A 144179-nucleotide genomic window follows, 5' to 3' on the forward strand; every position below is an offset into this window, starting at 1 on the left:
TTCATCTCGAAGGTGTGGCAGGCCTTCTGTAAAGGTGTTGGGGCCAAGGTCAGCCTCACCTTCGGATACCACCCCCAGTCTAGACAGGCAGAGCGAGCCAACCAGGCCTTAAAAGCAGCTCTGCACTGCATTACCACCAGCAGCCCTGCCTCATGGACCAAGTAACTTCCCTGGGTAGAGTATTCCCTCAACACTATGGAGAGCTCAGCTACCGGTATGTCCCCTTTCCAATGTTCTCTGGGCTATCAACCCCCTTTGTTTCCCCAACAGGAGCTGGAGGTGGCGGTCCCGTCCACCAGGGTCCATCTCCGCCGGTGTCGTCACATATGGAGGACAGCCCGGGCCGCTCTGCTACGAGCTACTGAGCGGGCTCGGGGCTGTGCTAACTGGCGGAGGGTCCCTGCCCCGGACTATCAGCCCGGCCAGAAGGTATGACGGGACCTCCCCCTCCAGACCTCCCAGACCTCCACACGTAAGCTCAACTGTTATGTCGGTCCCTATACCATCGACCGTGTCATTAATGATTCTGCGGTTCGCTTGAATCTCCCGGCCACTCTCAAGGTCCACCCAGTCTTCCATGTCTCTCTCTTAAAACGGTTCTCTTCTAGCCCCCTGTCCCCCCCGGATCCTGCTCCCCACCTCCGCAGGTCCTGGACGGCGGCGACCCGGTGTGGTCAGTGCACCGCCTTCTCGCCGTCCGCCGTAGGGGACGGGGGTTCCAGTACCTGGTGGACTGGGTGGGCTACGGCCCGGAGGACCAGAGTGGGGTGCCTCCGTCCTACCTCGCCAACCCCACCCTGCTGGATGACTTCTACCGGGCCCACCCAGATGCTCCGGGACAGTCGTCCGGTGCCTCCCGTCAGGAAGGGGGTACTGTCTCAACTCGTCGAATCTAATCAGACACGATTGGGAGCAGCTGGGCACACGCGTGGATGCACACGGAGGGAGAAGCACCTGCTCCATAAAGAGCCCGACAGCCCCTCGTTCAGTGCTTGTTCGTACTGATCACTTGTGGATACCCCCCGCCCTCGGTTAACTCCCGCTCCCTGTGCGCACTCGCTCTTCCACTGGCGTCTCGGGACGCACGGATGGACATTGTACTTGGATATTTCCCCACCCTCAGTTACTGGACGGGTTAGTACACGAAAGGAACAGCCCGGCATATTTACATTTAACACCACACATTAGCTTTACACGTTAGACACATGCATCCACACTGGTCTAGTGTCCTAACCTCAATAGCCTATTTATAACTTTATGTTGATATAAGGTATTTTCCAACTATATGGCAAGCAAGGTGGCAAGCAGGGTGCTTAGCACTAGGCACTTGATTATCTATACTGTAAGAAAAAAACACAGTCAATTACTTACATAATCATTAACTAAACTTGCACATTGAACTCTATAAACTATAATTTAGCATCCTGATTGCAGGGGTGAATTTAATGAATAATCAATAGGTGCATCCAAGATGTTAGCGGCCAGATGAAGGGATCCCTGCTTATCAGCATCTTATCTATCTTTTGAATTGTTGCCAAGACACGTGATTCTTGAGAAGAACCAACCAACTTAAGAGGGGTGTGGCCATTATAAGCAAAAACTCTGCATCATACTCAACCATACCTGGTCCTTTCATGTTGTGATTACGTGTAAACATAAACACATTTTGTGGGTGAAGAATGAAAGATTATGATGAATCCACCTCTTTCCTGGGCGAGAAAGGACCATATTTCTGGAAGATCTTTCTTCTTCTGTGTTGGATTAACATTTCATGTGGATTCAACACGTACTATATCCTGTTTGTTGGAGGCAGTCCACAGCACCAGTGCTTGGTCGTCCCAGAAGCCAACCTGAGCGAGGAATGGATGAAAGCCATCATCCCCTTAGAGATGGTGAACGGCCACGAGGAGCTGAGCAAGTGCAGCAGGTACAGGCTGGACGTGGTCAGAAACCTGTCCTCTCAGGGCTCCGTCCCCGGAGACTTCAACCTCACTGAGCTGCAGCAGGAGGACTGTGTGGACGGATGGAGCTACAGCAGAGACATCTACCACTCCACCATAGTCACTGAGGTGTGTGTGTGTGTGTGTGTGTGTGTGTGTGTGTGTGTGTGTGTGTGTGTGTGTGTGTGTGTGTGTGTGTGTGTGTGTGTGTGTGTGTGTGTGTGTGTGTGTGTGTGTGTGTGTGTGTGCGCGTGTCTGTGTGTGTATGTCTGTGTGTGTCTGCGTGTCTGTCTGTCTGTGTGTGTCTGTGTGTCTGTCTGTGTGTGTGTGTCTGTGTGTCTGTCTGTCTGTGTGTGTCTGTGTGTCTGTATGTCTGTTTGTGTGTGTGCGTGTGTGTGTTTGTACAGTATGTGTGTGCGTGTGTACAGTATGTGTGTGTTTGTTTGTTGGAAGGTGTGAAGTGCATTAGTGTACTTGTTAATTTACCTTACGTAACCAGTTTACATTGAGACTATTCGGATCAGATGACGTGGGTTGCTAGCGGACCAATGGTATAAAACCATCCAAAATCCATTGTGGGAACAGTGCATTCCAATATATTTTAGAAGTAGAAATAAATAATAGTCAAAAAGATTTGCCTTGTGAGGCTATTGACCGACCACTTGCACAATGTGGGGGGGGGGCGTCATATCCGGTTACGTCTCTAGCCCCGCAGACTTCTTCCGGTCCCATCACAATACATTGAGTTTAGCAACTTTTCTCCCGTCAATTAAACAACTTTATCGTAACTTTTTTCTTTTTGAATTACCTTTAAAAAGTATTTAATAAGGGAGCGGCTGGGTGGCGCAGCGGAGATTGCGCTCGTCACCAATGCAAGAGACTCCGGTCTCGAATCCGGGTGTCAACATTGCCTCCGGCTTGGGCCGGCCATCATACTGGCTCAATTGGCAGAGTTAGAGGGTGGAAGTTGATGGGTGGTAATCTGGACGTTGTGGACAGCGACTCCTACAGGTCGGTTGGGGGACGCCTGCACAGCAGAGAAATGACGGGGGTAGAGTGAGCCTCCCTCACGTTACACCTCGCCAATGAGAGTCCGCGCTGGCAGGTGAAAAGATGTGACAGGCTGCCTCCTCGTGTACCGGAGGGGACACGTGATGCAAGGCTTCTATCCTCCCTACAACCGACCAGTGGGGGGCATATGCAAGCAACGTTCAAGACAGGGGAGGGGAAAATTGGAAATACGAAATTGGGATGGGAGAAAAATTGAAAAAAAGGAGAAAAAAGTGGATAATTTTATAAGCAAACGTTTTTAAAGTGTGTTTGTCAGCGGGGTCTTTTAAGGTTTTTGGTCTGTATTTCATGTACAAAAGTGTACTGTTAGTTAGCCACATTAGCATTTAGCTCGGCCTAAATCCAATACAACCAACAGTTGGGAGCATGTCTATGTTCCCCGGGTCCTATGTTCCCCGGGTTCTATGTTCCCCGCTTTGATTGATTGATTGATTACAAATTTTAGACCACCAGCCCTGATTCCAAACTCTAACCTTAACCAGTTCGAAAGAGGGCCTAAGCTTAACCGTTCGAAACAAGGCGGACATTAATAATTAATAAAATAATTAAAATTTATAAAATTTTCAATCTATTAATCAATCAAAGCGGGGAAAATAGAACCCGGGGAACATAGGACCCGGGGGAACATAGGACCCGGGGAACATAGGGATGATCCCCAACAGTTTACCAAATTAACAGAAAGCGTTCACAACTTTCCAGAATATCAAATGTGGGTCTAACAAATGCCATGTCGATACTAATTGAGTTATATGTCTCATTGCATGCCCCATATCTAACAGATTAATGTATTGGATTTATGCCGAGCTAAATGCTAATGTAGCTAACTCTAACAGTGGAGCCACATTAGCATTTAGCTCGGCCTAAATCCAATACAACCAACAGTTTACCAGATTAACAGAAAGCGTTCACAACTTTCCAGAATATCAAACGTGGATCTAACAGATGCTATGTCGATACTAATTGAGTTATATGTCTCATTTAATGCCCCATATCTAACAGATTAATGTTTTGGATCTATGCAGAGCTAAATGTTAATGTAGCTAACTCTTAATAGTGGAGGCACATTAGCATTTAGCTCCGCATAAATCCATACATTAATCTGTAGTTGTGCTTTTTTAGCACTGGTTTTATGGCTGCTAGTTTGAGGGGGGGGTGGGGGGTGGAACTTCACCGGTGGACAGTGAGCGGTTTATTATTTGGGTCATGGTGGGGACAGTGGCTGGAAGGCACCTTTTTAATAGTGAGGTTGGGAGGGGATCCAGGGAGCTAGTGGAGGAGTTCATTTTGAGAACTATGGCGGATAGCTCGGCTTGGGTGACCTCAGTAAAGCATCCTAGCCATCGTGAGGGGCAGTGTCGGGTGGGGGGGGGGCCAGTTGAGTAGGGGCAATGTTTTACTTTTTGTTTTGCCTGATTGTGTCAATCTTGGTTTAAAAAATTTGGGATTATGGCAGATGGGTCCCTGGGGTTGAGCATCTGATTGATTGTAGAAAACAGAAGTTTTGGGTTTGAGTGGCCGGACTCAATAAGAGTTGAGTAGTAGGAGGCCCTAGCGGCTCTCAGTGCGGATGAGTATACCATCTGGTGTTGTCGGTACGACAGCTGATGGACCGTTAGTCCAGTTTGCCGGAGCCTGCGTTCAATCTTCCGGCCCTCTGATTTTTTATATCAGACGTGTTTTTTGGGGGGCAAACCTGTCCAGGCCAGCCTGCAGAGTGTCATTGTAGTGGTGGACTTGCTCTTCAAGTGAAAGGGCAGTGTACGGCTCAGACAGGGTAGAGGAGAGGGTAGATGAGAGCATGTCACAGCCAATGTCCTTGATCTTGTGGAAGGTTATGTTATGTAACACTGTTTTCTCTCCCTCTTGTTTTAGTGGGACCTAGTCTGTGACAATGAGTGGAAAGTTCCTTTAACTACCTCACTCTTATTCTGTGGATTCCTGTTTGGCTCCCTGGTGTCAGGGGCCCTCTCAGATAGGTACTCCTCTCTCGACCCCCTCAGCAGCATACAGCATACAGCAAAGGAAATTACCTCATTAATATACTAGTACACAAGCAGCTTTTTTGTAATAATCATGTGATTACAAATTACAATGTGATCACAAAGTAATATGTACCATACATGTAATGAACTAGAATGGTTTGTAATTAATGTTGATGAGATGTAAACTCTTGTTTTCTGATGTGTTCTCATTCAGGTTTGGAAGGAAGAAAGTTCTGTTCTTCTCCATCGCTGGTCAATTCGTGTCCATCTTCATCCAAGCATTTTCTCCTTTTTGGGAGGTTTTCTGTGTCCTCATATTCTTCGTTGGGAGCTTTGTGTTAGCCATGACTCTTTCCAGCTTTGTACTGGGTAAGATTTAAATGAAGTGGTTGCAATTGGCAGGCTTGTTACATTAGTACCAGGCAACTGCAAATAGCAAGGGTTTCAATATTGGTACAATCAAAAAAGATACATTATTGGATTCGGAAAATGTTCTTTTCGCTTTGGCTTGCCAGTGGTGTCGGGGGCTCTTCTGGGTCACTTGACAACCCTTGGAGAAGGAAAGACCTACCTCTAGTAGTTACACTGCTACAGTCTAGAGCCAAAATGGCATTGGTTATCACACACTACAGCTATGGGTGTATGGTTACATGCTATCAATTCAGGCAATGTGCATTTTTATATTTATGTGTCACGCCCCCCACACAGGATCCAAACTGGTTGTACTACAGGACACTGTAAACCACAAAAAATATACTTCTAGCAGGCCAATTCAAACACACAATGTCATAGACTATACACTCAGAGACATACTGTACCTTAAAAGTGGGGTTCCCAAACAATGGCCCAGTGGTGGGTCCCAGAATTTTTCAGAGTCTCAGAACATCTATCCACTAACAATGTACAGTAATAGTCATGAGTAATATGAAGAGATGGAGGCCTTACCTGGCCATCTATCATGTAATGTCCTTAACTTCATGAAAGGTGTGGTGGATTCTGAACAAACACCTATCCTGGTTCATCCTCCTTGAGACAAACATCTCTAGCTAAACTCGTGTACATACTGAATGTATGGAGAGAGTGGAGTACTGATCTGGGAACACAATGGGTCTCATTCCCCAATATTTTCCAAAGAGTTCTCTTGGAAGACTTATCTTGGAACCGACTGAGACAGAATCAATGACAAGTTCACTCTGAGTCCTCAACACACTGGTAATAATTATGTCTTAAGTGGCTCAAACGTTCGCACCTGTGATATCTGCGTTGGGGAATGGCATATGTCTCAAACGCGAACGCGCGTCCCCATTCAGGTCATTTGCATACAAAACAACGCCTCCAGAGCTCCTTATAAGGCAACTAATGATGCAGCCGGTGTGAAAATGGACGCGGAAGCGCTTTGCAAGTCTTGCAATCCATTGAAATTAGATTAGATTAATGTATTGGCATCATATATAGTACAGCTCGTGGTACACCAGCCGCAGCACACGCGCGCAGTATTGTATAGCCTACGGCGTAATGAATGAACGCAGTATAGGCTTATTATTCCATTAATGACTTGTTTCATTAGGATTTAGTAGATACTATATATATGCTCTGCCCTACGTACAGTATAGGTACAGTATGTATACAGACTGTACTTATACTGTACGTAGGGCAGAGCATATATATAGTATCTACTAAATCCTAATGAAACAAGTAACTAGAATATATTAAGCCTATACTGTTCATTCATTAGACACGTAGGCCATACTGGCGCACACAAGACTTGTTATGGAATATTAATGCAGTCTATTTCCACGCGATTAGCTTTAGTTCTTATTTATTTATTTATCCACTGTCATTTCAGTGTTGGTGTATAGGCTATATAGTGTATTTCAATATAAGTTTAATTGATTAATGATATATTCGAAGGAATGCAGGTTTATATCAAACAAAAATCTGTCCCATTGTATACCAATCAATGAGATATATTGCATGTTGACCTGCATTCTTTCAAATTTATAATTAATCATTAAAACAGATATGTAACAAATAAGAAATACAAATTCCACAGAAGGCATTAAATAATTATTATTTTCAATAATTTCACAATAATTGCATAATTGTGTTTGAATATCTGAGTACCGGTAATTAAAGTAATTATTTTTCCGACATCAAATGCGTAATTTCTTATCGTACAAATATTGTCATATTTATTTTAATTATGATTAAGTAATTAATTCCAAGGAGGCCTGTAGCGTTGACATGAAGGAATCACTATGAGAACACAGTCTGTCAAGTTAATACAATTTTCAATTAGTCATAAGTGTGCTCCTCAGCACTCTTAAATCTGCTCTCAGCCACGGCCAAATCCGATCTCAGGAAAATGTGGGGAATCGCGCTACCAGCCCTAATATGTCTTAAATGGGCAGAAATCTGCCTAAGAGGACATTTTTTGTCGTAAATCAATTCGGGAATGAGACCCATTGACCTATCAGCCAATCCTGTCTTAGATCAGCACTCCTAATTTAACTCATTCGTCGCCAGCTATTAGTCGGGGCCCGCTGTAGCTAGGCCGCGCTTTAAACGATAGGACTGAGTCACCTTGTTTGTAGAGCTATAACTATATTCTATATTATAGCTATGGATACAATATTATGGCCTATTTGACATCACCTATCTATCGTTCAATATGTGAAAATAATTTTTTTTTTCCATCCATACGTTCCTGTGTTATACCGTGGTGAATATAAGTATCGTTTTAGAGCGGTTATAGGAGTTATAGCCCTATACGTCAATTCCACTATAGACGTTACCATTTCTTGCCTGTATACACTATTATACTGAAATAAAATCTATATCATAGGTATTATGTTCCATCATGAATGCATGAAAGGGGGGGGGGGGGGGGTCGTTTCTGATTATTTGATTGTCAGTAACGGCATTCGTATTGAACACTAAAAATGCGTATCAGCCAGATTGGTATAAAAGCATTGCAGGATCAAGCTAAAGTTTACGTCAGATCGTTCTTACCTGTGATTGGGATTATTCCAAAAATAATATTCCAATTGTTTGATCGCCATCTGATACATCCAATGTCCATTTGGCCCACGGCATAATCCACCACAACATATCGATCGGGGATATTTGACGCGCTTCAATGGAACCGGCAGAACGGCTGCCCTCGCCCAACAAGGAAACATGAAACCGGAGACGTTTGTGTGACACAGGCCAAGATACAAGGTTACAAAGGGTGCTCGATACCGCCGTCTAGCGGGATGCGGCCGGAATTGCAGTTTGACGACCTCAGACTCATTCCCTATGGTAACACAGAGGTCCGTGGGTGAATAATGAATACAAATATAGAATAAAGGAATAAACGACCAAAACCCGAGAAATCTCGGGTCTTGGCGCCCAACGCATGGCGTGTTACCCCGGGATATCTCGGGTCTGGCGCCGAATGTGTTAAAGTATCACGCCAACATTGTGGGAAATGTGTGTACCGTCTTCTACCAGAGTGAGATTATAAGCATTGTGCTAAGCTATGCTAATGTGCAACCGGATAGCTTTTCTACTGAATGCACAGAGAGAAAACTGGTATCCATCTTCTTGTCTCTCTGGAGAAGACGGTAAGTGAATTTCCCATGATGTTGTCGTGTTCCTTTAAGATGAAGAAAAATAACGGCGCTGAACTGACTCTCTTACATTAATCTAACCTCTCAACAGCCACAGAGGTTTTGAGTAAGCCTATGCGCCAGCTCTACACAGCCCTGGGGACCTTTCTCCACTTCTGCATCGGTTACATGGCAGTACCTGGGTTCGCCTATGGCATGAGGGAATGGAGGACCCTTGTCTTTTTCTTTTCCCTCGTCATGCTCATCTACATCCCATTTTGGTGGTAAGTTCCAAGTCGTCAGAGTCTCTTGCACACCTGAATACAAATGTGTGTGACATGTGCATTGGTGGAGTAGAACATACATAGCTTTGTATATGCTACGTCATTTAACCCTTTACCGGTCACTTCTTGAAATACCTGGAAATTCACAATAAAAAAAAATATATAAATAAATGAGTTTTCCGCTGTAAATTAAGGTTAACCGAAGTGTCCGTGAACAGGCCCTCGACCGGTACCCTAAAAATGTGGGGGCTATGGGGCATCTTTTTCCTTAGGGGGCATATCTATGAAACTTGGCAGGCTGATTCATAACATAAAATAAATAATAAAATTTATTGGGAGTTTTCTTGAATTTGCATTGCCATGGCAACAGTAGCCGATAAAGGCCCAAAGAAGAATAGCGGACAAAACTATATAACTACATGGTACTACAGGGTACTACATGATACTACAGGTACATGGTACTACATGATACTACATGGTACTACAGGGTAATACACATGGTACTACATGATACTACATGGTACTACAGGGTACTACAGGGTACTACATGATACTACATGGTACTACAGGGTAATACACATGGTACTACATGATACTACATGGTACTACAGGGTACTACAGGGTACTACATGATACTACAGGTACATGGTACTACATGATACTACATGGTACTACAGGGTAATACACATGGTACTACATGATACTACATGGTACTACAGGGTACTACAGGGTACTACATGATACTACATGGTACTACATTTAGTCATTTACATTTAGTCATTTAGCTGACGCTTTTATCCAAAGCGACTTACAAGTTCTGTACGACAAGCCATCAGGAAGAGCACAACTCTATCAGCTGAGTAACAATGTTCATCAAAGTGTTGACTGCTACAGTGTAGGTTAGTTTATTAGGACAAGTGCATGACAGTATGGTTAGTTAGGGTTAGATTATTTTTTTTTTTTTTTTTTTTTAATTCAGATAATGGTTGAAGAAGTGAGTCTTTAGTCGACGGCGAAAGATTGGACGTGTTTCGGCTGTCCTAACTGGGGTGGGTAGTTCATTCCACCATTGTGGGGCAAGGACTGAGAATAGGCGACTTCTCTTTGATGACCCTCCCGGAGCTTGGATAGGAGTAGGTCTGAGGCGGCCAGAAGATGCAGAGCGTAGGGGTCTTGAGGGTGTGTAGTTAGAGACCATTGACCGGAGGTAGGCGGGAGCAGTTCCCTTTGCCGTACTACATGCACTACAGGGTACTACAGGGTACTACATGGTACTACAGGGTACTACATGGTACTACATGGCACTACAGGGTACTACATGGCAATACAGGGTACATGGCAATACAGGGTACTACATGGCACTACATGGTACTACAGGGTACTACATGGCACTACAGGGTACTACATGGTAGAAGTAATACCCTAAGTGTGAAAAAAAAATTCACTTCAACTGAAGGGTCATATGACCGTTTATGGCTTCACCACTTTTTAGCTAACAACAAATCCTGATTTCACTAATCCTATGCAAAAAACACCTATCCCATCCTTTACAATGATTGTTCAACTGCAAAAATGAGTAAATGTTATCAATTCACCATTACTTGTTGAGGAAATAATGGATTTAGAAGAGTAGAAGCAGGTGCACAAATTAGCATTTTTTTGCTGTGGTGAAAAGAAGGAAGTTGCAGATCCCCAGGGTCTATCCTGATTGGTCAGATGGGATGGTGACAATATCTGTGTCATAGCCTGACCTGTGCTGATTGGCTGTAAGAATTATTTTTCATAGATTAAAGATCCCCCCTCTCCGACCTGGCTAAATATATTGTATGGGGAAGTGGCCAAAAATGGTTACTTGGCCGGTAAAGGGTTAAGAAGATCTTAAGAGTTTAAGAGATTAAACCATATCAAGCAAGTGACAACAGTGGTCTACTTCTCATAGGTGGTAAGTTCCAAGACAGCAATGCCATTGGTGTTTGGAGAGGTTCATGAGAGGTTCATGTTTGGGGAGGTTCGTGTTTGGGGAGGTTCGTGTTTGGGGAGGTTCGTGTTTGGGGAGGTTCATGTTTGGGGAGGTTCATGTTTGGGGAGGTTCGTGTTTGGAGAGGTTCGTGTTTGGAGAGGTTCGTGTTTGGAGAGGTCCGTGTTTGGGGAGGTTAATGTTTGGAGAGGTTCGTGTTTGGAGAGGTCCGTGTTTGGGGAGATTCATGTTTGGAGAGGTTCGTGTTTGGAGAGGTTCATATTTGGAGAGGTTAATGTTTGGAGAGGTTTGTGTTTGGAGAGGTTCATATTTGGAGAGGTTCATGTTTGGAGAGGTTCGTGTTTGGAGAGGTCCGTGTTTGGAGAGGTTCATATTTGGAGAGGTTAATGTTTGGAGAGGTTCATATTTGGAGAGGTTAATGTTTGGAGAGGTTCGTGTTTGGAGAGGTTCATATTTGGAGAGGTTCATGTTTGGAGAGGTTCGTGTTTGGAGAGGTCCGTGTTTGGAGAGGTTCATATTTGGAGAGGTTAATGTTTGGGGAGGTTCATGTTTGGGGAGGTCCGTGTTTGGGGAGGTCATGTTTGGGGAGGATCGTGTTTGGGGAGGTCCGTGTTTGGGGAGGTCATGTTTGGGGAGGTTCGTGTTTGGGGAGGTTCATATTTGGAGAGGTTCATGTTTGGGGAGGTTCGTGTTTGGGGAGGTTCATGTTTGGGGAGGTTCATGTTTGGGGAGGTTCATGTTTGGAGAGGTTCATGTTTGGGGAGGTTCATGTTTGGGGAGGTTCATGTTTGGAGAGGTTCATGTTTGGGGATGTTCATGTTTGGAGAGGTTCATGTTTGGAGAGGTTCGTGTTTGGAGAGGTTCATGTTTGGAGAGGTTCGTGTTTGGAGAGGTCCGTGTTTGGAGAGGTCCGTGTTTGGGGAATCTTCATCATCATCACCTTGCTTGTGTGTTTGAAATTAAACCTTTTTGAACACAGGGAAAGAAAAGTCAGACAGCTTTGTTTTCCCTTCACTCTATCTTGCATGTCAGGTTCATCCCAGAGTCTCCACGGTGGTTGTTTTGCCAGGGCAGAGAGCAGGAGGCTGAGGTCTTACTGAGAGACATGGCCAGGAAAAACCGTGTGGAAGCGCCAGAGGTGATCTTTGAGGAGAAACAGGTACTGTAGAGTGGCATTTAATCACATCATTATTGAAATCAAAAATGGAATTAATGTGGTTAAAAGCTGGTCATTATCAAACCATTTACATTATTAGCTAACTTCCAATTGATAACATTTATAAATGTTTCAAGCGATTAGTTATGGGGTCAATAAAATCTTTACTGTATGTCATTGCCACCAACAGCTTGAAATAGAGCCGCCACCAACAAAGAAGAGCACCGTGATTGATCTTCTAAAGACGGGCAACATAAGATGCATCACCTTGATGAGTATAATATTATGGTTAGTGTCTGAATATCATGATGCTTAAAAAAATTTCCACTTAGAGTACACATTTAATGATAATAACACATGGAAATACAAGAGTAGTAATTATAAGAAATGTGTGTGTATTCTGAAAACTATATTCAAGTTATAGTTTTCAGTTCTTCATATATTTTGTGATTTTAGGATTTCAATAAACATGGGCTTTTATGGATTATCGTTGAATTCTGGAAATCTGAGCGGGAATCCATACCTGAACTGCTTCATATCAGCGGTTTGTGAAGTGCCAGGCTATATTCTATCTATATTGCTTCTCAAGAAATGTCCAAGAAGACCCATTCTATTATCGTCTCTTGTATTTGGTGGGGGACTTCTTCTCTTGATTCAACTTATTCCGGAAAGTGAGTATTTTGCTGAGTGAGTGTTTTGATAAGTGAATGTTTGAGGTCGGGTCTCATTCTCCAACGGACTTACGACAAAAAGGGCTTTCTCTTATGGCCATTTGAGACCTTTTCGGGACGATTCACCAACCGTCCCAATAAAACATATATAATTAATATTATATTATAATATATTGTCTATAATAATAATAATAACTTCATTTTATATAGCCCAAGGTCACTTTACATAGGGGGGGGGGGGGGGGTAGATGACAAATTAACAAACATAGTGGACAGACACAACATATACATATAAAGCGAGAAATTAGGGGTTAAAGGCCAAGTTGAAGAGGTGGGTTTTGAGCAGTTTTTTGAATGAGTCCAGAGTTGGGGCGGTGCGGAGTTCTGCGGGGAGGGAATTCCAGAGGGTGGGAGCTGCCACACTGAAAGCTCTTGTAGTATATTCCTATAGAATCCTACAATAATCTAAGGTTATTGTACAGTACAATGAGATTGCTATCTGGAAGGAGGAGAAAGGATCATACGTGATAGAATTGTTGGTCTCCTCATCTGACTTAAGCAGATGAGAAATAAACGTGTAAGCCAGACAACCAGAACTCTAGTTCAACTCAACTGATTTATTTGACCCAGGGCCAAGAGTGAATAAAAGGTTGCCTTTCACATACAAGGATTATCAGAAAACATTAACATGTCTGCTCTGTGCAAAGAATCAACACGGTTTGCATCTCAAACCCCAACAGGTACACAAAACAGTCATTTGTTAACATAATTTGAACATACATTGAAAATACTGTAAGCCCTTTTTGCATATAAGTAAGCCTGGTTTCTAAGCTAAGTTACATTCTATTCTAACCAAACATAGTGGTTCCATCCAGCTTACTTACATCAAAAACAGCACAGTCTCTCTGGCGGGGAGGGGTGGAGCCGCAGACCCTGGGGTTGGGGTGGTCTGGGCTCCTGAACTACCAATATGTTCGCTCTTATAATTTCTGGCCAATAATAGCACATTTTACTAATACAGTTTGGCCAATCAGGCGTCTTCTGTGGGCGGTCTCCGGTGGGGGCTGGCAGCCCCCACCTCTGGGTTTCTCTGGGGGGGGGGGGCCGGCTGCCCCCACCTCCTTGATCTCCTGTGTGGATCTTGACTCAATACCCAGAGGGGGCCGCTAGTGGCCCCCGTCATTGTCTTCCTGTTGGGTCTGTCCCCAACAGGTTATTGTCCGTGGGTGGGGGTTGGTGTCGTCTTCCCTCAGTGAACAGAAGGGGGGGGTCTTGATGGCCCCCCTCCTTGGTGTGGTCTTTTGCTGAGTACAGCGGGGTTTTGCTAGTGGCCCCCGTAGGTGTGGTTGTAATCTGGTCACAGTAGGTGTGACCTTTGTCTGTTCAACTGTCTCTAGTCTCGTTCCTCATTTAGCCCTGCAGCCCATTCTGCTAAACAGTATACAAGGCATAATGTTATGGTTTCCTAATTATTCACACATTTTAGTTATTGAATTCAAAGGCAATATTACCACACTCTGTCCCTGAACGTCCGCAGTCTGGTTCGGGGGATGGAGAGCTGACCAGTGTCCATGGATCGCAGGGACCGTGACTGAGTGTAGGGGTGGAGGAGGTCAGTGAGGTACTGAGGTGCCAGAGCGTGAAGGGATTTGTAGGTGAGCAGGAGGGTTTTGTAGGTGATGCGGGATTTGATGGGGAGCCAGTGGAGGTGGATGAGGGTGGGGGTGATGTTCATGTCTATATTCATGTCTTGCCCGAAAATGTCTCAAATGGTCCTAAGAGAAAGCCCTTTTTGTCGTAAGTCCGTTGGAGAATGAGACCCTGTTCTCAAATCATAGCACCACTCAAATGTATTTCATGTGTGTATGTAAAATGTATTTTCTTGTTATAATATTTTATGAAGTATTCACATTATTTTGACCAAAAATACAAGGTATCATTTCAGTCATTAAAATACTGTGAATAGATTTAGGTTTAAAGGAAACTCTTTCGGAGAAAAGTATTTCTCCTGATGGCAATTTGCATTGAAAAGATTTTCTCACTGTAAAACAGAATTAAAACTGTAAACTACCTCTATAAAACATTTTCTCACACACATCCAATAACACTGAACAGTTTTGCACACATTCATTTAGTTGGACTATTAGTAAATTAGTTTCAATATGGCTATCAGTGATGTCATTGGGGACATTGAATCCTTGTGTCATGTTAATTACAGCTGTAATTAACACAACACAAGGAATCAATCACCGGTGGCCATATTCAAACTAATTTACTCTAAATTACTACATTTTTTTGGCTTCAAATGCACTTGTCTTAAACTGTTTATGTTCAAGAGGTTTATATAATAGAATATTGAAATCTTCTTCTTCTTCTTCTTCTTCTTCTTCTTCTTCTTCTTCTTCTTCTTCTTCTTCTTCTTCTTCTTCTTCTTCTTCTTCTTCTTCTTCTTCTTCTTCTTCTTCTTCTTCTTCTTCTTCTTCTTCTTCTTCTTCTTCTTCTTCTGCTGCTGCTGCTGCAGGTCTCCAGGCCCTTGCCATAGCATTAGAAATGATTGGGAAGTTCTTTTTCACCATGTCCTTCTGCATCTTGTATATGTACACTGCTGAGCTGTACCCTACAGTGATCAGGAATGCTGGCATGGGGGTGTGTTCCTGTTTCGCTCGTCTTGGGTCTATCACAGCACCCTATATCATCTTCCTAGGTAGGTATCGGACAGAAGTAAGCCTGTGTATGCAGTTGAACAGTAGTAGTACAACTAATTTCAACATAGTGATATAATTGTACAGTAAGTACACTAGAAAAGTGGATGCCTGTCCTGTCAGTGCTCATGCTGATAGATTGTCTGATCTTCCATATAAGCTGGTTCATTCATCATTTTGAGCAGGCCAGCATAATACCCTAATGGTGGGGCCATTCTTTGTGCTTGTGAATTTAACCTTGTGCTACTGTAATTTAACACAACCTCAAGTGATAAAGACAAACAGTGTTTATTTCCTATCTAATTCCACTTGTAGAATCACGTCACTCAATGACAGATTTGACACTATCGTTGTGAGGCCAATGACCCTTGGTACAGTGAGTCTGATAAACATCTATGGCGCTGCTATGCGATTCTACTGGAAAATGTCCCCAGGGCCGATCTGGTACCTACAGGGGCATAGACTAGTGACCAAATATTAAATGTCACTCTCAGCCCAAATTATTATTATTATTATTTAATTGTATTTTATTATTATACGATTTACCTTATATGACCCACCCACTCCTGCCATTGTCACTTCATTTCATGTAGGTAAACCTTGTTATAAAGATGCTAGCTCATGTGGAAATTCCTAAACTGAACAATGCTATCTATATACACAAAACTGTTTAGCTATCTCATTATTATTATTCAGATCAGATCTTGAGATTATTTTATTGTCATAGCTTTTCTAAATGTACATGCTCAGAAGAACATGAGATACTTGTTTTGTTATTATTATAATTATTATAATAAAGATATCTGTAAAGCGATAGAACAAGGAGCTTGGCATTTTACATAAACAATTTACAGACTTTGAAAGCTAATATAGAGCTTTCAAAGTCTGCATAAGAAAGTTGAAAGACATAATCGGCAAGCTGGCAGCGTACTTATTGTCTAGAAACAGGCACGTGCACACATAGAGGCCAAGGGGTGCTTGAGCACCTGCCTTTTTGAGCCTCATCAAAAAAGTGCCCTTTTTGAAAAAAAAAACGTTTTCTTTTTTTTTACCGTTACGCATAGCCTATAGACTGCCCTTCCAACTGAAAAATGTCAGGATAGAATCAAAATATTAGGTAAAGAGAGAGAGATGCCCCATATTCCATTGCAGTTTGCACGGCCTCCTCAGCGTGCCTCTCCGCGGACCTATATATTTTATGCATAGCGTGGGTGGTGATGATGATGATGATAGAAACCGCTGTGGCGCATACAGTTGAATGCTGGTATTACACTCATTGAGGGACATGAAGAAGTCAAGTCCGATGGGATTTGGGAATCTCAAATACAAATCGGGATTGGAATAAAAAATGCATTTATATTAAACAATACAGAATATACAGCACTTCTTGGGGTCTGTAGGGTAAGCACTTATTCCCTCCCCCCTGAACATTTATGGAGATGTATGGGCCTTTTAAGTCAGTGATAAAAGTGTCTTTCAAGGATAAGTGAGCTCCTGCACTGATTATTATAGTTCAATATTCAATATTTGATCACCAAAACCCCCCAAAAAGCATAAAAAGGGGGCCCCCCGCCCGAAAATGGCCCTTAAAAATCGGGCTTGCGCGCTATGCGCGCTCGGTTAATATATACACACAAGTGTAGTGCCCTTTTCAGCCTTTGAGCACCTGCCCCTCTAAAGTCCTGTGCACGTCCCTGCCTGAGTGCATAGTATAATAGACATATTAGCATGGTAGGTAGTAGTATATGGATAGTAACATAGTACATAGTAGTAAGGTACTAGTAAAAGACAGTTATTTATATATATATTATATTGTAGAAATCGTCGGAATAGAGAAACGCTCTTTTTCAGTTGACAACACAAAGCCGTGTGTCATTTATTTTGCAGTAGCACAAGTGACAGCTGTCAGAACTATGCCGTGCTAGCTTCTGACAGCTCGTAGTAATCAAACATTTATCAATGAAACCCCACACAGGGCGTCTCCTCTCAGCCCAACCCCAAAACCAACCTCCTTAAAGTGACAGTGCCCCATCAACACATCAAAACAATACCATGGGGAATTATGTCTCTATAGAACCCACTACAATATAAATATTATATTTATTAAGAAGGTTATTTATTTATTTGCATTTCAGATATTGATTGAAGAGGTGTTTCTATATGGGTGACATGTCCCCATACACAGGGCATACGAGGGCATTTGCATGCAGTCACCAGCTCTCCACCCAATCCAATGCCTACTGTTTAAGTTTAAATTGAAGTTTAAGTTTAAGTTTAAGTTTATTTGGATCCCCATTAGCCACAGCAGTTCTGGGGCTATTCTTCCTGGGGTCCATAACACGTAAAATACAGTTACAGACTTATACACTCACAACATTCACATGTCATACAGACAATTAAAACAACAATAAAAACCCTAATCAAATGCATAATACAATACAACAATATATACGCCTTATGAATTCATAATACAATACAATAATACCTACTCATAATTAATTCATAATACAATACAGCATAATATACTATTTAGCTTTTAGATACATTATCTATGTTCATATCAGCCAATTATACAATATTTTAATAATATATCCCTATCAGACACATGCCTTTTGATCTATATATACCTATCTCTTTATCAGACACATACATTTTCATTTATGTACACACTATCTATTAGGGAATGTCAATTTCTTGACTGTATATGGGAGATTTCCCACGACCTGTTAAGACGGCACTCTCTTACGTTAAGACAGCACTCTCTTACGCCACCATCGCCAAAACACCAAAAGAGCATCAAATTACTGACCTCTAGGACCATCATTCAGGTCATAGTACCAGTTAGATTAGATTACATTGAAATGTATTGTCATCATACAGCATAAGTACATTACAATGAAAATAAGTGGGGCATCCAACCCGAGTGCAAATGTAACAGTAAAGTGCAATAGTAATATTAATATAGTGATTAAGCTGGGTATAATATATATACATTTGTTCTACTGAGTATAATGCTAATCACATGTATGTACAGAGTTGTAATATATTTAAATGTTTAAAAAATATTCTTATGTACCCCAGTTGCTATTGCATGCACATATTTGTGTTTTATTACACGTATATGTACATACATACCAACTATACGCCTGTTTTATTCTCCACCCATCCATAGCAACACTATTATCACCGACATCCAAGAAGGGGGATCACCCCATTTGAACGGCCCTTCTAAGGTTTCTCTCCTCCACATCGCCTGTGGTGCTTTTTTCCTATTGCTAGTGTAGCAGGGTGGATTATCCCTGCTTCGTGGGAACGGTTGCTGGCAGTCAGGAGGTAGCTGGACACAGCAGAACTCTGTCTGGCTGCACCCTCGTCTTTGGGCCTGGGGCGTCGACTGGAGGCTGGTAGTGTGAGTGGATGGGGCCCGGGATTTACCAACCTGGTCTGGTACTCTGGTCTTCCTTCCCTGTCGCAGGGCGGTCAGCAGTACTCCCCAACACGCTCCCACTCCTCCCAGTCGCTCCTTAGACCCTCCCACACCTCGTGACTGAATTGTAATCAAATACTCTGAGTTCCCCCCGCAAGCAGTACCCTCCCTCAATGACCCTAGAAACCTTACAATGAAAAGGGGAGAGTTGGGTAGGAAGGGGTTAACCATATATATACGTTACCCACACCAAAAGAGTTAATGCAGGGCACAGGAATGGACACGCACACAGAACCCCATTCAAGTCTTTATGTTAATTGTACTGTTCAGTTACAATTATTTTATACTAGTGGCCAATTGGGCTGAAGTCCTACTATAGCCCCTGCTGTTCAACTCAATACCTCATAAACACGTATATTATGCACCCACCTCTGGGTTACTATCAGGGATAATATACTTCACTGTGTTTGACTCATCACCCACGTCTGGGTCTTCACCCTGTATAATACCTCAACAGGCTTTAATTATACGGCCAGAATAATACCTCAAAGGCTTTAATTATAATGCACCAGGTCTGTAACTTCCCCCCCAGGGAAGGGTTAATTGAATGGGAAAATATTAATACACACACATTGTATCACGCTCAAAGAAAAGGAATAAAATAAAAGAGTGAGCCCACAAAATACCTTGCAAAAGTCCTATACTAATACCGGTATATATTGTCTGGGGATCCCCTTATGCACTGTGGTTAACAACGTTAACTTCGCCCGCGGGCAGCACCACACTGTATACTGTATATGGAATCGGGAGCATCACTGCTCGTTTGTACTCATCCGAAATGGCCGCCTCGCCACTCCACTGTTGTCCGTGAGGCAAGATGGCGTCGAACGCTCTCGCGAGGATGTCAGCAGGCGGAGCTGTAGCAGAGAGGCAGCGCTGGCTGAGCTGGTGCTGGCGATGACGACCTCTGCTGGTGGTAAAGAACTCCCCGTGTCCTGCAGGCAGCCTGGAGCAGGTGTGCTGCAGCTCTCCGGTGCAAACAGCTGTTGACGCCCGGGCAGACTGCTTGGAGGTCCCGCACGTCTCTGGCACGCAGACTATACCGTCACTGTAACTAAGTATAACACGAGCAATACTACTGTGCTCCTTAGCCGCACGCTACCTATACCGCTCACTGTAACTAGGTATAACTCGACTGTTAGTGCCTGACTCTGCACTTATTGTTCATATCATACCACTGGTACTGCTAGGATATCGTATCCACTAGCCAGTACTTCCTATCACCCGTTGTCCTCTCCCGGGGCACTCCGGCATAAACGTCAGCAACAGGGCTGTCTAGAGCTCCCGTTAGCTGTGTCCTCTCGTTGTCAAGTTCATGGCCGAAGAGAACGACTTCCGCTCGGCTCCTCCCTTTATCATCTCTCAGCTCTCTCCGCCACTCTCTGCCTGCTACTGCCCCCTGCTGGTCCCGCCTGCCAGTCACAAGGGGAGACGCACTGTAAAATATGAATCAATACTGTAATTGATAATCCGTGTCCCAATGCTCTTCGGACGGGGACGTTTGTGTCATTGTTCGTGTGAATCAATGACACTAGTTAGAATGTCTTTGTGTACAAAAAGGGATATAAACACAGTCAGCAGTTCTGAATAATATACCATATTTTCCAGACTGCTACACTAGGTTTTTCCTTACCTTCGCTGGGGTATGTCTGGGAGTGTTGCATTTATTACTTTACATTTATTTTGGATTTCATGGTGGGTTTTTTGTTCTTGATTTATTGAGATGTTTCTTCTTGAATTCTTGTCTGGCCCATGGGGACATTAACTTGTGATTTCGGGCTTTACAAATCAATTTGACTTGATTTAATATGCATTTATATGTCCAGTGATACAGGTATAAATACGCTATGGTCAGGCACTCTACTACTGGCCCCTGAGCAGCTAACACTGGAGCGGTTAAAGCTGAGGTGCCTTGCTCAAGGGCACAGCGAGCAGGCACGTGCACACATCGAGCCCAATGGGTGCACAAGCACCTGCCATTTTGTGCTTCATAAAAAAGTGCCCTTTTTATGCCAATTATTTTTACCATATTTTCTTTCTTACCTCCATATAGAGAGAGTGATCTGCAATCTGCTTGGGTTGGGGGTGCAATTCCTAACAGGCTCAACCATATGGATAAAAGTCCCATATTATGTGCATTCCACAAACTAAAAACAGATATTACATTACATTACACAAACTAAAAACAGATATTACATTACATTTCACAAACTATAAAAAACGGATATTACATTACACAAACTAAAAACAGATATTACATTACATTACACAAACTAAAAACAGATATTGCCTGAATTACTAGAAGAAAGAAATGCACCACCTTTGGCTGATAGTAATTTATTAATTTCTTAGGATTTATTTTGGTCTAATACATGTTTAAGGTTCTTAGATGGATCCCCTGCTGCCTCCTCCTCCTCTTCCTCTTCCTCCTCCTCCTCTTCCTCCTCTTCCTCCTCCTCCTCTTCTTCCTCCTCTTCCTCCTCCTCCTCCTCCTCTTCCTCATCTTCCTCCTCCTCCTACTACTCCTCCTCATCTTCCTCCTCCTCATCCTCTTCCTCCTCCTCCTCCTCTTCCTCATCTTCCTCCTCCTCCTAATCCTCCTCCTCCTCCTCCTACTCTTCCTCCTCATCCTCCTTCTCCTCCTCCTCCTAATCATCCTCCTCCTCCTACTCTTCCACATCTTCCTCCTCCTCCTGCTCCTCCTCCTCCTCCTCATCCTCTTCATCCTCCTGCTCCTCCTCCTCTTCCTCCTCTTCCTCCTCCTCCTCTTCCTTATCCTCCTCCTCCTCCTCTTCCTCCTATTCCTCCTCCTCCTCCTCCTCCTCCTCCTCCTCCTCCTCCACGGGGAGCAGCGTACTGGCTCATATTAAATGGCAGGCCATGCATTATGCAGCAGCTTAGGCCAAAGCGCTGGATCTCCATGTCCTCGGCTACAGTCCACCTGTCGCTGCTCTGGTCGTAGCGCTCCACGTTGGAGAGGGGGGAGCCATTGAAGCCTCCGACCACGAAGAGCAGGTCGTCCAGCACCGCGATGCCAAAGCGGCTGCGGGGGGTGAGCATGTCGGGCAGGGCGCTCCAGGAGTCAGTCAAGGGGCTGTAGGCCTCCGCGCTACGCAGGTAGTTTCTAAGGTCAAACCCTCCCACCTGAGGACAGGACACATGAGAGGAATGTTTTAGTGTGGGGTTAAGGCAGGCAGACAGAATACAGTGTCTCACCCCCCGCAGCTACTTTGGCATCGCGGTGCTGGACGACCTGCTTCCTCTTCTCCAGTACAGCGGCTGAGCTGAACACTTTGAAGCCGAGGGGGCGGCACCTCGCGCTGCTCTGATCTCACTATGTGCGGAAGAGGACTGGTTCTTCAGCAGACAGCGGTGTGTCTTCAGAATGTACCGGGAGACAGTTTACTGTAACCCCGCGGATATAATAATCAATAAGCAGTGCTTACTAACGTTAGCGTCTCAGCTATTTCTGACCGAATTAGTCATTCATTTGTAAATATAAAGACAGATTATTTTTCACAAGGACTTGGTGCATGTTTTCCACACTGCAATATGGGATTGAAAACGTGTATAAATATGAAATAAATGCAGATTTCTGCATTTTTTTGTCATAAAAAGGGATTTACTATCAAACAAACAGGAAGATAAGTGGTTAAAATTCGGAAATATTTGTAATATTTTACAGATATATTGAGATTATGCTCTTAGTGCTCTTCCTGAAAAGAATACTTTTTTTAAAATATTAAAAATTAAGAATTATATGGCCTTGAACTTGATGCAACACTTTCCTGCTTAGCATTATAACTCTGCTAACTTGTTACAGGGGAAAATCCACTTAGGGAAATGAGGGCATCACAGCAGCATTGCAAGTCAAATGATACATATCTATAGAAATATCTAGTATAAAGCATTTGTCTCCGTGTGCACCTACCGCATAGACTTGTCCTCCGTACGCAGCCACTCCCACGTAGCCACGCCTGCTGCTCATGGGGGCGATCAGAGTCCACTGGTCGGTGTCTGGGCTGTAGCACTCAGCTGTGAGCAGAACCTCCCCCGTCCTGTTGGAGCCACCACAGATGTAAACCTGTAATAAGAAAGAATATTCTAATTTAGTTTATATATTCCATTTGATTTCATTCTACTTTAATTGTCTATTAATGTTGATGCACCAAAGGACCCAGACACATCTTTTGTATGTGCAAGCTTACTTGGCAATAAAGACATTTATGATTTCTGATCTAACGTTCCTTGTGTTCATCTAGCACCCTGTGTCCCTCTGTTCCACCCACCTTGCCCTGGAGGGCTGCTGCCCCGGCGTCTATCCTGCGCTCCAGCATGGGTGAGATCAGTGTCCACTGGTTGGTTTCAGGCTTGTAGCGCTCGGCGGTGTTCAGTATCACGTCTCTGTCGTTCCCTCCCATGGCGTAGATACAGCCGTCCAACGCGACCACGCTGAGCTCACTGCGGCGTGAGTGCATGGGAGCCGCCTGCAGCCAGCTGCGAGTGACGGGGTTGAACCTGTGCACACTGCTGAGATGCTCATAGCAGTCGTTATAGCCACCGACGCGGTAGACCAGACCGTGGAGATAAGCGGTGCCGTGGAAGGCCCGGGGACTCTCCCCCTCAACGCTCACGTCCATCCATCCACCGGCTCGGATATTGTAAGCCTCCATGCCATCCCCGCCTCCGATGGCCAATAGGACCTCCTGGGGCCGGCGTGGGCGGGTCAGGGGGTTTGGGAGCCTGTCGGTGCCAGGGGGGTTCAGGACGCTGAGGATGAGGGGCCTGCAGTCGTGGCTGTCCCTCACCACAGGGTTGTTCTGGACGTTGCTCCTGAAGTAGTCAGGCCTCATCAAGCCCATGCGAACCTGGGAAGAGACAAGCAAACAGCGGGTACAACTCAGACAGCGGTTGTAGACGGTTTCTGTTGCTAGGGAACAGTTTGGACCCAAATGTTTGAGAACCACTGTTAGGTAACCTAGTGTTGTTTTAATGTAATGCACAGTACAATACAATTCGTTTTTTTTTATAAGTGTTTTTATTTTATTTTATTTTCATACATAAAACAGAACATAACAGTACAATAATAATAATAATAATAATAATAATAATAATAATAATAATAATAATAATAATAATAATAATAATAATAATAATAATAATAATAATAATAATAATAATAATAATAATAATAATAATAATGGGGGGCGGAGCTGAGCGATCATGGAGTAGACGTGTTTCACATGAGCTCCCTTCTACCGTGCTGAATATACGTTTCTCCCCATTAGTCTTTATTTTATTTTTATTTGTTTTTTATCTGTTTGCTAGGTCGTCGTGTTTAGTATACATTCATCAACTTTTTTCGACTTTCTACGATGGCGGGGGTGGAAACCAGAGCCATGAAAGAATTAGGCACGACACCGACACCGCCGAGCATGGCCGCACCGTCTCCCGCTGTCGGGGAGTTAAGCGAAGCTGTGCTCTTGGTCATGACCAAGCTACACGCAGACTCTGAGACACGCATCGCTGAAGCACAGAAGAAAGTACACGCAGACTCTGAGGCACGCATCGCTGAAGCACAGAAGAAAGTGTTGGCGGATTTCTGTATCAGCCTCCGTCGTGAGATATCAGAAGAAATACGGCTGGCGGTAGTCCCGCTGACAGACAAGATGGAGACGATTCACGCTGCCTCATCGGCTAATGCTAACGAACTAGCCATGCTAACGACGGAGGTATCATCACAGTGTGAGAAGATGGCGGGTCTTGAATCCGCCCTGCTGGCTAGGCAGGCTGAAGTCAACAAACTACAGTCGGCGATGGAGGAGATGCAGTCCCGGGATAGACGCCACAACGTCAGGATTGTTGGAGTACCGGAGACCAGCGGTGAAGGCCGTCTCTCTGAGACCATGCCCGAACTGCTGCAGAAGATACTAGGGACGGACGTCCTCCCCTCGCCTCCTATCTGTGAGTCGGCCTACAGAGCGGGCAGGTTTTCTCCCGGCGTGAACAAAGAACCGAGGCCCATCATAGTCAAGCTGAACAGACTCCAACAGAGAGAAATCATCATGCGGTCGGCTCGTACCAGAAGGGGTACTCTGAGGCTTGGCGATCACAAAGTGGCCATTTTCGAGGACTTTACACCGGAGGTTCAAGCTCAGAGAGCCGAGTACAAGGTGGTCCTGACTAAGCTATGGAAACTAGGCCTGAGGCCCACGTTATTCGCTCCCGCGAAACTATCTGTGTTGGAGAAGGTCGGTGGTCAGCGTTTGTTTTGGTCGTTGGCTAAAGCGAAGGAATATCTCGCGGAGACACCCGAGTCTGTTGCTTGATATCTATGGAGGGTGAGTGACTTGGCGGTTTGGGCCTATATACATTGATTAGGTCGACTATTCACAAACACTTGCTGTCATGCCCAGACATGCTAACTGTCCTCTGCCCATCCAACTAGCGGGGCTTCCCAATGACTTCTGTTACTTGCTAAAGCTGACCTCATGGTCGTACTTGTGTATCGCCTCTTTGGAAGCTAACGAGCTAGCTGAACAATGTACATAGTAGGCTAACGTGCTATCCGGATTCGTCACTAGCTTACGCGCTAGCCTCGGGCTAACCAACGGGCTTCGACTATGGTCTGCGCTGAGACATTCGTTAATGGTTACGTATTTTGGTTGCTGTTGCTGTTCAAAGGGACATTGGTTTGCACAGTTCAAGAGTGACCGAGTCCCTAACTAACTTCTGGTATGCTTTTTATTTTTATATCCAGGTTGTTTTGAGCTTTGGTGATCCAAAGTAGATGCCAAGGTCGGTTGAATATGCATATACAATATTTGATAACAGGTTGGGTCGGGTATGGCTTGCACTTCATGGCTATATGGTTATATGGCTTGCACTCTAGCCATTACCCTCTCTTCCTTTCTTTTTTCTTTCCTATTGTCGCTGTTTTTATGTCATCTATATGCGCGATTTAAATGTGATCCGGTTCTACCTTGGACTAACAGCTGACTCGCCTTAATTTTGTTTTGAATTTTCCGTGAGGCACTTATGCTATAACGTTGATACATTAATATGCAGACTCCAAGGTAGATGGTTACAGGTTGATACTGAGTAATTATATAATAATTATTGTCGCTGTTTTAATGGCATTTGAATGAGCAATTTAACTGTGATCCGATCCTACCTTGGACTAACTGCTAATCTGCCTTAAATGTGTTTTGAATTTTCCGTGATCCACTTATACTATAACGTTGCGACATTAATATGCAGACTCCAAGGTAGTTGGTTACAGGGTTGATGCTGAGTAATTATATAATAATTAGTGTCGCTGTTTTAAGGGCATTTGAATGAGCAATTTAACTGTGATTCGATCCTACCTTGGACTAACTGCTCCGACCGATATCTTTATTGAAACAATGTATGATGACAGGTGGTGTCAGGTGTTGCCTATTACCATCCCCGGATTGATTAATGAATGATTGTGTTTAATTCTATTCTTACATAGGTTAGGTCATTTCAGCCGTTGTGCCTGATCAGAGGGACGGCTAAAGGGGTGCACTTTGACCATACATTTTTTTTTTCCCTTCCTCCTTTTTTTTGTCATTGTTTAATTGACACTGTTCACACAATTTTGCACAATTAACCTGTGACCCGAACCTGCCTTAGACTATCGGCTGGGATGCTTTAATTTAATTTTGTTTTGAATTTTCCTATACCTTTTTGGGCTATAACAATGTGATGTTGAAGCGCAGATTCGGAAATAGAGGGCTGCAGGTTGATGCGGAGTTATTATTTAATAATGGCTATTTTTACCATTATGGTTGTCTCATGTTGGGGCCAGGGCTCAGGTGGTTTTCGACCGATATCTTTATTGAATTTTATTTTATTATTATTTGTGTTTATTGGACTAGTGGGGGTTTACTCAGGGGTTTATCTAGAGGGGGGTGGGAGTGGGAAGCGTCTTATTGATCCATGTCTCTAGTGGGAAGTGATAGGAAGATGACCATCCTCAGTGGATGGGGCATAGGGTGGGGATTGGAGAGTGGGTATAGAGGAACTTATAGTAGGACGGGTGGGTTAGGGTTTAGAGTAGAAGGAGGGGGGGCTGTAGCTGGGGTGGTATTTTTATGTGTTCTATGTACTGTTGTCTTATATATGTGTAAGTGTTCCTCCTCTGAACTCCTGGGATTGACCGTCCGGGCCCGCCGGGATCGGCACCTCTGTACTCAGCCTGGCTGCACGGGTATGTTCTCTACGCACTTATACAAGCTCGACCATGGCTAAATTGAATATTTTAATTTGGAACGCAGGAGGGCTTAACGCCCCACACAAGCGTGCCAGTGTCCTTTGGCTATTGAAGAGGAGAAATATTGACCTTGCTCTCCTTAGTGAGACGCATTTAATGGTAGGTGACGTGTCAAGACTGGCAAATCGGCAATATCACGTTATCTCCTCATCCTCAGCCGATGATAAGACGAAAGGAGTAGTCATAGTTACAAGACGTAACCTTGATATCAAAATCTTGGATGTATGGTCGGACACGGAGGGAAGGATTACTATAGCAAAAGTTGAATTCTTGCATAGGAAGATGGCTATAATAGCATTGTATGCTCCTAACACATTTGATTCAGCGTTCTATAATACAATCACGAAGAATATGTTGGAACTTAATGGATACGCTCTCATTGTGGGTGGCGATTTTAATGCGTGCTGGGATGCGGAGATGGATAGGTCCGGGCCCTCTGAAACGAGCGACCAGAAACGGGCCTCTAAGGCCCTCAGGATGTGGGCCAAAGACACGGGGCTCACAGACCTCTGGCGCATATGCAACCCCACCCTCAGAGATTACTCTCACCTGTCAGCCAGACACAAAAGCTTCTCTCGAATTGACTATGCATTCGCGTCCCCTAATATGTTTGATAGTTTCGATGTCTCATTGGTTCCCTTGGCTCTCTCAGACCACAAGGGGATTTTCCTTACGGCAACCTTTGGCAGGCTCTCCGCAAGAGCTCCCAGATGGCGTTTTAATTCGACCTTGCTAAAGAACGATGACTTCTGTTCTGAGTTCAGGAGTAAACTAGCTGAATTTTTGCAGATCAACGTTGGCACAGTAGAAGACCCTAGGGTCCTGTGGAACGCATTGAAAGGATTCATCAGGGGTCATGTCACACTATTTGCCTCCAATTTGCGAAAATCCCGGTCAAAAAAGCTAGAAGGACTGGAATCATTATATGCGGACCTATACGCATCCTTGCAAACTGACTATAATGAACGACTAAACACACAACGTAAGATAGTCAAAAAAGAAATAAACTCCATACTTAAACAACAGTCTGAGTTTTTGATACATAGGACAAGACAAAATTACTATTTTCACGGCTCCAGACCTAGCCATCTATTGGCAATGAAAATACGCTCAAATGATCATTTCTCAGATATCCCCTCGATTAGGACGAGCCAGGGTGCAGTCACTACTGATTCGAAAAAGATCAATGACACTTTTAAAGAGTTCTACTCACAGTTATATAGCTCAGAGGGTAATCTGGATGACTCTAGATTTGAATCGTTCATTGGCGGGCTTGAGATACCCCACATTTCTGAGGAAGAGGCCAAGGAACTGGGGAGACCGATTACTCTCGTAGAATTGAGGGAGACTATTGTTGAAATGCAGAGGGGTAAGGCGCCAGGCTGGGATGGTATTCCACCCGAAGTGTATTTAGCTTTCTGGGACCAACTGGGTCCATTGATGCTCGATATGATCAATTACGCTATCGAACAAGGGGAGTTCTCAAGAGATGTCAATATGGCGTTGATTTCTTTACTTCTCAAAAAGGACAAAGATCCCAATGATTGTGGTAGCTATAGACCCTTGAGTCTTCTCGGGGCCGATTTAAAGGTGTTTGCCAAGGTGCTGGCCCGTCGCCTGCAGAGATTTATGTCTGTATTGGTACACTGCGATCAAACTGGTTTTATCCCGGGGCGTCTGGCTGCAGATAATCTTAGGAGGCTGTTGCATGTAATCGATAACAGTAAAGACAATACAACTCCATCCACAGTTCTGTCTTTGGATGCCATGAAGGCGTTTGACAGACTTGAGTGGTCATACCTGTGGAAGGTACTTGAGGTCATGGGTCTTGGAAAGAGTTTTATTCATATGATTAAAGTCCTGTATGCCTCGCCGTCTGCGATGATACTGACAGGCAAAAACTGTTCCACACTCTTTCCAGTCTCCAGATCTTCTAGACAGGGTTGCCCTCTGAGCCCGGGACTGTTCGCGCTTTCCCTCGAACCTTTGGCCCAATTTATTAGGCAATCGGAGGACATCGTCCCCATAATGGTCAACAATACTCCACACAAAATTGCTCTCTATGCGGATGACCTGCTGATTTTCATGGACGACCCCTTCCGGTCGGCCACAAAATTATTGAGGATAATCGACGACTTTGGTAAATTGTCAGGTTTTAAGATTAACTGGAACAAATCAGCCTGCCTACCTCTTAATGAACTGGCCAAGGCGGTACGACTACCAGCTGATATCCCCATAGTAGAACATTTTAAATACCTGGGCATAGAGATATTCCCCACGCTGAACCAAACTACTAAGTACAACTTCACGGGTACTTATGATAAAATACGCCAGGATCTAGACAGGTGGTCGTCCCTTCCTAACTCCTTACAAGCCCGGGCTTCCATAATCAAAATGAACATCCTGCCTAGGATAAATTTTATTAGCTCAATGCTCCCCCTGCCCCCTCCAATAGACCACTGGCGCAAGGTACAATCGATGGTATCTAAGTTTGTCTGGAATAACAAACGCCCGAGAATCAAAAGGGCTACTACTCAACGTAGGAAACAAGATGGGGGCCTCGCAATCCCTGATTTTAAACTTTATTTCTGGTCCTTTTCACTGAGACCTCTGATGTGCTGGCTAGACCCTGTAGAGGCTGTATCGTGGCGCTCCTTAGAAGCGGCGGCGGTGTCTCCGCTAAGATTGCAGGATGTAGTGTACTCCACTGTCTCTATTGCGAAATGCCGGCTGAGGTATGGACCGATCATAACTCACGTGATCCAAACGTGGCGTAATGTACAGAGGTCGTGTGGGGTTAAATGCCCTTGGCACCTGGACTCTCCAATTTTTAATAACCAGCAATTACTTGTTGGACACAAGCCGGTTAATATTCCTCAATGGCAAAGGAGGGGAGTGCATACTCTGGAGGATATTTATGATAAGAACGGCCTCCGTGCGTTTCAGGACTTAAGAGAATTTTATGATCTTCCCGGCGAGTCCTTCTTTCTTTACCTTCAACTAAGGTCAGCACTGAGGGCGCATGGCGTACCGTGGGCTCAAGCCTTGCACCCACACCCCTTCCTCAGGCTCATAGTGGACAGGACGACATCCAGAGGGTTTGTCTCCGACTTTTATACGCTCTTAATTCAATCCACGTATAAAAATGTATCATTGGATACAATCTGGCGTGTGGATATCCCGGAGTTGGACCCCGAGTTTGACTGGGATGATGTTTGGGCAAATGTGGCATTATCTTCCCGCAACCCCAATCACCAGCAAATTAATTTTAATTATATTCATAGGACCTATCTTACACCTAGGAAGCTATTTGCTATGGGACTGATAACCGACTCTCGGTGCACTTTGTGCTCTCAAAAGGCCACTGGCACTTATATGCATATGTATTGGGATTGCCCACCAGTGGCCCGCTTCTGGAGGTCAATAACGGACAAACTTTCAGATCTGTGTGGCTTAACTATCCCATTCACAGCTGTTACGCTACTCCTGAACGATATAACGACACTACCCGCGTCCGTACAACTGAAAAGGGTTGTCCTAGCGGGCGTCACAGCAGCGAAGAAGCTAATAGCAATGAGATGGAAGGAGCCTGAGAAGCTTACAATGATTAACTGGTCCCTAACTCTATTGGATGTGATTTATCTTGAGATATCCACAGCCCGGGTGATTGGGGTGGGGCAGGCTGGAATTGACCTGTGGTTCGCAGCAGCTGAGAAGGTAAAGACCGCAGTGTGCGGCTGAGCGGGGTTGGGGTGCGTGTTCGGGTGAGTCCGGCGGTCTCTTGGGAGGGGGAGGAGGAAATGTTTTTGTCTGTCTTGTCCCTTGTCTTGTCAACTTGAGTTTAGCTGGGGATATTATGGGGGGGCAGCTATTTAACTAGTTATTCACTGTTTGGCCACTTTTACACGGTCTCTGTGAGTCTATGGAACACCTACAGGTTTTTGTTTTTTCATGAAGGTTCATTGCTCTGTTTTCAGGTCGTGTTCCCCCAAAAAATTGTCCTTGTGGTGGGTTGGAGATGTACGTTTTATTAATATGGGGTCACACGGCCGGGAATCGGGACTGAACACTGGGAAAGACCATTTATTAGATAGTACCCCTTGGAATTAATTTAGTAGGTTGAACTCTGGTTTCTTTTCTCTTGTCTGTATAATTGTTAGTCATTATTATTATTGTTTTTGTTATTTTCTTGTGAAGTTCTATGTATTGTGATTGTGGTTAATGTGTTGTCTTGTTTCGTGAGAATGTCAATAAAAAAATTTGATCAAAAAAAAAAAAAATAATAATAATAATAATAATAATAATAATAATAATAATAATAATAATAATAATAATAATAATAATAATAATAATAATAATAATAATAATAATAATAATAATAATAATAACAATGACAACAGCGATGACAACAATAATAACAGTAACATGAATCATAATGACCTTGACAAGAGACAGACAAACAAGAAAAAGTCAAATAATAAAAATTAAATAAAAAATAAATGTGGCTCAGGCACTAACAACCATGGTTGTGTATCCGTAATACAATTAGTTACCTTGGGCAGCAGCAAAGGGATGTGTGTTTTACGCTCCTCACGGGAGTGGTCGATCCAACGGAGGACGGCCTCGAACACCGTCTCCTCACTCTTCACGTTCAGATCATCCCTCTCGATGATGTCCATCAGTTGCTGCAGGGACAGCTCCACAAACTCCTGTGAGACGCGCAGCATCTCCTCAAAGTGGCACACGATGAAGAGATGGGCCTTGCGCCTCAGGTCAGGGCAGTTGTAGATGTCCACGAACCTCCAGATTCCGACACAGTTTTCCAGAGACAGCTGGCCTTCTAGGAAGTCAGAGCACACTCCTACTATGCCAGTGACGCGAAGCTGGTCTGCAGCCACCAGAAGCTCTTCCACGTTCTCTGCTGTCACCAGCACAAAGCTTGTGTAGGAGTACTCTATGATGAGCTGCATCATACCCGGGGACAACCCAGGGATAGTGTAGACTGCTTTCTCTGAGTCGCTCCAGCGAGTGAAGAGGGCTCTGTGGGACACAGAGTAGAGAGATATCTGATGAGTAAACAGTAAGCAACATTCTGTCCTGTGTAGTAATTAGGGCTGACCCCTATTAGACTAATCGGTCGAAAGGAGCCGTAGTCGACTGCCAACCTCTTAGAAGCGTGGCTAACGCTAATGGCACGCATACCAGAGGCCAACTGCCTAAGAAAACAGGCACAGAGGCACTGAAAGAGGATTTCACCCATCTAATGAACACACTAGACTAGACAAATATCAAGATGTATCTATCAGTGGACCAAATGCATGCTTTTGAAGCCTTCTGTCGACTCCTTCAGACATTAAGCACCCCCCACAGCCCAAATGGAATGATAAAAAAATATATATATATATATATATATTATACTTTTTTTTCTTTTCTTTTTTTTTAGTCAACTAATTAGTCTGCACATTTTGGCCAATCATAGTCGACTATCCAAATCCTTAGTCGGGGACAGCCCTAGTAGTAATATATTTTCACTGTAGAAGTATAGGGTCTTAGCACAGTAGAAGTATCTTTTTACAGTAGAGGTACAGTATAGTATCTGTTTACAGTAGAAGTACAGTATAGTATCTGTTTACAGTAGAAGTACAGTATAGTATCTGTTTACAGTAGAAGTGCAGTATACCATATTTTTACAGTAGAAGTACAGTATAGTATCTGTTTACAGTAGAAGTACAGTGTAGTATATGTTTACAGTAGAAGTACAGCATAGTATCGGTTTACAGTAGAAGTACAGTATAGTATATTTTTACATTATAAGTACAGTATAGTATCTGTTTACAGTAGAAGTACAGTATACTATCTGTTTACAGTAGAAGTACAGTATAATATCTGTTTACAGTAGAAGTACAGCATATTATATGTTTACAGTAGAAGTACAGTATAGTATATTTTTACAGTAGACATACAGTATAGCATCTGTTTACAGTATAAGTACAGTATAATATCAGTTTACAGTAGAAGTACAGTATCTGTTTACAGTATAAGTACAGTATATGTTTACAGTCGAATTACAGTATAGTATCTGTTTACAGTATACATACAGTATAGTATCTGTTTACAGTAGAAGTACAGTATAGTATATTTTTACAGTAGACGTAGAGTATATTATCTGTTTACAGTAGAAGTACAGTACAGTATCTGTTTACAGTAAAAGTACAGTATGGTATCTGTTTACTAACCAAGCTAACCTGAACCAAGCTAACCTGAACCAAGCTAAACGTACCTGAAATAGGTGCTGCAGCCACACAGGATTGCCTTGTGGGCGTTAAACTCGGTGCTGTTGACTTTAATAACCACATCACAGAGCCTTCCCTCCAGACGCAGCTCATTAACACTTTAAGTGCCAGAAGACGAGTTTAGGCGTCCTTCCCCGCCATGCTCAAGTTGCCGAAGACGCCGTAACTCGTCTTTGATATCAATATTTCAAAAATCTGTGATCGGATTCATATTTCCCATCCGCTGGCCTGAGACCCACCAAAAAGACCCACTGAACTCTCTAGCGGTTCAAGAGCGCCATCTGGTGGCCGATCGGCGCAATCGCCAAACAGGAAGTTATCTGGACGATGTGCAGATCACCCATATTACTTCCGGGCACTCGGTATAGGTCCCTGCACTCTAGCTCGACACACTACATAGCGATCCGTTGCCAATAACTCGATAAACAACATGATTTGGACGTATATACTATTATACAAGCTGGAAATGGACCGGGTATTTCAACATCCCATAATAGGAAAATGTTTACTCCACGCTCATCGCCCAACGGCGCGAGGAAGATACGGTAAGATTCAGCTTTATTTTTCAATGTCTCCTATACTAACTGATCTGATGAACATATGACCCACATTAGATGAATGGTATAATGCTGCCCACGGAATTATAAACGCCCCCTCGGCCATCCGGTCAACATCAGATGACGTGTAGTAACTTCTAGAACCATGTCCAGTTGGATTTTTTTATATCGCGCCGATTGCCATCAAACTGTATTTCATCATCAATATAATGCATTTGGGGCTATAGATCACGTTCTGGAAAAAGCTGCAGAAAGAGATGAAAACATACTTATTATACCTTAGACCATATTTTAGTATGAATATGTGAATGAAAAAGTTTAACGTTGCTTCACCCTGAACATTACATATAGGACATTGAATGGGCCCTAATAATGGCAATCTAGCAATAGGATTTAAAAAGTTATAGCCCTGCAAAGAAGGGCAACTTCTCCATAGACAAATAGAGCTGGCAATCCACAGTCATTTTCCGGATTTCTGGCCGGAACCCAAAGTGTTAAGAATTGTACAGGACATTGTTTCCTTTTCCATGTGGGGATTTTAAATTGTATCTACAGAATATATTCAAGCTTACAGACAAGTAGCCGGAAACAACAAGTGATACTTGGTCTTCTGAGATATGAGAACTTCTTCTTCTTCTTCTTATTTGAATTTCCGGCAGAGTAGACGCATCGTGGCGTATTACTGCCCTCCGCAATTCTTTTTATGGGCTCTTCTTCTTCTCCTTCTTCTCCTTCTTCACCTTCTTTTTCTTCTTCTACTGGACCCCGTCATCAACTACATTGTCCATTGGAGTGCAGCTACTGCTGCTACTTCCTGCCTGAGCCCCCCTCCGCGGGACCCTCCTTGCCCCCTGCTATCTTATCCTGGGCTGCTTTGTCCCTCGCAGCCTTGTCCCTCGCAGCCCCCTCAGCCAATTCATTACACACCTCCTTCCAGTCCAGACCTTCCAATCCCAGATGTTGAACCGCTATCCTAACAATCATCTTCACCATCTCTGTTCTACCCTTAGCCTCTGCCATACCAGTAACTACCCCTGCCACGAAGGCCACAATACCTAATTTCTCCTCCCTTCCCCTCTCTCTTTCCACCTGCTCTACCCTCACTGCCAAATGCCCTCCTTCAACCCCCTGCACCCTTTCTTGGCTACCCTGTCCTGCCCTGCTAACCGCCCCAGCATACGTCAACTTACCCTCCCTTCTCTCTCTCCGATCCGCGACCTCCTTCATCATCACCTCGCACCCCCGAAATGCTACACTATGCTCCCCACCACAACTACAGCACTTCGGCTTCACTCCCTCTCCACACTTCCCATATTCATGTTCCCCGCCACACCTAGCGCACCTCATCCCCTTCCTACACGTAGTAGCTATATGGCCAAACCCCTGGCACCTATAGCACCTAAGAGGATTATGAACAAATTCCCTAACCCTATACATCCTACTCCCTACAAACACCTCCCTAGGAACAACCCCACCCTCAAACGTAATCACTACCGTCCCCGTCACTGCCCTCTCTGCTCCCCTCTTCATCCTTTCTGCACTCTTAACTATGCCATTACGCCCGTTCTCCCTTAGCTCTTCCACCAGCTGCTCTACTATAACCTCGACCGGTACCCCAGCTATCACCCCCTTACATCCCCCCCCCCTCTTCTCCCCTACTCTCGCCACCTTACTTATACCCACCCCCCCAATGCTCTGCATCTTCCTAGCCACCTCCACCTGCCCCTCACTACCACACCCTACGGCCAGATTCCCATCCCACAAAACGTTCACGTACTTTACCTCTCCTAATCGCTCGGCAATGAGTTTGGGCCACTCGAGCCTACCTACTTTCCTCTCATCCCTCTCCCCCTCAAGCCTGACCACTATATGGATCACTTCCGCTTTTGCCACATCTTTTCCAGCACCCTCGTCTCCCGGCCCACTTGAGCTATCGTCCCCCCCTTTCTTCCTCTTCCCCCCTTCTCCCCCCCTCTCCTCCCCCCTACTCTCACCCTTGCCCTGGCTATCCCCATCGCTGTCGTTCCTCTCCGTCCGCTTCTTCCTCTTCTTCCCCACCGTTTCCCACCCCTCCTCCTCCCTCTCTTCTTTCTCCCTCTCCTCCCCACTGTACTCCGACTGATCGCGAATATCGGTCGTTCTGGAAATTCGTAGCTCCACTTGCCGTTCTTCCTCTTCCTTCTTCTTCTTCTTTACACCATCCGACTCCTTCCCTTTGTCTTCCACCATCTCCGAGACCTCCTTCTCACTTCCCTCTCCACACGTCACACCCCGAGGGGACACTGGGCTCGCACCCGGTGACTCGCGTCCCTCCTGACGCAAGCCCTCATTCCACTCGCTCCCATCTCGATTCACCCAAAACCCTGGACTGTCTTGCTCCGGCCGGGGCCATTCACGAGGACTCCACTCTCCCCGCTCTCCATAAGCTGCATGGCTCGCCTTCCACCACCGCTCACTCCCCCTCATGTTAGTATTCCATCTTTCCATAGCTAGACCTTCACCATCTCTCTCGCTGCCTTTCCACAGCAAAACGGTAGGCAAGGCACCTTGGTTGAGAGAATTGTTGAATATATACTGTACACAAATGTTCTAGAATTGTCTATTATGACATCACCACAAACATCCCAGAATGTTCACAAAGGTTCCAGAACCTTCTATCATGCCATCATACGGTGGTTCCAGAATGTTTTACGTTCTAGAAAGTTCTATTATGACATCACCACAAACATTCCAGAATGTTCTATGTTCCAGAAAGGTCTATTACGACATCACCACAAACGTTCTAGAAGGTTCTATGTTCTAGAATGTTCTATTATGACATCATACTGTGACATCACAAATGTTCTTACATAATAGCATTAACTATTTATGTCCCTATGACTAAATAGTTATGAATCTGAACCCTGGGTTACATATAGTATCTGTTTACAGTAGAAGTACAGTATATTATCTGTTTACAGTAGAAGTACAGCATATTATATGTTTACAGTAGAAGTACAGTATAGTATATTTTTACAGTAGACATACAGTATAGCATCTGTTTACAGTATAAGTACAGTATAATATCAGTTTACAGTAGAAATACAGTATCTGTTTACAGTATAAGTACAGTATAGTATATGTTTACAGTAGAAGTACAGTATAGTATCTGTTTACAGTATACATACAGTATAGTATCTGTTTACAGTAGAAGTACAGTATAGTATCTGTAACTGAGGGGTACAATTCCCTGACTGTATTACTAGATATGATACTTACTACCACTACCTTTGTACTTAATATTCGGCCACCCAGTACACGGCATAAATATATTATCATAAACACTCTCACGTAGATGAAACGGATCCAACACAAATGTACGAAGTCGAAACAGGTCTTTATTTCTACACAGCGATGGTGTGTAGAACAAGCACTTAATCACTTAATTACATTTATGAATTGAAATAGTATGCACTTTTATGGCAAAGAGTATTCGTCGGTATATCAATAGAGAATGTCCAATCTCTGAAGGCGCAGGTGGTAAATATACGACCTGGAATAGTTAAGGAATAACAGCAATGATACTTTAATGATTATATACTAGATACACTAGAGGGGGTTAATCCGGTCGCTTGTAAGCCGACAGGAGTAGGAGGGGGGGGGGGGGGTAGAATCCGGCTGCCTCGTCCGGCCAAGGGTATCCCAGGTGAACCCACTGTAGTGCCGTTCAATGCGCCGGCGATCCTTGGACCACAGATGAAAGCAGGTGGACTCTTTGTGGGCCGGCTCTCTCCGGTCCACGGGGGAGAGACGTGAAGCGACCTCGTCTTGCAGAGCGTCTCCTCACCTTGCGTCCTCTCCAGGGGGGGGGGTTCCAACACACGGCAGTGTCGGGGGTCTTTATCCATGGAATAATCAAAGTATACAAAGCATAATCCGTGCCTGGGAAGGCGGTCTGTCGTCGGTAGAATAATCCGGTATACAGGTCCACTCGCTCGTCGGCTCTGGGGCTCCTCGGGTGCAGCTTCACATGGGGTCAACCACCCTGGGTAAGCAGCCAGTTCTCTGCCCGAAACGATGGGGTACTGACTACGGTAGTATTCTCACCGCACGAAGCACTATATATTAACAGACTATTATTAGCTTAATAGACTACGTCCAACTCGACGATATAGTGCCAAATATGACTATTCAAATATTAATATACACGATGTCTCAATACCGATGGTAGGCGAACTTGGCCTTACTCCCACACGTGGCGTCGCGGGGAGGCTTTACGTCTGTGACTCTATTGGGGGGTAAGAAACTGGACTGAAAAGAAAGTCCTACTTTAGTAGCGCAGTATATATACGCACTATGAACAAATAGTCCCATTAGTGGTGCGGTAGCCAGATTCCTACGCGGAACTAGGACTTGTTCGTACATGTGGAGCGGTACGTTTGAACTGGGTCTGAGGGGTATGGCAGCCTGGCACCAAGGTCTCGACCAATAGTAGAATGGAGACTATTATGGGATGTTCAGTAGGCTAGAATGGATATTCAATGCATATTGTACAAGGAATATACAAGGGATATCAGGGAATATTAGAGAATATACAAATACAATTAAATATATATATATAAGTAAATATATATATTCGGTTTAATCTGGCCCTTCACAACAGCCACCCCCTGAATAGGTCCCAGACCTAATCAGTTAAACAGAGACAGATTAATCGCGTTGTCTATTTACACATAAGGGTTTGCTGTAGGGGTCAGTCAACTTCACAAAGTCATAGGGTTGTAGGGTCATGGTCATCATCGATTGTGTCTGGGAGTCGAGGCAGTTCTATGAGCCTTGCCACGGGACGGGTGTAAGTGCGACCCTGGACGAGCACTTCAGCTGCTCGGACCTTGCCGTCGGCACCGGTGATCACTTTGCTTACGCGGCCGGCCGGCCACATAGCTCTGGGCAGTGATTGATCAATAATCATGACGACTGTTCCTTCTGTCAAATTGTCTCTCTCCTTTACCCACTTCTGGCGGGTCTGTAGAGACGGTAGGTAGTGCAGTAGGAAACTGTTCCAAAACTTGTCGGCTAATACTTGGCTGTACCTCCACATTCGTCGGCCGTTCGCTTCTTCAGGCCGGTACATTGTCTGGGGTAATGCAGGATCTAGCCGCCCCATCAGGAGTGTGTTGGGGGTAACTGGGTCGATATCCGCCACATCACTGGAGACATATCCGAGGGGCTTCGAGTTAAGTACTCCCTCAATCTCCGTGAGGACTGTCAGTAGGACTTCTTCCGCCACAGTCTGGGCCCCAAGTACTGCGTACAGGGCTGTCTTTATGGAGCGCACTTCTCGTTCCCAAGTGCCACCGAAGTGGGGTGCGTTTGGGGGGTTGAATTGGAAATCAACCTGTGCTGGAGCGAGGTGGGTCTTAAGTTCTGGGCCCATAGCTTGGAAGCTCTCTCTCAGCTCTCTTTCGCCGCCTTTGAAGTTTGTCCCATGATCGGACAATAGGGTAGACGGTCTTCCTTTCCGTGATGTGAATCTTCGGAAGGCCATAAGGAATGAGTCTGTGCTCATGGTCGGGAGAAGCTCGATGTGTATCGCTCTGGTGGTCATGCATTTGAATACAATACCCCACCGCTTCTCGGTTCCTCTTCCTTTCTTTATGTGCAGCGGGCCAAAGCAGTCCATACCCGTTGAGTGGAATGGCTTGTCACCGATTCGGAGGCGACATGGAGGAAGGTCAGCCATCCTTGGTATGCTGGGCTGCGCGCGCCACTTGCGGCAGTCTAGACATGTTCGCTGGAAGCGTCGTACCGCCTCTCTTCCTTGTAGGATCCAGTAACGACGTCTGATTTCCGCGAAGACTCTTTCTGCTCCTGCGTGATGTACATCCTCATCGTATTTCTTTATAATCAGCTCTGTGACCTTGTGTCGGCTGTTCAATACGATCGGGTATTTAATGTCATCCGGTAGATTGGGGGCTCTGCGTAGGCGACCACCCACTCTGATGAGGGTATGAGCGTCGCTCTCGGGGGCCAGGTGAATTAATCTGCTGTCGGATGGGACGGGCTTTCCTCCCTGTAGACAGGCCAATTCATCGGGGAACGAGTCTCTCTGGGCTCGCTGCAGTAGAAGCAATTCTGCTTCCTCGTAGTTAGCTGCTGACATATCAGCGGGGGACTTGCACTCCGGGTGGTACCGCAGGAATGTTCTTTGTTGTGCACTCTCTATGGACGTGCAATCGTCTATGTTAGGGTCGGTGGAGGCTACGGTGCTCAATCCACAGAACACAGACTTCTTAATTTCCACCTCCTCTGGACTTGCTTCCCTCGGGATAGGCATGGGCCACTGTCCTTCCGGGAGTCTTAGGAATGCGGGGCCGTCACTGTAGACATTGCGACGGGTGAGGTCATCCAGGGGCATCCCCCGGGTGATGACGTCAGCTGGGTTCTGTTTTGTATCAACGTAGCGCCACTCTGTTTCTCCGGTTAACTCTTCGGTTAAGTCTTGAATCTCGGTGACTCTGACTCCCACGAAGACTTTGTACTTGCATGAGTCCGATTTGATCCAGGCGAGTACCGTCGTGGAATCTGACCACAGGATTGTTCTAGACACCGGTATGGTGAGCTCACGTTGGATGAGCGTGGCTAGGTGCGCTCCGGCTAGGGCTGCGCAGAGCTCTAGACGTGGGATAGATTGTTGCTTGCGTGGGGCTATTCTCGAGCGGGCGAGGACAAATGCTGTGTAGATCTCTCCCCCCTGGTCTTGGGCCCGCAAGTAGGCTACTGATCCGTATGCGACCTCTGAGGCGTCACTGAAGACGTGTAAGTCCATTTTACATGTCTCTGGCCTCACCGTGGGTGGGAAGTAGCTTCGGCGCATATTAACGCCTGGGAGTGAGTGGAGCTCCATCTCCCACTCTCTCCAGGTGGATGCAAGGTGTGCGGGAATGGGGTCGTCCCAGCCCTGGTCCTTGTCCCACAATGCTCGTACAATCATTTTTGCCCTGGTGGTGTACGGTAGAATACATCCTAGCGGGTCATATTGTCGGGCGAGTGTTGTGTACACACTCCGTCTGGTGGTCGGCGCCGCCGCCGGCCTTCCCTGCTCCGTAGTCAGGGGCTTGTGTCTGTAGTGAAGCGAATCTGTTTTGAATCGCCACACCAATCCCAGGGTCATCTCCTGGGCTTCTCCCGGGATTGTAGCCATCCAGGTCTCGCTGCTGGCTGCCTTGTCCTCGGAGGAGAGGCTGCGCAGTACTTGCGGATCGCTGCTGGCCCACTGCCTGAGATCAAAGCCGCCTTTGATCAATGAGGCGCGGAGTTTAATCAGGAGAGCCTCGGCTTCTTCCTGGGTTGAAAGGCTTTGTAGACAGTTGTCTACGTAGAAGCTGTTCTTTACGCTGTGTCGGACCTCTTCGTCCGCTGCTGGGTCCTCTGCTACATGTTTCTGTAGTGCAAATGTCGCACAGCAGGGGCTGCACGTCGTTCCGAAGGGGAGGACTTCCCATTGGTAGATGGCTGGGTGCTCATCTCCTGGCTTCTCTCTCCATAGGAACCGTAACAGGGGCTTGTCCGCCTCTACTAATCTCACCTGCAGGAACATTCCTTTAATGTCCCCGCTGATGGCCACCTTTTCCTGGCGGAAGCGGAGTAGAACGCCGAGTAGGGAGGGGCCGAGTGTGGGACCGGGCAGTAACTCTTTATTCAGATTTTGGGATCCGATCTGGTAGCTGCAGTTAAATACTATGCGGTCTTTACCGTTGTGATGGACCTTGTGGTGGGGCACGTACCACGATTCAGTGGTCTGGTCAGCCTCTTTAATGTCCATCTTTGTGACGTGTCCCGCTGTGATGAGCTTCTCAATCTCAGCGCGGTATACACTCTCTTGGGCGGGGTTCTTGGCTAAGCGCCGCTCCGTGTTCAGCAGGTACCGTTCTGTGGCGTCTGTCTTGGCGTGGAAAGTAGGCATTCCTTCTCGCCGCAGGAGTGGCGTGGCGTATCTCAACACGCCGTTGACCGGGACTCTCTTGGTCCCTGTCTCGAGGAGGTGAATTGCGTAAATGTCATCTTTAGAGCGAATGTCTTTCTTTCCGTTCTTAAAGGGCATTTGTTCCAAGGTCCATAGCCGCTCTACGTGTTGCAGGAGTGCGGTTTCTCCCTCTGTGACTCGGGAGTGGAGACATCTGGTGGCTGTACTTCGGTTGAGAGATTTGGCGAGCGGGCCTTGGAGAGTCCATCCCAAACGGGTCTCGACTGCTGCAGGACAGCCTCGGGGTCCGGTATGAACCCGGTCTATCGGGACAATGAGGTCTGCATGGTCGGAGCCTATCAACAGGGTCGGCATAGCATTGTCTATGAGCGGGATCGGTAACTTGCGCAGATGTGCATATTTCTCCATCAGCTTGGCGACGGGGTATGTGTACCGCGACAGTCCTATTTCTTGGCTGGTGAAAGCGTCTGCAATCTGGTACCGTCGCTCAGGCTGGCCGCTTGCTGCGATAGAGAATGAGACATTCTCGCCCTTTATCGTCTTCAAATCTCGTCTTATTGTCCGAATTGTCATTTGGGTTTCGCTTCCCCGCAGCCCTAGCTGGGCCGCAGCGGAGGCGAGCAGCAGGGTCTTCTCTGACCCGTCATCGAGGACGCCGTACGTGTCCAGGACTTTATTCTGGTAGCTTAGTGTCACACGCACTACTTTTAGGAGTACTCGGGCTCCACTGCTGCTGGCGGGATCGATGTACATGACGCTCGCTTTGCGGCTGGATGGTGCAGGTGAAGGGCGCCGTCTGTTACTGTCGTGAAGTATGTCCAGATGGGCTCCATCGCACTTGGTGCACCTTTTCTTTAAGCGGCATTCGGCTGCCATGTGTGAGCGCGCACAGCGAAAACAGCGCTTGTTGGACTTTATCCATTGACCTGCTTCCTCCGCGTTCAGCTTGGGGAAGGAGTCACATTGCGCTAGCCAGTGTTCTTTCTCACAGTAGGGGCACACTATCTTCCACTTCTCCGTTCTGGAGGGGGTACTGTGGCTCCTGCTGCTCGGTACTGACTCCGATTGGTGCATCACAGTCACCGATCTTCTTCCATCATTTAGTCGTCTGGTTCCTTCTCTGGAGCCAGGGGTGCTCCGTCCGAATGTATCTAGCCGTAGGCTGCTGACTTCTCTCGCCAGGAAGTCTGCTAGATCGAGGAGGTTCGGTTCGGGGCCATTCGGGTCTCTGTGGTCCCTCTGCCGCCTAAAGCGCTCCTGACGAGCGGGCGGCAGCTTCTCCAGGATCCTTTCCACATTTGAGTTGGCGTAAAGTTCATGCCTCCCCTTCTCTCTTTGCGCTCCCAACATCCCTACCAGGGACTGCACTCTGATGGACAGGTCGTCCAGTGCTCGATTGTCTATTGCTGGGGGTAAGCGGTCGATGTGTCGGATCTCCTGGATCACGTAATCCCATATGCGCCCATACCTCTGGTCCAATGCTACCAGCGCTGCTGTGTATGGGGTGGTGGAAGTCGCGTAGGCGAGCGCTATATTATGTGCGCGGGGCACCTTTAAGTGCTTCAGTAGGATGGCGTATTTGTGGCGTTCATCCAATACATCCACCAACATGGTCTCCAGACACATGCGGAGTTCTGTATACTGGGCCCGGTTCTCTTGGGTGAAGTCGGGTACCATAGGCGTGCCAATGTATGACGCTGACTGTGGATACATCGGCGAGCGTTGGGGGAGAGGCCTCCTAGGCGAGTCTCCTCCCGCTCCTTGGTATGGGCTGGTACCGGCAGTGTACCATGGCCCGCTTGTCCAGGTGCTGTTCCTCGGTGCGGGTCGTGCGTCGTGCTCACCCGGGTATAGAGTCGGGGGTCTGTAGCGCAGCTCCGCGGGAGTATAGCCTGGGCTGTACCGGGCCTCCTGGTCCGGTAGAGTACTGTGCTGTCTTCGGGCGTGGTTCTCCTCCTCTTCCTCTTCGTCTTCAGTTAGGTCATCCAGTGCTTGTAGTCTCTGGTTTAGCCTCTCCACAGGATATGCAGCTCACAAGCCTCGGCAATGGGGGGGGGGGGGTCGGCTGCTGATGGAGGCGCAGTGTTCAGGGTAACAGAGCATGAGGTGAGGCGGACCTTTAAAAAAGTGAATATCAGGAAGGCAGCAGGTCCGGACGGCATCCCCGGCCGCGTCCTAAAAGTCTGTGCCGACCAACTGGCCCCAGTATTCACTGACATATTTAACCTGTCCTTAGAACAGGCTGTCATCCCCACCTGCCTGAAGAAGTCCACTATTATCCCTGTACCCAAAAAATCCAAGCCTGCTTGCCTCAACGACTACCGCCCTGTAGCTCTCACCTCCATAGCCATGAAGTGCTTTGAGAAGCTAGTAAAGGGCTACATCTGCTCCTCCCTCCCCATCAACATGGACCCCCTGCAATTTGCATACCGCCCCAACAGGTCCACGGAGGACGCCATATCCCATGTGCTGCACACAGCAGCATCACACCTGGACAAGAGGCAGGGGAACTATGTGAGAATGCTATTCATCGACTACAGCTCGGCATTCAATACCATAGTCCCCTCCATACTCATAGCCAAGCTCAGGGACCTGGGCTTGGGCTACGACCTCTGCCAGTGGGTCTTGGACTTCCTGACTGGCAGACCCCAGGTGGTGAGAGCAGGCAACTGCACCTCCTCATCCATCACCCTCAACATAGGGGCCCCCCAGGGCTGTGTTCTGAGTCCCCTCCTCTACTCCCTGTACACACACGACTGTGTGGCTCAGCGGAGTAGCAATACAATCGTCAAATTTGCTGACGACACAGTGGTGGTGGGCCTGATCTCTGCCAACGACGAGAGGGCCTACCTGGAAGAGGTCAAGGTCCTGGCCGGATGGTGCCAGGAAAACAGCCTCTCCCTGAACGTCAGCAAAACAAAGGAGATGATTGTGGACTTCAGGAGGTCGGGGGTCAAGGACTACAGCCCCCTCAGCATCGACGGGGCACCGGTTGAGAGAGTCAACAGCTTCAAGTACCTCGGAGCCTACATATCCGAGGACTTGACATGGACCACACACATTAACAGTGTGGTGAAGAAGGCACGACAACGCCTCTACTTCCTCAGGCGCCTAAGGAAGTTCCAAGTCAGCCAGAAGATCCTTAAGAACTTCTACTCATGTACAATAGAGAGCATCTTGACCGGCAACATCACCTCCTGGTTTGGGAATAGCACTGCAAAAGACCGAAGCAGACTACAAAGAGTGACACGTGCAGCCGAACGCACAATTGAAGGGGGGCTCCCCACCCTCCAGAACATTTACTACAAGCGTTGCAAGGGCAAGGCTAAGAGAATCATTAAAGACTCCAGTCACCCGAACAACTGCCTCTTTGAACTGCTGCGGTCAGGCAAGCGATACCGGAGTCTCAAGGCGAGCACAGAAAGACTCAGAAGTAGCTTCTATCCCCAGGCCATCAGGCTGCTAAACGAACAATGAATGAACACTACACAACAACAACCACCAAACGCACATAGCACACACATCCACACGCACACACTCACTTTAAACAAACACACTGTAGCACCCACTCCACACACTTTATAGCACACACCCACTTTAAACAAACACACTGTAGCACCCACTCCCCACACTTTATATTTATGGATGAAGGATTGCACTACAACTCGTACACCTTACTGTAAATTGTACCTAAAATTGTACCTCATCCCATTTCTGCTTTGCACTAGATAGTACTGTACATTAGTACACTGCATAGTATTGTGTATTGTATATTATATGGTAACTCAGAACATTGTACATATGTCTATACCGAACACTGTGACCTCATTTTCTTCTTCTAAATTCATGCTATATTATGTTATTATGTTATTTGATACTATCTTGTCTAGCACAGTCTCTGGAGCGTAACAGTAAGAAGCATTTTGTATGAAAGTATTCTGTACTTCTGTATGACAACTATTAAAGAACTAGAACTAGAACTAGAACTCCTTCCCGGTTGCTAGGTCTCGCTTGGACCGGTGGGGGGAGGTGGTCTGTGGGGGGTATAGACCTCGTCTGTTGGTCAAGTTCAGGGTTGTTTACTCGGCTAGGGGATGCCGCCCTGGAGGTGTGTCTAGACGAGTTCCTGGAGCCTCTGGCGGAGGGAGAGGGTGTTGTCCGTCTGATCAGCTGTTCTATTAGTTGCGACTGCTGTCTGTCGCGCGCTGCGTCCCGTTGAGCACCGGCTCGTTCTCAGGCCACATTCTCTTCCATCTGAATGCGTCTTATTTCTAGACGTATCTGCTCGTGTTCGCTTCGCTGCTGGATCTGCAGTCGGTCGCGTTCAGCAGCGGCGTTCAGGCTGATGAGGAAGGCCTGCTGTAGGGTCCTCTCTGCCTCGCTGGGAGAAGGCGGTTGTATAGGGGAGCCTTCCCTCGGGGTACCCCTTGCGGAGCCTTGGAGCTCTATCTCCACGGTGCTCTCCCCGTCTTCTTCCGTGCCGAGTTCTCTCTCGGTAGCGTTGTATTCCTCCCGGGACTCATCGGGGACTACTTCTTCAGTACTGGCGGGGTGTGAAGTCATGTCTGGTTCCCACTGGTCCCCACCGTGAACTTGGTCAGTTACATTAGAGCCCGTAGGGGCCTCTATGGTCGGGGTAGTCTGGGCGTTGGGGTTAGACATACTTCTAGTTTTACCGCGTTTACTGTTAGTAGAAGACTAGGTTGTTGACTGACAGCGTAAGCCTCTAAGTACTGAGGGAGCCGTCGTTCGCGCTGCGGGCATTGGTTAGGAGGATCGTTTCGTGGAGTGTTCATCATAGGCCATTTCAATATTAATAACACTATATTAATATTACACTAATTACCCTCCGGCTCGAAGGACCAATTGTAACTGAGGGGTACAATTCCCTGACTGTATTACTAGATATGATACTTACTACCACTACCTTTGTACTTAATATTCGGCCACCCAGTACACGGCATAAATATATTATCATAAACACTCTCACGTAGATGAAACGGATCCAACACAAATGTACGAAGTCGAAACAGGTCTTTATTTCTACACAGCGATGGTGTGTAGAACAAGCACTTAATCACTTAATTACATTTATGAATTGAAATAGTATGCACTTTTATGGCAAAGAGTATTCGTCTGTATATCAATAGAGAATGTCCAATCTCTGAAGGCGCAGGTGGTAAATATACGACCTGGAATAGTTAAGGAATAACAGCAATGATACTTTAATGATTATATACTAGATACACTAGAGGGGGTTAATCCGGTCGCTTGTAAGCCGACAGGAGTAGGAGGGGGGGGGGGGTAGAATCCGGCTGCCTCGTCCGGCCAAGGGTATCCCAGGTGAACCCACTGTAGTGCCGTTCAATGCGCCGGCGATCCTTGGACCACAGATGAAAGCAGGTGGACTCTTTGTGGGCCGGCTCTCTCCGGTCCACGGGGGAGAGACGTGAAGCGACCTCGTCTTGCAGAGCGTCTCCTCACCTTGCGTCCTCTCCAGGGGGGGGGGTTCCAACACACGGCAGTGTCGGGGGTCTTTATCCATGGAATAATCAAAGTATACAAAGCATAATCCGTGCCTGGGAAGGCGGGCTGTCGTCGGTAGAATAATCCGGTATACAGGTCCACTCGCTCGTCGGCTCTGGGGCTCCTCGGGTGCAGCTTCACATGGGGTCAACCACCCTGGGTAAGCAGCCAGTTCTCTGCCCGAAACGATGGGGTACTGACTACGGTAGTATTCTCACCGCACGAAGCACTATATATTAACAGACTATTATTAGCTTAATAGACTACGTCCAACTCGACGATATAGTGCCAAATATGACTATTCAAATATTAATATACACGATGTCTCAATACCGATGGTAGGCGAACTTGGCCTTACTCCCACACGTGGCGTCGCGGGGAGGCTTTACGTCTGTGACTCTATTGGAGGGTAAGAAACTGGACTGAAAAGAAAGTCCTACTTTAGTAGCGCAGTATATATACGCACTATGAACAAATAGTCCCATTAGTGGTGCGGTAGCCAGATTCCTACGCGGAACTAGGACTTGTTCGTACATGTGGAGTGGTACGTTTGAACTGGGTCTGAGGGGTATGGCAGCCTGGCACCAAGGTCTCGACCAATAGTAGAATGGATGCTATTATGGGATGTTCAGTAGGCTAGAATGGATATTCAATGCATATTGTACAAGGAATATACAAGGGATATCAGGGAATATTAGAGAATATACAAATACAATTAAATATATATATATAAGTAAATATATATATTCGGTTTAATCTGGCCCTTCACAACAGTATCTTTTTACAGTAGACGTAGAGTATATTATCTGTTTACAGTAGAAGTACAGTACAGTATCTGTTTACAGTAAAAGTACAGTATGGTATCTGTTTACTAACCAAGCTAACCTGAACCAAGCTAACCTGAACCAAGCTAAACTTACCTGAAATAGTCACTGCAGTCACACAGGAGGGCCTTGTGGGCGTTAAACTCTGTGCTGTTGACTTTAATAACCACATCACAGAACCTTCCCTCCAGACGCAGCTCATTAAGGATTGTACAGGACATTGTTTCCTTTTCCATGTGGGGATTTTAAATTGTATCTACAGAATATATTCAAGCTTACAGACAAGTAGCCGGAAACAACAAGTGAGATCTTCACTTGGTCTTCTGAGATATGAGATCTTCTGAGAGAATTGTTGAATATATACTGTACACAAATGTTCTAGAATGTTCTATTATGACATCATACTGTGACATCACAAATATTCTAGAATGTTTGATTATGACAACATACTGTGACATCACAAATATTCTAGATTGTACTATTATGACATCATACTGTGACATCACACCGGAACATGTTTGAGTTGAATAATATAAATAATATGTTGACATTAAAAAAGAACTAATAAAATTATTAAAAAAAAACTACATAAAACAATGATACAAATTATAATAAAAAATTAAGTAAAATGTATAGAAATAAAGAAAAATAAGACAATGAAATAAAGATAATAATTCATTTAAAAGCTAAAAAAGCTTTGAGCAGTGCCAACCGAGTCTGCTGTCCTAACAGACTTGGGGTCTGTAGGGTAAGCACTTATTCCCTCCGCCCTGAACATTTAGATGAATGGGCCTTTTAAGTCAGTGATAAAAGTGTCTTTCAAGGATAAGTGAGCTCCTGCACTGATTATTATAGTTCAATATTGAATATTTGATCACCAAAAAAACCCAAAAAGCATAAAAAGGCCCCTCCCCGCCCAAAAAGGGCCCCCAAAAATAGCACAGGCCCAGTGCCCTTTTCAGCCTTTGAGCACCTGCCCCTCTAAAGTCCTGTGCACGTCCCTGTCTAGAAACATAAGGTGAATAGATCTGGGGAGTACAGTAAGCCCTGTTATTTTCCCCCATTGAAGCCGACCAATCAAGATCAAACTTTCAGTAATTACAGCCAAAACGTATCATGTTGGTTCATAATCTTTGACAGAGGGACAGAAGTAGCCAGGAAGACCTCCGTTTCTCAGAGAACACATGGGCAGTTAACATCTGTCTACATTTCCATTGATTTGTTCCCCAAACACCAACACAATCTGAGCATGCGCCGTATCTCCTGTTGGGCTTTTATCTTACTCATGCCTTAGCCTCCAATATATTTGCCTTGATAACATTCTAGAATATTCACGTCCAAAATACGAGCAGTGTTGAAGTAGAATTCAGGTAATTACGAGGCAACAAGGTAATCTCACAAAAAATTTTTATTTGTCATATCACACCAAAGAGAACAGACTAGCAGTGAGGTTCACAAACATTCTGTCTCCTTTGCGTTTAGCCAATGAACAATCCAATCCTGAGAGATTTATACTGCGTTGTTAACAACTTTCCTATGTTTTTTATTTGTACTCACAGGGACAATTAACAAGTACCTTCCGTATATTATCATTGGAAGTTTTACCATTGGCTCGTCTTTGGTTAACTTCTTTCTGCCTGAGACCTTCAATAAAGAATTGCCAGAAACAATAGAGCAGATGCAGAAAGCCAGATGGTAAGTGTGTCGGCCACATGTTTCACAGTATATTGTTTCATATCATAGGTTCTTCTGTCCCTTATATGGACAAATATGAAGAGTTGCAAACATCCATTCTCGAACGGACATACGTAAAACTTACCAAGGAATTCCTTCGTAACTCAATTTACGTACTTATCTGGCATTCACGAACGGCTTCGTATTGTAAATTCTTTGTAGGATTTACGTAGGATTTACGTACTCGAAAATCAGCCGTAAATCGGGCAGACCGGTGTGTGCGCCCATGGTTTCAACAGCTTTCTCTGGGACAAGTCATTGGGGATTGCTGATACTACAGACATCCGTGGAATTAAATAATTATAATGATAATTAATATGACAATGGTCCTTATTCTCGAACGGCCATAGGTAAAATTTACCAAGGATTCCCTTCGTAACTCGATTTACGTACTTATCTGGCATTCTCGAACTGCTTCGTATTGTAAATTCTTTGTAGGATTTACGTAGGATCTACCTACTCGAAAAGGCAGTTGTAAATCAGACAGACGTTTTGCATTTATAGTCCTGACTCAACGAGGCATTGTGAGCATTACACACACTGCAAACTAAATAAATAAGAACTAAAATGATCGCCGCGGATATAGCTACTGTATAGTGGAATATACTGTATTAATATGCCATATACTGTCTTCTTCTCTATGATATTTTTTATTGTTGGTTTGATGTATTCCTTCCATTGCTAACAAAATAAATGCGTTAGTGAGGCAGCCTCAGAGCACGAGCACATCAGCAACGGCATACGTTTAGAATACTATGTTGATCGTTGCGATCGATGTGAAATCATTGTAGGATCAAAGTAGGATTTATGTCATATAGTCCTTACCTTTGCTAGGAGTTATTCCAAAATGAATATTCCAATTGTCTGATCGCGATTTCCAGTATTGATGTCCATCGGGTCCCTGACATGAAATGGCACAAAATATGCATCAAGTCTGCTGGACGCGTTCCAAGGTGCTCGAATGAAGCGTTTCACTTGCCTGGGTCCAAATTCTCTGCCCGGACCATATAAAATGTAACACACAGTGTGAAATAAGGTTTCAAAGGGTAGGCGATACTGCCACCTAGCAGGATTTGGCCGGCATTGCACTCTCGGGGTCTCAGAATGAGTTCCAATGATAACACGAGGTCCGTGAGAGTGTATAGAATATTAAAATCGAAAAAAGAATAAAACAGACCAAGTATACTCGTTATTGGCAGTTAACCGCTGGCGGACAATAATGAGTATACTCGTGATTATGATTAATCGTGATTAATATTAACTGGACTTTGGAGAAGTCTTTATTCGGCATACAGGCATGACACACACACATGCGATGGGTGGCACACACACAGGAACACACACAGTTAGTTGGGAGCAGATAGGGGCGTCGGCGAGGGACCGCGCCCCGGGGACCAATCAAAGTGCTCCATTGGGTTTCTCTTATTAGGGGGGGGGACCCTTGCGAGCACGGGGAGAACATGCAAACTCCACACAGAAAGGCCTGGGCTGGGAGATACCCCACCTGGGTACCTGACAACGCGGAAACCTGGTCCCCAAGCGGGAATCGAACCCTGGACCTTCTAGCTGTGAGGCGACAGTGTTAAGCGTCATATCTTGGGGGGCGGCGTGGCTCAGGGGTAGAGCGGGTTGTCCAATGATCGAAGGGTTGGTGGTTCGAATCCCGCTCAAGCCCATGTCCATCCCACTGCCGTTGTGTCCTTGGGCAAGACACTTAACCTACTTGCCTCGTATGAATGTGTATGCATGTGAATGAATGTTGGTGGTGGTCGGAGGGGCGGTAGGCGCTGATTATTCGCCACGCTTCCGTGAGTCTGCCTCAGGGCAGCTCTGGCTGCAATTGTAGCTTACCACCACCGGGATGACTGTGTATGAATGAATAATGGACTCTGTACGCGCTCTGGGGTCCTCGTGAACATGAAGAGCGCTATATAAATCCAATCCATTATTATTATTATTAAGCACTACACCACTGTGCCGCATAGATAGAAAAACGATATGAAATATAGAAATAATGTAGATGCGTTCATTCGAGAAAATCATTTCAATAGCCTATGCGTTATTCTATGTGCACTGCCAGCCAGCTATGTGTGACGGAGATATACACTTTCAATTTTGACAGAGAGAAGATCATCTCCCGATTCAGATACAATTGAACACAAATGGGTCCAAAGATATTTAATGTTTGTCGGCATATTTTCACATCGCCAATAAAGTACAATAAAGTTGGCTCTTATTCGGATTTTCTGTCACTACAATATTTTACTTTTCAATTTTGGCCGCCAATGAAAATCAGCTCACTACGCATGCTCAGGCTGTTGTTCTATGGTATTTGAGATATTGCTTCAGTGGCCCGGCATGCTTGTTGGAGCAATTTATATGCGTTTCTGCGTTTGCGTCTGGACAGAGGTTTTTTGGAAAACGCTGCCGTTTGGACAAGGATTTTTTTATTAAACAGAGCCTGAAAATATCTGTTTTGCAAAAGAGCCAGATACGTGTGGACATGACCTAAGAATGAGTGACGTAATTCATTTGTGGGAACGGCTACGAATTTTTTTTTGGCCACATACGTAGACCGTTTCATGCGTTCAGGAATCCGGAGGAGGATTTCCGGGAATCTGTTGGTACTAAATTTTTACCAAGATATTTACCAAGGCACTTATGAACACCTTCGAGAATGAGGACCATTAATATGTGTGGCCCATCGGAGGCACTGAATTAAAAAATCATGTTGAATCTTTTAATCTCATCCAGTCTGTTGATGGGCTCACACACATAAACGCTCTTGGCCTTGTGTTGTCTTGCCTTAACCTGTTAATCTGTAGACCGTTTTCGCCTAAAGGTAAATGGAAGATTGCTCTACTTCTGCAAGGTCAATTTGCATGTTCTTGGTCATGTGTACAACAAATCTAAGCAAATGAACCGCGGGAAGATGATTAAACAGAAGGATTTGTAGATACAGTCATTAATGATAATCGACTTTAATTATAAATTCATATTTGACCTTGAACTTGACCTTATTATGGCCAAATCATACATCTGTGGATAGGGAAAATGCTCCTCTTTCCAATGGCAGGGTTGAATCTGGATTTTGTCATTTCTTGCGGTTTTTACGATAATTAACATTTTCCGATACATTTGTATTTCCGATAAAACATCGGAAAAAATGAAAATATACACTTTGACTACTGTTTTTGATAGGGTTATGGTATTTACTCTTGGCTAAATCTTTTTTTTTTTGAAAAACATTAACCTCTTAACATCCAAGGGCCCACATGTGGACGTTTCTTTGCCCACCTCTAGTGGCTCGGGTGTGCATTTCTTTTAATACAATATATAGGTATTAAAGCCCTATTTGTTGCCTGTCGATTGCCCTTTCAGGTGACAAAATCCGTTCAGCGGTTCTCGAGTTACATGCCGATATGTGAGGCGTGCCCCAAAGTACGCAAAAGTACACATTACCACCCCCGACTCCCGGGGCTCTAGCTCCGTCAATCATTTGGCGATCTCGAAAATCTTTGCACAGGGTTGTAGCTAATGATTATCATGATATGATAATTGGGGATCTAATACAGTCTCTATTGATAAAGGGGGGGGAAAGTCCCCTATAGGGGGACCTTAAGGCTTAACAGGCTAAGTAACATTAACCCATTTATGTCCACTGTGGAATTTTACTATTTAATTTACACCACTTAAATTAAAGCAGCTAAGCTAAGCACAAATCAGCTGCAATGGCTGTATCTCAATAGCTAAACTACAAGGAATTATAGCTAATTATTGGTACTGGTGGATTCAGAACAAGTTGAATTTTAATAATAATAATAATAATAATTTGATCCAATGTAGATCTGATTATTAACATGTCAAATGATTGTTAAACTTATTTTTGTGAATTTATTTTATAAAGAATGTGTCTACCAATTAAGGCATGATAAAACTGTGTAATATTCTTTTTTAATTTCATCTTGTGTAGCCACATGGCTTGACAGTTCTCACAGCAAATGTTTAGTTTCTACCTCTAACATATCCTCTAAATATAATCATTATAGTCAACAAATTATTAACACAGATTAAACATGTGTGTCCAGGCCACCAGGTCATTGTATTTAAGGTGAGACACCCCAGGTGAATAGGCAAATATACATATTTTTTGTTGATTTTGAGATTTTGTTATATTTTGCTTCCTAAACATGTCTTCTATGAAACTAGTGACAATAAAACGTCAATAACACACATTTAATTGTTTATTTTACTTCATTTAGCCTTATTGCATGCATAAATGTGCACATATTTAATGGGGAAGTGCCTAATTTGCATATATAAACATAAAATTCAGAAAACTTGCAATATATTTTTTCTTAGTTTATATGTACATAACAAACTGGGAAAGTTTCATAGTGATATCTATTCAAATATTTGTTTGCCTATTAGGGGGTACTACACTGTACTACACTGTTACTACACTGTTTGTAGCCTGTGTGTAGTTCTGTTCAGTTCAATAACGTCATTATTATTATTATTCAGTTATCAGGCATGTGTTTAGGTTGTCTATTACTAATGGTTTGATTAGGTATTGTGTTTAGACATTTTTCTTATGGCATTTTACAATATAGAACTTTGAAGGCGTTTTCCCCAAAATCTACCATTCCATAGCACCTACACACACCATACTTTCCACATTTCTTCCTATATATACCCTGCATCTTTCTAAAGAGGGATTTGTTGATCATTCATAGCCTGATTTATAGTACATTTAGACCAAAAAACATGGTGAAAATAGATTTTTTTATGACTGTAGACAGCATTTCCTGATTTATGGGATGATAAAAAGACATATCCACAATCCCCCTTGTACAAAGTTCACTGTGTTATGTGTCAACATAATGAAACAATTTAAAAAAATCTGGTATCATCCAATGTTGGTATTTATATCCAAACGTCATATGCAAATTAGTGCATATTTAATGAGGTCATGCCTATTTTTGCATATACTGTATAAACATAAGATCTCAGAAAACTTGCAATAAATTTTTTCTACGTTGTTAAGTACATAACAAACTGGGAAAGTTTCATAGTGCTATCTATTCAAATATTATTTTTGCCTATTCACCTGGGGTGTCTCACCTTAAAGTGATAATCTCATGTATCTTTGTTTTGGCAACATCTATGGGTGATAAGCGATTATTGCTGTTGCGTTTTTGCCCTGCATTGACTTGCTTTCCATCTTGAAGATTCATGCTACTGAGTTAGTCTTCTATTCATTCTAAACAAACTGCTGTTGCTGATGGTGAAGTAAAACGCATCACTTCCTGTGTGCCAGCTGATTTTCCTGGAAATGTCCTACCAGACACCAGTGTTTAGAACAGCTAAGAACATCAAAAACATTAGAATCACTGTTGTGTTATATCGGTTATGATAGATGTAATAGAGAGTGTCATAAAATAGACATTTATTTATGTGAAAATGTGTGTGATTATTACTTTAAAAGTGCTATAGATAACATTCAGCAAATGAGAGCGAATGAGACTTCCGGTTTGTGTGTTTAAGGCTTCAGATTTGAGAAATCGTCACTATTTTCACTATTTTCTCAACAACCGAGCAACTAACCGTTGAAATCAATGCTAACTACGTAATACCCAAATAGTGTTTCAGGCTAGCATTCAGTTTCAGTGGCATTTTGAGAAATCATAACATGATGTGCAGACTTCTGGTTTGAAAAATCTTCAACAATACGTGATCTGCAGACCTCTGGTTGGACAGACAGAGGTAAACACAACATTCATTTAGGACCTGACAAATTATTCCACACCTTTCTAAAAGCTCTGTAGGTGTATTATTTATATATATTTCCTTATTTATATATATTATATATTTATCTGGCCTTGGTCCACTCCTCCACACCCGTCCATTGCAGCATCTTAACCATTATTAAGGTGTTGATGCTTTTATGACAGCCATATGTTCGCATCCGGCTGACTTTATTATTTGGCTTCTTTGTAAGTATAATAAAGTCAATATTAAAAACATTGGTCTGGGTCAGTGAGTACAGTAATACTAATTCAAATGGAAGGCCAATCAATTGCAATTGTTTTATGACATTATGAAATACCCCATGGTACATTATCAGCAGGCAACAAAGGATGAAAGAGACATTTTATTTTCACAAATTGCCACAATTCTAGTATTATTTTCAATTGAATAGATGCTGCACTGCTCTGCCCACAGTCACACTGCTGATGTGTTGAAGAATGTTCAACATGTATTCATAAAGACTAGATAAATAAATACACAAATAAATAAATAAATAAATAAATAAATAAATAAATAAAGAGGTTAGAATATGAGCCTCTAGTCTAGGCTCTAGTGAGACATTAAGACATCTTATCCTAGAGGTGGCAGTATCTCATCTGAAGTCTGTCAGTCGCACACTGGGCAGGATTCTTCTTAATGGGAAAACCAATACAATTGTCCCTGCTTATCAAAGGACCATGATACCTGCCTGTTACAGAATTGTCCTTAGTTGCAGAACCCTCTTGTGTATGGGGTCAGAAAGGGTTTACAGTGTGATGGTACACAAGTCATCAGGCCCTTCAGATTGGCATTACGCCCAGCTCCTCTGTTTGAGTTGACCTTACATGTCAGGGGGGGGGGGACCACTTAGGATTTGATCAAGAGGCTGATAGTCTATAAACAATGAATATGTTAGATAATATAATATTATACAACAACCATTATTCTCTCTTAATGAATGAATTCTCTCTTAAAAATCTAATTGATTCATGCCATTGCAATGTGCCCATAGGTTGTGCTGTAAGAGAGGAGGACAGACCAATGACATGGAAAAGAAGGAAAAAGAAAATACCACCATGAATGAGACTGGATTCTAAGGGAGACCCACAGTGACATGATGCACACTAGTGGATACATTGTATAACTAAAGCATGTATATAAGACAAGAAACTGTGTATATATTTCAGTAATACATCTGTTGTTCTCACATTTTGAAATATAATCAGATGTTGTTATTTTCTGGTTACATTATAGGCAAGATGTTATTAGTTAGCTTTCGTCTTCTGAAATAGTGTGTTAGTGTTGTTAACATTGCTAGTTGAAACCCATGGGTACCACACAGCTAGCAGTACCAACTGTTTTCAATAAGGGATGCTAATAGTCGTATTAAGCTGTTTTCTACTGAAATGTCAGTACAGAAAATTATTGTGATAAATGCCCAGTGAAGAGAAATAACAGATATGCACTATGCGACTTTCTCATAAAACTTCTTTAGTAGCATACATTGAGGAGTTGGGTTGGGTTTCGGCTGAACAAGAGAAAAACATTGATGCATAAAACATTGGGTGAAAATCATGTGAAATTTCACATAATGTGAAATCCATAAAAGGCTAGGTCTCATTTCTATCAAATGTACTGTATAAACATATATAAAATATAAAATTGTTCACATAAAATGTGAACAACACAAATGGAAAACAGTGCCCAAAGGTTTCCTTGCTTGAAGATTACATTTTTCTTCTGTTTTTGTTTTTCCTCCATGTTTAAACAAGGTGCATTTACATGTCATGGCCACAGGGTGGCAATCTTCCATATAGTGCAGAATGTCAAATAAACCCCAGAATAACAAAGCCCACTCTTCAAAAACGTCAACATTGACTTGTACTGTAGATGACTAAATAATATTCATTGTTGGTATTTCCTCATTTGTAAACTAATGCAAAACATTCATGTGTATATAATATAAATGACTGTAAATGCATAAATTATTTTCAATTATATGTATTTAAATAGTGTAAACATTAGTACAAACCGCTATCCATGTCGTATTAATTTCTATTATTTATTTATGTGTAAAGCAAACAAACAAGAAGGTAAACAATACATAAACACAATAAACATGCCAGATTCAGATTCAGATTACTTTATTCACCATATTGCAGTACAAATGGAACATGATTCGACGTTTACAGTGCATGCTTTTTTCACAATTAGAACAATACAACAGTAAATAAATAATTATAAGTAAAGTGCAAGACAGGACAGAACAGTTAGACAACAATAAGTGCAGTGGTTGGGGACATGGATACAGTGCAGCACAAAGTTCAAGTCCAGAAGTCCAGCCCTAGCAGCTCGCCATAGAGGGGGGGGGGGAGCAGGGGGACGCCTGACTCATTTACCAGGCGAGCTGCTGAGGCAAAGAAACTCAGTCTATGGCGGGACTTTAGTGTCTTGGGCAGCCGTAGCCGCCTGCCGTGGGGGAGCATGTTAAAGAGGTTGTGACCCAGGTGGGCGGGGTCTGCCATGATCTTCCTCGCCCTCCGCAAGGCCCTGATGGAGTTTAGGGACTCGAGGGAGGGAAGGGGGCAGCCGATCACCCTCTCCGCCGAGCGTATCACCCGCTGCAGCTTGGCCTTGTCCCTGACCGTGGCTGCAGGGAACCAGGTGATGATGGAGAGGGTGAGGATGGACTGGATGATGGCGGTGTAAAACTGGACCATCATGGTCCTCGGCATCGGCGTATTTAGACCACTATCAGTAGGGCACGTGCCCCACTGATTAAAAAAAAATGATCAAATGATCATTTAACATGATCAAATAATTATTATAATATTTTTTACTTCACTTTGAAATATTATAGTGAAATATTTTGCAATGTTGTCGCATTTATCTTGTTGAAATCCTCCAACAGGCTATTTTTTGTAAGTTGACTGGTTTGCACACCAATAATACAGTGCAATAATAGAATAGTAGAATAGATAGTAAAATTATGCAATAGAATGGCCAGAGTAAAATAGTGCTACAGTACAATCAACAGTGGGGTGTATTAGAAGGCTATGGTGAAGAGGTACGTTTTTCGCTTATTTCTGAAAATATTAAGAGATCTAGCTTCCCTAATGTCCATAGGTAGTGTGTTCCATAACTTTGGTGCATAGTTAGCAAAGGCTGCATCCCCGATTTTCTTTAGACTGTGGCTTGGAACCTTCAATAGTAGATGATCGCAATGTTTATACTTTGTATATAAGGAGGAGGACCTTGAAATCAATTCTAAATGTTACCGGAAGCCAGTGTAGGTTATTTACTTGTAACTTTGGGTTTGATCCAAGGAGTAAGTTGCCCCATATTGCTCTGTAACATTTCTCTTTTTGTTATAGGACCGACTAGTAGGATTTCAGTTTTGCCCTCATTTAATTTTAGGAAGTTGTTCGTCATCCATTTGTTTATTGCTAAGAGACAGGCGGAAATGGAGTTTATAGCTGTGTGATAATTTGGTTCAGCGGAGATGTACAATTGTGTGTAATCTGCGTAACTATGGAAACATACATTGTGCTTTCTAATGACGTCTCCTCAATGTTCAATGTTCAATGCAATGTTCAATGCAAGTAAAGCACTTTAAACTTTAAGTATGACTAAATGCTTTCTTGACTATATATATAGTAACTGTTCCAAAATGCATAGATTTCTATGTATTTTAGGGGTTTGGGGGGCTAGCTCTTTTTAATATAAATGTCAGATTGTTTTATTTATTTCATAGATTTCTATGCATTTCAGGAGTTTGGGGGGCTGGCTAAATAACATAACCCTAACCTAACCCTAAAACCGAAATAAAGTTTAAAAAAAATAGTTACAAAATCCACCCATTTTCGCCCACAAACCGGCCAAAACCGGCCAAATTTTTCTCGCGATCGCGCTACTCGCTCCCGCTTCGTAGTTTTTGGTGCCCTTCTGTGCCCTACTGAAGTGCTGGGTCTAGATACGCCCCTGGTCCTCGGCAGCCTGAACTTCCTCAGCTGACGTAGAAAGAACATCCTCTTCCGGGCCTTATTGTTGAGAGTGATGGAATTCAGCTCCCATTTTAGGTCCCAGGAGAGTGTCATGCCGAGGAAGCGGCAGGACTCCACAGAGGCCACCGGGGTGCCTCCCAGAATGATCGGGGTGGGGGGGGGGCTGCCTTCCGCCTGAAGTCCACTACCATCTCCACTGTTTTCTGGGCGTTGAGGTCCAGGTTGTTGCAGCTGCACCAGCTCTGCAGCCTCTCGGTCTCCCTCTTGTAGGCAGACTCATCCCCCCTGGATATGAGACCCACCAGGGTGGTATCGTCTGCAAACTTCAGGAGTTTGACCGAGGGGTGCAGAGAGACGCAGCTGTTGGTGTACAGGGAGAAAAGTAGTGGGGACAGAACGCAGCCCTGTGGGGAGCCAGTGCTGATGGACTTGGGATCGGAGATGTTGATTCCCAACTTCACCCGCTGTGACCTATTAGTCAGGAAGTCCGTAATCCACCTGCGGGTAGAGTCCGGCACCTGCAGCAGGGACATCTGATGCTCCAGGATGTGCGGGAGGATTGTGTTGAAGGCCGAGCTGAAGTCCACCAACAGAATCCTGGCGTAGGTCCCTGCAGTGTCCAGGTGTTCGGACCAGGACGTAATGCAGAGCCATGTTCACAGCATTGTCCGTGGAATGGTTGGCTCTGTATGCAAACTGCAGGGGGTCCAGAAGAGGGTCTGTGGTGGACTTCAGGTGGGCCAGGACAATCTTTATCTTTAGGTGGGCCAGGACAAGGCGCTCAAAGACCTTCATGACCACAGACGTCAGGGCGACCGGTCTGTAGTCATTAAGGCCTGTGACCTTGGCCTTCTTAGGATTTCTGCTATGATGTGGAAATTATACACTTTGAAAAGATATGATGTTATATAATTGTTAAAACTAATACCTAACACCTTTTTTGTTTGTTTTTAAACATTATCTTTTGTGATTTTGTCTTTTTTTAATATTATTGCTAATTAAATCTGCATTGTTTCATTAAATATATTGCTTATAATATATAACAATGGTGCATGAAAGGGTGCGGCTGGGTGGCGCAGCGGACATTGCGCTCATCACCAACGCCAAAGGACACCGGTATTGAATCCGGCTGTCAGCGTTTCCTCCGGCTTGGGCCAGCCGTCATACTGACTCATTTGGCAGAGTCAGCGGGAGGGAAGTCGATGGGTGGTAATCTGATCCTTGTAAACAGCGACTCCTACAGGTCGGTCAGGGCACCTGCACAGCAAAAGACAGGAGAGGGCGGGGGCAGTGTGAGCCTCCCACACGTTACTCCTCGCCAATGAGAGTCCGCGCTGGCAGGTGAAAAGATGTGACTGGCTGCCTCCACATGTATCGGAGGGGACATGTGATGGGCTTCTATCCTCCCTACGACCGGCCATTGGGGGCACATGCGAGCAACGATCACGACAGGGGAGGGGAGAATTGGCACGGCTAAATTGGGATGGGAGAAAAAATTTAAAATGGAGGAGAAAAAGTGGATACAAAAGAAACGGTGGTGCATGAAACACAGTGAAATTGCCCATACAACCTCTAATGGTCGGGCAAACGTTTCCAGTCTCATTTTAGAGCAGGAAATGTGGCTGCCAATCAGGGATCATCCCTCTGGGATGCCGGCATGGCAACAACGAATCAGGAGATTGAATACCTTTAACTTAATTTCCTTCTTTTTGTAACAACCACTCAAATCTGTTGTGCAGACGGGAGATTCAGCTTTCCAAAGTGAAAAACAAGACTAAACAGCGATACAGACATCAAAACCTAATACAGTTAATTTAAACAAGTATCATCATACTATCAAAAATAGTATCAAAGTATAAGAACCCCTGAGAAGGTCATGACAAAGTGCTTTTACACACACACACACACACACACACACACACAGACACACACACACACATACACACACACACACACACACTCACTCACTCAAAAGCTTAAAGTGCCATGCATGGGTGAAGTGCATCGTCTCATGCTAGCTTTGTTTAGTAGTGCAGGTACAAGAGTATTTCTGTATCGTTTTAGTCTTCACCTATAGGAGCCACAAATCACCGGGAGCGAAGGAGCTGGAATTATCTGTGTAGGAGACGGGACAGTCCTGAAGAAAAGAGCTTGCCTTAGGCTTACGCTGCAGCTGTGAGGACTAAAGAACTGATGAGTTTTGACTCACCTATAAGCTTACTAGTCCACTTGACAATTTGGTTTAGATAATTTTTGTTTTTCAGAGACAGGTTACCAATCATTCATGACACAAGGGGAAAAGACTAGATTGATTCAATAAAAGCCTGATGAAAGAGGGCCAACATGGTTTTATCAATGTGAAAACGGGAACGTTTCCTGAGACAAAACAAACACTGATGTATCATCTATTTATTTTGGAGTGTAACACCACGTAAAAGCTGACCACGATATTTGCAGGAATTTTGTTGTTGTTTGTATAAAATAGACGACCTCCAACTATACCTGTGCCCAACCTCGCGGCGAGCAAAGAGCAGATTTCATATGACATGAAGGCTGCTTAGTAGAGGTTTTGCATACAGTAGATTTAAGTGTAATTACATAAATGGTAAAATGGTAAATGGCTGCATTTATATAGCGTTTTTATCCAAAGTGCTTCACAATTTGTTCCTCACATTTTACCCATTCACTCACACATTCAAACAGACGGCAGAGGCAACCATGCAAGATGCCAACGTGCTCATCGGGAGCAGTTAGGGGTTAAGTGTCTTGCTCAAGGACACTTCAACACACTGCCCGGGAGGAGCGGGAATCGAACCCGGGAACCTCCGGATTACCAGACAACTGCTCTACCTACCTCTCTGTGCTTGCCATGAGACTCCGGTATCGCTTGCCTGACCGCAGCAGTTCAAAGAGGCAGTTGTTTGGGTGGCTAGAGTCTTTGATTATTCTCTTAGCCGTACTGCTGCAACGCTTGTTGTAAATGTCTTGGAGAGTGGGAAGCCCACCTCCAATTGTGCGCTCGGCTGAACGGGCCACTCTCTGTAGTCTGCTACGGTCTTGTGCGGTGCTATTCCCAAACCAGGAGGTGATATTGCCAGTCAGGATGCTCTCTATTGTGCATGAGTAGAAGTTCTTAAGGATCTTCTGACTCACTTTGAACGTCCTTAGGCGCCTAAAGAAGTAGAGGCGTTGCCATGCCTTCTTCACTACACTGTCAATGTGTGTGGTCCATGTCAAGTCCTCGGATATGTGAACTCCGAGGTACTTAAAACTGTTCACTCTCTCGACCGGTGCCCCATCGATGCTGAGGGGGCTGTAATCCCTGACCCCCGACCTCCTAAAGTCCACAATCATCTCTTTAGTTTTGCTGACGTTCAGGGAGAGGCAGTTCTCCTGCCAGAACCTCTACCTCTTCCAGGTAGGCCCTCTCATCGTTTGCAGAGATCAGGCCCACCACTACTGTGTCGTCAGCCAATTTGATGATTGTGTTGTTGTTCCGCTGTGCCACACAGTCGTGTGTGTACAGCGAGTAGAGGAGGGGACTCAGAACACAGCCCTGGGGGGCCCCTATGTTGAGTGTGATGGATGAGGAGGTGCAGTTGCCTGCTCTCACCACCTGGGGTCTACCCATCTGGAAGTCCAAGACCAACTGGCAGAGGTCATAGTTCAAGCCCAGGTCCCTGAGCTTGGCTATGAGTTTGGAGTTATTTGTGTCTTGGGAGGGGGGAGAACAATAATATTGTTAGTGGTGATTTGTTTGCCTATAAGACAAATTAATGAAAATAAAATAACATTTTGATTCAGTGCAGTGAATCAGTAAGTCCTCTCGCTTACTGATTACTGTGGAATCACTAGCTGTACTGACGCTGCATTCAGATAGTTATAGGAGAAGGAAGCAACTGGCTGCTGAGTCAGGGGCCTTCTTCAGTGATGCAAAACAACATGATTACTCTGTGACTTAATCTTGTCATCCATTAATAATTAATCACCCATCGGTAGGGTGAACAAAAGTTTGCATACAAGTATGGTGAGTGCTGTCCTTCAAGTGCCCTTATGTGGTGTTAGGGTCTCCAGCGACCCGTTTCAAGGTTATAATATGTAATAACTACCATGTAGTTGATTTTATTAGAACAAGGCTTTATGATATCCTCCACAACACATATATAAGCACAGCAAAACTATGTTTCACCATTTTGAAAATTCTGAAGGTATCTGCAGAAAAAAAAGTACGACTGTGGTGTTAGGGTCATTCTTGACCCAGCAAGGTAAAACTATAGGCCTACTATAAAAATACTAAATATAAATAAATAAAATAATAATAAATATACTAAACTTTTTTTCAGACGTTTTTTTTTTTTTTTTTTTGTATTTTTGTTTGTATTATTTTTTAAACAAACACATAAACAAACATGACAACACACGATTAGATATACAAACATTGTTAACAGTGCACATCAAATTAAATCACTGTTTAAATAAATGTCTTATACAAGATATACCCCTAATACCTGCTATCTATTCCCCTACACACATATGCTCTTGCTCGCACCCCCCACCCTGGACCCCCCAATGGATAATCCATCCATTATCATTTGCTCCTAACCAGACACTACCATTATATGCTAGCTTTTATTCTCTCCACCACTTCTAACCACATTGTCAATTTGGATTCATTGAGACCCAAAATTCTTGCTGTAGATATTTCTAGATAAATCACATCGAGATATGTAAGAATCCAGACCTTTCGGCACATTTCTTCCGGTTGAATCCATCGTGATGCTATCAGTTTTTTAGCCACTGTAATACCAGATCAAACCAATCTCTTTAGCTGTATAGGTACTGCATACACAAAAACATCATTCAGCAGTAATACAGAGGGGTGTACAGGTATATTCAGAATTAAGAGATTTGATAATTGCTGGGTCACTTTCAGAATATCTTAACTGGTGGGCAGTCCCAGTACATGTGCATAAATGTCCCCTCGTCCCCATTTGTACATAAGGAGCATTTGGAGTCTTGTTTAAGACCCATTCTGTTCAGTCTTATAGGAGTCAAGTATGTCCTATGAATATAGTTAAGATTGATTTGTTGATTGTCCGGGTTCCTTGATGCAAGTCGAACATTTGCCCAGGCTTCTTGCCAATCAAAATCTATTTCCAGGTCTGGTATATCCCTCCTCCAAATAGAGTCTAGTTGGAGGGTTTCATACGAGGCCGTTAGTAATTGATGATAAAAATCTGATACAAAACCTCTCGATGTCTCTCTTTCATAGAAAAATTTGTTTCACCATTTTGAAAATTCTGAATGTATCTGCAGAGTGTTAGGGTCATTCTTGACCCAGCAAGGTAAAACTATAGGCCTACTATAAAAATACTAAATATAAATAAATAAAATAATAATAAATATACTAAACTTTTTTTCAGAAGTTATATTCTAATATTGTTCTATTATAGTCAGAAAACATTATTATCTATGGGTTTCACATTTAGTACATTATGATTGAACAACCTCATTTTCATCTTAAAAATAAGGGACATGATTTGTCTCGGGGGCCATACAATCAAATTACAATGGGATTATATGGTTATGAATGCATATAATGTTAGGTAGGATGTAGTATTAACTATATTGAGTGATACTCCTTTCTTTTTAGTGGTCAGGACTGAGTTAGACCCCGGGTCAACATTGACCCGCTAACAACGGTCAGTGGTGCCAATTCCTAACACAACATGAGGGTTAAAAACATTTGAGGGTTATCACATCCTCTTGTTAAAGGATTTTTTGGGAGGAAACAGATCTCTGAATCTCAAAATAAAGTATGATATATATTTAATATTGACTATAGAAAGTATCACAAGAAAAGAAACTGCATCCCTGCAGCACTGTGGAAAACTTGAAATGACCTGTTTGGCTGGAGTGTTTCTACCCTCCCACCACCAATACCATAAGATATATATATATATATTTGTATATATACAAAGAAGCATCTTCTATGGTTCACTTTGTTTCAAAAGGCTATATTTTGTTTTGTGTCGACATTCAAAACTAATTTCAAGCATTTGGAACACACTTTTGGTAATTTTTTATTCCCCCCCAAAAAAGAAAGTTGCATCATTTAAATCCTATTTCAATATGACAGTGATTGATACTGTATGCTTTTTAAATAATTGTGCAGTTGTATCTCACCTGTGCTACACACACACGCACACACACATGACTTCCACAGACATGGTACAACTTGGCAGCTTAATATCAGTCTGAATGGGGCCTTAGTGCTACTTAACAACGTTTTAGAGTACATGCACGTGCAAATCTTGAGGGTATTTAAAAGCAAGGAATGTTGCTTAGAGAAAGTACATTGGCTACAAGGAGGACAACAACGGGGGGGTTTGGGGGGGAGGGGAGGGCAGATGGCGAGTTCACTATTAGGACTTTGATCATTTCCCTCATTACCTTCAGTTTGCTTTGATCAAATCCAAAACAATGGGCAAGAGGTCCCTCGCTTCACTCACTCCTAATGACTCACTTTCTCCTTCCTTCTTCGGACCACATAAAGGTGGAGGCGATGGACTTTGTAGTGTTTCTCACTTGGGACTAACTCTCTGGTATGCAACAGCTGTGACCTGAAGCTTTACACAGGGGGGGGGGTCTTACTCTTGAGTCGACCAAGGTCAGGGCTCGGGGCGCAGGGGTTCTGAAGTTGTGAATCCGTCCCATTTGGGGGAACCTGGTTTCGCTGAGTCTTATACTGTATTTCAGAGTTTTTTTTCTCTCTCTCTCTCTCTCTCTCTCTCTCTCTCTCTCTCTCTCTCTCTCTCTCTCTCCGGGGGTCTTTCAATTTCACAAAAAATGGGAGATTATGACGAGGACACGGCTTTCCTTGGGCAGAGCGGCCGTTACTTCTGGATCACTTTCTTCCTTTTAAATTCCGTCTTTGTCTGCACTGGATTCAACGGGCTTTACATCATATTTGTCGGAGCGACTCCAAAACACCACTGTCTGGTCCCAGCAGCCAACCTGAGCGAGGAATGGATGAAAGCCATCATCCCCTTAGAGATGGTGAACGGCCACGAGGAGCTGAGCAAGTGCAGCAGGTACAGGCTGGACGTGGTCAGAAACCTGTCCTCTCAGGGCTCCGTCCCCGGAGACTTCAACCTCACTGAGCTGCAGCAGGAGAACTGTGTGGACGGATGGAGCTACAGCAGAGACATCTACCACTCCACCATAGTCACTGAGGTGTGTGTGTGTGTGTGTGTGTGTGTGTGTGTGTGTGTGTGTGTGTGTGTGTGTGTGTGTGTGTGTGTGTGTGTGTGTGTGCGTGTCTGTCTGTGTGTGTGTGCGTGTCTGTCTGTGTGTGTCTGCGTGTCTGTGTGTGTGTGTGTGTCTGTCTGTGTGTGTCTGCATGTCTGTCTGTCTGTGTGTGTCTGTGTGTCTGTCTGTGTGTGTGCGTGTCTGTGTGTGTGTCTGTCTGTACCCTGTGATTTCATCTGCAGATTCTTTAAAGTACGTCAAATGTGTGTTTGTCGTGACCACTGTGCATGATGTGTGTGTCTGTGTGTGTGTTTATGTTGTGCACAAGTTAACGTTAGTTGTAAGATAGGTCGGATGTGTTCTCATTCTCCATTATCATATATACCCATATGTTTTAATTAGTATCATTCATGTTTTTCTACAACAGTGGAACCTTGTGTGTGACGAGGAGTGGAAGGTTCCCTTAACGTCCTCGACTCTCTTCGTGGGCTATCTGTTCGGATCCCTCCTCTCGGGACAAATGTCTGACAGGTATAGAAACCAAAAATCATCAACAAGAAAATAAATGTGCGTATATTGTTTGAACTATATGGCCAGATCGTGGCCCCTGTGTTTCTCAGTGGGCAGGTTCACAGGAGCTACATTGGGTAAAGATTTATGTACGGTAAGGTCTACAAATGACACATGCTTTATACATCTGTCTTAACCCACACGCTGTGGTGGAAAGTATTTATATTCAAGCACTGTACTTAAGTACAATCTTGAGGTACTTGTACTTTACTTGAGTATTTCCATTTTAGAAAACGTTTCACTTAAACTCCACAACGTTTCAAATGAAATATTGTACTTTTTACTCCACTAAATTCATCTGAGCGTATCAGTTACTTGTTGCTTTGGAGAAAACTATTTAGCATAGAAAACAAGAGATAATGTGATACAGTTGATATACTTTGAAGTCTGCCAACTTCAAGAGGATATAATCGGAGCAGCATAACTGAACCACATACCACTTTAACATAACATTTAGAGGTCAAGTGGATCGATAATCAAATGCTACATTTAATATCAATATTTACTTAAGTAACATGTTGAGTGGGGGTCTTTTACTTCTACCAGAATACTATTCTATCTGGGTGTTTCTACTTGTTAGTGAAGTCAATTAACTGTGTAGGCCTACTTCTTCCAGCACGGTCCACATGAGATGGTAGAGAAGCTCTCCTGGCTGCATCAGACCAGTACATAACATACAGGGTTCATGTCATTTATTGTGGTTAACATTTTGAGAGAAATGTTGTAAATGCAGCCTGATGTTGAAAATAATTAAGCCTTTTCCATAAAATGTACAGAGTCAGTAAACAGAGGACTTTTCACTGTGTGGTGACCGTTACTGTTGAAACCTGAAGACTATTGTCTCATGACTATAACACTAGCCCCATCTACTGTTGACTTTCAGACATACTGTAGCTACAGTATCTGTATCATAGTCAAGGGCTGAGTAAGTTTCAATGCACCAATTAGTTAAAAGATGATGAAGTGCTACTTGTCTACAATGCAAAACACCTTCTCTTTGATGAGACTGGGGTTAGGCTCCACTGTGTGGAAAGTGCTGGCAAGACCAAATAACGGGGCTGTTATCTTCAAGCACTTAGTCCATTTAGTTGATTGATTGATTGAAAACTTTATTAACAGATTGCAGAATGGGTACAATACAGTACAGCTCAATACACACAATTGTTAAGGGGATGCAGACCAGAGAAAGACTTTCGTCTTGTTTACATCAGGGTCCCCCATTTTCAATTCATCAGGACATATATGACATACATGACATACAGATAGACAGTACTGCTACATCTATACATTTATGACATACCAGATTTGCAAATACAGTACTGTTTGTGATACAAAAAGAGTCCAGAAAAGAGAGTATATACATTTGACGTAAAAACTGTACATTAGAGGAGGTTGGGTAGGTGGGGTGGGGTTGGGGGGGGGGGGGCTGTACATTGGAGGTGGTTGGGTGGGTGGGGTGGGGGGGTTGGATAGGGGGGGTTGGGTAGGAGGGGTGGGTGGGTGAGGAACACTGTACAACTGTACAAGCAAAACTGTACATTGGAATATTGACAAAACCATACTTGGTAATTTACTGTACATTGGAGGGGGTTGGGTTACGACATTTACAGGGGCCAGTTTCGAATTGCAGTCTCCCGTAGGTGTTCTTTGAGAGTGGTTTTGAAAGTGGGTAGTGATTCACATTCAGCTTTGATTCACATTCAGCTTTGATGTGGCATAATTGCAAAACGTGTTTAGACCCTTGTTTGAGCCGAATCTGGGTTTAACATGATTTGTGGAGCTCCCTCTGGTGTTGTGATCGTGGTATTCACTGACCTTTGGGAAGTATTTTGACATGTACATGGGTACCTTGGTCGTGTAGTGTATCTTGTAGACCAGGCCCATTGCAAGTTGCTATACTCTGTCGTCTACTCTAAGCCATCCTAGGTTGTCAAAGTGGGCAGGGGTGAGGTGGGTTCTAGGAGTAAGGTCAAGCAGTAGTCTGACCAGTTTGTTTTGAGATGTTTGTAATTTTGTTTTTAGCGCCTTTGAGGTGCTTTGGTACCATGAGCTGCAAGCATAGTCGTAGTACCCTTGAATGAGTGCTCCTGCCAGAGTCTTCAGGGTATTCTTGTTTACCAGAGAGGAGATCCGGTACAAGAATCGAGTTTGTTGGTTGACTTTTTTTTACCTTGTTGGGAACAAGGAAGAAAGGAACGCCAACCTGATCATGACATACAGTAAGAGAAAAATGGCCGCTGAGTGAATGAGGTATATTTCCATTGCAGTGCATTTACAAAATTGTGTGGAATGCTTCACTGACAAATTATTCACAATAAAAAACAAATGCTGTCCTTAAAAGTGAAAAGACAGCAATCAACAATGATTAACAACACACATTTAAGTTATTTTAATTCTGTGTATCAGTTTGACCTGCCAATATATATATCTGTCTGTTTAGGTTTGGGAGGAAGAGAGTTCTTTTCTTCTCCCTTTTCGTCCAGTTTGCTTCAGTTCTTCTTCAGTCCTTCTCTCCTTCGTGGAGAATGTTCTGCGTCGTCTTTGTGATCGTCGGAGCATCACAGATATCCCTATATATATCTGCATTTGTTCTAGGTAAGAATCCTAACCTTTCCCTCTTGAAGTGTAATCATTTTTACATTCTTTCTCACTTTCATAGCATTTTGACCATACACTGTTAACTGTAACACCCCTGGACAGACCGGTGGGCCCAATAACACAAATGACTGCAGTTTAGTTTGGGTTTGCTCACATTTACAGAACAGTTTTAAATCAGAGGAAAGATTCCAAAGTGTGTGGTGCTGTCAATTGACCTCAAACAATTTATCTCAAACCCCACCCTCTTTTCTTGATCATCCAATCACAACTGTTGCTTGCCAGCTGTGAATCTGGAGATTGGTGATTGGAGGATCAAGAAAAGAGGGCAGGGTTTGAGATAGGTCAATAATGTCATCCTAGGTAAAAAGAGAAGTGTGAATAATAAGGGACTCCCTAAAGGTGCCATATACTCCCTTTAAGTTAATATAGTTCTCTGAAGTCCGCAAAACATGTCTGTGTCTGTAGCTTTGCAACTGAGCTGCTCCCGCTCTCCAACACTGCACACCAGAACTGCACATGAACAATCAAATTCAATTCAGATCACACCGCGGCTTTTTGGTGTGACACCACATAAAGACGAAAGTCCAAACAGCTTGTTTAAAGGCACAGTTTCTAAATACGGGCTGTGTGCAAAATCTGACTGGGTTGTCATATTTCAGAGTCTGTGTGTTAGTAGGCCCATCAGAGACAAATGTATGTGCACAAGCATTGAAAAAGTTAGTTTTTCAAATTCAGATCAGGGATAGAAGACCATGGGTTCAAGAGGTGGGAACGGGGGGGTATAACAGCAATGTGCACGATGACAGAAGGAGGGGAGATGCAGACTCTACAGAAATTGAAAGAAAGATACGGACTAGAGAATAGGGACCACTTTAGATATTTACAGATTAGGGACTACTATAACAAGGAAATAAAGCAAGATAGAGACAAAGAACAGAATGGGGTAATTAAGATAATGGTAAAGTCATACGAAGGACGGAAGGGGAGGGTGATATCGGCACTATATCAGGCAATAATGGACAGTAAGGGAAATACAACATTTTATGTGAAAGAAAAGTGGGAAAGAGAGTTGGAAATAGAGATAACAGAGGAGGAATGGTATGACACATGTAAGACACAACAAACAACCACAGGATCAAGGATATGGAGGGAGTTTGGGTGGAAAAATATAATTAGATACTTTATAAGACCAGAAATACAGGGCAATTACACACCAGCAAAGAAAACATGTTGGAGGGAGTGTGGACAGGAAGGGGCGAACCATACACACATATTCTGGGGATGTCCGAAGATAAGGCACTACTGGGAAGAGATAGGAGGGATAATAAATGAAATAATAGGATACGAAATACCCCAGGGAGGCCAAGTGTTGTATTTGGGGAATCTGTCACAGGAAGGAATCCAAGGGGAAGACAAATATTTGATTAAGATATTGATAGTGGCAGCCAAGAAAGCTTTAACTAAACTGTGGTACAAGGTAGAAGTGCCGACAAAGGATCAATGGATAGAGTTGGTAGAGGGGATACAGGAAATGGAGAGAATCACACATCTGTTGAGGCTGCAAGAAGAAAAGTTTGAATGGAAATGGGGAAAATGGGAAGAATACAGGAGGGGAAGTAACGACATCACAGAGGTTTGAAAAGGATACAAGGAAATGAATAAAAATGTAAATAAATAATGCAAATGTTGAATGGACCGAAGGACCCATGTCACACTTTTTCTTTACTAATTTTTTGTCTATTTGTTTTAATTTATGTACTGTGTATTGTCTATGAATGTTGTCTATGTATGTTGTTGAACAAATGAAAATAAAAATGTAAGTTTAAAAAAAAAGAAAAAGTTAGTTTTTCATAATATGGGGCCTTTAATTGAATGTAATTAACAATTAACAAAAACAAGATTGTATCTAATGTGAATACAGTTAATCAAAGACATACTCAAGCTCATGCAAAGTGTGAGAATCAATCAAATATGACATGGCATTGATCTAGGATACAGATTAAACTTATTTTTGCACCTTTTAAATGGAAATTAAGTTAAAGCGACAATGTGTAATCTTTCTATGAATTACCACAATTAGGTTATGGAGCATGTACAGAATAAATTATGACCACAGGTGCTTCAACACACTTTTGCTCCTATAGCCTCAAATGGTCTGGTGCAACCAGCTTGGTCAGCCTTCTCGCAATACAGCCTTCTAGCAATAGGCCTACATACATAATGATTGTGCATGAACGTGCAGTACACCTTTAAGTGTCCCAGTTTTTTGGTTTGAAAATATGGTCACCCTATCTTAAACACCACAGAAACTGAAGAAAGTCATCACATTAAGATTAAAATGCCATGTTAACATATTGTGTGTCACTGAAGTTTTGCCATTGTGATATAATACAGTATACCTGAGGAAGAATTCCTCTCCTTCCTTTTTAGACATATACTGTATACACAACGGACAATAGAGCAACTTTTCAGGGTAAAAAAAAATACTTTTCAGAAGGTTTTAGCATGGCGTTTTAGTCAGTGGTGACTTTTATGGGTTTATGTGGTATTTAAGCTATGGCCATGGTGAATCAGCAGAAAATGATGTGAAAAGTTAAAAAAGAAGGGCACCTTGATTTTTGGATCAAGGCAAGAATTACTTGGAACCCACATATCAAAAAGACTGGAATGGTCCTTTAAGAGTGTATAACACATTTCTCAACCATATCACATTTCTGGACCCCCCCCCCCCCCCCTTGTATGATCACATATTAATTTAGCATTGATTTTGTTGTCTTACACAGGAACAGAAGTGTTGAGCAAGTCTATGCGTGTGGTCTTCGCGACCCTTGGGGCGTTCCTACACTACTGCATTGGGTATATGACATTACCCTTGATTGCATATCACATAAGGGAGTGGAGAACTCTCATCGCCGTTCTGTCCTCAATCCATGTGATCTACATTCCACTGTGGTGGTAGGTTTCTCATATTGCATATTAATAACAGAAAGGCCCTTTTGGGTGTCATTTGGATTGAAATGAAGTGAAATAAGGATGAACCAAATTAATGTTGTGTATATAGTATATGACCTACAGTAGTATACACCATCAATCATGAAACAGCTCCACACACAAGCACAAGGAACACACACACACATACACACACACACACACACACACACAACACAACATTCTGCACTCGCACACACACAAACGCACCATAGGTCACTTTAAACACACAAGAAAAGGACACTTTAAAGGAAGGAAAAAGGACACTTTAAGAAAATAACTTGTTGTGATTGTTGCATAGTATAGTTAGTAACAGCAAGTATAGCATAGGGACATAGAAGAAAAAACTTTAAGTGATTTATTAACATGTCTATTTACCATGTGTAATCTTATTATTATTACTACTAGTCTATTACTATTGGGTCTCATTCTCCAACGGACTTACGACAAAAAGGGCTTTCTCTTAGGGCCATTTGAGACATTTTCGGGCAAGACATGAATATAGACAATATATTATAATATAATATTAATTATATATGTTTTATTGGGACGGTTGGTGAATCCCAAAATCGTCCCGAAAAGGTCTCAAATGGCCCTAAGAGAAAGCCCTTTTTGTCGTAAGTCCTTGGAGAATGAGACCCATGTGTTTTTATTGCACAATCGTAGCGGGCATGGCCAACCGCATTTCACTGTATGCCCTGGTATGTATATGTGATGAATAAACTCTTGAATCTTGAATCAAATGATTGTGCAGGTTCATCCCAGAGTCTCCCCGGTGGCTGCTCTCTCAGGGCAGAGTGGAGGAGGCTGAGGCCATACTGAGAGACGCCGCTAGGAAAAACAAGGTTGAGGCACCGGAGGTCATCTTTAAAGAACCTGAGGTGAGGTTCAAATGTTCAGATTACTTGATGATATCATACTACACTCTTGCTGGTATAGACCTTTGCAGTGGAATTGTATTGCTAGGGAACAGCTTGGGCCCAAGCTTATTTCCAGCCAGCTATTGATATTAGCAGGGCCGACCCAAGCCTTTATGGGGCCCTAAGCATTTTTCGGGGTGTGTTTTGCTGTGCTGTCTGGCACATTACCTCTTAATCAGCATCTCTTTCTCTCTCTCTATCTCACTCTCCTTTGCAACTTAGCATGAATTCCTTTGCATAAATGTACATAAAAAGACTATATCCACAATTAAAATGTATTTAGAGAACATAGATAATAAAGCCACTTTGGCTTGGCCAACACTGTAACAGGAAATAAACATGGGTCCATTTAAAATATGTATGTTGTAAAGTGTCATCCAAATGCATAGGAAACACCTCACGGGAGGAATGACAACTCTTTTCTTTTTTTACTTTAGTTTGAGGTTTCATCGACACGGAGGTACACCATGCTAGATGTTCTGAGAACCAGCAACATCAGATGGATCACACTGATGAGTCTAACTCTATGGTGAAACATTTACTTTTCTTTTTTAACAGGAGGGTTATCTGTGTTAATTGTTTTATTTATATGCATACACAAAAGAAGTAAACCGCAAGTAGCAAAATACAAAGAAAACAAGAAACACAAAGAATTATTTTTATTTTTCCCTTTCAGGCTATTTAACTTGATTCATAATTTGAGCAAGGCTACAAAAGACTTAAACTATTCATTATTTCCCAAGTAAAGACGTATACCAAAAATCACGTCTCTATCATATAAAAAGTCAAAGTCAAAGTCAGCTTTATTGTCGCTTCTCATAAGGTCAAGACATACCGAGAAAATATACTGTACCAAGCGACGGATCGCCATAATGCAACATCATCACACACATTTTATCATGAGAACAGGTTTATACTTCAAGTTCAAGTTTCAAGTTTCTTTAATAGTTGTCATACAGAAGTACAGAATACTTTTATACAAAATGCTTCTTACTGTTACGCTCCAGAGACTGTGCTAGACAAGATAAGTATGAAATAAAATAGTATAGCATGTAAAATAGAAGTAAAAATAGAGGTCACAGTGTTCAGTATAGACATATGTACAATGTTCGATGCAGAATAGAAGTAACTGAGTTACCATACAATATACAATATACTATGCAATGTACTAATATACAATACTATATAGTGCAGAGCAGAAATGGGATGAGGTACAATTTAGGTACAATTTACAGTAAGGTGTACGAGTTGTAGTGCAAATCCTTTACCAATAAATATAAAGTGTGTTTAGGTGATCTAAAGTGTGGAGAGTGGGTGCTGCAGTGTGTTGTTTGTTTAAAGTGAGTGTGTGCGTGTGGGTGTGTGTGCTGTGTGCATTTGATGGTTGTTGCATAGTGTTTATTGTTCGTTGAGCAGCCTGATGGCCTGGGGATAGAAGCTTCTTCTGAGTCTTTCTGTGCTCGCCTTAAGACTCCGGTATCGCTTGCCTGACCGCAGCAGTTCAAAGAGGCAGTTGTTTGGGTGGCTGGAGTCCTTAACTACTCCATAATTAAATCATCTCAAAAGTGCTAATAACCCCCCCCCCCCCCCGGTTTTTCAGGATGGCAATAAACATTGGGTATTTTGGACTTTCTCTGAATACCTCCAACCTAAGCGGAAACCCGTTCCTCAACTGCTTCTTATCAGCTCTTACTGAAGTCCCTGCCTATATTGTATCAACGTGGCTTCTCAAGAAGTGCCAAAGAAGAGCCCTTCTGTCCACATTCCTCATCATCGGAGGAGGATTCCTTCTGCTCATCCCATTCATCCCTGCAAGTAAGACTTCCTTCTTCTGTGTTTTGTAAACATATTCACTCATTAAATTAAAAAAGGAGCCTATACAGTAGCATACATGTTGTAACTGAGGGGTACAATTCCCTGACTGTATTGAGAGTATGGTATCATTAAACCACTACTTAGTTATGTACTTTAATTACTGGCCATACAGTACACGGTATATCTGGTGAACACCCACACAAGAATACGGCTTGACAAAGAAAGTTCTAGTTAGAGGTATTTATTATTAGAGCAGCAACGGTAGGTTACAGATTGAGAATTATGATTGCGCTTGTAAGGCGAAGAACACTTAAGTAAGTCAAGAGCGTAAGTCCATGAGCATAGTAAGATGGGTATAACTGACGCCACCTGTAGCATAAGAATTACATAAGGCACACTCGTAGTCAGCTGGAGACACTAAGGGGTTCCCTCCGGTTGTAAGCCAGCAGGGTAGAGGAATGTTCGGGAGCAAAGTCTGGATCAACGCGGAATAACGAGGCTCCAGATACAGGAGCCAGTGCAGTAATCCCTTGGTCCGTAGACAAAGCAACAGCTATACTCCAGTATGCACGACAGCATGGATGAAAGCTAGCCAGCCTCTGTGGTCCTAGAGGCGGGCTCGATGGTGCTCCTCACAGGGTAGATCCCACACCGCAGTGGGGTAGACGGTTCTCTGCTCCAGCAGCCACAGTACCAAAGCAATATAATCCAGCCGGAAAAGGCTCTGCATTCGCCGGTGTAGGTTCTCCGGTGTACATATCAAACGGTTCTCGTCTAGGACTCCTCGGGTGGTGGCGCGAGTTTAGGCCGCCCAGCCTGGATAAGTGCACTAGCTAGAGGTACGACGAACCGGTGGTAATGATGGTCATGGAGAACGGTAGCCGCACGATACACTATAAATAATAGACTATTACTTCACAATAGAATAAGTCGAACTCGACGATACAGCGTTAAACTCTGACACTTTAGCTATCTATTCGCACGCGGTTCTCAAGGCTCTATTCAGGGGCAAAGAGGCCCACTTCACGGCACGTTGTATCGTGGTGAAGGCTTCAACGTTTAGTTACTCAACTACTGCTGTATCCACCTGCGACGTATTTATACGTAAGGTGAACAATCTAGTGCCAACCTCAGTTCTGTCTCGTATTACTGCGCAAACCTGGACATGTTGAGACATGCCTTGGCGGTGGCTTTGAACTTGCCATTGGGGGTATGGCCGTTGGCGCCTAGGGGTAGCTGTCCAATAGGAGAACGAATATTATGGTCTGGCTTGTACCTAGGTAAAGGGATATTCCGTGTATATATACAAAGAATATACAAGGGATATCAGACGATATACAAATATTATACAAGGTATCTCAAGTAATAAATATATATATTCGGTTTAATCTGACCCTTTGTAACACATGTCGTATAATTCATCAGTGGTTATGGCTGTCAGATAACCACATTGTTTTGTCTTCATCAATTGCATTGATGTATGACAAAATAGTAACCTAACATAATTAAATTACAGGGAATATGTCTGGTATACGTATCTGAGAGTCATATTAGTTTTAAAGAATGAAGAGATTTTGATTACCATTAATCTTCTAAAAACATAAATCTCTGTAATATTTATTTAATTTAACAATCAGAAGATATCATTTATAATAGGTAATCTAAAGAGAGTGTGAAGTGAATAACTGTTTTGTAAAAGGGCAAATGATGTTAGGTTAACTTTAGAATATTGAACTTTACTTTAGTTTGGCCACAAGGATCAGCGATCACAGCAGCTATTCCCCCATAATGTATCACAACGGGCAACTGTTTTAGAGCCTCCACATTTGATGTAATTCAGTCCTCCTACACCACAATGCAAAGTGTCTAACATATGGACATACATATTGCTGTTAGCTATTGCTTTAGTGCCAACATCCTTATGTGTCGATGGCAATCCCAAATGTATTCTTAAAGGAACACGCCTGGGGCGCTCCAGTAGCACACCACATAGCGCGCTGAGTCGCGAAGGAGTCGCCCCGGGTTCGTTTCCCAGACCCGGTGGCCATATGCCGCATGTCTTCCCCTCTTCTCCTCCCGTTTCACCCTCTCTCCTCTGTCGGTACTGCGTGGCCAGAAGAAAGCTGAAAATGCTATAGATAAAAGTTAAATTTTTTTTTAAATAAAACGGCAACTTTTTGGGAAATTAGCTTATTTGCCATCTACCCTGGAGTTAGACAAGCAGATACATACACTTTTCTTCTCTGTGCATGCATTAGGCTTAGGGAACAGCTACACCGTTAGCCTAGCTTAGCGTCATTCACTGGAAGTAGGTGTGCCAGTGTAGCCTAGTTCCCAACAGTCACGAAATACACTCCAAATACAACTCCAAAACTTTTGTTGTGACCTGTGTATTTAGCACGTGGAGAATTTTCTTTTTTCTTAATTAGACATTTTCGTTTTCTAAGCAGATATATACTCAGAACAATTTTTTGTCGAACCACTGCTGCCTGGGCGCAGTGATTTCATCACTTCAAAAGCCTTGTTGTTTTTTGAAAAAGTGGGCTTTTGAGGTGATGAAATCACTGCGCCCTAAGCCTAATGCATGCACAGAGAAGAAAAGGGTATGTATCTGCTTGTCTAACTCCAGGGTAGATGGCAAATAAGCAAATTTCCCCAAAAGTTGGCATGTTCCTTTAATTCATCACTGTGTCCGACGACCTCCAAAATGATCCCACACGACACCACTCTTCACCTGCAGCGTTCCAGGACGTCTCTCTGGCGATGGAGATGGTTGGGAAGTTCGGCTTCACCATGGCCTTCAGTGTGGTGTACATCTACACTGCTGAGGTCTACCCTACTGTACTCAGGAACGTGGGCATCGGAATATGCTCCTCAGCCGCTCGCATCGGCAGTATTACTGCTCCTTATGTTATCTACTTAGGTAAGAAAACCTTAATTAAAGCTTTTGGTTGTATACAGTATGTCATTGTGCATCTAGTTTTCTACATTTTCTCAGCATAGAACTCCACTCGTAACTTTTGATATGTATACTGTATCTCCCATGTTTGTGTCAGTAATTCTAGAAGGTACTGATTTGGTTCTACATTGTGTGTGCATTCCTTGTTCACAGGTACGTATAACAAGTTCCTGCCATATATTGTTATGGGAAGCATCACTGTTGGCTCATCCATTGTAAACATCTTCCTCCCTGAGACTTTCAATAAAGACCTTCCAGAAACAGTGGAGGAGATGCAGGAATACCAAGGGTAGGTTTGGTTCCAAATGTACACTGATTGAAATATAGGGATCCACCAAACTATTTAAAACAGGCACCTTGTGTACTACATCATCATGCACCACGTTTAATGGGTGGGTACGTTGGGGCGTTGAGGTCACAATGAGGTTAACGTTAAGGTTGATTGGTTTATTTATATGCATACAAAAGTTGTATGCATATAAATAGGTCTATACACAAGGTTGGTCTATAGGCTACACGAGACGCCTGGATTTTTATGGAGTCCCATTTGAAATACACTTCATAGGTATTTGACCAGTATGGTGTTGACCAAATGTCCCTGTTTGAATGTGCGACTTACTTATAATTTCATTGTGATATCTCTTTCATAACAGGTTGTGTAGGGGAAAGAGAAAGAATGTCCATCACCTGGAACAGAGAGAAGATAGCCCAACTGTACGGCATGAGGTCAAATTCTAAGCACAGTTCTATAATCAACACTCCTTGATCTTATGCAGTGCTCACTGCTCAACGACAGTCTAAAAAGCTGGAAACTTGCAACTCCATATCCTGGCAGTGAGACAAAGTAAACAAGGCCTTAAAGGAACAAGCCAACATTATGGGAAATGCACTTACCGTCTTCTCCAGAGTCAGACAAGAAGATGGATATCAATTTCCTCTCTGTGTGTTCAGTAGAAAGCTAATCCGGCTGCAAGCTAGATAGTTTAGCACAAATTAATGGAAGTGGATGGGTAGCGGCTATGCATCTGCTTCCATTCATTTGTGCTAAGCTAGGCTAGCTTGCAGCTATAGTAGATAGCTTTCTACTGAACACAGAGAGGAAACTGGTATCTATCTTCTCACTCTGGAGAAAACGGAAAGCAAATGTCCCATAATATTCAAGATTCAAGATTCAAGAGGTTTATTCATCACATACCGTACATACACAAGACATATAGACTGTTAACGGGGCAAACGTATGGAACTCTCTGCCTACTGGCTTAAAACTGGAGTCCAATGCCAACGTATTCAGCAGAGGACTCAAGGTATGGCTGAAATCAAAGCAGCAGTGCTCACATAGACGCGGACTGGTTTTGTTATTTTGATCATGGACTCTTGCTCTGGTAACTATTTGTTCTGATTTTAATTCTGTATTTTACTGTTAATTTTATTATATCTTTTAGAAAAGCCTCAATGGACTAGTGTTGAAAACTAGCACTTGTGCTATAAACACGCAAAACAACACATCTGGTCTGTCCACTGTGACTGGTCCAATGTAGCTGTGGTGTCCATTTTAAATAGAAAATTTCATTTTGTTTCATTCATAGTGAAATGAAGGTGGCCATGCCCGCTTCGATTGTGCAAAGAATACAAATAGTAATAGAATAAAATAGAATAGATAATAAAATAGAGATGATAAAAGTACTAAGATAAAATACAATACAATGCTACAGTAAGCTTACAAATTAAAAGGGTAGTGAGTCCTATATGTACACTACTATACAATATACAGTTATACTATATGTCACTATGCTATACTACAGTAGCTATACTAACTATACTATATAAAAACATCCAGTTATGTTTTTTTCCTTTAAAGTGACCTTTTTTCTTTCATTTAAAGTGACCTTTTCTTATGTGTTTAAAGTGACTTGTGGTGTGTTTGTGTGTGAGAGTGCAGAATGTGTGGTGTGTGTGTGTGTGTGTGTGTGTGTGTGTGTGTGTGTGTGTGTGTGTGTGTGTGTGTGTGTGTGTGTGTGTGTGTGTGTGTGTGTGTGTGTGTGTGTGTGTGTGTGTGTGTGTGTGTGTGTGTGTGTGTGTGTGTGTGTGTGTGTGTGTGTGTGTGTGTGTGTGTGTGTGTGTGTGTGTGTGTGTGATATATTGGCATGTAATCATTGTATTGCTAATGATTTCATATGTCTATGTCATAAATGCCATACTTTATATGGTATTTGATCATCTGTCCTTTTCATAGGCAAAGATGAAATCATGTAGACCTATGTAACAAAGTCTTTAAACATGAGAAGCATCTTAAAAGAAAACACTTAAGCCCCTCTTGGTATTGCACTTTTGTTTATTATTTAGTTTTGGCCTGATGTGTGGGTTAGAGTTGAGTGGGGATAGAGGAGGGGTTGCTACTGCTGGCTGCAGGCTGCCAAGAGAGGTCTGGAGAAATTACCAAACTCCAACCCACACATCAGACCAAAACAAAAAAGTGTAAACCAAAAAATTTAAAAAAATATACCGTTAACTGGAATATGTTGTGCCTTTACACATATGTTGGATTATGTAATTGGTTTGTCATGACAAACCAATAAAAAATCGCATCGCCAGCTGTCTCTGGCTTGCTCCAGCGGACACCAGAGCTCAGCGATGCCGCTCGCAGCAAGCATAATTCTCCCCGCTGGCGATCGGAGCACGGAGGGTCGTGGACCGGCAACGCAGCCGCGAAGCCGGCGATGCGATTTTTTATTGGTTTGTCATGACAAACCAATTACATAATCCAACATATGTGTAAAGGCACAACATATTCCAGTTAACGGTATATTTGTTTAATGATTCGTTAAGGCGTAATCAATACTTCCATTTGTATAAATTGCGAGTTTAGATTCCTGCCTGCGTGAGGAGCTTGTCGCGGCTCATGCGCATGAGCGCGCTCGGCCAATCAGAGCGCAAAACGGCAACGCGGAACTGGAACAGCGTTGTAGAAGGCATTCACGCCATAGATATAATTATATATCTATGACAACGATTCACGCAACCAAAACAGGGGTATTTTGCCTATAGAGGTCGCTGTTTGATAACGTCACAGATGCTACCTTTAAAGGGGAACTATGCCCAATTTCAGAATTCATACATGTTATTACTTTGGACAGTACAAAAATATTAGCAACTCTCTCCCAAATCCAAAAACTAGAGTGCTAAAACTCAAACTTGTGATGTCATGCAGTATAAAGTCAGAAGCTGCTCCATAGATTTGATTGATGACACTGAGAGAACCAAGGGGAATGTTCTGAGTACATATAGGTACATTTTCTGTTTTATAACCGAGAACACTATTATAGAATAAAGCTCATTTGAATATATATATATATATATATATATTAGGGCTGTCAGTTTATCGCGTTAATTAGATTAATTAATTACACAGCAAATTATCGCGTTATGAAAATTAACTCAAAATTAATTACAAACATTTTTTTTTTTTTTTCTTTTTTTTTTTTTTTTAAATAACTTTTTTTTATCTCATTCATTCCATAAGAACGTAGAATACACATTACAGACTTTTTTTATATGGTCCATTTGCATGTTCTTGGTATCTGATTCTAGGGACATCTATGGATCTCAGGGAATGTATTCCCAGTGTCCGAAATACTGTGTCTGTTACTAGGCTTGAGTAAATTGTAATGAACCAAATGAGAATATCAATAAATTTTTTTTTTATCTTTGACTGTGAATAACACTATGCTCAAATTGACCAGACCTGAAAAATCTAAGCAAATTAATAGATGGAAGATGATTAAACAGAAAGTTTTGTAGATACTGTACTGAATTCTGCCATCCGGACACATGCAATTTGAAATATGATTATAGAATATAGAATATCAGGCATAAAATGGTTATGCGATTAAAATGCGATTAATTAGATTAATTAATTACAAATCCTGTAATTAATTAGATTAATTTTTTTAATCGCCTGACAGCACTAATATATATATATATATATATATATATATATATATATATATATATATATATATTTATATTTTTTTTATATAATAATAATAACTTTCTGTGGGTCCACAAAATCAGTCTCATTGTCAATGAAGCAGCTCCAGACCTTATACTTGATGACATCACAAGTGGCTTTGGGAGAGCTCATGTTCACATATATTGAATATTGATTGAAGTCTTAGGCTATGGAAATAACATTATAATTTGAGTGGTGTTCCCCTTTAAGTCTACATATACTGTGTATCATATGGTCTGTGTTTGTAGAGTTTACAGATTAGAGTTGTAAAGAAAGAGATGGTACTTTATTAATTATCTACAGACGTCTATGGTGTTTTATTGTTTGTTTTCAGCTGCTGGTTCTTTTTTCATGATGCTGAAAGCCTATCTGACCCTACATGTGGACATTTTTATTTCAATGTTTACAACTTTTGTATACATTTAATAATCGTTGTGAAGTTTGTTGTATAATCAGTGTTGGGACTGAATGACATTTTTCTTTAAATGTTTTAAGTAGCCAGGGGTTCTTTACCAAAAGACAATGCAGATTTATTTTGCACATAATCACACAAAAACACATTAATTTAGTTTGGCAGTTATTGAGAGTAAATTAGTTTGAATATGGCCACCAGTGATGTCATCGGGGACATTGAATCCTTGTGTTGTATTAATTACAGCTCAATGAAATGATAGCAGTCCCTATAAGACGAGATATTGCTATTTTTCTACACCTACATAATTTCATGCATGGTGCTGTAATTAACACACCATGTAATTCAATGTACCCGATGACATCACTGGTGGCCATATTCTAAAACGCATCTACTCTCAATAACTGTCAAACTAAATGAATGTGTGCAAAACTGTTTAGAGTTTTTTAATGTGTGTGAGATTATGTACAAAATAAATCAGCATTGTTTTTGGGTGAAGTTCCCCTTTAACAAATTAATGTTTGCATTTCCTACATTCAACATTCCTACATTCCTATTGGTTGATTACTTCAGTCATGAATAATAATGAGTATAAGAGTGATTTTATTTGCACTTCCACTGTTGACAGTGTTATTGGCTGAATTAAAATGCTGCTGTACAATGTCACATTAATGACCAACCCACACGAGGGACAAGGGGCTTATTTCCCTGCAGTAGTAATATGATACAGCAAGCTCCATTATACTGTACAAAGCAAACAACTAAATAATTGACTATTTTTGGAATACTTCTCCCTGCTTTGGTTTCAGTTCTGTAATTTGCAAAGTGTCGTATACCTTTAAGAGTATACACATGCCACATTTGATATTTAAACATGTGAATTGTTCTACTACAGCTGCAGACAAATGTCTGTAGTGAGCTAAAGGTGTCCCCAGCCCTCCTCGGATGCATAGCATGGGTCAAAAGTGGCCCAAGCTAATTATTTTGTTTGATATATTGACATGTAATGCATTGTATTACTCAATATTTAATGAATTCCTCAACTATGTTGTTTTTTAACATCACAAACTAATTTTAATAAAATGTTATTCTTTTTATATAAACGTTTTTGTATATTACTAATGCACTAATGCATAGCATGGGGCAAAAGTGACCCGAGCTAATATTTGATATATTTGCATGTTATAAAAAGCGGCACGGTGATGTAGTGGTTAACACTGTCACCTCACAGCTAGAAGGTCCTGGGTTCGATTCCCACTTGGGGACCAGGTTGCCGTGTTGCCGGTTACCCATGGTGGGGTATCTCCCGAGCCTTTCTGTGTGGAGTTTGCATGTTCTCCCCGTGCTTGCAAGGGTTTCCCCTCCCAATAAGATAAACCCAATAGAAAAACATGCACAACAGATCGCTGTCGCTGACGAAGACGGACAGGAGGACTTGGATTGTCTGCTCCCGGCTGCCCTTGGGGGGAAGGATGATGGGATGGGAGGTGCAGAGAATTTTTTTTCAGCGACTCAGTGCATGTGTGTGTTCCTGTTGGTCGCCCATCGCATGTGTGTGTGTTAATCTGATGACAAATAAAGACTTCTACTTCTATTTTATTAATCAATATTTAATGAATTCCTCAACGTTGTTTTTAACATCACAAACTCATTTTAGTGTTATTTTATAAAAATTTTGCATTAAAAACGTTTGTATCACTACCCCTATAAATGCATAGCATGGTTAAAGAATTACCCATATATGTATTCTCAATGGAAGATTAATCCTCAGAGACCAGCCAGGGGTGTCGGTGCCCTCGGCCGGCATTACTGTGTTTCAGAGGCTGCGTTCTAAAGCTAGCGTGAGGATACTGGTATCATATGAAACTAAAAGGGTAAATAATCCAAAATTAGGCAAATATTTTGTGAGGGAAAAACAGGCATGGACATTTTCAAAGCGGCCCCTTGACCTCAAGATATCAGAATGAAAATGGGTTCTATGGGGCCCCACACGTCTCCACATGCCCACTTTATGCTAATCCCATGCAGTTCTGGATGATGTTTTTGCATGCAGTACATAGTACTGCATAGTGGGGTCCCTAAACAGTTTTCTAACTGCATGAATTGGGTATGCATTGAAAGCTGAGATCTGTTGAGCCCAATTGTTTTCATGTGTGGGGGAAAAAAAGCTTTTGAATATGCTATGCATCTGAGGGCTAGCTCAGTATGATCTGTCTGTGAAGGGTGGGATAAGGCCCTAGTTAAGTGGGATAGGCTGTGAAGGGCAGAAGGCCCTAATTCAGTAGGATAGGCAGTGAAGGGTGGGAGATGGCCCTAGTTCAGTAGAAGAGGTAGTGAAGGATGGGAGAATGCCCTAGTTCAGTAGGATAGGTTAGTGTAGGATGGGAGAAGGCTCTAGTTCAGTCGGATAGGTGAGATAATGCCCTACAGTTAGGATAGATAATAATAAATAATAAACAGGAAGAAAACCAACCTAATGATGATCAACACCTCTACCAACAACACAGTCACAGTAGGTGATGAATCCATACAGGAAGTCAACTCCTTCACTTACCTAGGCAGTATCTTGGATAAGAAGGGCGGCACAGATGGCGACGTCACAGCAAGAGTAGGCAAAGCCAGAGCAGCATTCATCATTCTGAAGAACATCTGGTCCTCCAAGGACATCGCCATGACAACCAAAGTGCGGCTCTTCAATTCAAATGTCAAATCTGTCCTTCTCTACGGTTCAGAGACTTGGAGAATGACGAAAAGAACATTGCAGAAGATACAGACCTTTATAAACAGCTGTCTGAAACGCATCTTTGGGATCCGGTGGCCAAACAAAATCAAGAATGAGGAACTATGGCTGAAAGGAAGACAGGAACCAGTGGAGAAGCAGATCCTGAGACGAAAGTGGGGATGGATAGGCCACACTTTGAGGAAACCGGCTACCAGTACTACACGCCAGGCCCTGACTTGGAATCCCCAAGGGAAGCGGAAGAGAGGGCGGCCTAAGAACACCTGGAGGCGGGACACTGAGGCGGAGCTCAAGAGACAAGGAACTACCTGGGGGGAGGCAGAAAGGACAGCCCAAAGCCGTGTTGGATGGAGAAAAGTCGTAGATGGCCTATGCTCCATTGGGAGCGATGGGCCTAAGTAAGTAAGTAAGTTAGGATAGAAGAAGAAGAAGAAGAAGAAGAAGAAGAAGAAGAAGAAGAAGAAGAAGAAGAAGAAGAAGAAGAAGAAGAAGAAGAAGAAGAAGAAGAAGAAGAAGAAGAAGAAGAAGAAGAAGAAGAAGAAGAAGAAGAAAGAAGAAGAAGAAGAAGAAGAAGTCTTTATGCATCATGCAGTGACACATGTGATGGGCGGCACACACAGGAACACACACACGCCCCGGGGACCAATCCAAGTGCTCCTGTCGGTCTTCGTCAGGGAACACGACAGCGTCAGCGATCTGTTGTGCATGTTTTTCCATTGGGTTTCTCTTATTGGGGAGGGAACCCTTGCGAGCACAGGGAGAACATGCAAACTCCACACAGAAAGGCCTGGGAGATACCCCACCTGGGTACCTGACAACACAGAAACCTGGTCCCCAAGCGGGAATCGAACCCTGGACCGTGAGGTGACAGTGTTGAACTTTAGAACTCACATTTGTATCCTTTCAGGTGTATGTTTTTCTGAATGTTTTCTCTGAATTCTATAACTCTGCAGCTTTCAATGACCACTACTAGCCATCGTTACATCATCATTACAGTAGAATATTCAGCTCTGAGAATTCTATCTCGCATGTGATGTGAGATCATATACATGAAGGTTGTAAAAGTGTGAGGTTTTGCCCGCTGCTCACTACCTTTTCTCTGTTTCTTTAAGCCTATACTGTTTATTTCCCTTCTATACTGTTTAATTTCCCTTCTCACTCACTCTCTCTAGCCCCCACCCTCTCGTTCCTTACCCTTAGTGGCCACACCTGTTCGATATTCTATTATCTCTCGCACCTGTGGTGGCAGGCTAATTAGTCCCCCTGTGGGCTTTAAATACCAGGGCGCTTCCCCTCGTTTTGGCGTGGGGTCGTGTTGTATACTTGCCGAGTCATATTCTCTAAACATCTAGACTCTTTCGGGAGATCCTCTGTCTGCCTATGCTGTTCCATTCTCCGGCGTCGAGATGTTTGCTCCAGCCTTCGCCAGCTGTCGCCGTTGCCTGTGGGGGAGACTGGTCTGCGCTCCCTGTACTTCCACGGGAGGCACCCCAGCGTTCCACTGCAGACCCCCGCGCAGCTGTTCGTCCTGACGCACATCCAGACCAGCGCAGACGCTCTCCAGTCCTCAGCGCGCAACGCGCATCTTCCAAGGACGCTCGAGCTTGGCACGCTCTCCAGACCAGCGCGCAACGCGCATCTTCCAAGGACGCTCGAGCTTGGCACGCTCTCCAGACCAGCGCGCAACGCGCATCTTCCAAGGACGCTCGAGCTTGGCACGCTCTCCAGACCAGCGCGCAACGCGCATCTTCCAAGGACGCTCGAGCTTGGCACGCTCTCCAGACCAGCGCGCAACGCGCATCTTCCAAGAACCCTCGAGCTTGGCACGCTCTCCAGACCAGCGCGCAACGCGCATCTTCCAAGGACGCTCGAGCTTGGCACGCTCTCCAGACCAGCGCGCAACGCGCATCTTCCAAGAACCCTCGAGCTTGGCACGCTCTCCAGACCAGCGCGCAACGCGCATCTTCTAGACCTTCGTGCTTGGCACACTCCTCCTCGCAGACGCACCCCGACGCGTCCCTCGGTTCCGGTGCGCACTCAAGCAGTGGCGCACCACTCTGTTCCTCGGCTCCGACAGTCGGCTACCCGGTGACGACACCTTCGCCACCGCCGCCTGTTCCAGCACCACTCTGTTCCTCGGCTCCGACAGTCGGCTACCCGGTGACGACACCTTCGCCACCGCCGCCTGTTCCAGCACCACTCTGTCCTCGGCTCCGACAGTCGGCTACCCGGTGACGACACCTTCGCCACCGCCGCCTGTTCCAGCACCACTCTGTCCTCGGCTCGGACTGCCGGCTCCCCGGTGGCGATACCCTCGCCACCGCCGCCTGTTCCAGCACCACTCTGTCCTCGGCTCGGACAGCCGGCACCCCGCCGCTGCTGTTCCTGTACCATTACGCATACGCTGGAGCGGCCCAGATGATTTCCACCAGTCCTCCCAGTTCCTCCCTGTTCCCCAGCCCGCCTCCGCGGGCCTCAGTCCCCTAGTCCCTTGTCCTCTCTCCCTAGTTCTCCTAGTCCCTAGTCCTCTATCCCTAGCTCTCCTAGTCCCTAGTCCTCTCTCCCTAGTTCTCCTAGTCCCTAGTCCTCTATCCCTAGCTCTCCTAGTCCCTAGTCCTCTCTCCCTAGTTCTCCTAGTCCCTAGTCCTCTATCCCTAGCTCTCCTAGTCCCTAGTCCTCTCTCCCTAGTTCTCCTTGTCCCTTGTTTACCTAGTCTCTAGTTCCTCTGTCCCAAGGCGTTCCCTTAACCTTCCCTTAGGCGTTCCCTTACCTTCCCATAGTGTTCCCTTTTTCCTGCCCGCCTCTTAAAGGCACCCTTCCTTCCCCTCATATTATATTCCTGTATTTGTGATTCTCCCTTAAAGGGACAGTGCCCTTTTCCCTGTTTTTCCCTGTGTTTCAATAAATATCTGTTTCTTGGCAAACCATCATACCTGTCTTGTGTTGTGCGATTGGGGTCGGTTACAAACCATAACAGTACGACCCCACCAAGTCTACGACCCCAGCCAGCACAGACTGTGTATGTTGAGTTTGCCTTTTTTTTTTCTTGTTCCCTCTAGCTCCCCTGTTAGCCCTGTTAGCTCCCCTGTTAGCTTGTTAGTCTCCCCTCTAGCTTCCCTGTTAGCCCAGTTTAGCTTCCTTGTTAGTCCTGTTTAGCTCCCTTGTTAGCCTGTTACTCCCCTGTTTAGCTTGTTAGTCTCCCCGGTTAGCTCCCCTGTTTGCTTCCCGTTTGCCCTGTTTGACCCCCCTGTAGCTAGCCATGCCCTGGCAGCTAACCCAGTCCCTCAGCAGAGCCCCTGTCTGCTAGCTTAGCCCCGGCTGCTAGCACAGCCTCTATGTTTATGCAGCCCTTGCTGCTGGCATAGGCCCTGTAGCTATCAGTGCCTTGGCAGCTACCCTTTCCCTCTGCTAGCCTAGCTCGGCAGCTAGCGCAGCCTCTATGTTGATGTAGCAGTACAGCTAGCATAGGCCCTGTAGCTATCAGTGCCCTGGCAGCTACCCTTTCCCTCTGCTAGCCTGGCTCCGGCAGCTTGCGCAGCCTCTATGTTGATGTAGCAGTACAGCTAGCATAGGCCCTGTAGCTATCAGTGCCCTGGCAGCAACCTTCCCTCTGCTAGCCCTTTCCCGGTGCTACCATGGTTACCCCTTTGCTTCCCTGCTTGCCCCTCAGTTCCTCTAGACCAGTTGCTCTGGACCAGTTCTCTAGACCCAGTCCCTCTAGACCAGTTCCTCTAGACCAGTTCTCTAGACCAGTTCCTCTAGACTAGTTCCTCTAGACCGGTTCCTCTGGACCAGTTCCCCCAGTTACCCCTCGGCGACCCTGTTTCTTTTGCTAGCCCCACTCTTGTGGTGGCTTCCCCTGCTGGCTTGGCCAGCACCTCTTGTTTTGCCCCCTGCCACTCTGTCTGTGTTTGTTTTGGGTCGCCGGGTGGCTCCCGTTGGAGGGGGGGATACTGTGAGGTTTTGCCCGCTGCTCACTACCTTTTCTCTGTTTCTTTAAGCCTATACTGTTTATTTCCCTTCTATACTGTTTATTTTCCATTCTCACTCACTCTCTCTAGCCCCCACCCTCTCGTTCCTTACCCTTAGTGGCCACACCTGTTCGATATTCTATTATCTCTCGCACCTGTGGTGGCAGGCTAATTAGTCCCCCTGTGGGCTTTAAATACCAGGGCGCTTCCCCTCGTTTTGGCGTGGGGTCGTGTTGTATACTTGCCGAGTCATATTCTCTAAACATCTAGACTCTTTCGGGAGATCCTCTGTCTGCCTATGCTGTTCCATTCTCCGGCGTCGAGATGTTTGCTCCAGCCTTCGCCAGCTGTCGCCGTTGCCTGTGGGGGAGACTGGTCTGCGCTCCCAGTACTTCCACGGGAGGCACCCCAGCGTTCCACTGCAGACCCCCGCGCAGCTGTTCGTCCTGACGCACATCCAGACCAGCGCAGACGCTCTCCAGTCCTCAGCGCGCAACGCGCATCTTCCAAGGACGCTCGAGCTTGGCACGCTCTCCAGACCAGCGCGCAACGCGCATCTTCCAAGGACGCTCGAGCTTGGCACGCTCTCCAGACCAGCGCGCAACGCGCATCTTCCAAGGACGCTCGAGCTTGGCACGCTCTCCAGACCAGCGCGCAACGCGCATCTTCCAAGGACGCTCGAGCTTGGCACGCTCTCCAGACCAGCGCGCAACGCGCATCTTCCAAGAACCCTCGAGCTTGGCACGCTCTCCAGACCAGCGCGCAACGCGCATCTTCCAAGGACGCTCGAGCTTGGCACGCTCTCCAGACCAGCGCGCAACGCGCATCTTCCAAGAACCCTCGAGCTTGGCACGCTCTCCAGACCAGCGCGCAACGCGCATCTTCTAGACCTTCGTGCTTGGCACACTCCTCCTCGCAGACGCACCCCGACGCGTCCCTCGGTTCCGGTGCGCACTCAAGCAGTGGCGCACCACTCTGTTCCTCGGCTCCGACAGTCGGCTACCCGGTGACGACACCTTCGCCACCGCCGCCTGTTCCAGCACCACTCTGTTCCTCGGCTCCGACAGTCGGCTACCCGGTGACGACACCTTCGCCACCGCCGCCTGTTCCAGCACCACTCTGTCCTCGGCTCCGACAGTCGGCTACCCGGTGACGACACCTTCGCCACCGCCGCCTGTTCCAGCACCACTCTGTCCTCGGCTCGGACTGCCGGCTCCCCGGTGGCGATACCCTCGCCACCGCCGCCTGTTCCAGCACCACTCTGTCCTCGGCTCGGACAGCTGGCACCCCGCCGCTGCTGTTCCTGTACCATTACGCATACGCTGGAGCGGCCCAGATGATTTCCACCAGTCCTCCCAGTTCCTCCCTGTTCCCCAGCCCGCCTCCGCGGGCCTCAGTCCCCTAGTCCCTTGTCCTCTCTCCCTAGTTCTCCTAGTCCCTAGTCCTCTATCCCTAGCTCTCCTAGTCCCTAGTCCTCTCTCCCTAGTTCTCCTAGTCCCTAGTCCTCTATCCCTAGCTCTCCTAGTCCCTAGTCCTCTCTCCCTAGTTCTCCTAGTCCCTAGTCCTCTATCCCTAGCTCTCCTAGTCCCTAGTCCTCTCTCCCTAGTTCTCCTTGTCCCTTGTTTACCTAGTCTCTAGTTCCTCTGTCCCAAGGCGTTCCCTTAACCTTCCCTTAGGCGTTCCCTTACCTTCCCATAGTGTTCCCTTTTTCCTGCCCGCCTCTTAAAGGCACCCTTCCTTCCCCTCATATTATATTCCTGTATTTGTGATTCTCCCTTAAAGGGACAGTGCCCTTTTCCCTGTTTTTCCCTGTGTTTCAATAAATATCTGTTTCTTGGCAAACCATCATACCTGTCTTGTGTTGTGCGATTGGGGTCGGTTACAAACCATAACAAAAAGATGGTGGTTATGTCCTGATACTTTTCCCTGATCAACAATATGGATCCCCTTGCTACTGATGCAAGTGACTGCTCTAGCTTTTGACTCTTCTAGATGTTAGCCGTTTATGACACAATCATATTATCAAATTGAATACCATTATTCTTCTATTTTCATTGATAAATGATGTATTGTCAACACTTTTTTTCATATGGACTTTGTTCCATGGGTGACTATATTTAATGAATATTGTAATCAATTATCTGTATTCGCATACATGTGTACAGTAACCGACAGGGAGACTGCAATTCGAAACTGGCCCCTGTAAATGTACAGTAAATGTCCTGACCCAATAATACACGAGACCCTCTTCTTGGGACCAAGTAAGGTTTTGTCGATATTCCAATGTACAGTTTTTCTTGTACAGTTGCACAGTTTCCCCCACCCTGTCTACCCCCCCCCCCTCCAATGTACAGTTTCTATGTCAAATGTATATACTCTCCTTTTTAGACTCTTTTTGTATCACAAACAGTACTGTATTTGTAAATCTGGTATGTCATAAATGTATAGATCATGTAGCAGAGTAGGCCTACTACTGTCTATCTGTATGTCGTGTATCGTGTCATATATGTTATGATTAATAATAAATGGGGGACCCTGATGTAAACAAGACGAAAGTCTTTCTCTGGTCTGCAATTGTGTGTATTGAGCTGTACTGTAGTGTACCCATTCTGCAATCTGTTAATAAAATGTCCAATCAATCAATCAATCAAAACCACCTCCTCTACTATTGGAGAACAACAATCCACATGGTTGTGGAAAGGTCGAGAGTTCTCTAGAACCGTGCGGTGGTTCTCGCGATGTTTGAGGCGTGAACTCGCCGAGCCACACAGCAGCAGCGCCGAGACACCGGTGAACACTGCTGTCGGATTATGATGAATATAAGTAGCATAATAATAACCCACGCGATCGCCATTGGTTTCAGTTAATCCAACGGACGACCGTGATACCCGTTCAAACTTTACGTTTATTCTTTTCTTTAGTGAGTAGTTCTGTATCGCATCCCAGTTAGAGAAGACGTTAGTATTGCGATAAGAAGATGTCAGTGGTGGGGTTCGACCTGGGCTTCCAGAGCTGCTATGTGGCTGTGGCCCGGGCCGGGGGCATCGAGACCGTGGCCAACGAGTACAGCGACCGGTCCACACCGTGAGTAACGACAACATTTAGTCCCATTTAATAACAACAAGTTTGGCTTGTAAAGATGGGAAAACGTTGCAACATTTCGCACAACTACCCGTGTTCTGTGAAGCTAGCTAACGTTAACGTGTATCTAGTGTTAAGAATGTATTGATACATTAATTTCTAGTTGTTGACACTGATGACATTTGACGAAGTGAACTTGAAACGGTCACCGTGATTGGATTTCGCCTCCTCTAACGTTGTTAATTCACACATGATGTACTAAAAAAATATAAGCTAGGATGCTAACGTTAGCTACGCTAATGACTGTACTGTACTGACTGACTGTTGGAGCGGGTTTGCTTTGCTCGCCTAGTTGCCCGGTGCATCATCGTGCCTCTTCCAGTGATGTGCAACCATCTGGAAGCAGAGCACCGCCCGCTCTGGCCCACCGGCACCACCCGGTGTGGCGAAACCTGCACCTCTTGCGTCATGGCAGCCACTATGACGACGTCAGCCAATCACTAGTTGGAATATTCTAGCAATTTTGCTGTTTTGATTGATTGAAATTTGTATTTACAGATTGCAGAATGGGTACAATACAGTACGACGCAATACACACAATTGTTAAGGGGATGCAGACCAGAGAAAGACTTTCATCTTGTTTACATCAGGGTCCCCCATTTTCAATTCATCATAACATACATGACATACATGACATACAGATAGACAGTACTGCTACATGATCTATACATTTATGACCTACCAGATTTACAAATACAGTACTGTTTGTGATACAAAAAGAGTCTAAAAAAGAGAGTATATACATTTGACGAAGAAACTGTACATTGGAGGAGGTGGGGTGGGGTAACTGTACATTGGATTATCGACGAAACCTTACTTGGTCCCAAGAAGAGGGTCTTGTGTATTACTGTTACAACTTCCTTGGAGAGAGATGAGTTCATTGTAGCTTGGCAAGCCAGAGACATTTTGCATTTGTTCACATTGATTGGGCTTTCAATAACACTATACTAGTATATTGCAAAACATGGACGTTAGATTTTTAGCATTGCTGGCAAGTTATGAAAACATGCCCATGACAGCATAATGTTGATGCTTAAAAGTAGTCAGTGTAACAACTAACAAAGTAACTTAGCCCACATCTTCCTTGAATAAAGGGCCTAATCTTAAAGTTGTGTTGCAGGCTGTTTTTCCCTTTACTAGCTTTGTGAAAAAAACAGGGTGTATTTATTTATTTCATTAATTTCTTCATTTACATTTATTGACGGGATGTTAGAAAGGTGTGGAACATTCTGCAGATCAGCAACTCTGTTGTCAAATGTCCGTACAAACATGTCTCTGACCTCTCTTTGACATCACCAACTGCACACACGTGTGTCGACACACAGTGACTGTTAACTCTTGACATCTGTGTGTGGTAGGGATGATGATGACAGGCGTGAATGAACTACAAACCCACGGACCCGTGTAGATTTGGCATAGCAATTCAAGCAGCTTTGCCAACCTGCACGGAGTCCTGCTAATCTTGGTCTCGTACACAAGAATGTGGTTTACATTTTTATTATAGCATACCATCTCTCTGGTTTTTAAAGGGGCAGTTCACCCAAAATTCCCCAAAGGAACAATATTTTCCCCCTTTCTATCCCCGGACTGCTATCTAAACCATCCGTATGGTTTTGTCATGATTTGCAGAGTTTTTGAGATATGTGCCGTAGATATCTGCTGTCATTCCAATACAATATGGAGCTGAGCGGCACTGGGGTTGTGGCACTCAAAGCACCAAGAAGATACAACAGTGACGTCTCTTTCCAGAAGTCATGACCTGGGTTACTCAAGACAATCCACAGACTGTGTTGTGAACAGTTTAATTTAAGAATACAATTCTGAAATTTGATTTAAAAACCAACAACGCATTTCTTCTACATAACCTAAGTATGGTCCTCCCAGTCAACACCTGATCATAGCTCATACAACTCTATTGTTGTCCAGTTTTTTTTGGGGCTAGTATAATTCATCATTGTGATAAACACGAGCATCATCATCTTTCCCAGAATTACTTTATGAAGTGTGACAGTCATCAGCTTGGGTCTGCTTGACCTGGAACTACTTCTGAGGCCATTGCTGTCACTTCATGAAGTAGTGTCTGGAAAAACGATGATTTCTGTGTTCATCACAACGATGAATTATTACTAACCAAAACAAACGGCATGGGTCTCTGACTGCTGCAACAGGTTTTAGACAACAATGGAATTCTATGACTTCTGGGATATTATGAGCTATCTGGTGTTGGCTGGATGGACCCTGATTATTAGTCAAGGTAGATAGTAAAGTAGGTTTTGGTCTTTTCATAGGTTATATTGACGATAGGAAAATAAATTCAATTACACGACCATATCCTTTTAATTAACAATATTGGATTACATTTTTTTTTATTAATAGAAGATGACTTGTATGGTTGTGGTGGCTTTATGGTTTTAGTGGTGTTTATATTTGGTGTCTTCCAGATCATTCGTCGCATTTGGACCACGAAATCGGGCAATAGGAGCAGCAGCAAAAAACCAGGTACAATCATCCAATCACCCTCTCCTCTCTATTGTCACCACCTTTCTTCTCTTAGTCATAAAGTAGAAGATATTTATCCCTGCCCTGAAACGGATGGGAAGTGGGAGCAGAGCGTGTTGAAGTGAGAGAGAGAGGCATACAGTACAAGTTGGAGCCGGGGCAAACAGACCCGGTTTGACAGACGGGCATGTTTCTGCATGTATTCTGGAGTCTCCTTCTGTAGTCCTATGGAGTCCAGGTCCAGCATGCTGAAAATAGCCTCGATTGCTACCCCTCTACGAGCCTTACGTGTCCAGTCTGCTACCCCTTCCCGACTTGTACGTGCCCCAGTGTGCTTACCCCTCCCCGTGCTATACATGTCCGATGTGCTACCCCTCCGCGAGCCGTACATGTCCGATGTGCTACTCATCTGTAGCGATTGGAATCGAGAATAGGAATCGATTGGGAACCGGTTCCTAATTGTCCGATTCCTGGAATCGCATGCCTCTGTGACTATCGATTCCTCTTATTGATGCCATGTTTTTCCGACAGTTGCACATTTAAAAACAACGTTAGCGCCACGCATGCAGCCATAGCAGACCATTTGATTCCTTGACTAGGAAAACCTAAAGGGTTCGATATTGCGACCGTTTTGTGTGTGCAGTGAAAACTGAAAGTGCTTTGCATCCTAGTCATTCATTTACATGGTAACGTTAACCGCTAGCTAGCTAAATAGCCATGCTCATTGCAGAGAGAGACAGAGAACACTGAGCTGGCCTTTATTTATACAGGTAGGTTATTGCTAACAAATTCTCTTTAGCAATAACGACCTGTTGAATGCAACTACAGTTCAATAGATTAAATTAGTTCTCAAATACATAATTTTATTTAAGTGTGTAGTTAATAATTTTTTTACAGTTTTTGTATTTTTCTGACATGGGGGCTCAACAATAAATGATAAATGACAATCAGAAATGTCAAGTTGCATGTTGTTTTTCTAACCAGCTTAGTTCTGTTGCATTTCCAATGTATTTATTAAAACTATAAATGTATCAGGAATCGATAAGGGAATCGATAAAGAATCGGACCGATAAGCAGAATCGATAATGGAATCTTATCGATAAATCCCTACTCATCTGTGGCTCCAGTGTGCTACACCTACACGAGTCCAGTGGGTAGGGGTGGGAATCACCAGTTTCATCACGATACGATACAATATCGGTTCTTTGGACAACTATGCATGACTATTGACTAATGCACTGAAAAGAAATTCCACCAGCCTGGCTGTGTGGTCATTAAAGAATCTAATCTAAGTCTGCCACGATAAGATTAGATTCAGGTGCCTGCGATCGATATGAGATGATATCATATGCCCATTTAACACAATCGGTAACATTTATATCTACTCAAAAAAAGGAAACGAAGGGCGGCTAAGTGGCGCAGTGGGCAAGGCGCTCGCCACTAACGCAGGATATGCTGGGTTCGAGCCCAGCTTTCGGCGTTGCTACCAGCTTGGCTGGTCGTTCATACTAATACAATTGGCAGTATTAGGGGGTGGGAAGCTGGTGGGTGGGGATCGGACGTTGTGGACAGCGACTCCTACAGGTCGGTTGGTGCGCCTGTACAGCAGAATCAGGAAGCAACGGGGGCGGCGTGTCCCTCCCACGCAGACCCTCGCCGCTGAGAGATTGCGCTGTGCAGGTGAAAAGATGCGACGGCTGCCTCCTCGTGTACCGGACGGGACACGTGATGTAAGGCTTCGTCCACATTGCAGCCGACCAGTGGGAGGCATGGCCTAACAACGTTCGAGACAGGGGAGGGTAGAATTGGACAATACAAAATTGGGGATGGGAGAAAAATAGAAAATGGGGAGAAAAAGTAGATCAAAAGAAAAAGAAAAGGGAAACGAAAATATAATTTTACATTTAGATTTTTGAGCTCTTCCAGACATTTAAATGAAAAACAATCTATTGTTTTTAATACAAATAGTCCTCCTGTTCACTGTAAAGTGCCACATTTTGATATATTGAGCTTTAAAATGTCCTATTAATGTCATAGAAACTTGAAATAACTTACGTTAAAAAAATTTGGAACTCACAACCTAAAACCCCTCCCTACCTTTCTCCCAAACCGTTCCTACAACAATTGTTTTATGTTGCATGATCATGTATACATTTATTATGTATTATATTTAGGGATGTCCTGATCACGTTTTTTTGCTCCCGATCATGTGATTTTGAGTATCTACCGATACCGATATTTCCCGATCCATCAAAAAAAAATTATTTCATTTTTTATTTTTAACTTTTATTTTTTTATTCAACAAACATGACCATGGTCACGTCTTAAACTCATACTGAGGCCTTAGTTTTGTTTTTAAATTGCATATTCATTCATTTATTTATTGTCACACAGAGCAGAAGAATTTTGCCAAAACAAACCAATAGTATCCAGCTGCAGAACGGCAGACCTTTCCTTTGATTTAATTATACATCAAATGATTTATGAAGTAAACTTTTCACCTGGATAACGTCAACATTAAGGGTGAATGTAATGTGAGAAATTGGGATTAAAAAAAATAAAAAAATTAATTTGGGTCTGAGTGTGGCTGGTCGCCTCCATTTAGCTTCCTTGGTTTGTTTTGGCAAAATTCTTCTGCTCTGTGTGACAATAAATAAATGAATGATAATATGCTATTTAAAACCAAAACTAAGGCCTCAGTATGAGTTTAAGACGTGACCATGGTCATGTTTGTTGAATAAAAAAAAAAAATGCAGATTTTTTTTTCTTTTTTCGATTCCGATCTTCGGAAAATCACGTATCGGCCCCGATCACGTGATCGGATCGGGACATCCCTAATTATATTTGTTATGTGTAAATATCAACATTATCTGGCCATCCTCAGTAAATACTATCAAACTCCTCTGACCTCTGTGGGTGGAGCTCTGGGACATGAACGCACATACACACACGAGCCGTGCATGTCTGATGTGCCACACCTCTTTGGGTGGAGACGTGCATGTCTGATGTGCCGCACCTCTTTGGGTGGAGACGTGCATGTCTGATGTGCCGCACCTCTTTGGGTGGAGACGTGCATGTCTGATGTGCCACACCTCTGTGGGTGGAGACGTGCATGTCTGATGTGCTGCACCTCTGTGGGTGGAGCTGTGCGTGTCTGATGTGCCACACCTCTGTGGGTGGAGACGTGCATGTCTGATGTGCCACACCTCTTTGGGTGGAGACGTGCAGGTCTGATGTGCTACACCTCTTCGGGTGGAGCTGTGCATGTCTGATGTGCTGCACCTCTGTGGGTGGAGCCGTGCAGGTCTGATGTGCTGCACCTCTTCGGGTGGAGACGTGCATGTCTGATGTGCCACACCTCTTTGGGTGGAGCTGTGCATGTCTGATGTGCTGCACCTCTCTGGGTGGAGCTGTGCATGTCTGATGTGCCACACCTCTTTGGGTGGAGCTGTGCAGGTCTGATGTGCTACACCTCTTTGGGTGGAGCTGTGCATGTCTGATGTGCCACACCTCTTTGGGTGGAGACGTGTGTGTCTGATGTGCCACACCTCTTTGGGTGGAGCTGTGCATGTCTGATGTGCTACACCTCTTTGGGTGGAGCTGTGCATGTCTGATGTGCCACACCTCTTTGGGTGGAGACGTGTGTGTCTGATGTGCCACACCTCTTTGGGTGGAGACGTGTGTGTCTGATGTGCCACACCTCTTTGGGTGGAGCAATGTGTCCCCGGTGTGGAGTCGAGTGCTGTTCAGCGTCCGCCTCCATTTAGCTTCCACTCTGTTTCAGGGGTTAGGCTACCAAATCTAAAAACAACATGCCATGCTATTGAACGGGTTAGTGTTCAGTGATGTTCGCGTTCCTCATTCTTCACCCCTCCTCTCTTCCTCGTTCCTCCTTGCCAGGTGGTGACCAACTGTAACACTGTGCAGGGCTTCAAGCGCTTTCATGGAAGGGCGTTCTCTGACCCCTACATCCAGGCAGCCAAGTCCGGCTTGGTCTATGACCTGGCACCGATGCCCTCCGGGGCCACTGGTATAAAAGTAAGATCAACGATAACACTTTCCCTTTTCTACATTATCAGATACTACACACTATACAATAGGAAAAGAGAAAATTGTGGCAGAAATATGCTATGACATGAAACGGGGCTTGTGAGCTTGACTCTATCCAATGCCATGCCATAGATTGAACCATCTTTTTCATATTCAGGGGCACACATGGGGATCTGACCTGGCCTCAAGGTTGGCAACGGTGGTTCGTTACAACAAGCACATCTTTCTGCTACAAAACGTTGTTCACCGACCTCTTCTTCTCTTCTCAACACCAGGTGATGTACATGGAGGAGGAGAAAGTGTTCAGCATTGAACAGGTCAGCGGTATGCTGCTGACCAAACTCAAAGAGACTGCTGAGAGTGCACTCAAGAAACCCGTGGGCGACTGTGTCATCTCTGTAAGCATTTCCTACAGACACTTCTTCCACTCCGTTTGACGGGTCTCTCATCAGGGGGGGGGGGGGGGGGGGGGGGTTGTACAAGATAAGGGTAATTGCAAGATAAATCGAAGATGAGTAAATAATGAACACTTTGAATTCTTGACTTTTCAACACGTGAACACTAGGGATGAGAAATCCAGATCGATTGATCGCGTGCTATACTCGATTGATCGTGTATTACTCAAAACGTTTTTTTTACTTAAAAAATATATATATATATTAGAATTTTTTTTGTAATTTTTTTTACTTATCTTTGTTCATTCACGTATATATGTTTAAGGAAACCAACAAACAGTTATAATCTTACACATACATGTGAAAAAATATGTTAAAAAAACAATTTTTTTATAAAAATTTATAATTTCTCATAGCTACAAGTAATCGATTACTCACGCCCATCCCTAGTGAACACACAGCAGTGCAATCTTTATGATCGGATCTAAAAATTTTATAAATAAAGATTTAGATAAACTGCTGTGATATAACTAGTGTAAACTCTGCCTCTCTCATATCCTGCTTCCAAGTTGCACTGTTAACATTAGTTGTTCTTCAGAGACATGTGGCTCACCACTTAATTTCCTTAAGCACATTACGTGGCTCTCTGTGGTTCAGTGGAAAGAGAGCAGCATCACCATCTAGTGTGAAAGTATACTCTGTGACCAGCCATCTTGTGTTCGTGAACAGCTGGCACTGTCGGGCCGTTTGGAATCGAAGTGCTTTCCAAGGGCACATTGTATGTAACCTCACAGGCATGACAAAGATAAACTGTTACCCTGACTCACCCCTAATTTCACAGTTACCATCACCATCAGATTCAGAGATGTCTCGTGGATAAGACGTTATTATTAGTGGAAGCCAATGTCTATATGTAGCTCCTGAGCTTTGTCAATGTTTTAGTTTGGCTTCACCAAGTAAGTGAACACGGTAATGTTATCCAGATGTCTTGTCAGACAGCCAATTCATGCATTGTTAGCAGTTGAACAAATCATCCACAAGTAAAAAATTAACACTTTGGACGGTAGCAAAGAAAACTGTGAAAATGGACATTTGCAAAGGTACGAGGTAGGAAATGTAGAACAACAGAAAAATGTGTTGTGTTTTTGCCTCCCAGGTTCCCAGCTACTTCACCGACACAGAGAGGAGGTCTGTCATAGATGCAGCTCAAATCGCAGGCCTCAATTGTCTACGACTCATGAATGAGACCACAGCTGGTAAATGGCAACACTTGTGGACCTAATATCTATCCATTTATTTTACCTTTATTTTACCAGGTCTGCATGTGTAATGGGTGTTTGAAATACAACCTCAAATCCTCCAATCACAACTGTTGCTTCCCTTGGAGTTGTGGTTGGATGATCAAGAAAAGAGGGCAGGGTTTGAGACGGGTCAATTTTGATTTGCTTTTTGGAGATATCTGATGCACCCATGGGGTGTAAAACCTCTTGATTGGAGCACAGGATACGTCTTGACTTGACATTGAATTATATCCCGTCAGTTAGGTAAACACCAGCTCTAGACATTAGGTTGAGTCACAGAACTAATGAATTACAAAGTTGCCATGCTCGCATTTTCTAAATGCTGGTACAGTGTGGAGAAACCTCTTTAGAAAAGCTTGGATATGCAGTTTCCACCCCAGTCTTCTAAGTTTGTGTGGGAATCTGGGTCGTCTGGTAATGTCCTTGAGCAAGACACTTAACCCCTAATTGCTCCCAATGAGCAGGTTGGCACCTTCCATGGTTGCCTCTGCTGTCGGTGAGTGAATGTGTGAGTGAATGGGTCAAATGTGAGGAACAAAATTGTATATAAAAATGCACCATTATAATTGGGACTGAATTAAAATAAACTGAATGTTGGCAGATGCTTCTACTGGGGTGAGCGTTGTGTCTAAACAGCTTTGGGCAGTTAACCTCCCATCATGTTCTTATGAATTAATACAATTTAAGTTTTAAGACTGTTAGAACAAAACATTTTTAATCATCATGGCATAAAGATCTACATCCTATTGAACGTGGACCAAAATCTTCAAATACAGTCGAGAAGTTAAAGGAACACGCCGCCAACATTATGGGAAATGTGCTTGCCGTCTTCAGAATCGGACAAGAAGATGGACACCAATATCCGCTCTCTGCCTTCAGTAGAAGGCTATCCGGCTGCAAGCTAGCCTAGCTTAGCACAAATTAATGGAAGCGGATACGGACCAGCTAGCCTAGCTCTTCGCCCAAAACACCTCTCCTGGAGGCGTCTATATTAATCCCAGCCGAAGAGTGCGTCGCGTTTCTCTGATAGGCCATGACACCCATGTGACTGCGGCAGCGCGAGAGAGCGGCAGTGCGGAAATAGGCTGCATCCTCCACGTCAAGAAAGACAGACAGGCATTCTCTGCGACAAACCCTAACCTTAACCAACTCCGAAATAATGCCTAACCCTAACCTTAACCAACTCCGAAAGAATGCCTAACCTTAACCCTAACCTTAACTTAACCCTAACCTTAACCAACTCCGAAATAATGCCTAACCTTAACCCTAATCTTAACTTAACCCTAACCAACTCCGAAAGAATGCCTAAACTTAACCAGCGAAAGAATGCACGTTTATAGCGAGAGATGATAAACGTAAAAAAAAAAAAATTGAAGTGATTCGAACTTGTGACCAACCGCACCGCAGGCTCCACAGCACGGCGGCGTACCAGTTGAGCTAAGCGTCGATGGAAAAACAGCTGGGATTACGGCTACATAATGCCGCAAGCTCTGCCGCTGCCGCGGGGCGTGTCGCGGCCAATCAGGGAAAACGCGGAAGCACTCTGCAGCACTCTTCGGCTGGGATTAAAGAATAGGCCTCCTGGAGTATTAACACATTGGGCGCTGGCCATTAGCCTTATCCTTGTAGCTAATGCGCCAGGTTTCCATAGCATATCTTCACTGTGCGTCACTATGTTTGGAGAGCTATATCTATATTCTATATTATAGCTATGGAGACAATACTATGGTCATTTGACAGTGACTTTCTTCCGTCGAACATGCAAAAAAGAGCTCTGATGGCCACTAACGGCATTCGTTTTGAACACCACACACGCTGATCAGCTGGATCGATATGAAAACATTGTACGATCAAGCTGGAATTGTCGTCCGATAGTCCTTACCTTTGATCGGGGGTATTCCAAAAAGAATATTCCAATTGTCTGATCGCGATTTCCAGTATTGGTGTCCATCGTGTCCTCGACATAATCCGGCACACACATGCATGGAGGGTCATTGGACGCGTTTCAATGTGATCGGGTGAACCGCTAGACTAAGTGTAACACACAATGAGATATAAGGTTTCAAAGGGTGGGCAACACTGCCACCTAGCAGGATGCGGTCGGTATTGCACTTTGGCGATCTCAGAATAATTTCCTATGGTAACACCGAGGTCAGTGGATGAATAATGAATAACAATATCGAATAAAAGAAAAAACGACCAAAACCTGAGATATCTCGGGTCTGGCGCCCAACGCATGGCGAGTTAACCCGAGATATCTCGGGTCTGGCAGTCAATGTGTTAAGGTAGGCTAGTGGCAACAAGCGTTTTGGTGTGACATCACATAAAGACGGAAGTCCAAACGACTAATTTAAAGGCACAGTTTCTGAATACGAGCTGTGTGCAAAACCTGACTGGGTTGTCTTATTTCAGTTTGTGTGTTAGGCCCATCAGAGACCCACATGTATGTACTACACAAGCACAAAAATATTGTTTTTCATAATATGGCACCTTTAACACTACAGTAAGCAGAGACTAAGGCAGGGCCATGTATTTGTTTCTGCAGTGACCCTGGCGTATGGCATCTACAAGCAGGACCTGCCAGCCCCCGAAGAGAAGCCCAGGATCGTGGTGTTTATAGACCTGGGACACTCTGGATTCCAGGTGTCAGTGTGTGCCTTCAACAAGGGAAAGCTCAAGGTTTGTTTTCACTTGACAAGACCTTCCGATTTCCTGACGTCAGTTGTTGCGTAAGCAAGTCCGTAGTGATTGGACCAACCGCATAACGTGGGCTGTTGTTACTCGACAAAGACTTTGAATTACTTGCAGATATTAAAAAAATTAACAACTTCAACAACTAACCAAGTCAGAGTTAGATAATTGTGTGGGGGGGGGGATTTGACAACTGCTTTTTAAAACAAGACAATTGAATCCCTGAATGGCCCAAATTCTTAATTCACCTTTTTGAACATGCTCCTAATCCAATAGAGCCATGAGTGGCGCTATAAAGACGCACTTCTTCAACCATTATCTGACTTATTATTATTTTTGTAATCTAACGTCACAGTGACCAAATGCGTCCACATTTTTATAGGATTCAATCACATTTTCATAACAATAGCGAATATAACTTACCCTGCGCCGTTTTCATTGAGGTTTCTTACAAATTAACGATGTTTTATTTGTCCTTTATATGCGGATAACATTCAAATCTTAAATTGTACCATTATGTTCCCGTTTAGACAACAAACATAATGCTAATGATGCACTTTTGCTAAGATAATTAGGTGACCATTCTCGATCACTGTACTCGGGTCCCATTAATAGTTTAACGCTGTTCAGATTGCGTCAAAGAATAGACGCATCCCTGTGACCTGTGCTAAAGGTCTTGGGAATTGGATTCATGTTGTAGTTTTCACATTTTCACCTTTTAATTTTAAACCAATGCTGCCATCTACTGACAACAGAAAGTGTTGTGTATCGTCTACTTGAGAGGCTACCCCCGCACGTCCGTAAACACCGTCGCCCAAAACACATTCTAGAGATTCCCACTTTTTACTGGTACATAGGTTCATATCTAATAGTCTTTAGATGACTAAATATAGATGAATACTCATGAAATTTGATATATATATTCTAAAATAAGTATAATTTCACTTCATCTTCCTGTCGACATGAAATTCCCAAACGCTGACGGTAAAAAAAGCCTGGATGTCGTGCAAAATGGGGCGTGGCCGAATTTGGTCCCAGACAATAAGAGTGACTGAGATTGGTCTACGTTCCGTTAACCCTAACCAACCTTACTGTCATGCACTTGTCCTAATATACTAACCTACACTGTAGCACTCAACACTTTGATGAACATTGTTACTCAGCTGATAGAGTTGTGCCCTTCCTGATGACTTGTCGTACAGAACTTGTAAGTCGCTTTGGATAAAAGCGTCAGCTAAATGTAAAATGTAAATGAGGCCAGATAACTTCACAGGCCTCACATTTAGTCAAGTTTGGTGGAAATTCACAAGTAACAAATCACTTCCTGTTTTGAATCACAAAATCTGGTTTGATCTAGAGGTCATGGTTTGGCCTATCAATTATCTAAATGACACATTTAAGGATCTTAGTCCTCATATTCCACATAGCAAGTTTAGTCAGAATCAAGTGAACAGGCTAGAGGGAGTAGGGAAAAAGTGGGTTTCAATAAATTCAAAAATGGGGGAACTTGGAAATAATATGGCCTTGTGGCTAATTTGTGGTCCATGAGTATACATATCTCTGGATATCAGTTTCATGACTGTATGACTAACTGATAAGGAGATAAACTCATTTGAAAGTGTAACATTAGGTCTGCTAGTGGCACTAGAGGAAAAGTCATGAGGTCACCAGAATCAATAGGGTTCTTCCTCTAGGGATCATGAATGTGCACCGCAAATTTGAAAAGATTAGAAATGAAGCTATTCAGGTTAATGCATTCACACATAGAATCTGTGGTGGCGGTCGGGGTAAATCCATAATATCCATTGTTATGTGATAATGATGATATAATGATATATATATATTAGGGCTGTCAAAATTAAAGCTTTAACTTTGGAGATTAATTTAAATAATTTAAAGCATTAAAATAAATTAATCTAGATTAATCTATGGAGTGAAAAATCTTCAATCTTAGCGCCGCGGATATAAGAAAGAGCTCAGTCAATGTTGATGGTTTTGTTGAACATTGTGAGATTAATTAGGTAATTTTTTTTTTAAATCTATTGACAGCACTAATATATATATTATAATGGTATAATTAATGAATGGTTCACTACACTATCCCTATATCTATCCCCTTGCAGTACAATCATTGTCAACTTGTCTGAAAAAATTTCTCAGCTTCTGGCTACGGCGTTTGATTCTGAGCTTGGCGGAAAGGACTTTGATGAGGTCCTGGTCAACCACTTCTGTGAGGAGTTTAGTAAGAAGTACAAGCTGGACGCCAGGTCCAAGCCCCGGGCGCTGGTCCGGCTCTACCAAGAGTGCGAGAAGCTGAAGAAGTTGATGAGCGCCAACGCCTCCGACCTGCCACTCAACATCGAGTGCTTCATGAATGATATTGATGTTTCCGGTAAACTGAACAGGTGAGTTTTGTGTGAAACCGATGTCGGTTGACATTCTGCAATCCAAACAAACAAATTAAACCAGACTTTCTAAATCAATCCATGTGATCATGCAGGTTAGCTTTTCATTGGACATCATTTTGAATCCCATACCTGCCAACATTAGGCTGTGAAAAAAGGGAGAATGGCTTCAAATTAGCAGGAATACTTCCTTTATTTTGGTAGTTTTGTCCTTGTTGATTTTCATCCGAGGCTGACTGCACATAGTTGCTGATGAGTCCTACATTTACTTTGGGTTTCCAGGTTGTGTTTAGTGAACAGAAGGCCACAGCCCCTCAACCTACTCTCAGTTGGGTGTGCTCAGAGAGGGTGACTTAAAACACCCTCTTTGTAATAAATCAAAACCTGAAGTTGAGAAAATTATTCTACTGATGACATTAACGTCCCACAATAAGCAATTTATGACTGAATTAAACATATTATTGTACTGGATCTTTAAAGGGGACATGCATTGCTATTCCTAGCACTATTTGGGCAACTTTACACAATTCCTGTGAGTCTATTGAACACATCTGTAAGGTTTTATTAAAAAAAAAAAATGCATTGTTTTATATTTCTAATCAAGTACTCAAAAGCCAAATTTTTCTCACTTTGGATTTCAGGCTGTGTTGGCCTGGCTCCGCCCATAAGCACCTATGAGTGACAGTCATCCACACAGTCTGCGACTGGCACAGAGAGAGATGGAGAGAGACTGAGGGGGATACTAATTAATTTCGCCGCGGGGGGGCATAATCCCATGGGACAATGCATTGGTAACTTGTTTCAAATGACAATATATACCCCTGTGAATATTATTGTACGGATCGGAATACGGGTGCGCTATTTATGAATCGTTTTCAAATAAACTCTAGATTATCGATAGTATATGTGTACATATGCACGCTGGTGCCGCAGGCTGTAAATCGATTATCTTATTTCCTGATCACTCGCACAGTCAAAACAGCCATATCACATAGGGGGAAAGCTTATATCTCTGTGAAAAAAGGTCTGATTATCCTAATACTGGTAAAATAGATTCCTTACCTGAGATCAGATGGTATCCAAATGGATTATTCCAATTCCTGATCGACCATTCCAAAAATCGATCCTTTTATTGATCCACCGCGTATACAGTAAAACACATAATCCCCGCTGCTCTGATGGTCTAGCAAGAAGCTGATCGGCCCCGGTTGCTTGCGTGAGAAGTAAAATGTGGAGTCCGGGTCTTTTTTCCCCATGCATTTTTATTGAATCCAATCCAAAAGTGTGAATTACCATCTGGGAGACAATAGGGGGCGCTTTTTTCACATCTGAGCGCCTGGCGGGGCAGGATTACCAACGGTAGACTCGGTTGATGAAATGTGAAATCAGATCGCTAATCAAATAAAAAAAACGATGGGCATTCAACCCGCGGTGGGTAAACCCGAGAAAACTCGGTTTGGGCATTCAAAGTGTTAATACATTCTGTGCTACGCAGTTTGCCCATTTTATACCACTCTCTGCCAGTGCTGTAAGCCTATGGAGTCCCTCACCTTCTTTGCAGGGCTATAACTTTTTAAATATTATAGCTATATCGACATTACTATGGCCCATTCAACATCGGGTATCTATCGTTCCGGATGTGGGAACGTTATATTTTTCCATTCATACATTGTCGTGTTAGTACCGTCGTGAATATAAGTATGTTTTTAGAGTGTAGAGCAGTAATTCCTAGAACGCGAGTTATAGGCCCTGACGCATATTATACATCATCGATTGGCGTTTCGTTCCTATACACGCTATATTAAAAAATTAAAATGCATATGCTCGGTATACATCATGCGTGAAGGAAAGGGGGGGGGGGGGTGTTTATGATTCCTTGATTGTCAGTAACAGCTTTCTTTAGTACGACATCATACGTTGATCAGATGGATTGCAATGAAATAAATGGACAATCGAGCTGGAATTAACATTAGATTCCTCTTACCTGTGGCCGATGAGTCTGGAGAAAAAATATTCCAATTATTTTATTTAGATCTGCTAGATCCATTTTCCGTTTGTATGACGCAATAACCGCCGAAAGCATATTGATTCTTGCGTCTCGAAAGCGATCCAATGCACTCGAGTGTTTGTCTGGATCAACATAACAAGATAGCCCCGCCGGAAATTTTTTCCTGATGCACAGAGCGCCACATCCGGTTTAGAGTGGAGTGCAACTCGCCTGAAATCCACCAGGCGGCGGTATTGAGGCGTTGATATATCAGACAGAGTCCAGCTGGCTCCCGGAGCCTTGCTGGATGAATTATGAATGCCAATAGCGAATAAAGGAAATAACTATCATAAAAACGAGTTAACTCGTTGTTGGCGCTCAACGATTGGCGGCCAATAACGAGTTCACTCGTTAATGGCGCAGAATGTGTAAAGCATAGTGTTGGTCAGTGATTAATTATGCACTACTGTAGCCTGAATTATGCACACATGGTATTTATTTAAACATTGTTTGGCTATTTTGAACTTACCAGCAGCACAAATTACATAAAAATCTAAATAATAAAAACCGCCCAATCAGCTTGAAATAATGTATCCGCTTCTGGCTACAGCGTTTGATTCTGAGCTAAATGAGGAAGGTGTGCCATAAACACCTCAACAATGGCTTCCGTTTTTTGTGTATTTTCCATCAACTATAATTTTTTTGTTACAGTTAACCTCTTAACACGTTGGGTGCCGTTCACGTAGAGCTACGTTTCTGTGGCCCGACGGTTGAGTGCCGTTAACTCATTCCGGGCCAACAGCGCCCTCTGCTGATGGCCCTTTCCGTGCCAACGCTATATCCAATGGAGAATAGGACTTATTTGCAAGTGCGTAAGACATATCAAATATAATAGCAATAGATCTAAATAACACAGTGATCGTCAATGAGTTGCTTCCAGTCAACATGCACGAAACAGATCATTTTTTCATACATACATACATTTCCATTTTATACCGTGATGAATATCAATATATTTCTAGGGAGTTCTGTCTCATCTCAATAAACTCCAGCAAATCAAGCTTAAATGTATTTCCTTAGAAAGCGTGCCATTTGTCGCTTGATTTATGAATCGTTTTCAAATAAACGCTAGATTATCGATAGTATACGTGTCCTCATGCACGAAGAGAAGCGGGTCTGAAAAATCGCTTCTCCGTACTTTGGTCGGTGCGAACCTCACACACACACACACACACACACACACACACACACACACACGCTCCGATGGCAGTGATAGGAACATCTGACTACCCCAAGATTCGTAACATAAAGGCCTTACCTCACATCTGATGTCATGCAAAAAGATTAATCCAATTCTTGATCGCCATTCCAAATATCGATCGCGTCCATTGATCCAACGTTATAGTCCAAAACACATAATCCAAGCTGCCCCCCTGACTCGACCAAGCTGCAATAGTATCCAGCTGCATGCCCGAGAAGGGAAACCCGGACCGGAGTTTTTTTTTAATCCAATCCAATGATGTGCAATACCATCCGGGAGACGATAGGCGGCGGTATTTGCCCTTTTGCGAGCTCAGACCCATTTCCAACGATAACATCAGGTTGGATGGATGAAAATGAATGGATATCGCTAATAAAAGAAATAACTATTAAAACCCGACTATACTCGTGATTGGCATGGAAGCGATGGCGAGTTAACCCGACTATACTCGTGGTTGGCACTGAATGGGTTAACGTAGATCTACGTTTTTCTCACAGTATTTATTTTATTCGCTATTGCCATTCATAATTTATCGAGGCACCTTGTGCATACTGTTCTGAGATTGCAGGCGGTCAATACCACCGCCTACTGCCTTGTGGCAGCTATTGCACGCCATTAGAAACGATGTGGTTTGTTATCTGGGCCGAGCTGAGCCGTGTGGGCGGGGTTTAAATACTCCGGCGAGGTAACCGGTCACCACCATACATCTACGAGGCTGCCCCCACCCCTCGTTCATATGAAATGCCGAATAACGTGGCACGGACTCCCGCGCCCAGTACTTCAAATGGCGATCAGATAATTGGATAATTTTTTTTGCATTACATCAGAGACCAGGTAAGAACACTATATATCCAAGCTTGCGTTGATCTGATATTTATTTCTCCCGCGATCGAAGCTGTCTGTGTTGGACTGTGTTGTAGGGGTGGACGGTATAAACGGTATACGGTATAAATGGTATGAATTTGTGCTACGATATGGATTTTGACTATACCTTGTGACCGGTAGACTAGAGCAGCTCTAAGGTAGCAATGACGTTAGCGCTACTTGACGATTCACTCAACGTTTGCAGTGGTTGTTGCATAGTGTTTAATTGTACGGAGTTTTTCTCCACTTGCTCACAGACCTTGCCATATAGTTTTGGCATTTCAATTTGGCTAAGGAGGCTGAGAGGAGACTTGCTTTTAGCGCAGCAACGGGCTAACGTTAGCTGCTAAGCTAACGTTCTAACGTGACTCCGCGGCACCAGTTTCATTAGTGAGGAAAGGGGGGGGGGGGGGGGGTTATATTGACGAGGCTTGACAACAGAGGTTCAAAGATAACTTCACATTTATTGGCTATTAATTTCTTTGCGAGAGAGAGGGAGGGAGAGAGAGAGAGAGGGACCCGTCTTCTCTCAAACACACACACGGAGCGTTTACACAAGTTGTGTGTAAGTGCTCCATGCCTCCGTGTGTCCCTCTCTCTCTCCGTCTCTCTCTCTCCCTCTCTATCTCTCTCTCTCCCTCGCAGTCGGGAGCACCAGCATATCACTGTAATATCTTTGCGCTTGCTCCCACGCGCACACCCGTATTCCGATCCGTACAATAATATTCACAGGGGTATATATTGTCATTTGAAACAAGTTACCAATGCATTGTCCCGTGGGATTATGCCCCCCTGCGCCGCTCTAAACCACATTTCATGGGTGCATGAGGAAGGATAATAACGATAATCTAGCATTGATTTCAGGAAGATTCGATAATCAGGCGAAAAATGACAACGTGATAAGTGGATTCCACTAAAACGCTATTTTCGTGTCTCTTTCCTGGGATTACTCGGAAGCACCCAAACTATATTCATATTCAAAACGGTATAAAACGGAAATGTACGGATGAAAAAATAATCAGTTTTTTTGCATGTTGACCAGAAGCAACTCACTGACAATCGACAGCGTTATTAGATCCATAGCTATAATATAAAATATAGGTTTAGCTCTACAAACAACGTGATCGCTTACATGGGGTTAATGGGCAGCAAGGCCTACGCACTTCCCGGAAGGGCCGTGGCACCCAATGTGTTGAGCCCTAACAACTCTATTTTCTGAAAATCCGCCTAAAAATACATACCTAAGTTGTACGGAAGATTGCTTCACTTCTACAAGGTCCATTTACATGTTCTTGGTATCTAGGGACATCTATGGATCTTAGGGAATGTATTCCCAATGTCGGACAAGAAAAATGGCCACTGAGCTCATTCAGCACCTTCTTGAGATCACGTGTACAAAGAATCTGAGCAAATTAATAAAGGGAAGATGATTAAACAGGAGATTTTATAGAGACGGTACTGAATTCTGCCATCCGGACACATGCAATTTGAAATATGATTATAGAATATAGAATATCAGGCCTATAAATTACCTTATTATGGCCAAGTCACACATCTATGGATCGGGCCAAATCTCCCCTTTCCAATGGCAGAGGTCAATCTGGATTTAGTATCACCAGGTGTGATTCACAAACCGTGAATGAAATCAGTACAGTTACTTTTTTATAATGTAAATTTCTCCGCCATTTTTCATCAGATTGCAACGTCGTTTTTTACTAGACGTTTGCAGAAGATAAACTAACTGCGTTCTGTTTTATGGCAATAACGTTCAGGTTTGTGGCATATGATCCCAAAATACTTAAGAAATAAAAAAAATTTATCTAGAAGTCAGATGATTGACGGGGGCTGGTGTGAGCCAGGAAGTGTAGTTTTTTTTATTATTCGAAAGCCCACCGAAAGTCCTGGGTCTCCTCTCCTCATAGGACTACAAACAAAATGGCGGCGTAATTTCCTCGCTTCAATACTCTCATTTTTCCGACTAGATTTCAATAACTAATATTTCACTAATAACTAGTGCTGTCAATCGATTAAAATATTTAACTCTATTAATCGCATGATTGTCCATAGTTAACTCGCGATTAATCGCAAATTAATAGTTTTTTTTTTCTGCCTTAAACAGATCTTTTTCAAGTTCCAAGTTTTAATACTTTTATCAACATGCGAGTCAACAAATGCTTGTTTTATGCAGCCAAAAGGATGACCCTCATGCATTGCAAATTTGCATCAAATTCAAAACAGAGTGATGCACAAAATAACTTAAAAGAAAATAATAATTTAAAACAATGAATAAAGTGTGCATGAAATAATAGGGGAAAGAAAACGTTAGGAACTTGTTACATTCACCCACACAAGGGCTGATTAATCACACCCCCCCCTCTCTCTCTCACACTCTTGCCCCTTCCTCATCTCTCTCACCCCCCTCTCTCTATATATCTCACACACACACGCATGCACGCACACGCATACACACACACTTCAGAAACAAACATACCGGTATTATCAATGAGAGCATCAATAATACACCTGAGTGAAGTCTAGTTAAATTTTATTTTTTTTAAACGTAAGTTAATCGTGAGTAAAAAAAAAATTGTGGCATTAATAGAATCGGGCGATAACGCGTTAATACCGCGTTAACTTTGACAGCCTTACTAATAACACTTGGTAAACAAACAAACTTAGTGCTGAAAATATACACTTTGACTGCTGTTTTGACAGGGTTAGGGTCTTTACTCTTGGCTACATTTGGGAAAGAAACGCAACATTAATTCATTCATACATTCTGTAGGGATGGATTTATGGCGTGATGTCATTGTCGGTCCAGTACCGGACCGCTCAGGCTTAAGAGGTTAAGACAGTTGGGAGAACCAAAACTCTTATCAAATTGACTAAATGTAAGCAGTTGAAATATGGACTGAGTAAAATTTGGCATGGATAAAGTTAACTTTGGTGGAGAAATGAAAAATTAATGGATTTTATTGCTAGGTCTGTCAATGGTGCTATGCAGTGCAAACTGGATGTGGTCTGACACCTTTTTGGGTGCCTCCCAAACATGGTTGTACATTTTGTAGCACTGGCATTAACCATTTGAGTAATTAGTAGGGATGTCCGATATTATCGGCCGACCGATATTATCGGCCGATATCGGCAGTAAAATGTGATATCGGAAAATATCGGTATCGAATTTTTTTTTTTTTTTTTTTTACATTTATTTAACCTTTATTTACCCAGGCAAGCAAGTAAGAACCAATTCTTATTTTATTTATTGTCAAAAGTATGCATGTTGGTTTAATTCAACAACAAGAGATATGTAATGTTAATTTTTACTTTTTTAATTATCATATTTTGCACAGATAATGCTTACATTTAGAAAGCCTTTTGAATGCATCCAGTGAAATTATTAATTACCTGAAATTATTCAGTTTTTTTGGGGGGAAACCCTGCATATATCGGTATCGGTTGATATCGGTATCGGTATCGAAATTAAGAGTTGGACAATATCGGAATATCGGTATCGGTAAAAAAGCCAATATCGAGCATCCCTAGTAATTAGTCATTTAGTAAAAAACAGGAAGTTCCTGTTTCTTCATGTTTGCATCACAGCCAAAACGGTTTGGAGAATCATAATTGTGTGCAATAGCTGTGATGTAGGAAACGCTGAGTATTTATGCCTCTCTTCTGTTTGCCTGCACTTACCGTCAACTGTGTCAAACTGTTTGAGTTCCATATAATGAACATTTGTAGAAAAACTATGATAATGGATTAAAGAAGGGGGGGAAAATCGAGCCATTTGGTTCAGTAGCTAGCCAAAAAGCAATAGGGAAAAAAAACAATTACACCTATCCTTTAAAATCCTTTTTTTTTTTTAAGTTTTCACACAAATACCCCATAAAATAGATGTAGGTGTTTCTCTAAATTACCAGATATTTTTGTTAAGAAGCACCATGTCAATTTTGGTGACGGTATTAGTATGTACAAGTTAAGGTGAGGAGAAAAGTGTTTTTCCTAAAAGGGAATACGTAATTTTGACAGTTTCTTTCAGTAGCTTGGTTTACATTACACTGCACATTTCATATTTATTGTTTCTTTTGACGATTACTTTATATGTTTTATGAAACTGCAGTAGTTATAGAGGCAAAATATGATAATATAACAAAATGTTCCTATCCAGCCAAAATCACCATTTTCAATTGGGGTGCCTCGTTTTATACCACCGCCATCAAATACATCTTAATGTCATGTTCATCATTTATTTATTATTTATAATAACAGCTCTTTTCCCCCCTTGAATTCCTGATCGATCCTCAAAAAGTCAACTAAATGGTACAAATTGGGCCAGGTTACAACATTTTTTATATATATATCTTTTGTTATAATAATAAAATTGTACTATTTTAGGTTAGGCGGGGGGATGTGACACAGGTTATCGTTAGGGTTAAAATATAAACATGTTGAGTTCCATGTTGATGAGTTCCAGCGGTGCAAATTGGCCAGCAAGTGACAACCACATTAACCCTTTCACTACCACACTACATAAGGTTAACCTTTCACTATCACACTACAGGGTTAACCTTCTGTATTGTCGCAGTAAAAGGGTTAACCATTTGGTAGTGTGGCAGTGAGAGGGTTAAGTAGGCAGTGTTCCTGCTCCTAGTAGGAATGTCTTCACTGTTGCTATCCAAGTATGACGTCATGTGTTGGGAGTCAGTTCTAAATGGCTGGTTTAATCTGAAGATGATATTTTTCTTCCCTCGAACAAAAATAAATTCACAACTTGACTCGGATAAATACATGAATCTGCCAGGGTATTTAATTGACTACTATCAAATCGCATCACATTTCAGGAAGCGTGCATCTCTTGTTTATCAATTTGGACAGATGGACATGGACAGATATCCTCATACCTGCCTCATTGACGACATTGCTGTGGCTCCACACTGTCCCTGGTAACACTGTGAACATTTCAATGGCTAGCATTTCGTGGTTTTGCACCTTTTTGAATGTGTACAGTGTGTGAAGAAGCTGTGAAAACCACCACACAAAAAAAACATGCAATTGTGTTCTAAAGTGTGGTCTAAATCTTGTGGTGGTCTTTGTTCACTGTGTGATTTCATGACGTAAGTGCCAAGCATCTGTGTGTCTGTCCACACCTCTTTTTCTCAATGTCTCTCTTGCCCTCTTTGCCCTCTGTGCGCACGCGTCCGCTTGTGTGTTGCATCGGTTTCTATTAATACTCTATGAGCGTGTGCTTCCAGGGGCCAGTTTGAGGAGATGTCTGCAGGGCTGCTGGCCAAGGTGGAGGCTCCCCTCCGCAGCGTCATGGAACAAGCCAGTGAGTATACACACGACTTTTAATAGCTACTGGAGTATCCCCACATTCATGTACACACACACACACCTACACACCTACACACACCTACACACACACACACACGCATGCACGCATGCACGCACGCACACAGTCAAGTCATGTGTTTTGATGAGGCAAACTCCCCTTGGGGTTGGCAACTATTTTTACAATGGATTAGTTGGCTCTATGTTGTGCTGCTGCACCTCTATGGTCTGCAGTTGAAGCCATTTGATGTACAGCAAAGTCTGTTGACACATCTTTTAAATGTCTTTCTTTAATATTATTTAACCATTCGAGCTCCTTTCAAACTGAACATAATTATACTGTATATATTTCCTTTTTCTTTTTTTGCACTCTTAATGTATAGCATAAATTGGGGATGGGCATCGATTTTTCTATTCATTCAATTATAAATAAAATCTATTTGTTTATGCAAATATAATTCTGTCTAAAAGAATATATTTTCCCTCGTTTTTACCGGCACCTACAATGTCCTACAAAGAGCACGTCTGTATGTTTGCCATATTGTTTCACTAAGTTCACACATTTCAAGCATCATTAATAATGGAATAGTTCCCAGTGACTATCGAATAGTGACTCTGTGAGTTTTGCCCATCCCTAGCATACGTTTGCTTTTTATTTTATGACTTGTCAATTTGCATAATTCCACTTCACCGTTAATGAAATCTACTGTAAGTACAGTTACAAATTTCTCTGCCATTTTTCATCAGATTGCAAAGCCGTTTTTTGCAAGACGTTCACAGAAATGTAGAGGAACTAACTGTGTTCTGTTTGATGGCAATAACGTTTAGGTTTGTGGGAGATAACTAAAAGTTAATCCAGAAGTCAGATGATTGACAGGGGCTGGTGTGAGCTGGGTAGTGTAGTTTTTCGAAATTCGAAAGCCCTGGGTCTCTTCCTTCAAAAGGCTACACTCACTTTTGGCTGCGCCACTTCCTCCCGTCAATATGCGCCGGTTTCCGACTGAATGCCCTGAGATTTCTATAATCGTATATTTCACCAATAATAGTTAAAATCATTGGTAAACAAACGTAATGCTGAAAATATACACTTTGACTGCTGTTTTGACAGGGTTAGGGTCTTTACGCTTGGCTACATTTGAAGAAAAGAAAAAAACGCAACATTAATTCATACATTCTGGAGATGGATTTATGGTGTGATGTCATTTGCGGTCCAGTACTGGACCTCGGGCTCAGTGGCGTCGCGTGGTTAAAATGCCAGAGGATGCCACAACCTATGTTTTGATAATGCGTTAAACGTTGCGGTGTCAAAACCACTAATATTACGTTCAGACGGTAGGCGCCGACGGTACGTGAAATAACAAGCCAGGAGACTAGAGCGTGTCAACAGACTGTCAACTGTGCAAACCTGATGAGCATCATAGCTATTGTAACCAAGGAAGGGCGGCTACGTGGCGTAGTGGGCAAGGCACTTGCCACGAAATGCTGGAGACGCTGGGCTCGTCAGTTCGAGCCCAGCGCTCCACATTTGCTTTCAGTTTAGCTGGTCGTCCACAGTAATACACATTGGCCGTATTACGGGGAGGGAAATTGAAGGGTGGGGATCGGGCGTTGTGGACAGGGACTCCTACAGGTCGGTTGGTGCGCCTGCGCAGTAGAATCAGGAAGTGTCGGGGGCAGCGTGAGCCTCCCACGCGTTACTCCTCGCCACTGAGAGATCGAGCTGCGCAGGTGAAAAGATGCGACTGCTGTTACCTCAAGTACCGGAGGGGACTTGTGCCATGTATGACTTAGTCCACATTGCAGCCGGCTTGTGGGAGGCAAGAAACAGCGTCCGTGACAGGGGAGGGTTGAATTGGATGATTGGAGACTTGATAGGTGATCATCAACAAAACGGGGTTTCCTTTATTTCTCTCCTCCACTCCAAAAACACAACCACCGACTTCTCACAGGCGCGCAGACAGGCCACTTCTGACAGGCGCGCAGACAGGCCACTTCTGACAGGCGCGCAGACAGGCCACTTCTGACAGGCGCGCAGACAGGCCACTTCTGACAGGCCACGCCCCCACTCTTCCCCAAGACAAAAACCCCTGGGACGTACCAACTGCACACACCACCGGGGGGGGGGGGGGGGGGGGGGGGGGGGTTTATATAACATCCCCCATTCCCTTTTAACAGTAACGTTAGCTACTGCAAGCTATAAAAAGTAAACGGTTTAATGTGACTGATCTAGTGAGCTAGAATCAGAATATTCTACCCATAAATAGCTAATGTCAAATATAAATACCGGTAACTTGACGGTCATACCAAACCATTTGTTTTGACAGGAGCTAACTAACGTTAGCTATTTAGCCAGCTAGCACCGGTAATTGACTGATTTTGGGCTACTAACGTAACGTAAGCTAATAGATTGCTAGAATAAATATTGTTGACATTCAGGCACACAACACAATATTATCATCTTGATGAGAACACAACACATTATTAATATCATCTTGCATGAGCGAAGATGGCTCAACAGGTGTGTGTGACATGTGTGTGTGTGTGTGTGTGGTGTGTGTGTGTGTGTGTGTGTGTGTGTGTGTGTGTGTGTGTGTGTGTGTGTGTGTGTGTGTGTGTGTGTGTGTGTGTGTGTGTGTGTGTGTGTGTGTGTGTGTGTGTGTGTGTGTGTGTGTGTGTGTGTGTGTGTGTGTGTGTGTGTGTGTGTGTGTGTGTGTGTGTGTGTGTGTGTGTGTGTTTTAAATTAAAAAAGGAATCACTCACCCCATCCTATTTGTAGAGGAATGACATCCTTCGCTCTTTCATGTTGGCAAAACAGTCAATAACTGTCATAAAACAGTAGATCCGAATATCCAGTGGTGCTGTTAGCCGAACCAGTTAGCCATTCAGTTGTTGACATTAAAAGTATGTTGTGCCTTGCCTGAACAATGAACAATTGTGGTGTCAGCCTTCCTTTTGCTTTGATTAGCAATTGTTGTTCACATTTTTATTTTGTGAAATCATTTACTAATAGATACTCAACAGATCTGTTACCTTCCATTAATATTAACTTGATTGTTCAAAACTGGCTAGCTAGCTAGACACTTTGAACGAGGCGATGACGTTGTCACGTTTAGGTTTAGCTTTTAATGTGATTTGATTGGTCTTGAACTTCTGGGGCAGGCTGAAGCCAGTCTCACCTGGAATCCCCAGTTCACCAGGACGGTGGGCCGTTAAGACCAACCCCATTGAATTAAGCTTGGCCTTGAATCTTATTGGCTAATTATTTTTTAAGGGAAGCCAGAAAATGGCATCCAAGCCTGGTTTCAATGTCAATCAAAATAATGCTACCAGCAGTGTACCTGGGCTCCCTCAGCTGCCTGCAGCTAGTCAGTGCAGTGAGTGTTATAGAGAGTGGGCACAGTTTTGCTTGTTTGGTTCATTTCTCCAGGAGGGAGACAATTATTATAACACAGAGATGAAAAAAAAATGTACTGGTCATATTTTTGGGGAAGCTTGGCTTCCATGAATATTTGCCACTTCTCAGGCTTAAGAGGTTAAGTTCTGAAAACATTTAAAAAAAAATAACTCTGTCCGAGGGAAGCAACAGTTGTAATTGGAGGATCAAGAAAAGAGGGCAGTGTTGGAGATGGGTCAATTAACTTCTTGAGTGTGAATGGGCCTTTTGGTCATGGAAGTGAAACTTTGACCTGTGCCACTACTGTATATCACCCTCCTGCTTCCTGTTTCCACCTTTCCATTGTCCAGAACTGAGGAAGGAAGATATCTATGCAGTGGAGATCGTGGGCGGGGCCTCCAGGATGCCTGCCATCAAAGAGCGAGTTGGCAAATTCTTCGGCAAAGAGCTGAACACCACTCTGAATGCAGATGAGGCCGTAGCCAGAGGATGCGCCCTGCAGGTACAGCGGACGGCAAAGTGCATCATGACTTAACACACAGCATAGAGGAACACAGAGGAAGGAGACGTAGATTAGAAGACTACTTTATTGTCAGATTGCCATTCCGCATATCCTCCTCCTCCTCTGAATATTTAATGTCCAAGTAGTTTGGGGACACCATGACATGTAATGCCCTCCAGTTGCAAGCTGACAGTTCCCTCGGCTCCTGCGGGGATGGAACCAGTGACCTTTGGGTTCTCGGTCGGCCTCTGGACCTGTAGGACACTCCCATCTTGCCAACTTATAGAGAGGGAACACTACACTTTCATCCACTTGTATACCTTCGCTGTTTGTCCACTCAAACGCTCACAGAGTAAATAACTGTGGGTCCAGAATGTTACTGTCGCTGGATTCACAGTGTCAGTGTTATTCACAGGAATAAACGGCATTCATCATCACATGGCTGTTCAATTGAATGATTTGCAATGTCACTATTTGCACATAATGTAACTTTAACTGCATTACGGTATTGTTTTGAGTCCGTACGTTTGGGACAATCGGCTGAGCAGAATAGAAACGGTCGCTGTTTTATAAATATTGGTCCATCTTGTCTTCATCCCCCCCCCCTCCTCCTCCTCCTCCTCAGTGTGCTATCCTGTCGCCAGCCTTCAAAGTCAGAGAGTTCTCCATCACAGATGTCGTTCCTTATCCCATCTCCCTAAAATGGAACTCGGCCGCAGAGGAGGGACTGAGGTAGGATCCCTTTTTCAATATGGATGAATAATGGATGATTTCCACCCCCTTAAATTGAAGTATTCCCCAAGCTCTTATAATAGCTCAAGTCTTCAAAAATATTCAGCAGTGAGTTTTACTTTGATGCCAGTGATCATCTTGTAGGTGTCATATTCTTTTAAAATGTCAAATGTAGGACGGCTGGGTGGCGCAGCGGACTAAGCGCTCGTCACCAACACAAGGGACACTGGTATCGAATCCGGCTGTCGGCGTTGCCTCCGGCTTGGCCGGCCGTCATACTGGCTCGATTGGCAGAGTCAGCGGGAGGGAAGCCGGTGGGTGGGTTTGGGTCGTTGTAAACAGCGACTCCTACATTTCGGTCGGGGCGCCTGCACAGCGAGGGAAGGATCTGGAGGGAGGTAGTGTGACCTTCCACACGTTACACTCTCCCAGTGACAGTCCGCGCTGCCAGGTGAAAAGAAGTGGTGGGCTGGGTACACATGTGTCGGTGGGAGCATGTGATAGTCTCCGCCCTCCCAGACCGACGGTAGGGGGTAGAGTGCGCAACGACCAGGAAGGGGATTGGGAATTGGCATAATGACTAACATTGGGAGGGGAGAAAAATGGAAAAAGAAGGGGGGGAAAAGATTAAAAAGAAAATGATGCTACTGGTGTCGTATATAAGGTCAATATAAAGTATTCGTATGTGAAAAAATTCCCTGATATTAACACTTTGAATGCCAGCCACGCTTTTTGTCGTTAGTTCATGCCGACCTTTGAGTGCCCGCCAACGCTATATAGCGTTTGTTTGTCGTATTCTTTTTTTATTGGCGATTTGAATTCATATTTCATCAATCGAGCCTCAGGTTAGTGTTGCAGACTCTCTCTGAGCTCAATTTGGAAGATACCGCCCCCTATCGTCTCTCCCTGTGTAACTGCACCCCATTACTTTAGACTGACGAAGGGGGGGGCAGTTTCCTCATTTTACTTTTCCGTCGAGGCCAACTGAAGAGACCAAGTGATCACTCTGCATCAGACAATACTTCAAGATTAGCACTTAGTGGCTGCATCAGCAGTGAAAAAATTGTATCTGTGCCCCCTTATGTTTTGTAATGAAATTAAGTTTGAAAATGTTCTTTTCTTGTACTGTACCATGGTGTGGTGAATGGATTTTAGATTAATAGTCAGGTATACAACAGAGGTTGTCCGACAAGAGTCCATATTGACCACATTGATTTTCTTTTCTTATTGCAGTGATTGCGAGGTGTTCCCAAAGAACCACGCGGCCCCCTTCTCCAAAGTGTTGACCTTCTACCGGAGAGAGCCCTTCTCCCTGGAGGGGTACTATAACAACCTCAAAGAGCTACCCTATCCCAACCCCACTATAGGTAAACACTACTATAGCGACCTCAAAGAGCTACCCTATCCCAACCCCACTATAGGTAACTACTACTATAACAACCTCAAAGAGCTACCCTATCCCAACCCCACTATAGGTAAACACTACTATAGCGACCTCAAAGAGCTACCCTATCCCAACCCCACTATAGGTAACCACTACTATAACAACCTCAAAGAGCTACCCTATCCCAACCCCACTATAGGTAACTACTACTATAGCGACCTCAACTACCCTATCCCAACCCCACTATAGGTAAACACTACTATAGCGACCTCAAAGAGCTACCCTATCCCAACCCCACTATAGGTAACTACTACTATAGCGACCTCAACTACCCTATCCCAACCCCACTATAGGTAACCACTACTATAACAACCTCAAAGAGCTACCCTATCCCAACCCCACTATAGGTAAACACTATTATAGCGACCTCAAAGAGCTACCCTATCCCAACCCCACTATAGGTAAACACTACTATAGCGACCTCAAAGAGCTACCCTATCCCAACCCCACTATAGGTAACTACTACTATAGCGACCTCAACTACCCTATCCCAACCCCACTATAGGTAAACACTACTATAGCGACCTCAAAGAGCTACCCTATCCCAACCCCACTATAGGTAACTACTACTATAGCGACCTCAACTACCCTATCCCAACCCCACTATAGGTAACTACTACTATAGCGACCTCAAAGAGCTACCCTATCCCAACCCCACTATAGGTAAACACTACTATAGCGACCTCAAAGAGCTACCCTATCCCAACCCCACTATAGGTAACTACTACTAAAGCGACCTCAAAGAGCTACCCTATCCCAACCCCACTATAGGTAACCACTACTATAGCGACCTCAAAGAGCTACCCTATCCCAACCCCACTATAGGTAACCACTACTATAGCGACCTCAAAGAGCTACCCTATCCCAACCCCACTATAGGTAACCACTACTATAGCGACCTCAAAGAGCTACCCTATCCCAACCCCACTATAGGTAACTACTACTATAGCGACCTCAACATCCCGCCCTACGCCTTACCTTCTAACATGTCACTCAACAAGTTTATAACTATTTTTTATTTAATTTTTTACTGTTGATACATTTTACATTTCTTCAAGTCACAAATAATCCATGTAGACATACAAAAGATGGCACTCCCAAAAAAAACAAGACTTTACCTCAGTTTTACCATCATTATGTCATGGCCACATCCTGCCGACACTGTATGCAATAGACAGGATATACTGTAAATACATGTGCATTTACATTTAGTCATTTAGCTGGGGCTTTTATCCAAAACGACTTACAAGTTCTGTACAACAGGTCAGCAGGAAGGGTACAACTCTTTCGTTGTTCGTCAGTGTAGAAGGGGGTACTAAATAACAACTAACACTTCCTATGCAATCAGTAGTACTTCCTGTCTTCTATTCTGTCTGTTCACTCGTAGCGCCATGACACCCTTACCTTAGATATCTTAACTTGTAACGTACTTGTCATGTATTCTAACCTTTGACCTTTCACTCTGCCACACAGGCCACTTCATGATCCAGAATGTTGTCCCCCAGGCATCAGGCGAGAGTGCAAAGGTCAAGGTCAAAGTACGGGTCAACGTCCACGGGGTGTTCAGCGTGTCCAGCGCCTCACTAGTAGAGGTCCTCAAAGCGGGTGAAGGAGAAGAACCCATGGAGACGGACCAGACCGGGAAGGAGGACGAGGTGTGCATCAGGGTTGTTCTCGTGGTACCATTTCTTTCACAGAGGTTCCTCTCCTTAGTTTTTAACATTGAATAAACGTCTCCGTGTGTGCTTGCATGACCAGTGGCCACTACAATGCAACTGACCTGGAGTTACATGTATGTTCTAATTTGATACCAGGGGCGACAGTGGCTCGGGAGGTAGAGCAGTCGTCTGGCAATCCGGAGGTTCCCGGTTCGATGCCCGCTCCTCCCGGGCACCGTGTCGATGTGTCCTTGAGCAAGACACTTAACCCCTAATTGCTCCTGATGAGTAGGTTGGCACCTTGCATGGTCGCCTCCACCGTCGGTGTGTGAATGTGTGAGTGAATGGGTCAAATGTAGTAAAAGTAACAAATTGTAAAGCGCTTTGGATAAAAGCGCTATATAAAAAAGCAGCCATTTACCATTTACCATACCAGCAGTATTATTGTAGGTCAGCTGCTCAGTGCAGACATTCATTATATCCCAACACATTCATAAGCATTCATTGATCATTGATCAGCACACGCTATATCTTACATATCCTGTGTGTTAATCTATTTTATCACGTTGGCATTTAAGCTGTGAATATTCTCTTTTTTATCATTTATTTTATTACAAAGTAATAATGTCACATAATAACACTAGTGTAGATTCTTGGACCATATTATGCAACCAGTAACCAAGACAGATTACCGCAGTTAGGTCATGTGTGCTATAGTTGGGTTGTTCTTTATCTTGGGTTGTTTGCTTTCTATTTAGGCACAATGTTCACTTTTACAGTACCTGTCCACACCCTGTTGGACAATTTGTCATGTCAATATTTTAACAAGCTCAGCTTCAGGAGGATCCACGCCTTGACTTTCTTAACACCTGTTTGCTGCTTACGTGGCGATTTGTTTGGATGAATTCACCACCATCTGTAGTTCTTAAAACAAACGCCTCTCCGCCTGTTTCTTCTTCGAAATGATGGCTAATAATTCTGACTGAATTAGTAAAGCAGTAAGTGTGACTGCAGGCAGGGTAAATAATATAGAAGAATTACTGATGTTGAAAACTGATGCCGTGTTGAACTATTTCCATATACTATCTATAGACCTTTTACTCAATAATATTTTCATCAGATTCATCTAATTTAGGTGCATACAGTAACACATTGTTAATTTGATGCGTCTCTTACAACTGTGTACATATATCTTATTAGCATTACACCCAGTAGTACTAATTTATATATTTTATACCCAGTTTAATCACCTGTACATTGTATATTACTATTACATTTACATTTGGTCATTTAGCTTGCAAGTTCTGTACGACAAGTCAGCAGGAAGGGTACAACTCTTTCAGCTGAGTAACAATAATCAAACGGTGCTGAAACGTGTGTGCTGCAGTATTGAGTACAGAGACATATTAGTATAGTAGGAGGAGTGCATGGTAGTATAGGACCGTAAGAAGGTCAAAAAAAAAGTCGGATATTGATTGAAGTGTGTTTTTAGTCGAGAGCAAAGGATTGTTCGGGATTCGGCTGTCCTAACTGGTGGGCAATTCATTCATTCATTCACCATTGTGGACCGAGAATAGGCGGCTTCTCTTTGATGACCCTCCCGGAGCCGGATAGGAGTGGGTCTGAGGAGGCCAGAGGATGTAGAGTGGAGGGGTCTTGAGGGTGTGTAGCATTGACCGGAGGTAGGCAGGAGCGGTTCCCTTCGCCTCGCAATATGCCAGGTCGAGGACCTTGAAGCGGATTCGTGCGGCGATGGGGCGACAGTGGCTCGGGAAGTAGAGCAGTCGTCTGGCAATCCGGAGGTTCCCGGTTAGATTCCTGCTCCTCCCGGGCAGCGTGTCGATGTGTCCTTGAGCAAGACACTTAACCCCCTAATTGCTCCCGATGAGCAGGTTGGCACCTTGCATGGTCGCCTTCGCTGTCGGTGTGTGAATGTGTGAGTGAATGGGTAAAAATGTGAGTAACAAATTGTAAAGCGCTTTGGATAAAAGCGCTATATAAAAAAGCAGCCATTTACCATTTACCAGTGCAGGTCCCTGAGAAGTGGGGTAACATGGGCTAATTTTGGTAGGTTGGAGATCAAACTGGTGGCTGCGTTCTGGATGAGTTGAAGAGGCTTGGTGGTGGTGGTCGGTAGACCAGCGAGCAGTGCATTGCAGTATTCGAGGCGAGACATGACAGTTGTTTGGACAAGGAGTTGAGTGGCTTCTTTTGTCAGGAAGGGGCAGATCTTTCTGACATTGCTCAGGAGGAATCTGCAGGTCTTGGTCGTTGCAGCGATGTGAGCAGAGAAGTTCAGCCGGTCATCAAGGATTACACCAAGGTTCTTGGCGGTCGGGGACGAGGCCATGGGCTACATTTTCACTGTGATGGAAAGGTTGATCAGCGGGGACAATTTGGCCAGCAGGTCGTCATCCAGGCGGAGATGTCAGACAGACAGGCCGAGATCCGCTCAGAGACGAGGATATCTGAGGGAGGAAAGGAGAGGAAGAGTTGGGTATCATCGGCATAGCAATGATACGAGAAGGCATGAGACGTGATAATGTTACCCAGAGGTTTGGTGTAGAGGGAAAAGTGGAGGGGTCGAAGGACCGAGCCCTGGGGGACACCCATCCGAAGGCGGTCGACAGGGTTCCTCTCCATGACACTTGGTAGGAGCGGTCGTCGAGGTAGGATGTCAGCCATGCCAGCGCAGAGCCAGTCACCCCCATTCCTGCGAGGGATGCGAGGAGGATCTGATGGTTGACCGTGTCGAAGGCTGCCGACGTGTGCCAGAAGAATCAAGACAGAGGAGAGGGCCTTTGCTTTTGCTAAGTGAAGAGCCTCTGTGACCGCTATGAGGGCCGTCTCTGTGGAGTGACCAGTCCTGAAGCCTGCCTGATTAGGGTCTAGGAGGTCATTCTGTAAGAGATATTCAGTAAGTTGGTTGGATACAGCACGTTCAAGTGATTTAGAAAGGAAGAAGAGAAGAGAGACACGATAGTTGTCTATGGCGGTCGGGTTCATGGTTGATTTTTTTATGAGGGGTGTCACTCTGGCTTGTTTTAGGGAGGTGGGAATCACCTGAGGGAGGAGTTGGTGGTTGCCGTTAGGAATGGGAGGATGTTTGGTGCTATGGTCTGGAGGAGTGGGGAGGGTATCGGGTCCAGCTGGCATGTAGTGGGACGGTTCGATGTTACCAGTGTCAAGACCTCAGCGTCTGTATTTGGAACAGGTGGGGGTTGGGAGAAGCAGCTGCGGATGCTCTCCACTTTTTTCTTGATGAAAATCGCAAAGTCTTCGGCACAGAGAGTGGAGTGGGGGTGGAGGGGGGGACATGGTGGCGTGCACTATTGCACTTCACTATTGCACTTTATTGTTACATTTGCACTCTGGTTGGATGCCAATCCAGTCAATTTCATTGTACTGTACTTGTGCTGTATAATGACAATGCATTTGACTCTTATCTAATCTCTGCTCCCTCCCTCTTGTCAGAATAAAATGCAGGTGGACCAGGAAGAACTTAAAGCCCAGGGCGACAAGAATGCAGACAAGAAGTCAGAGACGGAAGAGATGGAGGTAAGTGATGAAATACATCAACTATACAACCAGTCCGTCATCTTTTTTATAACTATAATCAAAGCAATTCAGTCTGAATTTAAATGTCTCATGTTTTGTTATTCCTTTCACTATTTGGGCAATTTTACACAATTTTTGTGAGTCTATGGAACACATCTGTAAGGCATTTCTTCAAAAAAATCATTGTTTTGTATTTCTAATCAAGTACTCTAAAGCAGCATTTTTCCACCAGATTTCAAGCTGTTTTGGGCTGGGCTCCGCCCATACTCGCAAAGCGCTTTGAGTGACAGTCACCCACAGTCTGCACTGGCAGACAGAGAGAGAGAGATAGAGAGGGAGACTATCCGACAGAGAGTGAGCAGAGAACGAGTGAGCGAGAAAGGGAGAGAGAGAGAGACGGGGACATGGAGCATTTACACAAACTCCCGACGGGAGTGTGTGTAAATGCTCTGTGTCCCTCTCTCTCTCCCTCTCTCCCTTTCTCCCTTTCTCTCGCTCGTTCTCTGCTCTCTCTCTCTCTGTCGCATAGTCTCCTTCTCTATCTCTCTGTCTCGTTCTCTGCTCTCTCTGTCGGCACCCGTGCCACATCAACCCGTTTGAGGAAGTGTCAGTATTTCCACTCGCTCTGTTGTTGAGCGAATTGTTGATTGTGGGCGGTGACTACAAACGGGCTGAGATATGCAGATCAGTGCCTTATTCACGTCAGCAAAACAGTCTAATCAGAATGGCTTAGTTCAGTGGGGGAGGATCTCGTGACATCGAGACTGGACTGATGAGCCAAAATGAGAATTATAGACACAGACCCCATTGATACAACCCCACATTGCTAGAAAACAATGCTAAACACTGGAAACGGCAATTTATAAGACATGGGACCTTTAACTAAATCCATTCAGACACATTGTATCCTTAATTGCACAGATGATGAATTAACAGCAACTCCCACATAAAGGTTCTCAACCTTCCACTAGTACAGTAAACCTCCGGTGAATGGGTATTGAGATGAAATAATGTCCATCCTCCTCCTCTCTGCAGACGACAGCCGACGACGGTAAACAGGAGAAGAAGACGGACCAGCCACCGCAAGCAAAGAAGCCCAAAGTGAAGACGAAGACGGTGGAGCTGCCCATAGAGAACAATCTGCACTGGCAGCTGGCCGATGACACGCTCAATCTGTTTGTGGAGAACGAGGTAATGTTCCTAAAAGAAAGAAAACAAACACTTGAAGGGCTGCACTCACTTTATCAGTGGAACATTCTGGTTGGCTTTTCAGTCTGGTGTCACTTTTAGTTAACCCTTTCACTGCCACACTATAGAAGGTTAACCCTTTACGTAAAGGGTTAACCTTCTGTATTGTCGCCGTGAAAGGGTTAACGTGACTCACTACTAAACCATTGCTCTAGTGACGAGCCAAAACACATTGCATTGTTTAGGCTCATTGTTTAGGTATCCCTCTATTGATTGTATTATCCAGAGGTGCGTTCGCTGCTAGTGAACACCGTTTACTTTCAACGTTACCTCTTGAATGTTTTTCAACCAAACGTTGGATTTCCTTCAGTGCGAGGTCATCTTTGTTTTGAAGACACCCTCCTCCTCTTCGTCACACTAGTGTCAACATCATATTAAGTGAGTGGATTTAATTCATGGCCAGATCGGCGCACTGGAGGAAAGCCATTCACACCGCTAGGTACCAAATGCACAGTGACAGAGGAAAGGGTGTTTGAGTGACATAAAGACGGTAAACATGTCTAACTATTTAGAACTGCACTGACTTTTAAATGCATGTAATATCTTTAGGAAATGTCATTAAAGGAGGAGACTGTTGGATTGATTGTGCAAGAGGAGGCTAATTAAAAGTTTTTATCTCAACGCCCAGTGGCTTAGGACTTTGGTGCTTCTAGTGTTAAAAGATTCTCATATTCTTATTAGTTTTAATTTATTGTATGAATGAATGACATTTTAGTTTCGTGTCATGTCTGACGAGTCGACCACCCATCCCTTACGGCAGTGGTTCCCAAACTGTGGTGCGCGCACCCCTTGTGGTGCGCGAGCGCCCTCTAGGTGGTGCGTGACATGAAAAGGCTAATGGCGGTGCTATGGTGTTATTTTACTAATAAATATAACTAATATACATTATTTCAAATGGGGATTTTCACTGTGTAAATCATGAAATTCAAGAAACGTTTTAATAAAAAACGTACGTTTTAATAATAATAATAAACAATAATGTCTCGGGCGTGTCTGACACAGGTGTGCTTCATCTGTGCACAGAGACCAGCAACAATGTTTTCTAACGGAAACCCATTGGGGGGTGCGTCAGCTAGGTCGGGAGGTGACAGGGGGTGCACGGCCAAAAAAGTTTGGGAACCGCTGCCTTACGGGATTATAAGACACCAAAAACAACAATATGAACATGAACATAACAATCACTTCCCATGGTTTCTAAGCTACACCGTGCACACCATCAGAGGCCAAAATACATCACATTAAATGTTATTTTCGTGCGTTTATCCCAAGCTTTCTCTAAATATTCAGCAAGTGCAAAATCCATTTTAGTCTATCTGCATCACTAAACCACATTAACTCAAGGTTTTTACACCTGTCAAATAACTTTTTATGCAACTCATAGTATAGTGGACAATAAAATGAAACTCATTCTCAATATCGATACCACAGTAAATACAGATCCACTCCTCTTCTGTGGCGTCCGGTAACGTCCGGTCTCGAGGTGCAGGGGCACACATCCTGTAGCCTGTAATTGTGTCGGCTAAAGCATCATCAGATAATTATCTTAATCACTCCTGAACATGAACTTGGTGCAGCCTTCTTTATGTGAGCTTGTCCTGTATTTGTGGTCGTTGATGGACGCTGCTGCTAATGTCAGCCTGGTTGTTCTTAAAATGCAGCAACGCTACAACAATAATGAAAGGGAGAGCGGAAAAATTGCCCAACTTGAACAAACGGTAGAATAATAGTCATGACAGACATATGGGACTCCAGGAGTTGTGATGTAATTTTCCTTTGCTAAACAGTACCTCTTGTTTACTGTTTTCTAACGTCCGCAAACATTTAATCTCAAACATAAACGAACGCACGGTCCGCTCTATTCATAGTATTCCCCTGGCGCGTCCTGCCAACCGAGGTGACGCAAAACATTCACCTGCTGGTTGATCACTATCACCGGTTGTTTGCCCACCAAGACGTCTGCGATGGACGTCCACACACCACAACCAACCAGCAGCCTGATATGGGCCTAAACCGCTCAGCCATGATACCTGATATAATCTGATATACACACGCTATATTCAAATTTCACTATGGTAATGTTGTAAAACCACAACAGCCAGGACCTCGCTAGATTTCTATCACCAGCTGCTGCGGTCTACAGCGAAATGCAATTCATGCTACGAAACTGCCTAAAATATATTATATACAATATATCGTTTTCTATATAATTGTATCAACAGATAGTAGGTAGTGCACACATGCACTGCATGGCACAATATATGGGGCGAATGTCTCTAGCCGAGAGGGGCTGCCGATTTGGGGGGGATAGATTCGTTCAGGTGTGGCTGGTGATGTGAGACGCGCGGCCGCTTGTGTGCACCTCGAGGCGGGCAGCGTCAGCGCGAGGCAGCCCCCCCCCCCCCCCCCCCCCCCCGCGCATCTCTCTCCCAGACCCGTCTATAGGTCACCCGTCTACATTTCTACCCAATGTCAGGGTATTTTATAACGTTAGCGTTTCGCCATTTCCTGACCAATATGCGTAAATTTAATGAGCACATAATGTGAGTATAATGTGCAGCTGGTTGAAACACTGGGATATTATGTAGAAAATGTAGAAATGAATATGAACGATTTTTTTCTTCTAATGAGCACATAATGTGAGTATAATGTGCAGCTGGTTGAAACGCTGGGATATTATGTAGAAAATGTAGAAATGAATATGAACGGCCTCCTTCCCTCAGAGCGAGCCCGCACATAAAGTCACATGGAAACAGCTGTTCCTGGAGGCAGTACTGTGATACGCATTTGCATTTCAGCATCCTGCTACGCTCATAGCGATGGGGGCGTACTAGCTTAGGTCAGTGGCCAATCAGAGCGCAAAACGGGAACCCGGAAACACGAACTTGTTGGTAAAAGCATAGACGCATCCCTTCCCACTAAATGGCTAATATTAACCATATATGCTGTCTAGATTGCTTGTAATTGAGATAAAGTTAACATTTGTTTTTACATGAATTGTTATGGCTTCATTGTTTTAAAATCCCAATAAAGTTGTGCGTCCACCAGACCTGAGTAGCAACAATGCGAACGCCACACAAGGGTTAAAAGCCATGTTGCGATGATTGTGTGTATTGCATACGTTTATGTTGACTAATGTGTAATGTCCATGTTTGTAACGTATTCCAGGGTAAGATGATAATGCAGGACAAACTGGAGAAGGAGAGGAACGATGCTAAGAACAACGTGGAGGAGTACGTGTACGACATGAGGAACAAACTGCACAGCGCCCTGGAGAAGTTCGTCAGCGAAGCTGTGAGTAGAGATCACTCTGGGTTAGGGCTGCTCCATTATGGCAAAAATCATAAACACCATTGTTTTGGTCAATATTGAGATTATATATGATTATTTAACACAGTTACTCATTGACTTTGGAAACAACATCATGCATTTATTGAACTTAAAAAAGAAACATGAGCAGTCGGATGGCGTAGCGGAGATTGCGCTCGTCACCAATGCAAGAGGCTGCGGTCTCGACTCCAGGAGTCAGCATTGCCTGCGGTTTGGGCCGGTCGTCATACTAACTCGTTTGGCTGAGTTAGCGGGAGGGGAGTCGTGGGTGGTAATCTGGCGTTGTGGACAGTGACGCCTGCAGGTCAGGTCTGGGCGCCTGCTCAGCGAAAGGCAGGAAATGGTGAAGGCAGCGTGACCTCCCACGCGTTACGCTTCACCAATGAGAGTCCTCGCTGCCAGGTGAGAAGAGAGCCGCTGGCTGTCTCCACATGTGTCGGAGGAAGCATGTGGTGGACTTCAGGGTTCCCTTGTACCGACCAGTAGGAGGAACATGCGCACAACAACCAGGTAGGGGAGGGGGGGGGGATTGGCATACCGACTAAATTGGGATGGGGAGGAAAATAGAAAAATCAGGCGGAGAAAAAGAGGATAAAAAAAATATGTCATTTTATCTGTGGATTTCCACAATAGTTTTATCTCGAAACACAAAACACTATGTAGCACCTAAATCAGGATCATGGATAGATCATCTTTCATTTGAATGTGAAAACAAGTAATGTGTAAAAGTATGAGAATGAATCGGTCCCTTCAGGCTGGAACAATCAAAATGTACTTTGACAAGTCTTTTTTCGATTTAGAGTAGAAAATCTTTCCTAAGAAGTTTAAAAATAAAATGTATCGTCAGTCAACCATAGCCTGACCATAGCCTGATGCACTCAACACAGACGGAAGTGAATGCATCTTTAATCAAATGCATGTCATTTTGTATGAGCCCACAACACAACGTGTAGGTGAAAACTCTTGTGCCAAACTCTTTGAAACACTCCCCTCAGGCAGGAGGCTACGGTCCATCGCAACCAAAACCTCACGGTCATTATCGTTATCCCCTCCACCCGTAGACACTACAAGTAACAGTACATGGACACTCTTCACAGCTGACCCTTTGCACATTCCCTGATCAATGTCTTGCACACTCCTGCACACTCTGTACCGCTTTTTCACTTTAATGTGAGAAAGGAAAAGGAAAAGATATCTTGAAAAAAAATTCACTCTTGTAAATATTTCTATTCTCATTCTATTATTTTTTACTGTAGTACTTGTTTGACGTGCAGCACTTGTTCACAGTTCTACTTTCTTACTTTTCCGTCTGGTTATTGTATGCACCAACTTATGCACCACACATGGCAATAAACCTGATTTCTAATTCTGAAACATCTGTTGCCTTTCCCACAAAACACAGGACAGAGACACATTCTCATTAAGGCTGGAGGACACCGAGAACTGGCTGTATGAAGACGGAGAGGACCAACAGAAACAAGTCTACATTGACAAGCTGGCTGAGCTGAGGGTAACCCTTTGAATGAATATCATGTTTTTTTACGATTCAACAGTTTTGCACACATTAATTTAGTTTGACACTTGGCATTGAGAGTAAACTAGTTTGAATGTGGCCACCAATGATGTCATCCTGAATCCTTGTGTTATGTTAATTAAAGCTCAATGAAAACAATATGCTAGCAGTCCCTATAGGGAGGTGTAGTGGTTACGTCATTGTTGTTTCCGCCCGGTCCACCTCGCTTGAAATTGCAATGTATTTCCAATGGACACATTGGAGACAAATAAAGCATGAACATTGGCATGGTGTACCTTTCTGTGTGTATTCATCCACAATCTATAGCTCAACATGAGACGATTCGCAATGAATCGTTAAATAATTACGTATAATTTTATTTCAACCAAAAAGGCTTAAACAATAAAGTTAGTGATAGAAGGGAACTCATTTTGTGCAAAAATGGAAGGCTTGCCAATGTTCATTAGGCAGAATTATTACAATAGCCGATAATACATTTTCCCAATGATAAATCCCTATACGGGTGGACCGCGCAGGAAACTAAAGTGACGTCAGACTACACCTCCCTATAAGACGAGGTAGTGCTGTAATAACTAACTATAGTTTTAAGGCATGAACACAAGAGTTTCTTTATATATGTTTTATTTGATTTCATTTGTGTATTTATTTTTTGAATGACTAAATGTAATGTGCTCCCCTGCTACAGACACTGGGCCAGCCTATTCAGGAGAGGTACATGGAGGCAGAGGAGAGACCCAAAGCATTCGACAAGCTTGGCAAACACATCCAAATGTTCATGAAGATCATTGAAGCTTATAAAACAAAGGTAACATAACATTCAGTTATGACTTATTACAAACATAGACGGGTTAGTTTATGTTGTGTTCCTCAAACACAATGTAAAGCTTATCAAATGTAACATCCATGCATAGAATTTGTCAAAGTGTCTACATCTCAGTCTTTTAAACACTCCCCTCTATGTTTGGCTCGCTGGCCAAGACGACTCAAATATTAAAACCTTCCTGCTTATTCCCCCTTGTTAAAGGAACACACCAACATTATGGGAAATGTCAGACAAGAAGATAGACACCAATTTCCTCTGTGTGTTCATCAGAAAGTTATCCAGCTGCGAGCTAGCCTAGCTTAGCACAAATGAATGGAAGCGGATAGGTAACATTAGCCTAACTTATACTTTTGGGTTTATTCAACACTGCCACAGCCATGCACTGTAACTGTGTACAATGAAGCAACTCTCGAACCCACAGGAATCATGAAACGCCATAAGACATACAGCATTAGCAGACAAGACAGTTATGCACAACAAGACATACAGCATTAGCAGACAAGACAGTTATGCACAACAAGACATACAGCATTAGCAGACAAGACAGTTATGCACAACAAGACATACAGCATTAGCAGACAAGACAGTTATGCACAACAAGACATACAGCATTAGCAGACAAGACAGTTATGCACGACAACAAGACATAAGCTATATAAATTATAAATGGGTATCAATGCAGTACAGATTAGTCAGACAAGACGATGTCCTGACAAACACAGCAGGCAGTAGAGGACAGACAGAGGAGACATGTAGAGGACAGGAGGCGACATGTAGAGGACACAGGAGACATGTAGAGGACAGAGGAGACATGTAGAGGCCAGGAGGAGACATGTAGAGGACACAGGAGACATGTAGAGGACAGAGGAGACATGTAGAGGACAGAGGAGGCATGTAGAGGACAGAGGAGACATGTAGAGGACACAGGAGACATGTAGAGGACAGGTATAGGCTCGGCTAGGTATCATTACAAACCTGGTTGCTTTTGAGCCAGGTTTTAAGATGAGGTCTGAAGGAGTGATGGCTGGCATTATGTCACACATGTACTGGAAGTGTGTTCCAAGTCTGGGAAGCTCTCACTGTAAAAGCTAACTGGCCCGAAGACAATAATGTCCCCTGGATGAACAGCATGAATTGAGCCTATTGACCAACAGAAGCACTGAAGTAGGAAATTGGGCTACGCTTCCAGAATTCTGAACTTCGTGTATTTTGCTTTTTAAAACGTCCCCATCCTTCGTTGCACTAGGATGAGCAGTATGATCACCTGGATGAGTTGGAGGTCACCAGGGTGGACAAGCAGGTGAACGACGCCATGGTCTGGATGAACAGCAAGATGAACCAACAGAGCAAGCAGGATCTTACTCTGGAGCCTGTGGTCAACGTCGCAGAGATCCTGGCTAAGAGCAAGGTAAAAGATATGGTCATGAAGTCGGATAGTTCAGGCTAAGAGCAAGGTAAAAGATATGGTCATGAAGTCGGATAGTTCAGGCTAAAAGCAAGGTAAAAGATAAAGTCAGATAGTTTGAGATCCAGGCTAAAAGCAAGGTAAAAGATAAAGTCAGATAGTTTGAGATCCAGGCTAAGAGCAAGGTAAAAGATATGGTCATGAAGTCAGATAGTTTGAGATCCAGGCTAAGAGCAAGGTCAAATATATGGTCATGAAGTCAAGATGGTTGGCCTGGATTTTTTAAATGTAAAGTGGAAAGCGGGGTTAAAGATAGTCATCTATGCTGAATGAGTCATGTTAAGTAATGAGTAATGTTAAGAACTACATTTAAAGGGGTAACTGCAAGATTGAATGCAGGAAACAAGATTATACAGATTTGTCTATTAAATAAAGGGGTCGATTAAAGTCCTACGACGATTGGTCTACTAAGATTGTCTTTTGTCAAGGAGGGGCCTACAGGAGAGCTTAGAAAATGGATGGGCTTGAACAAGAACACTCCCTAAAAACACGAAGGAAAAATTACGTAAATGACACAGCGGAAAACATGGAACATTAAAGGCGGTGGTGGCAGAAGACCATCGTCTATCGTCAATTAAATAAATATCCCACGAGAAGAAAGAAGGGTAACTTTATTTACTCTGCTGTCCAGGAGCTGTACTCGGCCTGCAACCCCGTGGTGTCCAAACCCAAGCCTAGGGTGGAGCCGCCGAAGGAGGAGAAGCCTGAGAATGGGACAGTGAACGGCCAGGAGGGCGAGGAGGGCCAGCCGTGCAGCCCAGACGAGAGCGCATCCACGGGCACGGAGCCAGAGACGGCCAACAAGAAGATCCCGGAGATGGACATTGACTAACTGTTGACGTTTACCCCCCCTCCCTCCCTCTCCCCGGCATTTCATCTTCCTTTCTCTCCTCCTTCATCCCTCCTCCCGGTGGTCCTCGACTCTTCATCCTTCTAAGATTGTACTTGATGATACAGTAGCCTCTCTTTTTGAAAGACGCGTACGGGATCATTCCCTATAAATGCTATTCATCAATCGGCCTTCGGCATGTCGTTTGTCAACTTTTCTTTGCTGTTGGGAAGAATTAAAAAATATTATTAATATTGAGCAGGCTAGTTTATGGTATAAAGACTGTGTTTGGGATGGAAACTGCTTGTGTGTCGCTCTTATGCCCCTTTTTATAGACTATAGTTACTTCCAGCATCTCCTCGGCATCCTTTCCGCCAAGAACGTCTAACTCTTATCAACCGTAAGCAAAGACGTCATGAGGAAAACCACGAATGGACAAAAACAACACAGCACTGTTAAAAATGAAAGTGTTCAATTATGTCCTGAATGGTGAACGGCAAGGGTTTAAATAGTTTAAAAGGTTTAAATAGGATGGTGTAGGATTGTTCCCCGTTGTACATGGCTTAAATTGTGCAGTTGTTTCACTATTCTATGTAGCTCAAAGAGAAATGAAAAGGCTTGGGATTTCAAACATTAAAAAGAGTTTTCGCACAATTTAAATGTACTGTATGTATGTTGACACTAGATACAATAACTTTACTGTCCTGCATTATTTGTTTTGGCTTTTTCTCAATTGCAAAGCAACAATCTGTGGCTTGTTCTCTGGTATATAGCCTTGTATTGTTTTTCTACTTTTAACGGTGTGATCGCTGGTCCAACAAACAAATGCCTTCATGTGCTGCTGTTTGTTAACCACGTCGCTAAAGGAAAGATAATAATAAAGCAAAAATAAATATGGTATATATTTGGTATCTTGAGAACATGAGACTTGGGAATGCATGCAGTCTGACATGGTATTCTGTTAACCCCCCCCGCTCTGGAGCTACATGTACATCTACCACATGCAACATTAAACGTGTTCTATCCCAGGCATGAGGCAGTCATCTTTTGGTACCGATGTGTCACCCCATTGCTAGATAAATGCACCAAATTGTCTGACCTTTTCAGAAGAATTTGGTTGCTAGAGCAACAGCTTTGGCCCATTTAGGATGTTTATATCGTCATGTTTGAAAAGGTCTGTAGGACATTATGGCTTATTAAAAGTATATAATTTTGACCTGTAATGTGGGAATACAGTTTTTACTCTTCTACATTTATTTGCTATGCCTGCAAGTACTGCTTACTTACTAATAAAAGGGTTTTTGAGACATGTATTCAAGTCATACATTTTTCTTAAATTAGCCAGCCACCAGGAATCCAATCCATCTAGCTTCAGAGATGAACGCATCAAAGATGGAAGCCTCATAACGACATGAGGGCATGATGTTGAACAAATACTTTTGGGCTGTGATCACATTAGAAGCCTTTTCTCTCTTTTCAATGAACGTGTCTCCTCCAAACTGCATGCCTCGCATTTTTTTAGCAAAGCTTTTACGGTCGCTCTCAGTTGAAAAGGTTTATTAACTATTGATAGTTGAGTCCATTTAATGTCCAGTAGCATCACCACCAAAAATAAAGATAGTAATGGAGAGATGTTCTCATTCTCTAGTTAACTGGACAGTTAAGTAAAGAGCGTTTGAGTTCATGTTTATATAAACACTCGAGTAAAATAAGACTTCAGTTGGTTAATTAAGAAACTTCCAAAAATCGCATTGCCCTTCAACAAATCTAAATCAAACATTTATGTTCAAATGGACTTCCTGGAACCAGAGTGGCAAGTGAGTGGGCTCTGTACTTTGTTCAAGCCAGGTGATTCACCAGAGATCCAAATATCATACTTTGATTTGCCTTTTGGAATCCTTGAATATAGGCTGCAGTGAGTATTATGTCAACAATGGCCTACTGTTACCCTACTGAAAGAATGTTTACTACTCTGAGAAACGTCATAGGGTACAGATGGTTTTGAGTTGCTGGCTTCCATAGTAGCCATATCAATTCTATTGTCCACATATACATAGGTCCATTGTTTTTGTTTTATTTAAGGGTTTGGGAGTAAGGTATAGTAACAGTCACATATTACAATAACTAATCTATTACAAATGCTGCGAGTGAGGGTTTGGGATTACAGATAAAGGTAATCAGTCAAATACAATGGATTACATTAATCAATGTTCAATCTTCATAACAAATACATTCCACAATGCTGGAGTGCTTTAGATGGAGTCTGTCAAATATACCTTTATCTCAAAAACAATCTTTTAAATTGTACTGTACTCAAAAATGAACATGCACTTCCCGACAAGTCTGGCCCATACAATGTAGATCAATGTGTTACAGGTGACAACAGCACAGGTTGTGTGGCAACATAAGCCTTTTACATTGTGCTTTTCCCCTGTATTCTCTCTATATCATTAACATACTTTATGTTGACATAAATGACTCCACCTCCTGAGAGAGTTGGACGCAGCAGTGCCACTAGGGTGACCAAACCAATATGATCCAAATGTCGGACAGCATGCTGTTTTTGCGGGACAGTAAAGTAATACTCAATACTTATGTACAAATAATGCCATTAATGTCCAACTATATACAGTAAAGTAATACTGAATACTTATGTAAGAAATAATGTCACTAATGTTTGAGTTTGCATGAACTCTAATGATATTCTCAGTTGTGAAACAGAAAATATATCCATACAGGTGCAGCTCTCAGTCAGGACTCTAAGCGCTGCTCTGCTACTGCGTTAATCATGCCCCAAACGATACTGCGCCCTTGCAGTAGAGGTTTGATTTTTAAGAGCTAGATCTGACTGTATACACAGAACATTCCCCTGTACGAAAATCCCATTGTACCATCTTTCCATATGCAATGTCTATGGAGAAGCCCCAGAATGTATATCTCATGAAAAAAAAATTGATTTGGGAGAAGTTGTTGTTGCAAGTGTCAACATTAGACTATCCAGTATTACTAGAAATCGAATTCAAATTTACAGTAGCTCTTTCTTGCCTTGCCTTGTGTTGAACATGCCATTTTGGTGGGTATGACACCATAATAAAAGTGTCAGCTAAATGTAAATGCCGCTGATGGACGCCATGAATCTCCCTCATGTGGGACTCCTTCCTCCAGGAACAGCGCTGCTTGAAGGCCTTCTCACATAGCAGTAGCACACACCTGTAGGGTCGGATACCTGCCACAGGGGGAAAGAAGTGGGTTAGTATGCAAGTGTTTGTCTTAGCAGGCAGTATAAACAAGGCCTTCCCACCCTCAAATGCCTAATCCTGGAATTAGTTAAGGCTTATATATCTGTCTGTTTTAGCTCAGGCCAGGGCATGAAACCTAAGAGTTATTTATTCTATTTCTGGGGATGAGAAGGGGAGATACACTTTACATTTTGAATTCAGATCAAGCAGGTTTAAAAGTTATATTTAAACCCCTCAAAAGCCATTATAACACTGTATTTGTAACTTGCCACCATGCTAGCTTTAATTGTGAAACTTGTGAAGTAGTGCCAACATTTCTTTGGACCAGTGTTTCTTAAACAGGTTGTAAGCCCAATTCATAGATTAGTTTAAATATTTCTGGAGGGATTTTTTTGTTTTTTTTTCATAATTTTATTGAGCTGTAATTAACACATCACAAGGATTCAGTGTCTTCCGATGACATCACTGAAAGACATTTTCAAACTCATGAACTCTCAACAACCGTCAAATGAATGTGTGCAAATTTATCTGTTCTGAGATACGCATGAGATTATGTGCATAATTAATCAGCATTGTTTTTCCCGTTAAATTCCTCTTTAGGCCTTTCACTGCCTCGATACCAAAACGGTTAACCCTTTCACCGTGACAATACACAGAAGGTTAACCCTTTCACTGCCACACAACAGCCGGTTAACCCTTTCACTGCCACACGACAGAAGGTTAACCCTTTATTATCACACAACCGACGGCGACCGTCGGTTGTGTGATAGTAAAGGGTTAACCTTCTGTGTATTGTCGCAGTGAAAGGGTTAAGAAGTGCTCAGGCCTCTTCCTCATCTGTATGTGCATAATATGCCCCTGAGGTCATATGTGTCACTGAAGCCCAGGGTGTCTGCTGCTCAGGACGCTGTGGCATTTGAGGAGGTGGCACGGGAACACACGCTGCTGGGGTTACCGTGTGGTATTCCAAGCATTAGGGAGTCCTCTGAGCTGGGGCACACAGGTGGGAGGGGCTAGTGGGGTGAGAGGTGTGGTGGTCAATAAGGAAAAGGTACCTCAGACACTATTCCAGGAGGAAACAAGCTTCATTCAATGGTTATTCACATTCAACTAATGGTGCATAATAATTTGTCTAAACGTGTTGATTTAAAAAAAAAAAAATCTGATTCGATATGAGCCAAATCTAGAGCAAAATCTTTGACCTCGACCTGCACCATCATTCTTTGATTTTTATTCATTCAAACCTTTATTTATACTCGTGAAGCAAGGAGGTTTCCCTCATTTACAGTGATGACGAGTTAACAAAGAACACAAATATCATAACAGTTATGAATTACACTCGTAAAACACAAACAGGTAGAGCCACAAAATACAGCAAATAATAAATAAATTGTACCTGTTGTCTAATGGTAGTCCTTACATCACAAGCTCATCAACTACAGAATGAAAACAGTCTCCATTTTTTCTTTTTCTTTTTTATGTGGTGTGGCTACCAATTTCTTTATATTTGGCCCTTTATGTTTATACATTATGTGCTTTATCTTAAAGGAACACGCCAACTTTTTGGGATATTAGCTTACCATCTACCCTGGAGTTAGACAAGCAGATACATACCCTTTTCTTATCTGTGCATGCATTAGGCTTAGGGAACTACTTCACTGGAAGTAGGTGTGCCAGTGTAGCCTAGTTCCCAACAGTCACGAAATACACTCCAAATACAACTCCAAAATGTTCCTGTAAACATGTTGTGACCTGTGTATACGTGGGGGAAAAAAAGAAATTCAAGATTTTAGTTTTCTAAGCAGATATATAGGGAGCAGTGGTTCGGCAAAAAATAGTTCCGAGTATATATCTGCTTAGAAAACAAAAATGTCAAATAATTTTTATTTATTTATTCTCCACGAATACACAGGTCACAACATGTTTACAGGAACATTTTGGAGTGTATTTTGTGACTGTTGGGAACTAGGCTACACTGGCACACGTACTTCCAGTGAATAGGAAGAGGCTAACGGTGCGGCTGTTGCCTAAGCCTAATGCATGCAGAATAAAAGGTTATGTATCTGCTTGTTAACTCCAGGGTAGATGGCAAATAAGCGAATTTCCCAAAAAGTTGGCGTGTTCCTTTAACCCTTTCTGCGGGGGGTTTCGCCGCCAGCGGTTGAGCGCCATACCAGAGAATTCTCTTGTTTTGATCCTTTGATATTATTTCTTTGATCCCCGTTCTATACACTTAGCCGGAGCTCCCTAGGTCTCCCTGGCACATCTGCCTACGTTGGAATTGCAATGATGATCGAATCTCACCAGGTGGCAGTATCGCCTACCTTTTGAACTCTGATAGTTTAGTTTAGACAGTGTCTGTCCTGATCCCTGTCTGTCCTGACTCGCTCTGAGGGGAGGAGTTCTTGCAGAGCAATCGCTCTGAGATTTTCTCGCCTCAAACCTATAGTTTCCCGTATACACGAGTATATACACATATACACGAGTAATCGCGATCGCCGATGGGATCACTGGGATTATTCTTTTTGGAGTACCTTCTGGCTAACCATGCTTTTTGTAACGATCGCATTTTCGGGGTTGATTTGGAAGTATTTGGGGTTTCAGGCGATCAACCAGAACGATTTGGGCATATTGCATATAACGCGCCATATCTCGCGATCTATGAAAAAAGACTGGATTATTTTGGAAAGGGGCGATGTTTAGCGTGTAATAGAGCACAAACTACAGTATGTAGAAATTAACTGGTTAGCCAGTGATGGACTATAAACAATGCCTGTCAAATGAGCCATACTATTCTCTCCATAGCTATAATACAGAACACAGCGTGGCGCTCAATGAGTTAATCATCCCACCAAGTATCTTGTTATCTTCTTTCCTGTCACAGTGCCGCACAGAAAATATACAAGCCACAGTACTCCTAGGCTATTTTAAACCCCAACACATGGGAAAAACACAGGGGAACCCTGGGCACATATAAATAACTTAACATAGGAATAAAGAGACATAAACAAGTACAGTTGGTAAAACCGGGCGAACCACCCAGCACACGATACCTACGCCACAGGCTATTCCCCACACGCATATGAACCCTCAAGTTCCATATGCTCACTTCCACCCACAGTGGAACACGACCGACACAACAATTACAGATCTCATCACTGGCAAAAGACGCCCTGTGTGGTCGCAGTCTCACATGCTTTATCCACCCGCCCCTTGATGATTGATTGTCCTCATGTTCTGAAGGTCCAGATTAACACATAGAGTCTGCATTTATTATTTTGTATAACTTATATATTGTTTATATATATAAGATATATATTTTCACGTCATCTGTTTACCTACCAGTATTCATCATTCGCTTATTTGTATATGTTCCACTCTTAACGCCGTAGACAGCGTGAGCGCATGCGCGGGGTTCTGGGGACATGCCTGGACAGAGTGTGTGTTTTAGAAGAAATGTTTGGCAGCAGTAACAGGACGGCAAGCAACGTATCTTGACAGAGAGCTGTACAGCTAATTAGATACCACATAATATTGTCGAGCCACTATTGGCACAGTATAGTGACTTGTTCGAGCGAAGTAACGTTGAGAGACTTATAGCTGAACCCAGCGGCGTTCTGGATTTAACTACCTATTGAAGACGACATGCGGGTTGGCCTAAGTGTACAAGGGCTAACTAGCTAGCAACCATGCCAACGGGCTTTTTGGACTAATAGCTATTAATCCTGCCATCGGGCGCTAGGAATACAGGAACCCGGTCCGTACGAGACCCTCCTCACCAGCGACGACAGGATTATCCCAAGTTTGTCTGCGGCTCTCTGGAGTAGGAGCTCCAGAGAATTACCGTCTCCACCCGCCATCTTGCTTTCCCCGTGCTGCTCGCTTCTTCTCACTCCATTCCAAGCATCAATGGTCGAGTACTCGTAGTTCAGGACTATCGTTACCTCTGACATTGTTGCATTGACATTATCGTATTAAAAGAGATCTGCGCTATGTATAATATGTATGCTTTCTATTACTATTAAAGTGATTATTCAACTTTGTATCACTGTCCCCTCGCAGTTAATAGAGTGTCCGCCATTTTGTGTACCTATACTGTCTGGCTAATTAATATTCTTTAGTAGTGGTTTAATCTAGCATTTCAATACAGTCAGGGTTGTGTAGCCCCTTAGCTACAATTGGTCCTTCGAGCCGGAGGGTATCAGTAATAATAATATTAGTGATAATATGGCCAGCGGCGGACACTCTCCAACCAGCTCTCCCCCATTAGCGCGCCCTAGGCGCCAGCGTCAGCCCCCTCCCTACTTGGAGGGCTACGCTGTAGATTTACCTCATAGCTTATCCAAGAGGATGTTAAGCAGGGATAGCCTTGGTAGCTCAAGCATGCCCAACCTTACAGAGGAGTCAACCCTAG

At 43.6% G+C, this 144179-nt stretch overlaps 2 protein-coding genes across 2 annotated transcripts; both read left to right on the forward strand.

Annotated features, from left to right (window-relative positions):
- Positions 1–1679: 1679 nt before the first annotated feature.
- Positions 1680–79248, forward strand: LOC311233395 (organic cation/carnitine transporter 2-like; the record flags this gene model as incomplete). Its single annotated transcript, XM_084320369.1, has 14 exons — positions 1680–2069; positions 4884–4987; positions 5208–5362; positions 8699–8870; positions 11881–12007; positions 66704–67090; positions 67533–67636; positions 70116–70270; positions 73057–73228; positions 74016–74142; positions 74619–74710; positions 75782–75996; positions 78737–78919; positions 79109–79248. 14 exons carry the CDS (start codon positions 1680–1682, stop codon positions 79246–79248), a joined length of 2523 nt encoding a protein of 840 aa, XP_084176495.1.
- Positions 79249–92847: 13599 nt separating this feature from the next.
- On the forward strand, positions 92848–137839 carry LOC311233750 (heat shock 70 kDa protein 4-like). The gene is made up of 19 exons (XM_084320757.1): positions 92848–93171; positions 95670–95727; positions 99628–99765; positions 100053–100175; positions 101329–101428; positions 104019–104152; positions 106325–106569; positions 115934–116010; positions 119757–119908; positions 120534–120640; positions 121874–122007; positions 123558–123739; positions 127217–127300; positions 128336–128491; positions 131714–131839; positions 133278–133385; positions 134095–134214; positions 135479–135640; positions 136329–137839. Exons 1-19 carry the CDS (start codon positions 93065–93067, stop codon positions 136527–136529), a joined length of 2514 nt encoding a protein of 837 aa, XP_084176883.1. The 5' UTR covers positions 92848–93064; the 3' UTR covers positions 136530–137839.
- Positions 137840–144179: the final 6340 nt, after the last annotated feature.

This window comes from Notolepis coatsorum (genome assembly GCF_963971535.1).
Source record: "Notolepis coatsorum genome assembly, chromosome: 8".
Taxonomy (NCBI): Eukaryota; Metazoa; Chordata; class Actinopteri; order Aulopiformes; family Paralepididae; genus Notolepis; species Notolepis coatsorum.

What these genes read in the sequence shown, in the direction of transcription:
- LOC311233750 (XM_084320757.1), top strand. Translation starts at nt 93,065, where the DNA reads ATGTCAGTGGTGGGGTTCGACCTGGGCTTCCAGAGCTGCTATGTGGCT. An exon ending in AGACCGGGAAGGAGGACGAG is followed by an intron (nt 123,740 to 127,216) that starts GTGTGCATCAGG and finishes CCCTCTTGTCAG; the next exon opens with AATAAAATGCAGGTGGACCA. An exon ending in CAGAGACGGAAGAGATGGAG is followed by an intron (nt 127,301 to 128,335) that starts GTAAGTGATGAA and finishes TCCTCTCTGCAG; the next exon opens with ACGACAGCCGACGACGGTAA.